Source organism: Lycorma delicatula, chromosome 2, assembly GCF_047948215.1.
Source record: "Lycorma delicatula isolate Av1 chromosome 2, ASM4794821v1, whole genome shotgun sequence".
In the NCBI taxonomy this organism is placed as follows: Eukaryota; Metazoa; Arthropoda; class Insecta; order Hemiptera; family Fulgoridae; genus Lycorma; species Lycorma delicatula.
The window spans coordinates 109,192,974-109,294,303 of record NC_134456.1 but is presented as its reverse complement, the minus strand read 5'-3'; the positions used below and the strand labels follow the sequence as shown (position 1 = coordinate 109,294,303).

The 101,330-nt window shown below is 29.2% G+C and overlaps 2 protein-coding genes across 7 annotated transcripts; one reads left to right on the top strand and one right to left on the bottom strand.

Moving 5' to 3' along the window:
- Positions 1-1,150: 1,150 nt before the first annotated feature.
- LOC142319096 (uncharacterized) lies at positions 1,151-32,398 on the bottom strand. Of its 5 annotated transcripts, none has more exons than XM_075355993.1 (4): positions 31,710-32,291; positions 21,452-21,578; positions 10,831-11,021; positions 1,365-1,488 (listed from the first exon to the last, which is right to left on the bottom strand). In XM_075355993.1, exons 1-3 carry the CDS (start codon positions 32,116-32,118, stop codon positions 11,009-11,011), a joined length of 549 nt encoding a protein of 182 aa, XP_075212108.1. In that variant the 5' UTR covers positions 32,119-32,291; the 3' UTR covers positions 1,365-1,488; positions 10,831-11,008. The 5 variants fall into 5 exon arrangements, with proteins under 5 accessions (XP_075212107.1, XP_075212111.1, XP_075212112.1 ...); XM_075355994.1 differs by having other exon boundaries at positions 21,471-21,578; XM_075355992.1 differs by lacking the exon at positions 10,831-11,021 and having other exon boundaries at positions 1,151-1,488; positions 21,471-21,578; positions 31,710-32,285.
- A 440-nt stretch (positions 32,399-32,838) lies between these two features.
- On the top strand, positions 32,839-52,884 carry LOC142319095 (vacuolar ATPase assembly integral membrane protein VMA21 homolog). Of its 2 annotated transcripts, none has more exons than XM_075355990.1 (4): positions 32,839-32,991; positions 35,033-35,138; positions 43,032-43,191; positions 49,861-52,884. In XM_075355990.1, the coding sequence occupies exons 1-3, from the start codon at positions 32,968-32,970 to the stop codon at positions 43,172-43,174; spliced, it is 273 nt and encodes a 90-aa protein (XP_075212105.1). In that variant the 5' UTR covers positions 32,839-32,967; the 3' UTR covers positions 43,175-43,191; positions 49,861-52,884. The 2 variants fall into 2 exon arrangements, with proteins under 2 accessions (XP_075212105.1, XP_075212106.1); XM_075355991.1 differs by lacking the exon at positions 49,861-52,884 and adding an exon at positions 47,186-49,847.
- Positions 52,885-101,330: the final 48,446 nt, after the last annotated feature.

The window sequence follows — 101,330 nt, the reverse complement described above, 5'->3', positions numbered from 1 at the left end:
CAAAAAAAAAACAAATACAAATGGAATAAGTAGCAGGATTAAACTATACATCAACAGTAAGTTAATTTGAAAACATTAATAAATAAAATTTGCAAATAAAGAACTAATAATTGAATTTTACAAGATTATGCTCAACTGGACTGAGAGTAGGTCTGGTTTTATCAGCAGAACATTAGTTTTGTTTTTGTGTAATATCTGGATAGGAAATAATTGTTTTTGAATTGTGGATTCACTGGCACAACCCACTAAGCTCCAGTAAAGTGGCTGCCTTCGCAGCATGACAGATCGAATTAAGGTGGCTTGCCCATCAAAACAAGAATAAGTGATTATGAAAGGGATTAAAAGAAAATAATCCACAAGAGTAATGTCTCTGATCAGGGTAGTTCTAACATCTTGGTTAGAATCAAAGTAGCTTACAAAAAGCAGAAGTGGAAAAAATTTATTATAAAGACAAGACAGGTAGCTCGCCCATAATTACACATTGAAAGATAAATTATTATTTTTAATTTTCACAAATTATTACTTCCTTTCTGAGGGAGGTCTTTTTGTTGTCTGAGTAGATTTTACAAGAGTATTAAAAATCATCTTTTGGTTCTTGCATAAGATTCAGGCTCACGACTTTTATATAACAAATTTTATATTAACCCTTTTCTTCCAATTCTCACTTCATTCAATAAATCAACAGCCCCAATAATTACTTCAAAGCAGGTAAGATTAGATTCAACATCACAATTCAGTTTTCTATTGTTTCACAAATTTATGTAAATTTTCTTCCTTTATTTTTATACACAAATTCCTCAGTATATACTGAAGATAATCAAAATGGATAACAAGTTTTAGATATTTATTATTACTGGTTTTTGTAAACAGTCTTAGTTTTTGAATTTACATCAATAACGTTTTTGTATAGCTATTGCTTAATATGTAAAATGGAAGTCAATTAAATCTGTGTAATCATCTTTTTATTAAAGGCTGTGAAATGTACATACAATATTATTTTATTAATAGCTTTTATTATGCACAACTTTACAAAAAAAGAAAACTACAAACAACTCTCTTTGTTAACAAATATACATATAAATAAACAGGTTTCTGTAAAATAATTTTATTATTACCTTTTCGGAAACAGACAAGAAACTAAATAATGCACTTACACAATGTATTTGTACTTTTATTTTCATTGTTACAGATCCAAAAATAAGATTACAAAAGAATACTTCTTACACTTCAAAAGCAGTTGTAATGGAATAATGTACATAATGAATTCAAAAGGCAAAATATACAACAAATTAAGTCTTGCATGGAAAAATACAAAAAACAATAATCAGCATTAATAAAAAAATGAAAACTACTATAAATCTTCCCTCTTTTTAAGATTATATAAATCACATCCATGTGTTTGTTTTAAATAATTTTCCATAAATTCCAGTTCTTCTGTTTTGCTGATTTTCTTATTATTAAAAACCTTGCACGATTCTTCATCAAAGTCTGTCAAGAAAAAACTAAAATTTGTTAAAAAAAAGTCTATGAAACTACATAAATAAAAATATATAGATCTTGTATAAATTCTAAACAATTCATTGTTAAAAATTTTATAGATATAAATTAACAACATGATAGTAAATAATACTTGTACTTTAATAATAGTTTACATGCATGTGAGAATACTTCAACATAAACTAATTTGACAATTAATATAGAGTAGGCCATTCTATAAATTTAACACAGCAGTTATAAAAAAACATAATTTTTCTTACACACATTTTATTTTATAAATGTTACTTTTATTTATTCATTTGCGTGGATGAGAACTGTTCACTAGCACTGATGCTCAAATGAAACTTAGACTAGGCGATATAAACTTGGACTATGAAGGAAATGTACAAGTGGACAATGACTCAAATTGAGAAGCACAAGTATGGTGAAGGGTTTTGGGATGGAAATTGGACAAGATCAAGGATCATTTCTAAGCCTTATTTTTCACTTAATCTGCTAATGGATGATATACTGGTGAGGAATAAATGTATATCATCATGGATATGCTATCTGTTAATGATGTTGTCTACTATACAGCTTCAGCTAATGAAATGGTGGGAGGAAAAAGGGAGGAAGGAAAATTCTGCATGAGAAGGGTATAATAATTAGTAGAGCAATTGCAGAGTAAATAGTAATGAAAAGAGAGAAGTTATTCAAAGGGAAAAGTTATTGGTGGCAATTAAGTTTCAAATATTTGTGTTCAAACATACGTACCGATTGAAATGAAACGTAGAATTCAGGGAAATAAACATAATAAGTACAGAGTATCACATTTAAAAAAAGGCCCAGAAAGTGCTTGGTTTGGTGGCAACTTAATTTAGTATTGTAACAGATAAAAAAAACAACATTTTCTTGATATATATGCTAATTTGGTATGCTTAAAATGTTATTATTACTAGATCGGCGAGGCATTAGTCATTGATATCAATAATAAAATATTGTAATCTAAAAATAAAAACAAATTCCCCACTAATCATTAACTAGTCAATTTTTACTTAGTTTTTCAATTAGTGTATAAAAAAATTTAATTTCAACACATTTATCTGTTGTTATTAATGCTTATCATGGGCTACTTTTTAAAATTTAATCTTTGAATAAAATAGGCCATATTCAATAGAATATAATATGACTTTAGTTGAGCTTTATCTTACCATTACATTGTTTCAAGAGAAGACAAAAGGAAAAATACTCTGCTTTAGATCTGTTGGTGAAGTCTAGAAAACAAAATTTTGAAAAAAGTCATTCAACATGTTCTGTTACAAATTGTAAGGAAATAAATATCTTGCATTGTTCGTATACCAAATGCCATCACTGACAATTTCCTTTCGAGAGTTGGAGTCCCACAAATCAACACTGTGTAAATCACAGCAAACATTATTTTTTAAACATCTTGTCAATGTAAGCACTACATAAATTACACTGGTTTAACACATTAAGAATCACGATAAGATGACCATAGAATATTTTGTGAGTAGTTCATAAGTAGCACTGAACATAAAATATTGGATCCTTTTCCCTTTTATTGTTCAAATGAGGCATGTTTTCATTTAATGGGATATATAAATTAACAAAATACATGACACTGGTCCGCAAACTCTTAGAGACTTCACATAAAATCTCTTCAACAATGGTACTGGAAACGTAATACTGATATGTACTTAGGTATCTTTAATGAATTTGTGCTCCCAGTGACCCCCTGATGAAGTAAGCAGTCATTTTCAACAAGACAGAGCCACTTATTACACATAAGGCAAACTTTAGCCCACATATGTAATGCTTTACAGAAGAAATTATAACATATATGTTTTACATAAATACTTATGGCCAGCCATTCTCACAGATTTAACAACTTGTGATTTTTATTTTTGAAGCTAGCTAAAGGGAAAGGTCTACAAAAACAACCCACATAATCTCAAGGAGTTAAAAACCTTTATTTAATGCCAGTTAGCCAAAAACTCCGGAAGGAGTTTCTTAACATGATATGATGTACAGAATTATATCGCTACTGACGGGCACTTTGAACACAATCTTAAAAGTTACAAGTATGGATAATTCATTAAGTCTTTAACAAGACTACTTTGCTAAACTATGCTATACTGTTTTGTATCTGCTGAAATTTATTATAATTTTTTTTCTAAGATGTAAAATAAGATAAATAAAAAATTATTAAACAAAATAATAATCACTAACTTTAACCAACAAAAGATGCTGTTTAAAAACAAACTTTAGTAGTCAAAACATATACAAGGCTTGGCAGATAAATTTTGCACACTACTGTGCTACACAGAGACAAAAGATACTATTGAGTTGGGAATGGCAGCACATGATAGCTAAACTCCATTTACCAGTCTGTTTACAGTAGCAGTTAAAATGCAGTTGAGTATGGTCAATATGTCAACACGGTTAAAATAACGTTCCGTGACAGAATTTTTAACGGCAGAAAATGTGAATCCTACGAATATTTTTCATCATTTAAAAGCGATTTACGGTAGTGAAACTGTTGACAGTACTGTGAATAGGTGGGCATTAGAATTTTGCGAATGTGAAGTTGGTAAAGCAACAGTTGAGGACGCACCTCGCAGTGGACAACCAGTTTCTGTGACTGATGAGAAACAACAAAAGGAGGCGGATGATTTGCTTCAAAGTGACCGGCGAATCACCCAACAACGCATGCATAATCTTGCAACAATGTGGCAATGCACGGCCTCCTCACCGGATTTGGCTCCGTGCAACTTCCACTTCTTCCCTCACCTCAAGAGATCTCAAAGGTAATCATTACACCACCACTGATGAGGTGATGGAAGCTGTGGCCACTTAGATCCGAGAAAGACCGCCAGATTTTTTCAGTGACGGAATGCAAAAACTGGTCACACGTTGGGAAATGTGTATCAGTGCAAATGAGGATTACATTGAAAAATAAATACTGCATTTTGTAGCTAAGGTATTGTACTTTTATTCATTTTTTATTTCATTCCAATATCTCTTTTCATTCCCATGCTATGCATGTATGTGCAAAATTTTATCAGTCAAGCCTCATAAGTAAACTCTAAATTTAACAGCTCCCAAATCAAGTATAGTAGAATCTCAGGTTGATTTTTAAATGCGTCACTCTGTATTTAGTAATGGACTTGAAAATATTTCTGAAATTTACGAGATTAAGAAAGTAATGCAAGAGAATACACCACTCCACAAGTAGTGCCTCATGGCCATTTTACAAACACCTTAATAATAAATGAAACTTTTATATAATAATGAATTCTAATGAGATATAAAAACGTAATAACGGTTGGTTATTTTTATATAATTATTCAACATGCTATTATTTCTTTAAAATATTATGTTTAACTGTACATACATTTTGTTTTCTTATTGTTTACTAAGTTGCAACAAAATAATAATTGTTTTTCATATAAAATCTTATGATGTCTTATATAAAATATGAGTCAATAATTTTAATAAATGAGAAATTAAACTAATCACCTTTACAATACTTATAATAATCTTAACTATAGAAATCTGTATCTTTATCTCTTTTTGTTTTTTGTCACACAATTGCATTTTAAATTTTATCTTAAAGAACTAACATGGTAACTTTATGATCACTATTAATATTTTGTAGTTCATTATACAGGACTGGAGCTGCTGAATGTAAAAATAAAGAATATTATGTTAAGTTAATCCCTAAATCAAAGCTCCAAACCAATTTAAATTAAGATTACTTAAAATATTATTAATACCACAACTAGTTCAATAAAAAATAATCTATTCAATATTTACCAGGATTAAAAAACAACAATTTTATAATAAATAAAATTCTTATTTTTCTAACACTATTACAATATCTAAATAAAAATGTTTTTATTTTTTTTTTAATATTGATAACCTACCGGTGGGCCAAAAATAACACCGGTTTAAAAGTGTTTATCATTGTCATCTGGACGGATTGTCAACCTTGAATGTTTTGCTTATCTTATCTGCATTTGTTCTGATTAGTAGCTATGGATCACTACACAAAGGAGAATCGCATTGTTATATTAAAACTTACTACAAATGTTAAGTGTTTTACAGAACAGTTTCTGAAGTTTAAAAAATATTTGGTAGGGAAACTGCACCAAATGAGTGAGTCAACTGAACAGCGATTAGTGAGAAAATTTGAAAAAATGGGTGCTGTTTTAATCATAGAACGATCTGGTCATCCTCACACAGGCTGGTCTCTCGATAACATCAAGTTGGTGCATGACCATGTTGCAGTAAACCCAAGAACATCAACTCACCATTGTTCACACAAACTTGGGATAATCAGAACGACTTTAGAGAGAATTCTTGCAAATGCACCCATACAAAATACAACTTAAGCCAAGTGATCACCTTTAGCGTTGCGCGTTTACCAATTTTGTGATTAAATCAAATAGTAAACAGTGATTTTGCAATCGCAATACTTTTAATGACAAAGCACACCTTAATCTTGATGGGTATGTCAACATACAACATTTTTAAACTTGGGGGCCAGAGAATCCTTGAACTCTTCATGAAGTTCAGTTACTTCTACTGAAAACCACTGTTTACTGTAAATTTTGGTCTGGTGGAGTTATCAGCCCGTACTTTTTTGAGGATGAGGTCAGAAATGCAGCTGTGATTGGTGAACAGTACATGCTGACTGAATTTTTCTGCTCACAATTAAAACTCAATTGGTGGTAATAACTTGTGGTTTCAAGAAGATGCAACATCACGCACTGTAAGATGATCGAGAAACACTTGATTTGTTATATGAGAAATTCCCATGCCACATAATTTCAAACCATGCAATCAAACATGCCACAGAAATCATGTGATGTCACCAGTGTGATTACTTTTAAAGTTTTTCTTGAAACTGAAGATTTATGAAACCTCTCCACAAACAATTCCTGAACTAATGGGGGAAGATTCAACAAGTGACTGCAGAAATCGAGCCAGACCTATGTTTGAAACTCAGAGGACATTTGCTGACATTCCACTCATAATTGTATAACATGTGCTACGAGTGTATGTAAAAATGTTGATTTTTCAAAGAAATGCTGCTCGGCTAAAGTTTAATAAAACCAGCGTTATTTTTGCCTATCTACATGACTTGCATTAAAAATTACTTTTTATTTTACCACTCCAAATCAGGCTACAAAAATTAAAATCTTAAGGTGAATAAATGTATTCCTTTTTTTAACAAAGTTCTCATCTTTCTGTTCAGAAATTTGAGTGAGTTACACAATAGAGAACTCTATTAGGTTTATAAATAAAATTAAACAATAAAAAATACCAACATTATAAAACGTAGTTTACTGAATAATAACTGGCAATGATACGTGTAACAACTATTATATATTTAACTGAAAATGCATCAGTAAAAGAAAAACTAATAATGCTGAACACTAGGACAAAAGTAATCAGCAGTATTTTTAATTTACAACTAATTTTGTGTAAAATTAATTTTTTCTTAGAATGAAATAAGTTAAGTTAACTTAAAATTAAAAGTAAAGTTGAAATCACAATAAGACGTAGCAATTTATAAAAAAAAAACCTTTCTAAATTATTTGGATTTCAGAGAAAATTACCAGAGAGAAAGAAATAATAAATAAAGTAATTAAAATAAATAAGCATTTAAAATTATTTTAGTAAAACAACAAAAGAATGAAAGAAGTAAAGATGAATCTCAATACTTTGCACTAAAAATTGCAAACACAAACGCAAATATTACATTAGTTTGAAACTAATATTACATTAGTTTCAACTAATAACAATATTACATTAGTTTGAAACATTAACAACAGTTGTTAATGTTTCAAACTAATATTCATTTTATGTATATATTTGTCTGTACATGAATCTGATTAAATTACATATTTTCTTCTTATTGTAAAAATATCTGATAAATAAAATGGCACTACAGAAGATTTTTAAAGAAAAAAAGAACTGTGGGGTTTCAGTAGCTCATATCAAGGCATTAGGGACATTTTGAGGAATTATGTTGGTAATACTGGAAGCCCCATCCAAAAAGTTTGCCTAACAGCCATTTTAACCACTGCATATCTTTGTATAATTGTGAGGTATGTTTCTTTGTTTACTATGTTTTCTTTTCGAGGAAGAGCAGTGTGTTTTAATTTAATGCTAATATAATTTTAGTTTAACTGTGCATTTTGATGTACATATGAAAAGGAGTCACTTCATGAAAAACAATATGAAACCATCTCAATCAGTTCAAAGAAACAGAATTTGTTCTCTAATAGAAATCGCCTGGAAGAACACAATTTTCAGAAGAAAGTGTTGAATGTATTAAAAATTTGCTATCAAAAGTTCCTAAAAAAGAATTTGTAAGTCAAGGCCCACTGAAGCATTGAGTGAGCTAATTCCAAAACCAATCATTCTTAAAACTGTTATTAATGAAAAGAATAATTTTTAAATTTTGTATACTTTGCAGATGAATCTAATCTACTTTTCACCTAATGGAATCTTAATTACACATAATTCATAAATATGAGGACCTGAAAACCAACATGTAATTTTTGAGAAAGCACATGACCTCACTAAAATTAATGTTTGGGTGTGAATTAATGAAAAATACGTAATCAGGCCTTTTTTCTTCGCTGAAAAGACTAATAATGGATATGTTTATTTTTATTAAGTTAAACTATTATTTTCCTCGACTGGATGAACTTAAAAATGTACACTGAATCTACTCCAACAACCCCACTTTAATGCATAGATTAGCCAGGCTTTGAATGAAAAATTTGCATATACGTGGATAGCTCATATACAGTGGTCAAAAAAGTCCAGATCTAACCCCTTGTTAATTTTTTCTTTTGAGGATACATTAAAAAAATTTTTTAGTTGCAAAAATTATGTGATCTGAATCCCAAAAAGAATTAATTAAGGAAGTAATTACATCCATAACAGAATATATGTTATACTGTGTATGGGTGAAACTGGATATCAGTTCGACATTTGTTGAGTAATGAAGGGGTAACAAACTATCTGAAATGGAGAATTTGACATGTAAAACAATATACGTATTTTTGTTTTTATTTAATTCATACCTAAAACCCACCATACTTTTATGAAGACTATTTATTTTACAGGAATTTGATGATAAAAGTAAAACTGAGGTATTCTCTGGATATCAGCAAAGATGCAACCTGAATTATCAATTGGCTTGTCTGAATTACATTCAGAATGAGGTAATTTAGACAAGAAAGAAAATTTGTGCTAGTATTGGTAGATGCGGTTAAAAACTTATACTTGGAACAAGTTAAAACCACTGGAGAATAAAAGCTACTGAGATTTTAGCACAAGGGGTGTATTGTCCTTCAAACATTCTACCACAAAAATTTCTTGTTACTTATTACAAGATATTAATTTATAATTTTAATAAACTTGATATTACACACAGCATATTATTGAATAAAATTTTGATAGCCTTTAAATGAAAATTATACTAACACATGTTTAAAAGCAAAACTAGTTAATTCAATGGGCCTGCTAAAACAGAACTTCATTATTGTCATCTCTTGGATGATGAGATAAATAAATAGCAAGTGAAAAGTTTTTAAACCCCTCAATGGCCACTAACGAGTGTACTGGGTGTGTGTATGTGTGAGAGAGAGAGAGAGAAAGAGATGATATGCAATTACTGAAAGAACAGGTGGTAAAATGCATAAATACATGCACTCCTGCAAACACAGAATCATAATTAGCATAGTCAAAAACACACTTCTAGAAGATATTTCATGCAAGAAGTTATCAGTCACACACAGTGGTATATTTCATGCTCAAAAAAGTATGGTATGACTTTGAACTGGTTAAAAACAATTACTGGCAAAAATACAAATAGTATTGCAAGCCATCAAACTACTTTAAATCAACTTCATGTTCAGGTGTTAATTTGTTTTCCTTTCATATAAAAAATAATAATAATTATGAATATTTAATATGACTGTATTCATTTCATCTTTTAAAAAGTAAAACATCAGATTAATTTTTTAACTTAATCTTCTTTTCAACTGATATTTTTATACATTACCTACTACAGTATTTTTATCCTATCTTGTCCCACAGAAATTCCCTTTCCTGCTGCCAGTCTCTTAACGCAAGGTGTAGTTAGCCCCCACCACAGTGTATGGGTTATACCTTTCTCCTCTCTGTTACCTAGCAACCACTTTACTAAAACAGTGATTCGGAATGTTATTTATGAGATTTCCAGAAATAAAGAACTTCCTATGTTGAAAGAAATATTATGCATTTTAAAGGAGAGGGATTTATTTACAGGCAAAACAAGTTTCTAGTAGAAGGTAAATCGTAAGCTCGGGTTTAAGTGGAAGAAAATAAACGATAGAAAGTTCCTGCTGGAAAGGGCTGATAGTGTCAATGCACTGTAATTTTTTAGATGAAGTGTCAAAATTAGATTTGTCAATGGCAGTATTTATAGACAAAACTGTGAAATGAAACAGGCTGTAGAAAGGAACCTACAAGCAAAGGCAGAAGAATCATTGTAATCCATGCCGGCAAAAAAACGGATTTGTACCAAATGTTCTGTTGGTATTTAGGTCAAATAAACAGGGTGATTATAACTCGAAATGAATGTAACTAATTTGAAATGATTGTGATTTCGTACCCTGATAGAAAATACACCACAAAATTCAGTAATAATAATGGACAATGCTCCCTACCACTAAGTTCAAATAGATAAGCCTCCTAATCAAACCAGTCAATTTGATAAGCTAATCTACAATGAATTCACTGAAGTACGTAAACAGACACGTAATTGTGTAAGTGCAAATGGATTTTAATGAGTCCCACAAACTAATAATATTTTATGACCGGCCAGTTCAAAACTCAATTAACATTTCTTAAAAGTTGACAGTGTCATATGTATTTTTTTTTTTTGTATAATTTTGGCTGACTGTGTATACATAATTTTAATAAGCTTCAGAAAAAGACAGCAGAAACTATTAAGGAGCTAACAGCTTTATTAACAGAGTTAAAACAATTAATAAATTACAGGAAATTATGACTGCAAAGTAAATAATGAGGTACTCATGAGCTTTACCATGATGAATAAACTTAAATCATACAAAAGACAAACAGAGAAAAAAAGGATTTTGATAAAAATGATGTCAACATTAAAGTATATGAATTCTATTTTTGAAATGAACAAAAATTGTAAAAGTAATGTGAGCAATAGATGAAAAATATGATCTGTAAAATTTTTTTTAAAAACCATTAAAACTTTCTGATTTATATATAAAACACACGCTATTGTAATCTCACCCAAAGAAACTTTTATGTTTGGATTGTCAACAAGTAATCTGCCTCATAAGGAAAAGCTACGTGTTTGATAATTTCTTATATTAGCAATAGTACTAGCTTTATCAGTGGTGGTCTGTAAATATGAATTATAGTGCATTTTAAATACAACAAAAAGAGCTCGGTCTATAAGAAACCCAGGTTAACCGAAACACCTAAAACAAAGAAAAATCAATACAAAAAATAAATATAAAAAACAATTCTCAAATCAAATTAATAATTTGTGACAATATAAACTGTAAAAAAAAAAAAAAAAAAAAAAATCAGTATTAATACTTACTACATAGTACAATAATTACTACATAGTTTGGTAGCACAGGAAATGAGTCACCCCTCTGTGTCCATGCTCTTCCTTTATCCTGTTTTGTGTGAACAAAACAGTGATAAAACAGCGTTGGTGTACACTTGTTTAAATGCAGTTACTTTTATACAGAATTGAATACTAGATTGTGGATACTGGTGTTTTTTGGCGGTTGGGTTTTAATCAACTACACATCTCAGGAATGGTTGACCTGAGACTGTAGAAGACTACACTTCATTTATATTCATGCATATCATACCCATTCATCCTCTGAAGTAATACCTTACAGTGATACCAGAGGCTAAACAGAAAAAAGAAAGAAAGTCTTGTTTACAGTATAGTGCATATGATTGTGTAGTGTCAATTCATTCTGAGTTTCAGTTCATGCACAGCATTGAAGGTACAATTGTTTGGTTTGTTAAATTTTTATTTCTGCTATGTCGACTAAATGAACATATACAGTGGTGACAATGAAAGAAAAACTTGAAGCAATAAGACAAGTTGAAAACAGTGTGCTGTTATGAAATGTACCTAATTATGATGGGATCTCAGTGGTGTTGGATTGGATAAAATCGAAACCTAAACTTGAGTATACTAGTAAAGTACCAAACTAAAAAAACAATGAAATCAGCAGATCACGAATAAGTTAATAATGAAGCACTATTTTTGTGGTTCAAATAGCACAGACAAAGGAATTCCACTGTCTGACCCTATTTTACAAGAAAAGGCTAATTATTAGCTATGCTATTAGGGAACAAGACTTTTACTGCCTGTTCAAATTGGCTAGATAAATTTAAAAACAGGTACAGCATACAACAGCTGAACCTGAGTAGTAAAAAGTTATCTGCAGATGCCGATGCTGTTAATGTATTTAAAACTGAATTTCTTGATTTTACAAGACTCATAAAAATCACATTTTTAATGCAGATGAGTCATGGTTGAACTATAAAATGTTGTCAAATAAGCTATTAGCATCAGAACAAGAGAAATGTGCACCAGGGCACAAAATGAACACAAACATACATCTGCATCTGGAAATCACAATTTCCCCAAATGTGCATTGGAAGATCTAAATCTCCTACAGTCTGAAGAATATTTCTCATATTACACTTCTAGTTCTTTATCATGACAAAAAGAATGCTTAGATGTATACATATCTTTTTAAAAATTGGTTCTATGACAACCTTCTGATAGGAGTAGAAAAATAACACCAGTCCAAAAAAGGCCAGTACCAAGAAAAGCTATTTTGATAATAGAAAATAAATAGAAATAATAAAAATAAATAATAAATAGAAATTGGCACTTGGATGTGCCAACACATCCAAGTGAACTAAAAAGTGGTGATATTTTCATGAAGTTTTTACCGGGAAATGTGACAAGTATGATTCAACCTATGCATTAGGATGTATTGACAGCTTTCAAGCACCACTATTCTGGATTTCTGTTAAGATCCATTTTGAAAGATTGGGAGAAATCCAAGAAATGTGTAACAGATTCATTAAAATCAATCAATATGAAAGATATAATTTAATGGTGCACGTACAGCTGGAAAAAAAATACAGATACTACACTAAATAAAGCATGGAACAAATTATATGATGGGCTGGAATATGGTGGAGAGGAAAATTATGATAATGTAGAAGTCATGGTTTAACAAACACCAAGCTGTGAAGATATAGAAAAAAATGAAATTAATGAATGGCTACAGTCTGATGATATGGAAGTGGAATTGACTGATGAAGAAATTATCAAGGCTGTGATGAAAACCGGGAATGAAGCAGATGATGCAGGGTGAAGATCATGGCACTGACTTAAACCAAGAGGAGATGGATTCAAAGCTTTGAAGGTATGTACAGTAATTATCCTCTGGATTACATGTACGTAAAAGGCAGTTGTTTTTATATGGATTTGAATACTAGTATATACTGGTGTTCTTTGGTAGTTGGGTTTCAATTAACCACTTCTTAGGAATGGTCGATCTGAGGCTGTACAAGACCACTTAATTTACATTAATGCATATCATCCTCTGCAGTAATACCTTGCAGCGGTTCAAGAGGCTAAACAGGAAAAGGAAAAAAGATTACATGTATTTTCTTACATTACTAATCAATTAATTCTACTACAGTAGTGCACGATAGATTCAACAAAAACGTTTTGTCTTTATAGGTAGCTTACATTTCGTGGAAGAGGCAAGGAGGCAACATCATCTGATATCTTACTTTTGAAGAGATGGTATGATATAGCAGCATGCAAATTGCTCTGAAGAAACTGTTCAAAATAAAATATTTAATGTATGTGATTTTGCATATGTAAATTTATGTGTAAATATGCATATGTATTCTTGTAAATTACAGTTTTTAACTGCTTATTAAATATTACTTTTACTGAACTTCATTTTTTAATTGCTTTTTTAACAGACAGCATTTAGCCTTCATGGATAATATGAAAAATTATGTTATACAAAACAGCTTTTCCCCCTTTAGTTCGGTTAAAGAGGGTTCTACTGTACTACTTTTATAAGTTCACATGCAAATAATTTATGCCTATAAACTATTAACAAAACTGATGAAGAAAACCGGGGAACACTGGTAAAATATATGATAGATATGACTGCAAACCAATTCTGGAATTTAGATATAGAAAACGCAAGCCCAGATGGTGTCCAGAAAGTCAACATACAGTATGCTTTAGAATTATATGCATTCTGTTCTTACAGCGTTAGGCTGATTACCTAGTGGATTTGTTGGGCGATGCTCAGTAATAAACCAGACTTCAGTTCTTGAGTTGCAATTGAACATGCTTAGTTTCCTGTTGTTTTGTTTATTGAAATCAATAGCTGTGAGAAACATAATGGTCATTTCAGTAGAGAAACATATTTTTCTCATTGAACACGTCTTTTGTGAAGGTGACAAGTATACTGATTTAGTAAAGCAAAAGTTGTCTGAAACATTAACAAATACTCTTCACTGTAATGTATGTGTTCCTTACTGCAATGCAGTTCGAACTCTAATTGAAAAATTTCAGGCAACAGGCTCTGTTGAAGACATAAATCAAAGTGGAAGACCACCTAAACTAAATAAGCAGAAGCCCTGTTTGATACCTTGGCTGCTATGGCCGAAAGTTTATCAAAGTCAATGCATAAGTTAGCACAGCAGCAAGATATCAGACTTGCTGTCATACATAAAGTTGTAAGAAAACGACTGAAACTTTTCCCCTACAAAGTAATGTGTGTTCAAGAACTGATAAATACAGATCATGCCAAAAGACTAAATTATTGTCAATGGTTTAAATATTTTATTGACCAAAATTCCATAAGTGTTCTTGACATTATATTTTTAAGTTAAGTTTTTTAAACATGGCACAGTTGATATTTGTCTGCAGTCTCTTTTCTAGTGCTTTCAGTCATTCGACCAACCTCAGAAAAAGTTATTCTTCAATTTATATCATAAAATTAAATTATGTAAAAAGTAAATTTATAAAATATTAAAATCACAACTGGTCGTCATAGTATAAAGTTAGTCATGTCTGTTATGTAAGGTCACAGTTGTTATCTGTGATTTTAGCATTTTATAAATTTACTTTTTACATAATTTAATTTTATGATATAAAAATACTAGAAAAGAGACTGTGGACGAATTGTCGGTACAGTTGTATTTAATTTATTTATACATAAATATTGTATTTATTACAGACGAAGTACAGCTTCATCTGGGAGGGTATATTAATTCACAAAACATATGACTATGGTTGACAACTAACTCCTTAGAATTACACGAGCAAAAATTAAAGTTTGGGTCGATGTGAATAGATGCACATTGTGAAAAATACACCTTTTAGAAAATGCAGTTAATAGTGATCATTATTGTGTTGTTTTAACCAATTTCATTAGTCAGTTAACAGAAGTGGAAATTAATCACGGTTGGTTCTAACAAGATGGTGCCACTTCACATACAGCTAACAGGTCAATGACTTATTTACAAAACATCTTTGGTGAATGAAAAGGTTTGTAGCCTGTACAATAGGCTGATCTGTCTACCCCAGATTACTTTCTATGGGGGGGGGGGCAGCAAAACAAGCAGTTATTGCAAAAGTCGACTGACAAACTAAAAATCACAATAACAGCATAAGTACGACACATTCTACATCAGCTGGTTAAAGTGTTTGAAAACAAATCGAAACGTGCGCAATGTTGTACTGATGTTGGAGGAGGGCAATTTCAACACTTTTTATAAACTATTCCAGTTACTGTAATATCTGTTTATATAAAATGAAATAAAATACAAAATAATAAGAAAGTTTCATCATTATAGTTCCATAATTCCAGTGTACAACTTTCCAATCGCACTGTATCTTATAAAGGTCCCTATTGATAAGATAGTTAAGTGCAAAAATTATAATAGAATAAATTAATATTTTTTAAAGAAGAAACAGTTTTAGCCGTACTTTAGTCAAAGTGTCAACTGCTACACAAAGGGAAAGAAATATTAATTAATTTTCTTATTTGCACATAATTACAGGTTGATAAAATTGACTACAGGATAAGTTTGTTATGTCAATTGGAAACTCTGCTCCCATTCACTTTCATATGTAGTCAGTTTGCATATTTCGAACAAGATGGATGAATATAAAATAGAGATTAGAACATTTAAATTTAAGATCTTGCTTATAAATTAATTATTCATTGAACCATGATATTTTCTGTTATATAGTAGTTAATTATTAAAATTTTAGCAATTTTAGCTTAACTATACTTTTAGTTCTAAAGTTTTAGTTTATATAGCAAGATTTGATTTGAAGATACATATTAAAAAAAATGGATTGATAAAAAAATCTTTGGTGCAAATATCTTTCATCTGTAAAATGTTTTTAATTTATTACTTTAATTCTTTATATGCATCACATTACTCTTTGAAATTATAACCTCATTTTCAAATAAAAGTTACTTATTTTTACAATGTTTTAACATTCAAAGTTAATAAAAGATTAGAAAACATTTTATGGCCACTAAAGCTTATTGTTTCATTTTTATATTGGTTACAATTATGTTTTATTAAAAGATCTAATCTATTTATTTAATAAATATAAAAAAAAGCTGTTCAACATTAAAAAAAAGCCCACACTCTACAGACAACAATTTAAAGAGACATCCATTCAACTTGCACAGAACACCACCCAACTAAATTTATTATACCAACAACAAAAGCAGTAACTGCAGCCCATGAATAGAAAGAAGTTATATATATATATATATATCATAAATAGTTTTTGGTAGCTGCAAAAATTTATTTACTTGGTAGGTTAGTTGAAAATTATAATGTAAATTGTCAGTTATATAACCAGGTATGGAAGTCCACTACTCTAAGATGATACATTATAACATAACATGCAAAAGAACAGAACATAAAAAAAATAAATCTTTTCTATAGTCATCTAAACAGTATAGCACTCAACTATGTAATTAATACTACATTTTTTATAAGATTAGAGATTACTCTTTTAATATAGACTCATGTTAGTATTTTTATTAATCATCATTCAGAAACGGCACTTTCATTGTGATCATTAGTTTACAGTAATATTTAAAGATAGACAACATCTTCACTAAACTTTTCCAGAAAATCTAAGGGTACATACATAGTGTTAATGAAAATCCCCAATCAGAGGAAATTGAAACTTTTGACTGAAATTTTTATTAAAGTTTAAGAATCATTTTGGTGGAAAATTATAGATAAAATCATGTTTTTCGAAGAGCTCAAAACTCATGCAAGTACAATTTTCATTAAATCTGCCTCAGCCCAGGTACGAGACTATAAAGCATTCATATGCTTCATGTGTCGAAAAATAATATATAAAATTTATGTAGAAGTAACCATACCAAATTTGAACAATTTTGGCCCACTAATCATAAGTTATTAGCACAAACGGACATCAGCACACATTAATTATTCAAAAATTATAATTTACAAATAAAAAATTAAATTAAATATGGTACCAAAACAAAAGTTTCACTACCAAGAGATTGTAACAGCAACAGAATAATTAATTTTAATTCAATGACTGAGATAGCTACTAATCTTTACAGTTTGAAAAATTCTATTTTTATTTTTCACAAAACAAAATGCACTCTGCAGAAACAGATGTATGTGGAAATACTCAACAAAAATTTAAAAAAAAGAAAAGCAGTAAATGGAAAAATTTGAATGGAGCTATTAATATTCTATTTAGGGTGTAATTTGTTGCAACTATTTATTTCTTTAAATAGTTCAACAAATGTTATTACAAAATAAGTAAGATTACCCCCCTACTTTTTTTGTTTTATGACCTGTTAAAAAAATTATCCTCAAAAGTGAAAAAATGATCTTTGGCACGCTTACACTTATTTCCCACAATAATAAGATATTATACCACAACTGTCAAGAAACTAAAAATTATTTTAAATAAGCTTAAGTAACAAAATTTCTTAATATTTTATATTTTTAAATTCAGAATTCATCCAATAAAGTAGATATATACAAGAAGAAACAATTCAAGAATTTGTATAAAAATTAAAAAAGTAATCTTGGTATTAAAAACAATTATTATTTTGAAGTGTAATGCTATAAATTATTCTTTAACAACAATCATATTTGTACTAGCAAACCAAAGTGGTAAACAGTTGGGCAATAAAACTTCTTCAAGTCAACATTTGCAAAAGAATATTTAAATATCACATTTTTTACAACTTTTGTAAAAAGTGGGTTCTACTACTAAACAAAATGCCAATAAAGTAGGTGTATCACGACGTTCTCCTGGGACTTTCATAACCTACTCTGTTTCATTTGGAATTAACAGAATTAGCTGAAATCCCAGTGAAATCTTACACTGGGACTCTACTACAGTGAAAAGAGGTTGTACTGAAATTTATAGGACATTAATTAACAGTAAGAATTAGTGATTTTTTATGGTTTCTGACCTGAAAAATTGAATAAAATAGGTCCCAGAACCCTATATGCAGTAGTTTTTGAGAAATCTGCAGGGTGTAAAACCAATAAAGTAGGCTAAAAAACCCTAACCCACCGGGTTGGTCTAGTGGTGAATGCGTCTTCCCAAATCAGCTGATTTGGAAGCCGAGAGTTCCAGCGTTCAAGTCCTAGTAAAGCCAGTTATTTTTACACGGATTTGAATGCTAGATCGTGGATACCGGTGTTCTTTGGTGGTTGGGTTTCAATTAACCACACATCTCAGGAACGGTCGAACTGAGAATGTACAAGACCACACTTATTTACACTCATACATATCATCCTCATTCATCCTCTGAAGTATTATCTAAAAACGGTAGTTACCGGAGGCTAAACAGGAAAAAGAAAGAAAGAAAGAAAGGCTAAAAAACCCTGTTGTTTATGTTTGATGTACAACAACTTTGTTAAATGGGTAATAAACACATATACGCCAAATTTGGCTCCGCCACAATTATTAGAGGCATCCGCCTCTTTCCTCTTAGCTATTTCCCAAAGGACAGCATGAGAGGCAGCACCCCTACTCGTATTCAGTTGTACAAAACTAAACATTTTTGTCCATACACAGGTGCTATCCATCCGATGCCCTTCAGTTTTAGTTTAAACACCTTGCCTTCCATTTGCAAGTTCTTGCAACATGACCTGACTCTCCACATTTGTAACAGACTCCTGTTCTGTCCCCTACATCTAGCAGCAATATGCCTATTTCCCAACACTTAAAGCATCTCGCCTTTGCAATGAAGGCGACTTGGTATAACACCCAGCCTACCTTTACACGCCCTTCTTTTATTTATTTGCCACTTGATAAGGCATCGACACCGTTGCCACCTTAGTATTACCAATTGCTGATCGAATACCAATCACTCACAACTCAACTTCCTTATCCTCCACTCCCTCTCTAAAAGCTATTTCTTCCAACAATATATGATTTTTTTATGCTGATACCATATTTTGTCTGTAATATAATTATTCGACTTTTCGGCTTCACTTATTACTTGTAATTTAAATTATGCATCAAAATTTTGGCAAAAACCTTTTTCACTCTTTATACTTTCACTCATTAAAGTGGGAAGGAGGGAATTACAATAAATAATTGTTTAAAAAACAGGATGATACCTTCAAGCCAAATAGTTTTAAACTGAGAATGAAAACAAAGTTAAAACTGTTATGAATTACAATGAAACCTGTTTAACAGACACTTCTATGTAAAGGACAATTTCAAAATTCCCAGACCCAAAGTATAGGACTTTAACGCAACAACCTTTATATAAAGAGTACATGTATGTTTATCTTGCATGTTCTAATGCTAACTGTTCATAACCCTATACATAACTGTACATGCAGGTAAATAATAAGTCAGAGGGATAATCCTTGTATCAAATCATATCAAAATAAAAAAGAAATTATAAAATATTCACCAAAAATAAATGTTTAACTGTTATTTGAAGAAAAAATTAAAATAAATGAAATAAAAAAAACATGGTTTCACAGAAATTGGAAAATTAAAAACAATCACTAGTGGTTAAATACTCATTTAATCATTTTTTTTTTTTAAAGTTTGAAATTTAATTCTACGGTTTAATTTACCTATATTCTAATTTAAAAACTCAATAACTATAAAAATAAGGGATTCTTAATTTGGTACTTTTATTAATAATAATAGATAATACCTGAAGACAGTTATAATAAATATAAACTGTAATAAGTTCCCCATCATAAACATAGAAATGAAAATAAACTACAAAACAACTTAAAAGCCCGGTTGAATCAAATTGTAGGTCAAACCCTCCCCATTTTATGAGAGAAAATGTAAGAAAAAAATCTCCTCTCCTCGGGCAAATATGTAATTTTTTTTCCTACTTCCTACTGAATGCTAAATAATCACAATAAAAATAATGAATTAACTGAATTAATGGATGGCTGGCTAATGATAAGCACATTATTTTAAAAAAAGTCATTAAAAACCTTCCTAGTTATTACTGAATTAATTTTACAATTCATTGAATTAATATTATTAACTTAAAAATATTGGCGTAAAATTTATAATTCCAGTATAGCAAAATTAAAAATTCAATTATGGAATAATAATTCCATTATTATACTAACACAAGATATTTTTAACAATCAATGGCAACAATAAAAAATTATAATATATAAAAAAAATTACATTAAATTAAACATAACATAAAAATTCTGGCAACCAGAAAATGTAAAATAAATATTTAAATATTAATCAATAAATATTTATTTCAAACTTGGACTTGAAATTACAAACATACTCTGTGAATGAATAAGATTAGTGGGAAACAACTGCAAACCAAAATCAGGTGATTTAATTGCTATCATAGTAACCATTACAATGCCGATCTATACTCTTTTCTGCGAAGAATTACCAGAAGATTATTACCACTAATAAAGAATGTAATTTACATTTATACATAATTAAATATCTTAGGTATATGTTACTAAAACGTGAACCAATAATTATGTTACAAAAAATTGTTATTTAACAAGATACATGAAGTTAAAGAAACAACATTACTTTAAGTATCAAGCAGATGGCTGCAAAGAAACAATTCATTTGTTCGTTACTTTCTTATAAACATATGTCATTTTTAATACATAAAATAGGCTTTAATAAGTTTCTAGAATCAGTATCTTTCATTTAAAGTAGTACTTCAGATCAAAGAAATTATAGCTTGATAAGTAATAATTCTTTTCTTTCTGTTTAATTTTCAACAACAGCAACATGTATGTGACTTGTGGTTTAAAATATTCATTACTGAACAATGGAAGAAAATCAAATTTTTTTTTTGATTAAAGGTAAACCTAAACACTACAGTTAAACATTAACACTTATAAAACTATATTATATAGAGATATAAGCATTTGCATAAGCTTTATCTTGACATCTACCAAGAAAAATAAGATATTAAAAAAAAAGAAGGAAATAGTGTTTACAGCTGGAAAATCAGTGTGAATTTGATAGAAAGTCCTCAATAATTCAAATGTTGTCTAAATAATGTTCTAGAATTAAAGTCAGTACATTTATTCATACTGTTTTTGTAACAGGGCATTGTAAGTTTTGTAAATCAAAACTACAATGCCCTCTTACATAAACAGCAATCAAATTAATTAAAAAAAAAAAAAATTCATCATCTGAGAAAATGTTTTACATTCTTATGGGCAAAAACTAATATTTTTAGTACAAATTGAAATATAATTACACAAAACACATATTATTAATTTTTGTTTAAATTAACTATATTAACATTACAAAATATATTACATATAATGACTCATAGTACATCTGAATAAACTGTAGACTGGTAAGTCACTGTCGCAAGACTCAGTGTTTGTACTGCTATTTTGTTCTTCAACCTCTGCATCAGCCATGGTGACAAAGCTCTCTGGTTCTTAAAAAGAAAGATAAATCTATTGTTATAAAATCTTTCAATATTCATCAATGACAATTTGTAAAGTATAATAACCATAAATACCATATTAATATGTATTATAATTATCAAATGCGAACTAACCAGTTTTTAATGTGCATAGACAAATAAAAATTTGAATAAAAAAAATATATATTTATATATGAGCTTATATAAAATGTTTCAAGTCTAATGAAAAATTAAAAATACATATATGTAAATTATTTCAATTTATTAATTACAGATCAATAATTATTAACATAAAATATAAAATAAAAGACTTCAGAAAAAATATTTAAAAAGATTATCTTTGTTAGTACACATTTTTAAAGGGAAAAAACATTTCTTTACAATTTTTCAGTTAAAATTCAGATAGTTAACCTAACTAAAACAAGTTGATCAGAAAAAAATACAAAGGTAAGAAGTTATGAATGATTTCGACAGTTAACAAACATATGGTAGATTTTAGAGTGAGATTGGACTGTATATTCATAGGTGATGAATTGAAACGCCTTGTTGCTTATTGAATTGTTCTTTAATTACTTGTCGTCTTTGACATTTCTAAAACGTATAATTGAACTTAATAAAGCATATAACGTAACACATATAATTAACTGAATAACATATAAGTATAAAACAAATTTAAGACTGAATGTGCAATACGACCACTCTGGGTCAGACTCGAGCTCCGAAATGAATAGAAGGTCCGCTCCATCATAATGACCACTCTTTGCAGTATTATGATGTAGGATATCACGTTATCAGATTGCCTGACCAAGCTTCTCAGAGAACCCTAGCCCTCACACTAGGTAGCAGCACCGGACGGCACAAGTGAAACAGAACAGTAAGACAAAGAGTGTATTAATAAAAATAAAAAAGAACTCAAAAACAAAACTAAACGTCTCCTAATGAGTGCAAACCAAGACTCCCTGAAAAGCAGGAATATTTATTATTTCTTACCCAAGTTTTCAAATTGCTTTTCTTTCTTTTCAGGCGAAAACAATAAATAACACTGAGATGTAAGGTTATTATGCTATAAGCTGCGGAAATAGAAAAAAAACTAATGAAGTTGTCTGCAGTCAACACTGTAGACCATGATTTTTTTTATTAAATAAAATTTTTCCTTTCATTTCTACTTCAGTTATGTGGGAAAATTTCCTCTGCAAAAAGAATAAGAATGCTCTAATAAGTTCATTTGTTGATTAGAATACATTTACAAAGAGTGTTGGTAAAAATGGTGTTTGAAGTGTGAACAATGGTTAAAATGTGTTCTGCATTTTGTATAATTTTTGGTGCTATTAACATCATTTAATTTATTTGGTTGTGCTGAAATGGAGAAGGAATCATTTAGTCAAGAAAAGCAGATATAAAGTTTAAATTTTTATAAGCAATTTACCATTAAAAAATTTCTAATATATAAATTAGAGGTTAAAGTAATCTAAAATTCTGAAAATATATGGAAGATAGACATCAATTTATATTTGGATTTTAACTTTAGATGTTACCAACATTTATATCCTAAATTGCAGTGAGCACAGTTTTTTCTATTTACAACTATATAAACTGCATCCGGTTATCAGGGCAATTTAAAATAAAATAATTTATCAGTTTTTAATAGCTTTGTCATTTGTTATTTTCAAAATGATAATTTGATAAAATATGCAGAGCTACTTTTATTTTATCTCTCTAAGTTACATAATGGATTAAATCACGGTTTTGAAAAGGCATAGCCGGCCACATTAAGGAAAATACATAATTTTAAGAAATTATCTATTTTAATACCTTACATACAAAATTAATCAATGTTAACTATTAAGCCTGTAAAGTAAATTAAATGCATTATTATATTAATTAGTTGGAAATTTTATTTACATAATATTAAATAAATTTCAAGTATAAATACTATTCACAGAAAATATATAAAAATATAAATATTTCATTTATTTCAAAAATTAAACAAAAAGGGTATACTAGTGTTATCCCTGCTTGACAAGGTAAAAGATAATCTAAAACTGGACAAGGAGAAAGTGGTAAAAAAATGAAAGACCGACTAGTTAAATATCATTTCAATAATGATGAAGCAAAATAAAAGAAATTAAGAAATTTGTTGTGGAAAATGAGGATCTCAAAAATACTATTAAAAAACAACAGGCACATTGGAGATTCTTCATCAAAATAATGTGGTTTTTTTGTGACTAGTAAGCCAGAAAAAGAAAATCTTTAAAACTAACAGGATAAAGTTATTGACATATGTAACATTATGTTTGTCAAAATGTGCAAGAAAGAAAGTAATTACATGCAAAGATTTGGTTCTAGTTTGAAGTGTGCGGGTCCGGTTGTGGTTCGTTTAACTCAAGAATCTTGGAAGTCAGAAATACTACAGAATGGAATAACATTAAAGAGAAGCAAAATATCAATAGCTCAGGACTATAATGTAAAAACAAGAAAGAGGCATAAGGTTTTAATAGATATTAGGAAAATTATTCATACCTTTTGTTAAAAATTACAATTGCAGCGAGAGACTTCTAGTTAATGGTACATTTCAATGATATGAACTCATTCAGATTTATAAAAAATATATATGGAAGTAGATAATATAAATTTTCAATTAAATTGTTAATAGAAAAAGTAAAATAACTGTAAAAAAAATAAGAATAGAATGTTGGCAACAGTGGCTGATTTTTTCATTGCAAAATTGATACCTCAGCATCAGTTAGGTATAATATAGGTAGGTAAAAAAATAAAATGAACAATTTAGAATTAAAATTGTTTCTTCAAAAACACAAATTATTATTATTTTTTTAAACCTTTATAACAAATGATACATTACATTATTCAAAAATATTTTTATTAATTTAAATCTGAAATGTGCAACCGCCACAAAGATCTAATTTTAAAAGAGGAAGCAGGACTATCTAGTTGGTATTAAAACAGGAAAAATAAATGTTAAAACCTAAGTTTTGGTAGTTTAAGGGACTATCAACTGTCAACTCCGACAGTATATATACTACGCTGGTCTATCTAAACTGTAACACATGGCCCTTGGATTGTGAAAGCTGTGACATGTATTGACTGAATATAGAAGTGAGCATTTCCTTTTACTAGATTTTAAGTGCAAGTTGAGATCTGAGCAGATAATTTCTGAAGATATAGTAATGAAGTATTATTCTATGATACAACTATTGAGACTCCAAGGATAATAGCTTAATCTAAATAAATGGGTCAAAGGCTAATTGAACATGTTTGGAGATTGTAATGTGATAATATTAAATTTAAATAAATGGAGATTCCAATGGGGAAAAACATTATCAGTGACATATTTGTAGTCTGCCGATGTCAAATTTTTGCCATGGATTGTTTTTGTGTTAATAAAGAAAAATCTTCAGATAATTTTCCAATAAGCGTGAGATATAAACTTGTAAATATTTGTGCTTAAAATAATGTGATGCCATTTCTTCCAAAATTAAAACAGAAGGTAGGAGAGGAATATAAGGAAAAATACAGAAAACAGATGAATGAAAGTGTTTGGGCTGAGCTACTGAATCTGGAGTTTACCAAGCTCATAATAATGAAATATTACATTTACAAGAAAAATCTTGCAATAGTTCAGAATTTAGGCAGGAATAGTTTGACGTGGAATTTTGTATTTGGAAATAGATCTTACATGCATATGCTTGGAATGAAAAGAAGGAAACAGCATGAGTGCAATTTCATGATAAGAATGCACTAGTAAGTTTAAGGAGGTAAAGAATTCTGCCAAATTCTGGAAGTTGATTTGTAGTTTCAAGAGAAAACATTTTTGTGTTAATAATGGCATTCTGGTTTCAGAATGGATAAAACACTTCAGCAGACTCTTGAACCCAAGGTTTACATTTAGTAAGTTATCCAGAGCCTTCAAATAAAGAGCCGCTATTGTACAATTAAATAAAAACAAAAATGTGAAATAAATAAATTTATAAAATGAAATTGTAAATACTTACATTTTTATGAAAAGGTGATAGTTTCTTTGACTACTTATTGATGTATCCAACAATAAACCCTGTCAAGATATATTAATTTCATCAAAAACACAATTGCAGTAAGGTTAGCCGTAAAAAGAAACTGAAGTAACTGAATGTAAAGAATGAAAATAAACAGAGAATGGGAAATAGGTCAGAAGTATGACATCAGCTGTCGTGCGTAGTATTGTATACAACATTCAAAGACTGTTCCAGTTAAACTCCTACATTCAAACAAATAATAAGATGAAATTGCATTTCATGGTATCATAGTACTTGCAAAGTATGAATGAATGAATACTTCAAAGGTATTTTGATGTATTTCATTTTATATTAAAAACTTTTTTTTTTAATATTAAAACTTGTAATAAAATACAACAGTGCAACTTCTGGAAGGTTAATGTCTACAGGTAAAGTGTTTGACAATATGTTCATGGGAGAGGTTCATTACAAAGGTTCAAAAGCGGCAGTTTGGAATTCTAAGGGATTAAGAGAAAATTTTTAAATTATTGCTGGCCTCAAACAAGGCTGCGGCTGCCCATTATGTCCTTTACTATTTTCATTATTTCTAAATAACATAGAAAATACTACCGAAGGAAGCATAAATATAGCAGGTATATTTAACAAGATTATTGTTGTCTTCTAGAAGAGTGGGAAATTAGCAAAGCATGAAATCAGTTGTATGGGAATCAGCAAACTGAGGTAATGAATAGTAACAAATATACTTAGTTATAATTCTCACTTTTGTGAGAATTATACTTTACTTATACAGAATGTACTTATACACTTTTGTGAGAAATTTGCTTTGCAAAGCAAATTTCTCTTGAAATGTTGGTCTGGTGATAACCTTGAAGTGAGCATTATATATATATATAAAGATAGATAATGACATAGGGCCTCATGTACAGGGACAAAAGATAAGCAGTGAAGTAGAACTTATGATTTTCTTTATTAAAAAAAAAAAAAAAAAAAAAAAAAAAAAATTCAATCTACCTTGTAATGTAGCAACTTGCTGTTCTTATCTTGAAACAGGACTGTACCAAATTCATTAATTTAGAGTTAAGTTTCACTTGAAATTCACGCAACATTGTTTGAAACTGCCTACTTCCAGATATCTGGAAAAGTCATTTGATTACCAGGTATAGTTGGGATGTCCTAACAGTATTGTCGACTACACAATCACAAATCATGATTGGATAGATAAATTAAAGGATGTAAAAGTTATCCCAACTGAGAATAAAGGCTTGAAAGCTGAAGAAGGTATAGGTTAAACAGAAATTTAAAGGATTGGTAGGGGCAAGACTTTCGAGGAAAGTGAGCAAAGAGGTTGAGATGGAGCGGGAATGGTTCAAGGTACCTTTTGTGGAGGTGGCAGAAAAAGCATGTGGGAGAACTTTGGGAAGGATCAACCAGAAGGTAAAACAAAGTGATTGGTACAATGAGAATGCGATAAAGGCAGTAAGAGAAAAAAACAAAGTCTGAAGAGAATGGTAGAAAAGCAGTTTGAAGAATGATGGAGAGGAGGTAAAAAAGAAATGCATATGTGTAAATAAAAAAAGGGAGTGTAAAAGAATAATACATGAAGAGAAAAAGAAAGTATGGGATGATTTCACAAAAAAGTTACAGGAATAGGTAGAGGGAAATAAAGAACTTTCTTATAAAAGATTAAAAACAGGAGAAAATCTGCAGAGGCCAGCTGAATAGAAACAGAGGAAACCCAGTTAAGACTGCGGAGTAGATAAGGAAGGCATGGGAAAATATGTAGGCAGATTGAGGTCGCTGGGATGTGTAAAAAGAATGGATGCTGGTAGGATAGTGTGGAAAAAAAGAAAGAAAGGTCTAGAGGATGCCCCCGCAAAAGGTGGTTGGATAACATTAAGGATCACCTACATTTTCATGGGAAGAGATTACTAGAGAAGAAATTTGGAAGAACAGAGGGAAGTGAAGAGGCTTAGTGGAATCTAGACCCACAATGATTAACAGTAGCGGCTGTATTTATATGTGTGTGTGTGTATATATATATATATATATAAATGAGTCAATCCATTTGAAGTGACCCAAGGGTAGTTGCCAGACCAATTAAAAAAAATTGAAACTTACCCACTTGTTTCCTACATGTTTCAGAACCTTAAAACTTTTTATTAAAGCAGTTTACCTGTGGCAGCCATTTTTGTTACAGTGCACACACCTATTTTTGTGATTGTAAGGGTTTATGGAAAAAATCATAACTAAAAAATTATTAGTCCTGGAAGGATGAAAAAAGGCAATTTATTCATATTTTCTCATGGTAAAAGATTGGTCCAGTGGTTTATTTACCTGTATCTCTTCTTTCTATGAGAAAATTTCACTTTTGGTAATTTTTTCAAGAGGAAGGGATGGCATACTCAGTTTGAATTATTTTTTTACGTGTAGGTATATACTAGTAGTTTTACCATAAATAATATTAATGGTGATATACTTACCACTAAATGTTTACGAATTTTTGAAAACTAATTTTTTTTTTTAAATTCAAATTTTGGCTTCAAATAACTCATAGGGCTGATGATAAAAATCTCAAATTTGCACAACTTAGTGTTTTTGTAGATGTTTATGGCGAAAGGTTTCTTGTGTACTGTACAAATGAAAAAGTTATAATTTCTCAAAAATCATATAAAACATGTTACAAGCAATGCCATTTTGACTCACTAAATAAGTGCTCCAAGAGGGTTTCTTGTCTTCTTGGCACTTTAATATTTTTATACTTACTACTACAGTTGAAATACTTGTTTGAATCATCAACTGCAGTGTTATGTTATAACAGGCACTTGAAATCACTTCCAGTCGTCAGAAAAATTCATGTTGCAACATGCTCATTTATGGTTGTTTCATCATCTTAGCTTTGCAGTTACATACTGATCAGTCTGACATTAGTCAGTGACCTGTTCACATCTTTACAGTGTCTCAAATTTCATCCTGTGTTTGGAAGTGTTTATTAAATAAATAAGTTTTACTTAATAATATTATATTTGCAAATTTTAAAATCAGTTAAATTTTTACATTATTTTCAAGTAATTCACATAAAACAATGAAAGAACAATGTCCCATAGTTATTTATGTGAATGAAGAGTGTCATAAAAATAGTGTATAGTACAATGCCAAAAGAACTCATTAAAATTTTTGAATTTAGTGATGAAAACCAGCAACTTTTTTTTTACGTGTTAATTCAGATGTCACTAGTGTTTGTAAATATAATTTGTAAAATTTTTGTCAAAATTCAGTCACCTGTATGAACAGTTCTGTTGTGACCCTTTGAGAACTCAAAAAAAAAACCCAGTAAAGAAAACTTAAGACAAATAACATTAGAGGAAGACATTTTTCCAAATTTAAATACAGTTCCTGGAACGTCACTTTTTGAACTGTTTCAAAAGTATTTTTTCTCAGCAGAACCAAGAACTATATGAATGTGAAGACCAAGAGCAATACAATGCCCCACATCACAATATTGAACAATTGGATGCTGCTTGTAGCATTTAAAAACTATTTTCAAAATACTGAAGATGCCAACTTCAACAACATAGGGGCTAAATATAAAAAATGTAAAGTGCCAAGAAGACAAGAAAGTGCTCCTTGGAGCACTTATTTACTTAGTCAAAATGGTATTGCTTGTAACAGGTTTTATATGATTTTTGAGAAATTATAACTTTTTCATTAGTACAATACACAAGAAACCTTTTGCCATAAACATCTACAAATACACTAAGTTATGCAAATTTGAGATTTTTATCACCAGCCCCATAGTTATTTGAAGCCAAAATTTGAATTAAAAAAAAAATTAGTTTTCAAAAATTCGTAAACATTTAGTGGTAAGTATATCACCATTAATATTATTTATGGTAAAACTACTAGTATATACCTACACGTAAAAAAATAATTCAAACTGAGTATGCCATCCCTTCCTCTTGAAAAAATTACCAAAAGTGAAATTTTCTCATAGAAAGAAGAGATACAGGTAAATAAACCACTGGACCAATCTTTTACCATGAGAAAATATGAATAAATTGCTTTTTTTCATCCTTCCAGGACTAATAATTTTTTAGTTATGATTTTTTCCATAAACTCTTACAATTACAAAAATAGGTCTGCGCACCATAACAAAAATGGCTGCCACAGGTTAAGTGCTTAACTAAAAAAAATAGTTTTAAGGTCCTGAAACACGTAGAAACAAGTGGTTTTCAATTTTGTTTTTTTAATTTGTCAAGAACCAGCTTTTCTGTATTTTTTTTGGGGACACTTCATATGGATTGACCCATATATTTCATATTAATTTTGATAATTACAATATTTTTGTTTTTTAATTTCATATTATTTTTAATAGCAAACACATTGTATTTATTACATCTTATAGTTAATAGCTGTTATTTTTGTATTAATTATATTTTGCTAATTAAGAACATGTTGTTGTTTTGTGCTTATTATTTTTTACCAGTTAGAAGTTATTGTTAGTTTTATATTTTTTAATAGTTATTCATAAACTTCCTGTTACTTAATTTTTTTTTTTTTTTTACTAATTATGTAGTTATTGTATATCTCACTATTTCTTGTTACATTGCAGTTTTCCAAATCCTCTGACGATTGTGAGGCAAGGACTGTATTTATATAAGTATAAATTTTTTTTGAGGAATTATCCTGCAAATATTACATTAATAAAGGCAATTATTATTATGGTTACAATGAAACAGATATGTGTAACAATAATTTTATGTATGTAAACTCAAAAAACATTAAAAATTTATAATTAAATGACTGTTTCAGTTTTCATCAGAAGATAAGTGGTAAAAAGAAAACCTCAGTACTTTCAATAGACATAAAAAATACTTTTACCTGCATTTATAAAATAGAAACAAGTCTGATAAAAAACTATGCATAATAGTTTTGAAAATCACATGCCTCCTAAAGTTTTAGTTTTTTACTTCAAGCTGGATCGTCTAAAAGAAGTTATAAAATAATTGTATTGTAGTTTTTATTTTTTAAACACAGGTAAAAGTAGTCTTTCAAATTGTTTTTAAAGTATTGTTTATTTTGTTATTACTTTATTGTCAATCGTTTTATCTTTATTTACACTGAGTAAGGGGGTTTTAAATTTATTAATTCAGCAATGTTATTCTGAATATTCTTTAATAAATAAAACGGTCATCGAATTAAAAATTTTTCACTATTTTTTATATTCATACTATTTTATATCAATGATAGAATGAAGCACAGTCAGCTTGGATCTGGAATGCAATTTATTGCTTCAATTACACAACATGGTGATACTCAATGCAGTAATGTCTTCAGAGTAAAGGATGAAAAAATGCCAGATCAGCTTGAAATAACACCCAAACAAACTTGATGAGAAGTCAGCTAGAAGAAAAAAGCTCTTATCAAAAGGAAATGAATAACAAATGCATATACTCTTACTGCTTGTACATATTTTTCAAGGTGTAAAAGACAATCTTAAGTAGTGGCTTCAAGCTAGATAGATAAATTAGCAATGACTTACAGCTTATTGACCATACCCATGCTACAAATACATCTCATTTTTGAAGATATTTAAAAATTATTTCATTTCCCCAATAAGGTAATAAATAACCTTTTGTATATGTAGATAAGTTCTAGCTTCAATAACTGATCGGCATTTGAATGAGTATTTTGATATTTCTTATTAACTGATGAAAAAATAAGTCATTTGAATTGATGACACATATTTAATGAAAGATAGTAATTCAAAACTTTTGAGAACTGGTGCAAAAACAAAAACCTTTAAAAAGTAAATAAACTACATAATCATTAATGAAAATTTATCATTTAAACAGTTCTAAAACAAAAAAATTGTTGTCAGATTTGTCAATAGAGAAAAGAAATGCATACAAAACTTTGCAACTTCAAAAGCCCAGGATGAATGTAAAAGGAAAAACTAGAAAGTGCCAATTGTCCATTATCATATAAATTTAACAAAAATATTCGCCTAAATTACCAAATTCAGCAAGATAACAATACATTATCTCGGCAATTTATATACGTATAAAAACCGGCATGCTTACGTCTTACTCTAATTTACCGATATTATAAACATGACCAGATTGAAGTTTCATACCTTCTTTTCTTGATCTTTTATTTGAATCTTGAAGATCACCCGAATAACTTCTTTTTCGTCTCCAAAATTCATCACCTACATTATTTTGAGGACGAACACCCGAAACACTAAACCCATTCCTATTCAATTCTAACCGATTAGTAGCGACTTCAGAGGTAAACCCATTGCTTGTGTCCATAGCACAATTATCATCATTATTTTCCACATTTGTTTGAAGATGATATCCATAATAACCGTTGGAAGATCCATGAAAATTGTTTACTCGATTTACCTCTGGACAAACAGTTGTATTCGAGCACACATTTTTCTGAGAAGTCACATCAAAATTTGTAGGTTCATTGAATATATTAAAAGATGTTCTGCGAATTCCCCAACACGCATTATTATCATGATTAAATATTGAAGGCATTATTAGACGATATAGGTATTGTACCCTGTTAATGAGAGTGAAAGCACTATTACAACACTGCCCCAATTTCTGATTGGCGGCAAACGAATACCAACCGACATTCACGATTGCGGTACCCGGTAAAAAATAACGCTAAAACGAAGTTAAACATATTCGTTACTCGGCATGTGCGGGAGTACGGATTTTAAAACTGTATACTAATCTTCATCTACGAAGTTTTACAAAGTAAGAAGTACATTAAAACAAATTATTATAAATATCTATTCTAAAAGGTTGCTTTCTTTCTACAAATTCGTTTTACTGTTGAATCACCACAGCAGTTTCTCAATTTCTGAAACCCCTGTTTACTGCTCAGTAATTTTCCATTTACATCTCTACAACCTTGTGAAATTGAAATGTAAGGTTTTAAAACTAAATACGAAATGAAATTAGCAATAATAATAATAGTAATAATAAGTTCTTTCTAAATTATAACTGCAATAACAGTGAAAATATCCCATGAAAACATACATTTTTTCTGAGTTCAAATTTAGGTAATGTGATTTTATATAAAACTAAAATATCAGTTATCTCGCTGATGAAATCCAGCAATGGAAATTACTTATTTTACTAAGTACTAATTGCTTAATTGCTGTATCGTGCCTTGCTATTAATAATGCAGTATGCGATAGATAAATACATGTTAGTAAATAAGCATCCATAATAGCTGTTTAAAAAACTATCCGAAGTTAAGAGTGACGTTTCAACTCGTGATTTCAGTCAGCTGACTTGCTTGCCTTCCTCTTGTTTCGGTTTAACCTAGACTTCATGTTTATGTTTATGTAAATTGTTAATATTGTAATATTCACCATGAATGAGCCACGTATTGGACCGGTAAGTTGAACACTGATAAGAATTTAAAAAATTAGGTTTACGATTTCGTTGTAACATATTATATGGCTTTGTAAATGAACCTGTGGAAATAATTTTATCAAAATTTATTGTAATTATGTAAATAAGCATGTTGTAATATCCAAGTCAATATACGAAATTAACATTAGATTATTAGCTGATGTTGATCATATTGAAATGATAAAACTTTGATAAGGTTGTTAATAGAAGATTAAATTATGTATACTGTAAAAGCCAACCAAATAACAGTATCTGGGAGTGTATGTAACAGTGAACTTCTTTTTTATAATTATTCAAAACCACTTGATTTGTTATCTATTTGATTCTCTATTTTCGGTATCAACTAATTTGACTGAAGGTACAGGCAGTATTTGATATATGAATAGTGCACACTAATTTACTTTGGAACTATTTACTTGATGAATAATGAATATGTGCATTGCTCTTCTCTTACGTAAGAGTAAGGTAAAGCAACTTCTTGAAGTATAAATTTGCAAATCCATGATGCATCTTGGCAAGAGAAGAATCTTTATCACTTCTGTTCTGCTTAAATCCATCAGGGTTTCTTTGCACCACTATTTTAAAAATCAGCTGATTCTTGTCAGGTTTTAATTCAGTTGTCATTTGTTTATTTTTTGCTCTGGATTTGTTTATATAATTTTTTTTATATTTGTAATTTTTTATTTTAATATAAAAACTGCTCAGTGTCATTTTCTTAATTTGAGACCTATGAAAATATATTATGATTGGATTTGAATGCAATATTATCACTTCTTCGTCATTGAGATTTATTTAATGTACACATCATCTTTATTTCATCATAGAATGAAGACTTATCTTCAAAGATAAGGTTTTCAGTTTTCAAAGAAATAAATAAAGATAAGTAATATTACATGAATCCTTCACCATTCCTGGAGTTTACTTTTTGAGAGTGAACAAGCAGAAAAGTTATTGTCTTAGTAACACAAGAAATTAATAATTGTTTTGAACTATGCAGATTTGTGTAAAATTTTGAAATTATTACATTCACAAACTCTGCAAGTCCCTAACTGTTCATGAGAGTTATGTTAAAATCTACTTTAGATGTAAAACTGAGTAATGAGACCTGAATTCATATTAAAATTGAATATACATATGGATTTGTATTTGTAAAAGTTTCTTTAAAACACATTAGTGCCTCAAATAGTAGATAAATAGTAGATAATAGTAGACATTTTTATTGATTTTTTACTTCAGTAAAAGTTAGTTTAAAAATTATACAATTTTAACAAAAACAGTGAAAAATGCCATAGCTTATTATTTTACTTGTAAAAATATTTTAAATTACCACTATTAAAATATTAGATAAATTTTTTATTTTATTTATTAGTGGACAATGTTAATGTAAATATTAATTTTCAACTATTACGTTATTTTTGTAATCTTTATTACTGTTTTCACTGATTATAAGTGACAAGTTATTGAAATCTACATGAAATAGAAGAGGAAGTATAGTTTAGTTTATCTGTTATTATTCTTGGTACTTATGTATAAATGGATTATTGGTATTTTTCTACCGACATTAAAATAGTAGAAATGATTGTATTCACAATTTGTATGTAGCATTTAAGTACTACAAAGGTAGAATTTCACTGTTAATTACTGAATTATGTCAGATCCACATCTATGTTTTATATAGAGTGAAGCTATAGATAACAATTACTAATGATTAAAATAGATTTTCTGCTTGGTTGTATGAACTGTCACTCCTTTCACTTGTTTTAATAAGTAAAGCTAAAGAATTTTACATTTTATAAAAATTGAAAAGTATATTAATTATTATTCTGTATTAAATGATATATATCAACTGCATATAAACTGAACTGCATTCTCAACTAAATGCATTATACATTAGCGTTATTTGCCTGAGCAAACAAAGAAAGCTATGGCCAGTGCTTAATTGTTGAGTTACTTGCAAAATGTTTCTGGGAATATGTAAAAAGATAATACAAAACTGTTATTCATTTACTTTTCCCTGTTTTAGGATATTCCAGATTTTGTCGTGTTTCGTTCAGTCTTCTATTATTGTTTCATGATAATTGTTGTTCCTGTTATAACTTTCTTTGGGACCAAGTTCATTATATTTGACGGTATGTATTTTATATTTGTATTTTTTTTAATAATATTTGCAAATTTATTTTTCTATGCAAGTAGATAATTAGAAAAGGACTTCCATTAAAGAATTTTATTAGTTCATTTACATGCTTTATTTTCATTTATGTGCTTTAATACATTAAATATTTTTGATTTATTCTTTATTATATTTGTTTTTAATTATTAATTGTATATAGAATGATAAAATACACACAGTAGATCAGGCAGTCTTATATTTCAATAACATATTATTCTTTCATAAGAAAGGTTAAAAATTGTCCATTGCAAGGTTCAGTCACCATTGATATGAATGATAAGTCAGAATAAGGTGCTGTAGATTGGATTGACATTATATACTGTGTGTTAAGAAAACTTGGAATTTTCTCATGTGGCTCTTTGGTGTTTGAAGTTAAGCAATTTTTCAGCTTGTATTTGAAAATTATTAAATAGAAAAATGTGCTGCTCCACTCCTGGGGGACTATTTTTGTGTGTTTTGGTGGGGGTGGCTATGCCTAAGAACCTGACACAGTGGCTGTATGACCTCCAAACCAATACAGGATCTTATCAAATGGATGTCAGGCTTTCTTAGTATGTTTATATAGGTTCATACATATACACCTCATGTTGGTCTAATTATTGTATTAATATATATAAGTGTTCGTATGCATAGTTTTTTAATATTTCTTAATTGATATATGAAAAAAATAATAACATGTGTAACATTTGTTCATATCTTTAGCTGTAAATACTTTTGACTTATTAGACAACAGAAGTGATAAAAATATTATTTAAAATTCACTTAAAAGGTATAACAATATTATATTAAAAATAAAAACCCAGAGTAGGAAATACTTGGTTTTTTAAAGTTCTTAATTACAATCTCCAACTTAAAATTCTTTTTTGAATTTTTCCTTTACTTCATGAATTTAATCTTACTAATTTTGGGTTGAGAAAAATTAATATCACAACGAAAAAGTTTTATTAGCTCTAGTTTCTACGATATACAATAGGTGGAAGTATTTTGTTTTAACGGATTAAGAGAAAATGATACATTTTAATTACATATACCAATAACATAGAAAGCCCATTTGACATTTTTTAATGATAGTTACATTCTAAGAGTTCTTAATTGGTGGAAGAATACCTGGCAGTTGGTTGGGTCTGAAGAGAATCATGTGGTGGCTTCATGAGATCGTTGTCTTTTGGCTTTCCTCTTGTAAGTGAGTTCTGGAGCATCCCTACACACAGACCAGCAGTAATCTGCAAGCATTGCTTCATTCCAATGGCCCTGATATCTTTGTTCCATTACAGACATATCCTAATGGAATCTTTCTGTGTATTCATCACTGACAACCCCACAAGTAGCAGGGAAAAAGTCCAGGTGTGAGTGAAGAAAATGGATTTTAAGGAACATGTTGCATCCGAGTTGATGGTATTTTTGCAGAAGTACTGTCACCAACTGACTGCAGTTTTCATCTCTTTTGTTGCTTAAAAATCCATGAACGACTCCCTTTAAGTTAAGGCTTCCCAAGCTTTCTTTTCTTTCCCCTGCAAAATTTGGTCAAACACAGGATTCTTTACAAGTTGTTGAAATTGTAGTCCAACAAAAATACCTTCCTCGTTGTACAACTGAACAAGAGTTGCAACTGTTATGTGGACCCCATGACTTATCCTGGTCCCTTACTTTTATACCAAAATAATGCTGATAGAAAGTATTCACAAGAGGCATCAGATTGCGTTTGTGTGACAAAAATGTTACCTCACCACAAATTTAACAAAAATTATTCACTGAATTTACCCATTTTTGTGGCATTTTGATTTAACTAATTTTTCACTTCAAAAGCACTCGAAAACCAGAAATTCTGCACCAATTACAACACAAACAATATGAAACTCACAGTCGCAGCAACGGTAATTATGTTTGTAGCCTACAAACAACTGGAGAACATTGTGTTTTGTCATTTAACAGGTGTGACAACTCCAAAAACAAAATTACCCCCAAACTAAAAATGTAGATCGGGTAAAAAATGACATTTCATTGTATCTCCAAAGCAAGAGCTAATCAGTCATTTTTATGGTGAATTTTTTTATGGTGAATTAATTCTTCTTAAATTTCTGGCAGCAATATTTTTAATAACTGGTAAATTGAGACCTAAGAAAAAGCAAACTCTACAGTTAGTTGTCTATTGCTGCATTTTTTCTACTTATTTTACTAGCTGGAGTAGCCAACGTCACTCAGTTTAAGTCAGGTAAAGTCATATACTACTGATACCTTAACATTTTTACTGACGTGAAGTATATTTTTCATTTATAAAAGAACAGATTAAATAACTCTAATTTAAACCTTTAATAAAAAGACTAGAGGTTCTTTTGAGGGTACTGGGAAATGAACTCTTGGACAATAATATAAATTTTTATTTTTTGTGAAGGTTGAACACATTTTGAAAAAGAACATTTCAATTTCTGTTAATATTGATTAGCAGTAATATTTCCCTTGAAGAGAAATAAGTTCTGATCTTTGAAATCATTTTTACTTTATAATTCTTTCTGATGTTAAAGCACACTTTAAATTTAAGAGTAGTTTAAACACTACATTATTTTTTTTTTCATTTTTTAACTTATATTATGATTTTTAATTTTTTCTGAGGCAGAACACATTTTGAAAAATGGTTCAAATATCAATTATTTATTTGTGAGGGCTAAGGTATAAAAGGCAGAAGAGGATGGCAATAGGACATAAATCTGCTGAATATTATTATAACTTTTAATTTTTTCTGAAGTTAGGATATGTTTTGAGGAATTGTTGAAATATTGAACCATATATGCAGAAAACATCTCAAAAAAATTAAGTTTTTTTCTGCTATAAAGTAAATAGATTCTTTGCAGATGTAATAGTTGACTGTTAGAAAGAATAGATGAAAAATACCTTTCGTGAGAGGAAGACTGAGAAAAAGTTAGGAGACAGAATGGGATTAAGTATTAGAAAAACTACAAAATCACAGGTGGACAGTATTTAAATTCACTAGAGCCAGTCAATGTTGAAGTAATGATTATCGCTTAAAAATCTGTTAAAAGTAAAATTTACTACTATGGTGGAGTTATCAAAGACTATTAAAAAAATTTTTTAAAAATTAACATAGAAACAACTGATCATGGTTATTAATAAATTAGATGATTCATGAAAGTATCAGGTCATTGTTGAGTCATAGAGCTTTTGCAAAAATTAACAGTGATGTTTCACTTGAGTCCTTTTGCCAGTTAAAATTGTACTTTTATTTTGGTTAAATAAAATCAGATTGATGTTCTGATTTTAGATCCTTTGGTATTAATAGAATTGATTTTATATAAAAAAAGCATCATTTGCTATTCTTTAGCACATTAGTGTCGCATCATTCAAATCGGTGTGATAAGCAGTTATCACTTTTGGCTTGATTGATGGGTTAGATATGTTTTTTGGTTCTTGTTTATTACTAGAGATTGTTACTAAGGTGCACAGGTTGTTACTAAGTATACATAGGTACACTTTGCAATGATCAGTTTTTAGTTCCTGCAGTTAGTTTTTTTATTGTGTGGACTTTAGTATTTTAAAAGATTTCACTATCTTTTTTAGAATACAAACAGTAATTATTTTTTGGATTTTACTTATTTTTAATGTTTCAACATTAAATTTATAAAATTTAGTTTATTTTTCAATTTTTGGCAATATAATTTCATCTGAAATTTATTAAAATTATTTTAAAATAATGTTTCCTCTGATAAAATTTCTCTCCCTGCTCACTTCCGTGAGAGCCTTTCCCTAGTTATCAGATTTTTTTCATTATTATTGTAGTTATTTTTGGATTGATTTGCTCAGTATAACATACTTTAGAATCATCGTGATAGTGTGAAATTATTACATGGTGAAGTAATTTATTAATTGTTTGTAACTACAAATATTTTTAATTTATTTCCCCAAGTCTATTACAAATCCTATTTTCCATTGTTTATAGATCTGTTGTTAATTTTATAATATTATTGATCATATTGCTACTCCTACATTATGTTCTTGCTGTTTTATGTATGATTTGGAAACAAAATTTTATTCGAAAAGTTTTTATAAGAAATCTTCTGTAGAAAAAAAAAAGGTATTTGTTTTATCATTCACTCGAACAAATACAGTTTCAGATTTAAATTATCAAGAACTGTTTATTATGAATAAAGAAAAGCTCAGCAGAATCAAATCTGCATTCTTTTGCATAAGAAAGAAAATTTGTCAAGGTAAATGATTGTGTAATTTGATCATGGGTCAGGCATGATCCAAGCTTGTGGGGAGGATAAAGCTACATGAGTTCTAGAGAAAAACGGATTACAGGGATCTTTATGATCCTTTTTTTGGTGGTTCCAGTTATTTATCATTTTTATGTTATACTTTCCATTTATTGCAATCTTTAATTATTCATATTATGTAGTTGATGGGATAATAGATGGAAAAACTGTATAACATTTATGTTAACTGTTACTGTGAAATTTCTGTTACGAATAAATTACAGGGGAATTCAGATCCTTTTAAAATTTACTATCATATTAATGAGATGTACAGGTTTAGAAGATTCAAAGCAAGTACATGAGCTGTTCAGATAGATGTATTTATTACTTAATGATTTATATTACAGTCTAAAAATGTTTGCTACTAGTAAGATTTTTTTTAAATTAACCGTATTTATGATAATCAATAATTCCTTTACATTGATAATTTACTATTGATCTCACAAAAAAGACTACAGGTATATAGCTAACAACTTTAATAATTAGTTACAAATGATGATAATAGTTTGACAGTAGAAACTATTTGTTCATAAATTTGATTTTTCAGTTGAGTTTTTGAGAAAATTTGGAAATCATAAACTTATTTTATCTGTCATTATTCATAACTGTCATAAACAAGATAAATAGAAAGCCAAGAAAAACAACCTTTTTATTTACTTAGGCCATTAATGTTCTCAGAAAAATAGAAGATGTAATAAAAGATCACCTTATGGTGTGTGGAAAAATTAGAATGGTAGGAGATATGTAACTACAGATAAAAACAAAACAATGTTAGTAATAAAAAATGTTTAAAATGGAAGAAGCAGTTTACAAATGCCAAGCTAAATTGGAAGTGGTTAAAAATGTTTTGTATCTAGGTATGAAATATCTGAGGATGGGAGGTCAGTCAGAAAATTAGTTGTTAATTGCAGATGCCAGGAGGATTTTACTAACAGAAGATGTACATGAATTACTTGCTCCGTTTTATGTCTCAGGTTTTGGGTAAATACAAGTAGATAAGATAGTAAAACTACTATAAGTCTTATTATTCTACTAGTGACTGAAATTATTTTTTAATTCAGGGAAGAATTGAACAGGTAGATTAATATGGTTTAGGGACTCATTGAGAATGCCCAAGTGGAAGAATAACAAAAAGATCTGATAAGCATAACAGAAATAAGGTCTAACAGAAGATCAATAAAAAATTGACAGGTCATATAGCATTTCATTTTGGCTGGCCTTTCATTCTTATAATTTAAAAAAAAAAATTTGAATTTATTTTCAGTAATATTTTAACCTTCAATGAAAAATTATAAAGACCTGTTCTTTTTTTCAATAAATATTAAGTCAAATAATCCAATGTTCCTAGTAAAATTTTTAAATGCATATTACTTTGAAATTAGGAACTGATTTTTCAAAATTCAAATTAGATAATTTTATAAGGTTCTATAATTGCCCATTTTGTGTTGGATTTCCAAATTTGTCATAATTTAGAGTTTACAATTATTTGTGTTTGAGAAAGTAAGGCAGCATTTATTTAATCCTATGTGAAAAATATGTTTCTGTATATGATTTTATATATTTTCCCTTCAAAGTGGTATATTAATTATACGTAAGATTTTATTTTATTTTTATTCTAATTTTTCAAAATTTCAAACCGTAATATCTCAATAAATACTGCATCCATTCCCCATTCAAATTTTTCATTTTTCTTTATACTGAATTTTAACATTTTTGTAATTTTTCTTGTACATTAAAGAAAAATCATTTAATTAGATTAAAATATATTAATCAATGTATATTTTTATTTTCATATCAGTGTTTAAGTTATTAACAGATGTATCACTAACTTAAACATTAGTGTGATTTTCCTGTACCATTGATGCATGGAGTTTTATTTTTATTATTAAACTTCTTTGTCAATTGTCAGCATATTGCATTATCCAAAAGTGGAATTTTTGTAGACATCAGTAAATTTATTCCTCTTTGTTTTCTATTTAAATAATGTAATTTTTTATTTTAAATGCGATAGTTTTATATTTATATTTTCAAATCCACCACTTCCTTGATCTTTGTCAAATTAGTTCTACCCCAGCCATTGTGAAATAAAGTTTAGTAGTCCAACCCCAGTTGTGAAGTTAAACACCTATCGGGTTGGTCTAGTGGTTAACGCGTCTTCCCAAATCAGCTGATTTGGAAAGTCGAGAGTTACAGCGTTCAAGTCCTAGTAAAGCCAGTTATTTTTACACGGATTTGAATACTAGATCGTGGATACCGGTGTTCTTTGGTGGTTGTGTTTCAATTAACCACACATCTCAGGAATGGTCGAACTGAGAATGTACAAGACTACACTTCATTTACACTCATACATATCATCCTCATTCATCCTCTGAAGAATTATCTAAACGGTAGTTACCGGAGGCTAAACAGGAAAAAGAGAGTTGTGAAGTTAAACACCATTTAGTTATCAGGACTTTTCTGGTTTGATCAATCTATGTTAGGATAAATTATTTTTTATATATAAATTTTTAATCTAATTACTCGTTTTTTATTACAATTTTTATTTATATCATATAACAAATCAAAATTATTAATTCTAATCTATTTTTTATATTAAATGAACAATATTTATTTTATACTATAAAAGAACATAAATATAACAAATAAGTATTACAAAATTTATTTATAAAATATATTAAATATCATAAATATTAAAATCTTTTTATTTTTATTTTTTTAAATCTTAGCCTTCTCATGTTACTAGAAGTCTCAGGGATAAAGCCCACATTCTTTAAATGTTTATCTATTTACATAAGTGAAATAGATATGAAAAAATTCAGATTTAAAAAAAAATAGTATTACTGAAAAAATTCACTGATAAAATAATATTGTCACTGTAAAAAAAAAAAAGTTTTGCTTTTATTTAAATAAATTTGTGAGAGAATCTTTTAAATTGGTCAGTAATCTATTAAAAATGGTATTGGAAGCATAAGAAAAGCCCCGTTCTTGTAAGCCAAAGTATTGTGTTTAGATATACAAAGATAGTTGTGTTATCAAGTTATATAGGGGTGGATAATGTTTTTTTTTCTTTTCTAAGAATAAATAATTATTGATTTTTAGCAAAGGTTGCACATTCATAATTATAAATATGGACAAGTTGAAATTTTTAATTCACTAAATTAGTTAAATCATATTTGTAGGCATCTAATAGTGATTTGTACAGCACATTTTTGTATTTTAAAATTTTATTCTGACTGTTTGAGCAACTCAAGAAATTATATATATATATATATATCCAGACCAGAATTTACATAGGCAATATAAACATTTAATTATGATGACAAGCTTGGCGTGCACGTCTAGAATCTGACTAAAGAAATTATTACATATATTAGCTAGCATACTTTATAAATAACACATAGAATCTTATCTTTCACTTTTAAAGTAAGGTAGCATTTATTAATTCTAAGAAAAATAATAAAGATCTTAGTTGAATTTTTACTAAAAGTAAATTTTTAATGTATAATTTATCATGGTTGTCATATGAAAGAAAAAGGTCCTCATAAGGTATTTTATAATCTTCTTGTTTATCTATCTTATTGCAGGTATTTTCAGGCTAGCTTCTGTATCTAGTAGTGTATATGCAGCTATTGTATCAATAATAGCATTACACATTGCTCTTGGATTATACATTTATAAAGCATATCATGAAACAGGAACAGGAACAAAACCAGCTAAACAGGATTAAATGAAAAAAAAGTATTGGTAAGAAATAATTCTCATAAGCTGGATTGATCTAAATTATTTATTTACATTATACAATGATAAATTATGTTTAAAATCATTAATTTAATTTTTGAGTTTTTAAGTGAATCATACAGATTATTTATAATGTATTCTATTTAACCATGTGACTCATCTCATATCTTGGCATCTGTGCAATCATGAATCTGTCTATTCATAGAGTGATCTGCGTAATTTTATGTGAAAAAACTACTTTAAGTTTGTAATTTGTGAAATCAATACATTTTTTCTTTTAAATTCTTTTGTAATATTTTTAAAATTAAGTGTTTCCTTCTAAAAATAAATTTATAATTATAATTTTGAAATCTGTGATTAATTTTATTTTAATAGCTTTGTTTATCAGTTTTGTTTTTTTTTTTAAATATAAGAGATTAAAATTTTAAGTTAGATGTACTTATAAGAATTTAATTTTTTTTTAATTAAAACGTTTTTTCATTTACTTTTGTAATGATTTTTTTTCTTTACATCTTAACATTCTGTAATGAATCACTGATTATTTTTAAGCAGTCTTATAAGCTTAATATGCTGTAAACACATACTAAATAGTTTCACAGCACTGATCTTTTTATATATAAAGTTATTTTCTTTTTCTTTCAATTTAATCTTAGTAATTTTTTCACTGTTATTTAGAATAGTGAGTTCTTATGTATTATTTGGAAGGAAATTGTCTAGTGAGGGAGTAGTACCATCTCAGTCTTTCATCTGGAAAGTCCTTGGTACAAAGTCCAGTTAAGCGTCTGAAGCATATTTTCATCACATATTCCTATCCACAAGTAAAGCTCATTTATAGAAGAAAAAACGAACAGAATTTTGAATAGCATTAAATCCAAAAGTTACTTCTAATTTTATTTATCGTAATCATTATTTTATGATGAAAAACTCTTACTAAATTTATCTGCAGAAAGTAAATCATAAAAATTTGTTTTTGAAATAGGATGAAGGAGATTTTTTAAAATTTCAAAACTTTTCTTAAACAAATTGTTTAAAATTGTATATATATCTTATTTTAATTTGTTTTTTTATCCAATTTGATAACATTAAGAGTAAAAAAATATCTTTTGTGTAATTTTGTAACTTCCAGCCCACAATGCTGGTCTAGTGGTTAATGACACGTCACAAATCATGCATCATTTTCAGGTCAGAGGTTCTGAGGTTCAAATTCTAGTAAAAGTTAGTTGTTTTTATACAGATTTGAATACTATACAGTGGATACTAATGTCCTTTGGTGGTTGGAGTTCAACCAACCTCATGTCTCAGGAACAATCACCCTGATTTTATACTAAACTACACCTTATTTACATGACATACATATCATCTTCATCTAATTGGGTCATGGGGGGTTGTTTATTGTTCACTAGTAGAACAGATTGCAATATACACATTAATAGTATAATTTTGGTATTTACAACACAGTATTTAAAAGAAAAAAAACAAAAACATTTACTTCTAAAACTGGCAACAAAAAATAAAATGAAAAATTAAACAACAAATTTTATTTTAATATTTTTAATAAAGCAGGTGTCTAAATAATATCCAAAGAACAAAACTGTAAAAAAAAAACTCGTAAGTAGAAGTTACTAAAAGAAGAGTCATTCAAAAAAATTTCAGCAAATGAATCTGTATATAAGAGAAGGTAAAATCCAAATTTAAAAAATCTTATTTTCTCAAATTTCCCATCTACAGGTGTTGAAAATTTCAACATGCAATTTTTTTATGAATTGTATTTGTTGTTAAATATATAGAACAACCTCTTTTCTTTTTCCTGTTTAGCCTCCGGTAACTACCGTTTAGATAATTCTTCAGAGGATGAATGAGGATGATATGTATGAGTGTAAATGAAGTGTAGTCTTGTACATTCTCAGTTCGACCATTCCTGAGATGTGTGGTTAATTGAAACCCAACCACCAAAGAACACCAGTATCCACGATCTAGTATTCAAATCCGTGTAAAAATAACTGGCTTTACTAGGACTTGAACGCTGTAACTCTCGACTTCCAAATCAGCTGATTTGGGAAGTTAACTACTAGACCAACCCGGTGGGTTAAATATTGAACAACCTGTAAATATATTTTGTTATCCGAATATCTTAAACTATTGAATTGCATCTTCTAATAAATTTGTTCATATTTATTACTGAAGATAATCTTTTTGATTAAATTCATTAATAATATAAATTGAGAGGTCACTGTATTACTTCTCTAATTATACCCACTGAACATTACATATTTTATGGTATTAAAATATGAAAAACATTACAAGTGAACATACATAAAAAAAAAACCAGAATATAACCTTAAATCTGGCATCAAATTGCATACAATTAAAGCACAAGAGTTACTTTAATATTCAGTATTTGGTGCTAATAACTTATTATATGGTGACTGTTCAACAGAATGCAGCAATGGAAATAAGTAAAATTTGAACACTTTTATTTATTATTTTCATCCTGGTGAATTCTGCCTTGCGTCCAATTATACTTACCTATTCACTCTTTGTTTGTGATAGAAAATACATATTGTAGCTTGTGAAAAATCCCAAGCCTGATCAATGTTGAAATCCAGAACTTTCTGGAGGAAAGACAAACACTACCACTCTGCCATGGAGTGCCAGGTAATAGAATTATAACATGATTATTATTCTCTAATCCAAAACAATAATTGGTTTAGGGAAATAATATATTTAATTTAAATCATTAAAAATTTATAATTTTTTTTTTTTAATTATATGTACAAATTAGTTAAGTAAAACTTCAGTTCCATTATATATCAACAGATTCATTTAGTTGATTTTACTTCAGTGACACTTATAATAAACTTGTATGTATAAATGATTTTATTATTATTTTTTCATAAAAATTTGTTTTGATGAATTAAAGATAACAAAAAAAAAAAATTAGTTAGTGCGTATGTATTATTTTAAAAACTATTATTTAAATTCACCAGTTACAGTTCATATAAAAAATTAAGAACACTTACCTATCTGTAGCACTTAAGAGCTTTTACTCTTCATCATTTTACTTCAACAAGCAGACTTTTTTAAATATTTGTTTTTAAAGTAATTTATTAGATACAGTAATATATAATGTTAAAAATAAATGTATATATATATATAAAAGTTTGAAGGGGTAACATCATCATCATCATCAGTGCTATTTATTATTGAAGTGGTAATTTTAAGACATAAGTATAGTAATATCCATTGGGATTCACAAATCAGCTGATTTTGAAGTCAAGAGTTCTAAGAATCAAATCCTTGTAAAGGCAGTTACTTTTATACTAGAATGGATTTGAATACTAGATCAAATCCTATGTTTTTTGGTGGTTGGGTTTCAATTAACCACACATCTCAGCAATGACCGACCTAAAGCTATACAAGACTACACTTCATTTACATTCATTCACATCATCCTCATTTATCCTCTGAAGTAATTTTTGACAGTGGTTCTGGAGGCTAAACAGAAAGAGAGAGAGAGTTTTTAAAAATATTGAAAATAAATAAGTTAAAAATATTTGCATATTTATGTGTTATTGTTGATTTTAAAAGTTATTCTAACTTTTAAACAAAAAAAAAATTATTTCAGCTCTGATATGATAGCTAGCAATCAAAAGCATTATGTAATAAATTTTTTGTACCTTTAATTTCAAGTACCTTGTAGTAACACACACACACACATATATATATATAAGCAAGTGATATTAGATGGTAGTTTTTGGTAAAATATCTTTATACCAAATTAAATTTTTTATTTATCAAAATAATAAACTGTCTCAGGGTCAGAAAATCTTCATTCTGTAATTTAAAAATATAAAAAATATTCCTTTCAAATTTTATTTCATTTAAGTGTTATAAAAGAATGAAAACAAGGTTGTCGGTAGCCATTTATTTCTTTTTTTGCAATGGAATTTTTTTCATTTCTATTACAATTCAATTATTTTTCATTTCTGTCCTTTTTCAGCTGACATGGTTGCTCAAAATCCTGAGAAGACACTTTACTCTCCTGACTGTCATAGTTAACAACAAAGAGAAATTATTGCTATCAAAACTGAAAGGTTATTGGTGACTTGACTTGAAACACAGTTCACTTTTGAACTTAATTCTCCAGCGATTACTCACAAAGTTTAGTCCTGATATATTCAGTAATTGTAATGGAAAGATTTATATTGGTATATCAACATGTATCTGTGTACATGGATGGCTATTTCATTAACAGTTCTCATCTGCTGGTTCATCATACAGCATAACCAATTAACATGGTATCTTTTGGCAACACAGTTTAACTACTAAAGGCACCAATTTTTTTTTTGGAAAAGAATAGAGAAATGAAGTGGTAAAAGCAGTACTTGCCCTAAAGATTAGTAAGAATGAAATAAGAAAAATTTAATGAAGATTTTACCTGGAGTCAAGCAGGCTTTGAAGGATTTAAAATCACCAGTTTATTTTACATTTAATTCAATTAATTTGTGTTTTTCATAAAATAATTTTGAATTTTTTACTAAAAATGTTTAATATTTACTTTAAAATAAACACTGTGTAATTAAAATGTTATTATTTCATAGGGTATTTTTTAAACTTTGTAATTTTCTTTTTCTTTGTATTAGACTATATTGTACATATTAGACATATGTTTTCATAAAAAAATATAATCTTTCTTCGTAGCTGGTGTATTTTAAGTTATAGGCCTATTATTAAAAGTAATTGTTTTGTACAATTAAAATTGTGTAAAAAGTAATATTAATTGATGTAGACAATATGTGTAAAGTAATATTAATTACTATATATGTAAACAATATACGTAGACAATATATGTAAAAAATAAAAATTGATGTGTAATACTAATTGTGTTTGTATTAATTACTGTAGCACAAACTGCGAATATGGTGCAAATACTGAAGGTTAATGATTATTTAACATGTATGTACTTTTTATTTTATAAACCATAATCAAATGTTAATGTAAACACCATTAAAAATAATTAGTTTAAAGAAATGTTAAAAAAGTATTGATGAATCTTTTTTTTAGAAAAAAATTCTTTATCCTTAAAAATTGGAGTACTATTTTAAAATTTTTGTTGATTAAAATCTCAGACTTCAAATTTTTCTATACATTTTACTATAAATGAAACTTATCAAAGAAACAATTTTTCAACTCTTATCAGAGTATAAGTTATACAACCACTCCTAAATAGAGGCATGCAATAAGCTTTTTTAACTATTGATTGTGTTTTTTTTCTAAGTGAGAATGGGAAAGTTTAAATAGTTGAAAATAGTGTATTGTCATTTGGGATGATTTTAATTGCATTTTGTGATAACTTAGGAAGATAATTAAAGGACGTGCCTTATCATAGGGTTGAAATTTTACAAGTTTTTACTTGTTTATCAAACTGATGTAAAGATAGTTTTTTTTAGATTAAATACAAGCAGAGTTCCAGCGTTCAAGTCCTAGTAAAGCCAATTATTTTTACACGGATTTGAATACTAGATCGTGGATACCAGTGTTCTTTGGTGGTTGGGTTTCAATTAACCACACATCTCAGAAATGGTCGAACTGGGACTGTACAAGACTACACTTCATTTACACTCACACATATCATCCTCATTCATCCTCTGAAGTATTATCTGAACGGTAGTTACCGGAGGCTAAACAGGAAAAAGAAAAAGAAAGATTAAATACAAGCATAAGTAAATAAAATAGAAAATAACTGTGGTTGTAAGGGTAAAAATAATTTTCATGCTTCGGAAGTTGAAAATTTACCCTTACCTCCCTGGAGAGGGATTAACTTTTAAATTCTTATAAATGTCAGGAAAATTAGTAACATTTTTGCCAGCTTTATTTCTTATTCTTCCCATAATGAGGTGAGGATCTATATCATAGAAAATAAATTATGAGATCTTTGAAAATTGGGGAAAGTACAAAATCAAGAATTATCAAAAATAATTTTTGTATATAATGGTTAAAATTTTAAATGGGTTTATATTTCATTCTTTTATTCTATTGATTGAAGGAGACATTATACATGGTGCTTTGGGTTGAAAAGCTAAAACAACAAATTAGCATCTGTTGCTCTACATTATCTATTCGAGAGCTATTTTGAATGTTAAGTATCTGAGGTTTGAGGAACACTAGTCAGCTACTTTTTCTGATATTAAAGATATCACCATACTGGAATTCCCTGTGATGAACAAGCGTATAAAGGTAGGCTTGAATACTGCATTTCACAGGGCTTTGCAAAATATACAGCAGGATGTTATATTATACAAACTTCGATTTTTACAAGCCCGGCATGGGATCCTGATTATTTGTGAAAATGTCTGTGCCACTTCCATAAGTTGTCAGGTGGTCCTACAATCATTAGTCATGGCAAGCAACGTCCTTTTCCTATTTTTTATCAAAACAAGACATGACATTTAATAAAAATTAAACCTATAAAGTGTAGGTATTCCCACAACTAACATTTAAATTATATATTATTATTACATACTAAATCATTCAAAATTGAATTGAAAGATAGACAAGAGTTTTAATCATTTATTTCTGATGAAATGTTATATTATTTATATTTGGTATGTTTATATGTTTTACTTATATTTAGATAGTTACCTATGAATAACGTTTTATAATTATTATTTTCAGGGATCACATCTTGTCTATGAGATAGTTCCCTACTGATGCTCTTCACCATCATTAGTTGGAAAATCCTTAAAAAGTTATGTGATGTATAAAGTTATAAATATGGGTGTTGTCATGATGTTAAATAGAATAAAAGTTTGTGTAAAAAAAAATGGTAGATATGTATGCAGTATGTGTTTGTTGATGTGCTTGTAAGTTAATTGTAAAATAATTGTATTTAATTTATGTATTTCCATATTCTTATAGAATTAATTTTATGTTCTTGGTAAATAGTAAATAATTATATTTCATAGTAGTAGTAAGTAAAAAATATAGAATAACAATCAAAATAATTTCATTTTATGGCGGTTTGGGATATCATTGTAATTTGTTTATTATGACTGGGTATTGTTTATTAATCTGTTTAAATGAAATTAGAAATTCAGCTTTGTAGATAATGCTAACTTTAACTGCATTCTTTAAAATGTACAGTTCATTGTCAACAATTAAAACTCAGTTTGGACAACCTAATTGTAATTTTCAGTGTGCTTTCCACCATTCAACACAAAATAATTTTCTGTTTTTGGATGTGCATGTAACAGTAAATTTTTTAATTGTAGTGTTTTTAACACATTAATTGCAGTAGAGAATTTTATTGTTTGACCTCCTTCCATTACAAGACTCAATGTATGTATGAGTTGTATACATGTTAAACTGCATTACAGGATTCCTGAATATACCTTATTTCTCAAATGTGACCTGTTGGTAAATATTAAAACTTATTTGTTTCTTAGTTTGTTTTGTCAAAGTTAAAAGAAAAGGTTGTAAACTAAATAATTTTACTGTTATACAACTTTACTGCATCCCATATTGCACATTTGACAGAACAGTTTAACAATAATTATTTGACAGAGTATTATATCGCACCAAGATAAAAAATATGTAAATGTTATCCAATATATTGAAGTTTTTTAAACTCTGCAGATTTTTAAAATTTGTGAAGTGGAACATTGTTTTGTTTTAAATTTTAAAACACACTTTTTTTTAAGCGAAAATGTTATATCATGTCACTTAAATTATTTTGAACAATAAAAAATCAATTTTTTCTTGAAAATATTATTCATAAAATAATCAGATTTATCTAGAAGTTCATTTATTAATCTAAATTCAAATTTTTATTTAATTTTTGTAAAAAAAAAATTCCTAAATTTAAAGTAATTTAATACTTTCTATAGTACAGTTTTTTGTTTTCTAAATTACAGTTTATTAATAATAACAAAAAGTGTCATATTTCTAAATAATATTATGTTCTAATATTATTTGTACCCATAATAATAGTAGTGATCAATTTATGTTTAAAATTGACTGAAAATAGACAAACTGGTTCTAAGTTTTAAGGTAAACAAAATTATAATAATGAAAACTTAATTTTCTTCAATTAAAAATATAAATATGCTAACCTGATTTAATATATTTATATTAAAAAACTTTATTCAGATCATAGAAAAATATTTCCTTAGAAAAAATGCTACAGTTGTGTTTCTATATACTGGACTACTATCTGTATACTGGTGGTTTAAGTTTCATGCAGTTCAGAAAACAATCCTGGGATTCTATACTTGTTTAACATAATTAGTCATTACTTGTCAGCTACATGCATTGAAAAAATGAGAAAAATTGTTTTTTTAAATGTATAAATAATATGCCATACAATGTGATAGATAACAATGACAGAGTTGGACATATGGTAGTTGCTGTGCAGAGCCCCAGGAACCTGAATCACAGTCGATGTGTTGACTTATGTCACAGTGAACTTATAAATTTTGAACGTTAAATAATATTCAATATAATTTTATTGAACATCTTACAACAACAAACCTCATATGCTGTAATAAAACTTAGAAATGATATAAATACATACTAGTTGATCTATGAAATTTGTAAAACATTACTGTATATTATAAATTACTTATAATGTTTAATGTTTAAATTTATAATGTTTAATTTTAAGTAATTATGTGAAGCTTTACATTTACAGATAAAAAAGGAAAATTTCAACAAAGAAATTAAATAATTTGATATTGATTCAGACATTGCTCCATACTTCCTTTCTAACTACACTAACTATTTCTTTAAAATCTAACTTTTATTAATGTTACAGTCCATATAACTAAGTATGTATTAACAATAAAATGCCAACCTTATGATCATAAGTGGTAAGATAAATAAATTCTGGCTTGCTTATCTTCATTGTATAATTTGATTATGGTTAATCAATTGCAGGATGAAATCAAGTTGAAAAGTGATTGATACACCATTATATAAAGAAGTGCTTAGAAATCAAATACTTTTTTGGCATTATATTTGAAATAAAATTATAAGTCATTATTTCTGTTAATATAAAATTTAATTTAGAAATTGAGTTTCTTTTAATTATTTTTTCAAATTCTTTGCTTTAAATGTTTGGTATTATGTGAGAGTTAGTTTTTTCTCTTTATGAATATGCTACAGAAAAAAAATATTTTGTTGATACTATTCACATAGTTTCAGATCAGTTCATAGTTTCAGAAAAGATTTACATAAATTTACCTTTTCTACATAAATTTAGCTAAATTTTTTAATACAGTACATACCTTACCAAATTAATAATATTTATCAAGTAGTGTAATTTATTTGTTGTATACTTTTGCTCGGAAATGAGACAAAAATTGGCAAATTGGAGCATTAAGTCAATTTAGATTTTCTGTAATTCAGACCAGGGACCTGTTTTTGATTTAAAACTACTTTTCATTTCTCATTCTGCATAATTTATTAAGTGGAGTAATTCTGTGTAATCATTTTTATATACGTTGCATATTTGCTCTGTTTTTTAAAGAACACTCAAAGTTTGCATTGTTTATAATTAAAATGCAGTTATCTTGGAGTAAAAAATGTTCATCTTAAAATTCATTGGAAGTGGTTATTTGATTCATAGAAATCCGTAATTTAATTTTAATCTCTAGGGTTATACTTCGTTGATATTTTGTAAATAAAAATATTTTCATGGCTGCTGTTTCTTGTTTTTTCAAAGAAACCATTTTAACATTGTTTGTCATATTGTATACATGCAGTAAGATGCAACCAAAATAACTAATAGCATATAAATTTATCTCATCCATAATTCTTGTAGGCTACTTTAAAAACCTTAAAAAAATAATGATTTCTCCATATTATTTTGCAACTCTTCACTCTACACTCTTCAAAGGAAATTCTGCTCCACAATTCAAAATATCTTTTGCAGAGACAAGTGAAGTATATTATATGATTTACAAAATCTTCAATAAAAAATGTTGTTTTCATTCCATGAAAATGTTATATCATTCTGTTGGTTACTGTTGTAACAGAACCTTTAAGTTAAAGATATGTTGGAAATGCCTGTAGATACAAGATAACTATATAACAGTAGATGTCAAAAAAATATAAGATAAATTTTAATGTATCAAGTGATTTTCAATTTCAAGAAGCTTATAGTTAAATCAAACTAAAGTGTAATTTTTTTCCAGAAATTGTAGATGCATTGAAACAACTATTAACTGAAATAAGCAGTTAAATGCAGAAGAAATTTGCCTTGGTTGCCTGTGAAATCGGTTACAGTATTATGCAACCACAGCTATGCATGATATATCAAAGCCCAGCATCTGTACAATAAGAATAGATTTCTTCAGTAATAATGTATAGTAGACATTATTAAACACTATACCATGATATTGTGAAACATAATATCTATGTTCCATTATACCATATAATAACACAGCAATTATATTGACATTATGTTGAAAATGGTTAGCACATGTGCTAGCCAGAAATACCAAGGTAAAGTGCTTCAATCTTTTGGAAAAGGAATTTTTTCTTTCTTTTAAAAGAAAAGAAGTTAATTTAGTTTAATGTAATGTTATATAAAAGAATTGGTTTTTCATATTTATATAGTCTTACAATATTTTTTACATTTGAAATATACTTTTGGGAACTAAAATTACATTTTTGGCAATTCTTTACAAAAATCACAGTGTTACCATCACCTACAGTTATGTTACATTTACCTTCATTGATTACTGAATTTGGGTCCTCAAAGTGGAATGAAAATGTTCAGTTGCTAACTGCTGTGTTAATCCTTCAGTCTGTGAGAAGTTTTCAAACCTAGTTCCTGTTCCAGTTTTAGATCATTTTATTTAAATACAATTGTGATTTTTATAACTGCAATTTCAGAACAAATTTTTCCACTCTGTCTTGATTTCTTTTTTCTCAGTTGATGATGCGGTAGGTAACCTCACTACTAAACAACCAGTATTTGTTTTTAATGACAGCTATACGTCCTCTTCTTGGGATAAAAGGACAAAAGGGACAGTTGTTCCATGTACTATAAAAAAATCTCATTTGATAATATCCAGTATCATACTTACCGAGTCCAGTACTCTTCTCCTTTCCACTTCGTGATCCGGCTGTTTAAGCATTGTATGGTTAACCCTGAAATCAACAATCAAAATAGAGCAAAGGTTGATGTATTAGGTTACAGTTAAATAAAACTTAACCTTAGTGCTGCTACATGTATATCCACTCCTTCATAACCGTTAATTTCTTCAATAAAGCAGTTCTTAGAATGGATTTGGTGCATTATGTTCCAAAAGTGGAGCAAATGCATTTGAAAAATTTTCAAAATCGATCAGGTTGAACTTCCATTAAATTACAAAAAAAAACTGGATACAGTATTTATATGTTATTAATGAACATAAAATAACGTTTTAATAGCAAACAGGAACAATCATTTTTTAATCTTTATCTGAAAAAAAAAACTAAATGTAATTCACATGCCGTACCGATGAATTACAAATTATTTTATCACAAAAATTTGTAGTACAATACACTGTTATTAAATTACAACTTAATTGGCAGTTAGATCTTACTTAAAATCATCATAAATCAACTCTGAATAAAATTTTAGGATAAAGAAGCAAGTGATATTTCATTCAAGACATGTTGGTATAAAAATAAGATTGTATTGGTATTACTGTAAATTTTAAATAAAATTATTCCATTAAATTAACTTATACAAAGTAGCTTAGCTCTATCTCATCTTCTGTTTATTATGATACCAAATAGTTGTGTTTTTAAATATTAGTACAGTAATATTTTTACTGTAGTGTTGAAATTAACTTGCTGTGAGATATTTTTATGTCAGAAATATTTGTAATAATGTTTGAAACTTCATCAAGGTCAAAATTTTCCAGACGTTGAACAAATTGTCTTGGACAGAAGCCCAATTTCAGCCTTCCCCAACAAGCTCAACAGTTGGGTCTTGTAGCAGCACCTGCTTCTATCTTTCTTTTGCTTAGTTAGTAATATTATTTAAAAAACCACTGAACAAAACCTTGTTTTTTTCAGATACCTTCAAATGCAGTCGATTTTATTAATACATTGTCTTTTTGCTTACTTCTGTTCATAATTTTAAATATTTTTAATATTTAATATTTTAAAATATTTTTCAAGTCCTGGTAAAGGCAGTTACTTCTATACAGATTTGAATACTAGATCGTGGATACCGGTGTTCTTTGGTGGTTGGGTTTCAATTAACCACGCATCTCAGGAACGGTCGACCTTGAGACTATACAAGACTACACCTCATTTACATTCATACATGTCATTCTCTGAAGTAATACCTTACAGTGGTTCCGCAGGCAAAACAGAAAAAGAGACAGCTGAAGTTTAGTTACTGAAAGTACTTAAGGTAGAAAAAATGTTTACAAATTTTCAACAATCCTTTATATAATATTCAATTATAAATCATTATTAATAAGTAAAAGGATAAAAAGAATAATGTAAATTATATTCCTGACATTAAAATTAGTAGTTTCAACAGTAGATCCAACTCATTTTATTTGAATTTAACCAGTTGAGCTCTACCTCAAAAATGGCTTATAACTATCATAAACAGATGAAATGCTATAAGACCAGGTTAAAACAGGACCTTGCTTTACCCAGCCAATTAATTACATTAGTTATATACTTCCATAAATTAAAGTGAATCCTTGAATTATTAAATTTTTCCTATGGAAAAAGAGCACTTAAATCTTTAAAAAAAAACTGTTTTTTTGTCAGAAAATTGCAATGTATTGTGTGTTTGCACAGTGAAAAGTAACCGAACTAAATTTCTGTAGTCTATACAAGTAGCGCCATCTCTTGGACAACCAAGGAACTATGTAGTACGGTGTCTGACGAGTGTGTGTACACAAAATTTTGTCATTCCAGCCTCGAGTTAAATTTGGCCGCATACATTGTGTTCATGTGACCTTATGCGAGCTCACAACATGGAAGAGCAAAAATTTTGTGTTCAACTTCAAAACGTTTTTGTTGAAACTTATTCTATGATACAGCAAGTATTCAGTGATAGAGCCGTATCTTGTACTACAACATATATGTGGTGGAAGCGGTTTAAAGACGGTAGAGAATCATAGGATGATGATGAACAAAGCGGGAGGCTGCCAACAACCGTTTGCGACAAAAATATTGCAAAAGTGTGCGCACAACTGGTCAAACCATGAATTCCAAATTCTATTTGGAAGTAATGAAATGCCTGATGCATCGCATTTGTTGAATCCGTCCCAAGTACAGGAATCCGAGCAGTTGGACTCTCTTGCACGACAATGCCTTGGCACACATGGTAGCTGTTATAACACAATGCAAATCAAATCACTGTTTTACCCCACCCACCCTATTCACCTGACTTGGCTCCAGCAGACTACTTTTTTGTTCCCGAAACAAAAGTTGAAGATGAAAGGTCGCTTTATCGACGACATTCTGGCCATCCAAAGGGCTTGCACCGAGCAGTTAAAAGCGATCCCACAAAGTGATTTCTCCAGAGCGTTTGATGGGTTCTACCGGCGCTGGTAGACTAGTTATACGAGTGTATAACTAGAGAAGGGTTCTGTGTAGAGGGCTGATATGAGTAAATTCGTTCATCCCTAAATCTGTATTTCTATTTAATTTAGTTCGGTAACTTTTCAGACATACTGTGTATATGCATTTCATTTTATGATTCTTGAGAATATTGTGTGTTTTTATTAAGAAATCTTTCTTACTACTAAGTCAGTTTTTCTTATAAAAAGTTAAGTGGTGGTACACGTTTCTTTAGACTATTTAAAAAGATTATTTTCAAAAATTACTGAACATGTATCTATTATGCTAGAATCTAGCAGCTTGATGTCAAGTAGTATGATTAAATAGCTCAATTATTAATTTCACTATGTTCATTTATTTATTTTTATCATCATTGTTTTCAAACGTTTTAATAATTTTATTACAATTGCCTTAGGTGAATTCTTTTTTTATATGTTGGATTTTATTAAAATCAAACTGGTTTCTAAGCATTACATTTTTGAGACCAATCTTTTATATCAAGCTACAACCAACCTTGTTGCTCAAAAAGTGGCTTTGATTTGATATACTTAAATATAATGTTCTGTATTGAATATAGTTGCATTTCAATTAAATGTCTGCATAATTAAGTATGTTAATTTTTGATTGAAATTAGAAATATAATGCATGTTCAGTATATAATAATTTAGGCTGTTATTAATGTAGTTTTTAATTTAAAATTTTAAGTTCTGATACTTTATATTGTGATCTTAATAATGACATTAAAAATTACATTTCAAATACATTTTATGTATTTGATTTAACATGAATTTATAGGAAAAACCTATTAAAGGTATTTATAATATATATATTTCATTCATTTCTTTTGAAATTTTCTAATAATTTTGTCATAGCAATAAACCATCATCACTCTTTCCCTCACCTGATGTAAAAAATTCTGGGCTATAAAGACATCAAATTTATTTGAAATAGGCATATCTGATTTGACTTAAATATGCAATTTTTGATAAGTTCCTGAAGAAAATATGTGTTCTATGAGTGATTCGGACTGAAAGTATTCGCTTGGTAAAGGCTAAGATACAAAGCCATCTTTTTTGTTTTTGCACAGACAAAATTGTTAACAGTCAATATCCATTTAAAGTTTACAGTATCCAACTACCCTTCCAAACAAGTGCTTATTTAAATACATATATAAATTAAGTGATCTGATTATTACTGTTTAGGGCATATTTATACTTCTTTGAGATTGGTAACAAGAGTCTATCTTTCATTATACAGGGTCATTCACGGGAACCGAATGTTTTTAAAATAATCATAAAAAATTGAATATTTACTTTAAAAAAGTTTTATTGGTACTGAAACACTTGTTAAATCAAAGCATTTGTTATTTACTCATGAACGAAAAATTATGTCCGGCAAGTGATGTCCATTTTGGGCAATACATTGTTGTAGCCTTTCACGGTAACGCCTCAATTCTTTGCAGCATGTCTACATCAATCTGGGTGGCGATGATGAATTGTGATGTTTAGGTCCTCCAATGTACGCGGTTTATTGCCGTACACACGCGATTTCAGAAACCCCCACAGAAAAAAATCACAACTAAAGTCGGGGGACCGAGGGGGCCAAGGAATGTTGCCGAATCTGGAAACGATCCATCCCGGAAACAAGTTACGGAGAACAGCCATCGTTGCCCTCGCTGTGTGCGCTGTAGCTCCATCCTGCTGGAATAATTTGAGTTCCAATTTCCAACTGTAGTAATGCTGCTATAAATATGTGTTGCATGACCAGGATATTATGTCTTGGTGTACCTTTTTATTTGCAGCCTTTATGTAAAGGTGTAAGGCTGCGCCATAAGCAAAGCACCGGAACTAGAGCGGCATTTAAGACATATGGTAAGCAGCTAAGTGATAGAATCTTTTTTAGAATTTATGTTTAGTTGCCAGTATTAGATGAGTTAACTTCTGACAAAGTTTGGAAAATTGAACAACATGGTAATGCTTTGTGACAGGCCAGATGGGATGGGGCAGAGGGCGGGTGTTATACGCATGTTCTGTTTCCTGATGTTAGTTTGCAGGGTGCCTCTTGGGTACACCTGAATAAGTACATGATGCAATATCTTTCTGGGCATGGCGCTTTCCGGGACAGGCTGCAGAGGTTCGGTCTGGTGCACTCAGGAATGTATCTACAATATGGACAGTTGGACGATGTACATCACATTCTGTGTGTCTGTTCACAGTATGAGTTGATATGCACGGAGACTATCTGTCGGCTCAATATTATTGGGTCGGTGCTGGATCTCCATGTCACACCAGGCCGAATGGATAATAGTTGAGAATTTTATACACTATTTGGCAAAAGAAAGAATTGACAAGGGCATTTAGGGTGCCACCTGTGCCTTCCTGTGTTCTTCTTTTGTTTGTTTTGTAATTGGTAAGTTTTAAGTTTGTTTTGTTGTAATGCGTGTTGAACTCTTTCTTTTGCCTTTGGGTAGGTAGTGGATTTCAGTATCTTTCCATATTTTGTTTACTGAGTCTTGTTTGAGACTAACATGAGATGAATTTTTTTTTTTTTTTGCTGAGGTTTTGAAGATGACCTGTAAAACCTATAAGGGCTAGGTATGGAGGGAGTGGCATGTCAACCGCAACTATCATATGGGAGTGTCTTTCTCTATGGGGTCAGTTGTCAGTATGACGTGAATTTCTCTGTGAAAATCGTGGAAATTATTATCTTTTAATGTTCAGTCAAAGAAAAAGAATGTTGTGCAGTTCACCACTTAAATAAAATGCGTTCCAAGTAATAGAGAATTTTTATTGGAATGTTCAGAAATTTTGTTGATCACACTTAGGTACATCTGTAGAAAGCTTTGATTTATTACTAGAAAAAGTAAAAGAAGAATTGAGAAACAGTAAATAAACTGGGAAAGAGCAATTAGTTGTACTAAGGTAAGTATTAGTTAACTGTATAGTGGCTAATAAAATGTTTTTCTTGTATCATTTATCTTTCTGTGATTGATTGTAAAACTAAAATTCTAATGGCAGTGAAATAAAAATGGTAATAAAAAAGATCTTCAATGAGAAAATAAGAAAAAATCTTTTGTATTAATTCTTAACAAATTACTTTGAAAAAAAATATTCTTTACTATGCTCACTATTAGATTTCATAAACAAATGAATACAAATTAAAAAAAAAATTAAGTAATATTAACAATAATAGTATAATGATAAAAAAGACTGATCAACATTGTTTTTACCAAAAAATGTGGCTTCATTAATATTGTGATCAGTGTTTTGGTTCAGTTGTTCTTGCCTTGATTTAAGTTTATAAATTATCATTTGTTAAATATCATCAGCTTGTACATCTAATTTTTCAATTTCAAATAATGCGGCCATTTAAGGAAGTAAGCTTCTAAAACAACTGCAAGTCAGGGTTTTCAGTGGCCTTTTTTTGTATCTTCTGTAATAATACTAGATGTTCTTCTGTTTGTAAAAATTCGCTTATATCTGCATGCTGAGTACTTTGCTTTTTCATTAGTTTTCATTGTGACTAGAATTTGAATTTGTACAAAGAGGGCTACTAGAAAATATTGAATTTGAACTGGTCTTAACTATTTCATTGGTTATTTTCACAACACATGAACCATCTTGATCATCTTAGAGCTGTGTTTCTCCCAAATCTCCTTCTTACCCTACAGGAAGCACATAATCTCTAACAAAAGCCATAGCTTAAAAAAAGGCCATTTAATTGTAATTAATGAAACTGCAGATCCACTCTTAGTTACTGGAAATTTTTCTGTTCAAATTTTTCCACTTTTCTTTGGTAATAATCCCTGGAACAAAGAATAATTCTTACATTAGGAAGTAAATCTATGAGATACGTTCAGAAAGTAAGGTTACAACATTTTACAAAAATCAAAAAATGCATATTTTTTAATGAAACTTATATGACATTTCACAAGTATGCCACTATTTTTCTACATATCTGCCATTCAGTTCCAAGCATTTGCTCAGCCTGGGTTCAGATAGCATTCCTCACTTCTTCATCAGTTGAAAAGCATTTTCTGCTCATTCATTTGATCTTTCAGAAGGATGAAAAAACTCACACCAGATAGGGACTATTGCAGGATGATTCAAAATATCCCAAACAAAACTGTTTGAGATCAACTGTTTTGCTTACAGTGTGGTGGCACTAAGTGTTATTGTGCAACAGATATACTCCCTTTGTTAGCTGTCCTCTTCTTTTGTTTTGAATGGCCCAACAAAGCTTTTGATGGGTCTCGCAGTATTTTTTAACATTTGTGGATTGACTTGGAGTCAAAACATGATAAGCAAAATTTCTTTTTGATTTCAGAAAAATGTTGCCATGATTTTTTTCAGACTATTGCATTTTGAATTTTTTTGCTGATGGGAAACCAGTATATTGCCATTGCATAGATTGGCTTTTCGATTCTGGGATGTAGTGAACCACCCAGGTTTCATCCCCTGACACAATAGAGTCAGAAGTATTCACCCTCGAGCCCATAACAGTTGAGAAACTCCTATGCACTTGATTTGCTTTGTGTTCTGGTGACATTTTTGGTACTTACCACATACACAGTAGAAAATTCAAACGGTTCATTACTGTCTCATGTAGCACAGTTTGATCAACTTCTAGACACATTTCATGAAGTTCGTCCCAGTTAGTCAACAATTTTTGCGAATCAGCCATTTAAAATTGTCAACAAACTCTAATTCTGCTCTAATGTTCATCATGAATGTTTGTTTTATTGTTCTTAACTCCCTAGATCACTTTATTATTTTATCCAGTGACATAATATTGCTGAAACAAACAATTTCATGGTGGATGTTAGTGAGCTTTTCATTTTTAGCAATAGCGAGATATCAGATGAAGGCATGTACTTCATGCTTGTAGGATTGGGAGTTTCCAGGTTCATGCTAACACAATTCGGACAACCAATCAAGTTACTAACCCTTACCTAGAATTATTCTCTTCACTTGGACCTCTCGTTCACACAGCCTTGCCAACTTTGAAACGAGAGATTTCCCTGGAGCTACAGACATGCAATCTTACTTTCCAAATTTACTTGGTAGCATAATGAAATTGCAAAATTTATTGAAAGTTATAGAAATTTCAGTGATATATTATTATAATTAATACTGTTATTAAGTTATATTATATGTCTATTTTTTCTTCATTATTCTGTTTCAGGTATGTTATTTATTACTGGAAATATATTCATTCACTGGTCCTTGCTTTTCATATGGGCAAAATAGTAAGTGAAATTGTGGTACAAACTTGCACTGTTATTTGGGAGGAACTAAAAGATGAATTCATGTCCTAGCTGATGACAGAACACCTGCAAAATATTGTTGATCAGTACTGCTGACAACAGAGATCTCCAAATTGTTTTGAAAGCATTGTCGAATCAAATGCCCACCAAATTCCAGATTGGAATATTTTTACTACATACATTATTATTCAATCATTCTGTAATCTGTAGCAGATGCAGATAAGAAATTTATTGCTTTTGAAATAGGTAGAAAAGAAAAATAAGGCGACAAAGGCATTTTCATTGCATCAACATTTTTCTTTTCAAAAGTGGAAGGTATTCCATCACCACAAATTTTACCGGAGTCTGCCATAACCTTAACCAATGTATTAATAGGTAACGAAGCTTAGTTACTTAAATCATATTTGATGTGTCTATATCCTAGGAAAATTCAACTCATCCAACAGAAAATTTTAATAAGCAACTCTTTACTGCAAGAAAATGCATCAAGTTTGCATTTGGTATTTTGTATAGTAAATGACATTTCCTTACAAAAGATATAGAACAATTACCCAAAGAACATGCATCTTGATCAAATGTACATATATTTTTGCACAATTTTATGCGAGACAGAGATGTGAAACTTATGTCGATTACACTATAATGTCAAGAAGAATAAATTGTGATAACAGTGAACCCACTTGTCAGAGAGTTAACAGAATTAATAACATTTACACTCGAGCAGCAGCTGACATTCTAAATGAATTAATGAAGTATTTACTTCATTAATAAGTATTCCTGTATACATTCATAAGTAACTTTCAGAACCTGTTTTGTCACCACTTTTCAAGAATAACAAAAAAGTAATATTTCAAATGTGCTCTTACTTATTTAAAAATAAAAATACACAAACTTTTTATAATTTTCAATTTTTAAATTGGGACAAAATACATTTTGAAGCAACCGGATGAACTAAAAACATGGTTTGATTGAACTTTATGTGGACAAAACGTTTGAGATGGCCATGTTTTATTTGCTACCGAGAGATTGTATGCTGTAAGAAATAATTGACATTTTTCTGAAAATAAAAGGTTTTGCAATAACATTACTAGTTTTACACCTTAAATAAATTTTATACAAATATTTGACCATACTAAGACTTAATGCTTTTAAATGTGCATTTCACATCGTTCATTTTCCAAACAATCACAAGTTTCCTCTTCTTCCACTTCATTTTTGGCTGTTGGATTGTCAAAAAGAATACTTTCGAACTAGTCTTAAGCGTTTATCTTTGTTGTCGTTAGCCCATCCGTCTCTGAACATTTAAGGAGTTTATCCACATCATTCTTTATTTCAATTGTGATTGGGTGGCTGAGTGGAAAGTTTTCTCGCTATAAATTTGAAGGTTAACATTATCTTTTTTCTTTAATGAAATGAACTTTTCATTGTCTGACTTTCAAATTGATATTTCATCAAACCATTAACTATAATAAATTTTTTTCATCAGTATTGCTTGTCTTTTTTTTGGGTTTCTTTTCATTTTCCAAAAAATCTCCCCCTCCACTTTTATTACAATATGTTTTAAATCAATAATGCTTTTGATGTTTTTATAATAAGTATTAAGATTTTTGGTGTCCAAAAAGTCCCAATCTTCACCTAAGATTTTAATTATTTGACCGGTGCTATGGTAACATTCAATACTCTTCCTTGCTCATGATAAGAGCTTTTTTCCTTAACATTTTCTCTGCTCTGCCAAACACTATCTTCGGGCAAAACACTATTGTCACAAACTGGAAAAAACAATGATTTTGCAGAGATCTCTGTTGCTTGGAGGAAACGAATAAGAGTTCTTAAAACAATATGGTTTTTGTTTTGTGATATACACCTGTCACAGAACAGACAAAGAACATTACTCCTTTGAAAATCAGTAGTTTTGAGATGGGCAAAAAGTGCTGAAGAAACTTCCAAACTCCCTTTATCAGCTTGCTTCTCTGTCCATGTGTAAAAATTTGGGGTTTTTATAGCCAGATCTGTGATACATAAGTTATAAAAATTGATTAGTTTGGCATAGGACATTTTGGCAATGGTTGAATCTGCTGTAAATCAAAACAATAACTGATAGAATTAGGTACATCATATTTCATGTACGTGTAAAAAGGTTTGGCTGTTTGTGAGTGTACCCCTTTTTCTACAATTAGGTGCATTTTTTCTTGGGAACTCGAAACAGCATTTTTAATCTTTTCTTTTAACAAACAACAAGTGCTGCAAGTATTTGATGCGGAGGATTCAAATCTGCTGTTGAATTTGGTAACAAATATATTTTGAAACGTGCTATATTTTACCTACAATTCTTTGTTAGACTGCTGATTGTACATTATTTGTAACTTTCTAATACTGAGATCAGATCTCTAGGTATATTCATTTAGACTTTGCTCTATTTTAGTGAGATTCAATTCCTGAAAGTTTTTTAATAAATTCTCTTACATTTTCCTTTTTTGGTACACTATGATGACGTCTTTTTCTATCTCCTTCCCACATTTCTTCTACAGCCTTACTAGAATGTACTTTATGAATAATATTACCTAATCTTGTTCTACCGATTCCTGTTACTAACAAACAAAACATTTTGCAGACATCTTTTGATTATTTACTGTAGGTAAAAACCTGCAGTAAATAATCAAAAGAAGTGTTACAGTAAGTGTGACAGTATAGAAAAATTGAAATCAAGGTTGCCAACTCTGGAAATGAAGTGCTATAGAGTTTCTGTAATATTTTCAAACTAAAAGAGATAAGAGATTCTTCAGATTAAAAGAATGCATCAACTTAAAACTTCATGCAATATATTCCTCTTTGAAACACGCTATAATTTGTTAGTATCTTAAAACACTAGAAGTATATGAATTAATTTAGCTCCAGATGTTATGGGGCCAGTAGAATCACGTTAAAATTATATTTTTTTATTGTGAAGAACATAAAAGTGTAACTCATGCCAATTATTTTATCATTAACACCTTCCTTAACACAAAGCTAGAGGCTTTATACAATTAACACTTTCAAATATATGTATAAAACTGTTATGAACATTTGTAGACAGTTAAATCGAAACATAATATTTCTGAAACATAATGGGTTCCAACTCTGATAAAAAATATGAACCTCCAGTTCAACCTGTATCATTGTTATTTTTTCATTTAATAATTGGGATTTTGTTATGGACTGTATTGATAGCATGAAAGTATTTTTTCATCAACAAAATCAGAATTTTAAGTCATGTTGCAGCAGTAAATGGTTTTATTATTACTACACTTTTCTACCTATGTTGTCATGAAGGACCAAATCCACTTGAAGAAAATGGTGCAGATCAGCCAAATACATTGCTTCAAATAATGACTAAGAAAATTAGTCTTTCATATTTTATTTATGATTTTGGTTGGTGTTTGTATTGTGGAACAGAATCTCTTATTATGCTAATCCATTTATTCAAAGAGTCTAATTTATATATTCAAACATGTACCTTTACTCTTAATTAATATAAATATGTTATTCTAATAATAAACACATAATGAATTACATGTACACGATTTAAACATAATATAATCTAATATAAAATGTAAAGGATATCCTGTTCAAATACATTATAATAAACATAAATATGTGTCTAATTATATTTTCATAAATAACAATAATAAAAAGATTACTTACTGGGAGATTGACATACATTCCTTTCCTACTTTATCCCATAATTTATCTGTCACTTTTAGTTAATAATCCTTTTTATTCCTTTACCATACCTCAGGTTTGAACTGAACCACAGAAATAAGACTTTCAAGAATGAGTTTTTTCACTGAATATGCTTACTTTCTAATGCTCAAGACCGAAATATTTTTCAAATGCAAGCTGCGGCAGAACAGGAATACTCAGTTGCTAAGCATTGTCGCTTGCCACTTGCTGTATTCATTCGGCCTCCCTAAAGTCAGCATGTTTGAAATATTTTCTTAATGTTTTGCTGTTAAGTGCTCATTGCTCTCTTAATGGCCGCTCCCTATGTTAGACATGCTATGTTGTCTTTGTATATTCATATAAATGATTTATAAAAATTGTTTTCTTTTTTATTTGTTGAAGAACATTTATAAAAAAATGAAGTTTGCCTGGATTATGCAATGGTGCCAACTGCTTGTTAAGATGTCTGTGTTGTATGTTTATCCTTTACAGCAATTCCATCACATTAATGGTTTAATTAGCGACTTAAGTTCTGAGAATAAAGCTATACTACTGTTTTCTTTTTCTATTATGGTGACTAATGCAATTAGTCTCATGAATGGAATAAATGTCCACAATGATAGAGTGGATAAGGTTTGCTGATATTTTTTAAAAAAATTGTATTCTGGTATAGTTCAGGCAGCTTTTATTCACTCGGTCAATTTGTCAGCAAGGTATGTAGTTCATATTAATTGTTGTAACTGTTTTCTAATGTTTTTAATTCATCCTTTTAATAAAATAAATAATTTTTATCCTCTCCTGTTCCAGAATGTATCTTCTATTAAAAGAAATTTTTGTATTTACTTGTTTATATTGAATTATTGTATTGTAATGAACAAATTAAAATTTAATTAAATATTCAACTTCCTTAAATTTAAATTAATCAGATTTTTCAAGTATTTGTTGTATTGTTTACTTTGTATATAGTTTATTAGTATTTTTTAGATTATGTTAGGCCAATGTACCCATACATTTATTGCTTATATAATATAACATGTATTATATAACACAAATTAAATATATGAAATCCATTTTTAATTTATAAATCTGACCAGTTTACTTTTAATTACCTAATAATTTTTTTATGAACATTTTTTATGTGTATATACATGTACACACCTTATATCAAGTGATTAATGAATTTTATATTATTATTAATTAATTGCCGATAAAATAAAAGACAAAACACTAGTCCTAAAGTAATTATTAATTTATTTAAAATTAGTCTTAATTATAGGCTAATGTGTGAGTACTATTATTGTAATTATTATTAGTGATGTTTTATAATAATGATCTCGTTTTAGAGATTTAATGTATTTACACATACATTATATATTTTTTTCTTGTGAAAATAATAAATGGTTGTTGTGCAAGTAAATGTTTCTTTGTACTTTTCATATCTTGGGATTTGTAAATATTATATAACTTTGATGTCAGATTGGGTGATCTTGAAGATCATTGCAAACAAGCTCACTCATCAGGTCCATACCGACCAATTCAGCAGTTGGGGAAAATGTCTTTCGATTGATTCCATACAGTTATTCCAGTGAAGAGGTGTACTATCTTGCTGCCAAATAAAATTCTCTGGTCCAGTTTATGATATATGTGCCATATTCAGATAAATAAATCTTGTTATGCTTGCTTCAACAAAAAAGTGTGGTGCATAAACTCGTGGTTACAATATCGCATAGAAAACATTTAATTATGGGGAGTTCTGTACACATAAGAGTTCAATGAGGTTTTCATTACTTCCAGATATAGACATTAATATGTTAACTCTTCCACTAAGGTGAAATGTCAACTCATCATTAAACACAAAATGATCAAGAAAGTCATTATCTTCATGCTGCAACATTTTGATTATAAAATCTGTACACACAGCTTAGTAAGTAGGCTTGAAAGCCTGTAATAAGTGGAAATTTGGTAAAATTGTTTATTTTAAATTCCTAGCAGCTGTCTTTTATTTATGGTATTCTGGTATTCCCCACCTCTCTGTGTCTATTCTGCCACAATATAAGAATAGACATTTTATTTTCTTTATACCTTCTTAGTTGCTATCTTTTACTCATGATACTCTTGTTAGAAGTCTGTGTCCACTCCGCCATGATATAACAATAAAAAATTTATTAATATGGATACTAATGGATAATTTTTTTTTTAATCATCTCAGTTGCCATCTTTTAGTGATGTTATTTTTCTCATTAGAGATGGGTATCCACTTCTCTGTGCTCACTCAATCTGTGCCACAATATAACAGTAGAAATTTGGATAATTTTTTTTTCAAATCTTCTTAGTAGCTGTCTTATATTTCTTGTTAGGGGTATAACTACCTTCTCACTCTGCCCTGCTATGTTAAACAGTAGAATTTGGGTAATTTTTTTTCTTTTAATATTCTTAGTTGCTGTCTTTTAGTCAAGGTGTTCTTGTTAAAGATGGTTTATTATCTCACTGCCTCTTTGCCATGATAAAACAGTAGAAATCTGGATAATTTTTTCTAAAACTTCTCTTTAAAAGAAGCAGAGGCAGGAACTACACCATAACATCTATGCCTCTGATGTTCTTGACAGTAAGGTTTTCAAAAAGGTTCTGTACCTCCATACAAATGAGAGATTAACTTCTAGGAAGTTACTGATAGACAATCAATATGGTTTTTTAACCAGACAAGGCACAAAGGATGCTATTCTTAAAGTTATAGATATTGCCTTTTCTAGCAAGCATCTGTATCTTTTATATATCTTCTTGGATATATCTGGAGCTTTTAACAATTTATGGTTGCCTTGTTTCAATTGTAGAGGCATGGTTGCATGCAAAATTAGGTTAGAATATTCTTAAGTTATTTTAGTGAGAAAGTTACTTTGTGAAGGCGGCTCAGAAGAAGACAAGACCCCGTTAAAGGTTGTCCACAGACCAGTGTGTTAGTCCCTCCTCTGGATTGTTGAATTCAACTCTAATGCAATTGAGGTTACCAAAATGGCTATCACATCATTACTTATGTAGATCACAATCTTCTGTTGCTTAATGGAAATTTGAAAAATGAAATTGAGTTCAAGGCAGCGAAGGCCTGTAAGGTACTCAGGTTGGAGCATCAGCACAAAATGGTCTTTAATCCTGAAAAAACTGTCTTGATGCTACTTAAAAATTGGTTAACCAGTCTCGAGTATCAATGGCAGGCCTTCTCAGTATGTGTGTCCCGCTTCAAAAATACCTGAGTGTTGTCCTTGATGAGATTTTTGATTTAAGGAGCAATTTCAGTATGTTGCAAAGATGCTGTGATTGTGCTTTCTATGGTGTTGATAGAGTTGTACATCCTAATTAGTGTTTGAATCTTAGAATCATGCCTGTTCTTTATAAGGTGTTTATGAGGCTGTAATGCTCTGCACTGCATCCATCTAGGCTCATTGTATGCATTAAAAAGGTTATAAGGATATCTTATTGAGAGTTCAGGATCTTCTATTGTTGTTAGGAATTTGTGATTACAGGCCATTTCATGCAACGCAGTCTGTTATCGCGGTGTGAAACCAATTAATATACTTTCTACTGAGCATCAATTGCTTTAATGCCAAAAAGCAGGCCAGGTTTACTCTGGGTACGTTTGAGAAATTAAGGACCAAAGTTGGTTTTCAATCTTGGCAGGTTAGGTGGGGGTAGCTGACTGAGCTGGTCTAGCGGTTAACTCATCGCAAATCAGCTGAGTTCTAAGGTTCAAATCTTAGTAAAGGCAGTTATATGGATTTGAATACTAGATTGTGGATACCAGTGTTCTTTGGTGGTTGGGTTTCAATTAACTACACTTCTCAGGAGTGGTCAACCTGAGACTGTACAAAGACTACATCTCATTCACATTCAATAATATCATCCTCTGAAGTAATACCTTACCGTGGTTCTGGAGGCTAAACAGAAAAAAAGGTTAGTTGGGATGAGTCCTATTAGTTGTTACACGCATAGTATTTTCTTGGATGTTAATTGTATTTTCTTGGTTTTTGAGTTGCTAGGCTGGTTTCCCCCAATCCGCTTGTTGCACAATTTCTGTCTGCACATGGTGCTTTTAGAGATAAGTTGACTAGGTTTAGTTTGATTGGTTCAGGCCTATACCAGACTATATATGAAAATGGAGACCATGAATGTTTGTCCCAAGTACGAAAGTAATTGGAACTTGAAAGGATTAATTCTTTTCTGGATCTGCAAGTTAATTGGAAGACATGTAGAAAATTGATCATAGTTGCTGAATTTTATTTTAACACCTCTGTTTGTAAATATAAACGCAGGAAACATTCAGTTTCATATCCAACATGATTATCGGCTACATTTCAACTGCCTTCAAGAATTTAAGCCCATCATGGCTAGGAACAGAGGAGGTGGTGTAGTGAATTATGAAGCATGTGTTCTTCTCTTTCGGGGGGAATTGAGAGGCCTTCAATGAATAATATTAGATTGTGTAAGTTAGCAAACAAATTCAATATGCTGCGTACATATTAACTCTTCTATTTGTAAATATATTGACAGGAAACATTCATTTCATATCAAACATGATTGTAGATTACATTACAACTGCCTTCAATAATTAATATTTGATTATGTAAAGTAGCAACCAGATTATTTATGCTGAAAACATTTTTATATTTCTGTTTGTAAATATAGTGATAGGAAACATTCAGTTTCATATCCAACATGATTATATCATAACAGAGTTTAACAAGCTTTTTATAATAAACAGATTTAGTTGAAATAAGATAGTAAAATACTACCGCTTTGAAATATTTTGTTACCATTTAAACTACTCAGCTCTAGTCAGTATATTTGTCCCATATGTCTTTGCAAAAAAATTTCTAAATATTTTTGTTTATATAAACAATCAGTCTGTCAGCTTTGTTTAAATGACCCTTATTCCTGTACACATTACTAGAAAACCCATTGAGTTGGTCTAGTGGTGAATGCATCTTTCCAAATCATCTGATTTGGAAAACAAAATGAAATGAAATGAGGAAATTACTCAAAGACTTTGAGTAAATTGAATTGTAGGACAAAACTGTCTTTGTTTCAGTCAACAGTTGTTTTGTAGGCGTGAGGGTAGTATTTTTGGTGCTTAAAGACATAATAAAAAATTATTTATTTGAGTGCACGGTCTAATTGAAATAAGATGCAGAGAAAATTTTTGTGTGAAATCTTCGGTGATAGGGAAGGCGCGGACCTGATACATCCCATTTAATAAAAAAATATTATGTCTGGAAATTAATTTATGACCAAATTCAATTTATATTTAACAATTTTAACCGATATTAATAACAAGTTAATACCTTTTTGTCTTAGAGAATACAATATTACCAATTTTTTTTCTAACTTTTCAAAACTGAAAAAATAAATACCGTTGCAAAAAACAAGAGTTCAATTCTGTAAATTACTATTCAAAAAATTTTCTGTTAATTTTCAACTAGATCGGCAATTCTGATGACGTAATTTGTTTTGTTTGACGTCAATTTTTATTGTTTGATGTATCGAATTCTTTAATTATTATTGGTGAAATAGGAAATATTTTTTAGAAACTGTATTAAAAGAAAAGTTTGTATTTTGAATTAGAAAAACAATAATGTGCTGTTCTATATCATACACTCATTCTTTTAAAGTTAGTATTCTTTTCAGATTATAATTGTGTTATCTCCCCACTAGAACAATCTGAATCTTCTTTCATACAAAATCATTGAACCAAATCTTATTGGACATCCACACATTTTCATATCTACATTGTTCAATTTCTTTTTTCTGTAATTCTCTAGAAAATTCTAGAAATAAAAGCCAATTATCAATTGTACTAATATTTTCCATCATTGTAAATATATTCTTCATTTATTTCTCAAGAGTTTATAACAATAAGAAAGATTATCTTTTATCTTAATTAAAGATAATTTAAAATTTATTTTTGTTTCTGTATTTCTAAATTTTTCTTGGACGTCAGTTGTAGTTAACTGCATTCAATTCTGGGTCTTGATTGTAACCTAATACAGAAATCTTTTGTAAAGCTATTTTATTGTGCAATCAACCAATCTTGTATTAGTTATTTTGCCTAAATTTATTTTATTTTTTTTCAGTTCACTAAGAGTATGAACAGAATATTCAAATCCAAATAAAACTTGTTCTAATCCATTTTTATTATTTTGGTTTGGTCCATTACCATGTTTAGTGAATTACCAACTGGTACACAAATGTCTGAATATTGTAATACAATCAAAAAAGTTTAATCATATTTTTTAATTATTTTCAAGCAAGTGCAAATTTTTTATTTCTGATTATACAGCTGACTAGGTAGAAAGACAAAATAAGCACATAATTTTTTTAATTACTTATTTTTCTTCTGTTTTTTATCTAAATGAATTTTAGTCAATGCTTTAATATATTTTTTACGTAATTCTTAGCTTTGTTAGGTTAAGTACTTTGGTGGTTAAGGTACTGATGTCCTATACCTCCCTTGTCGCTAGATACATATCAAAAAGCTAGCCAATTATTTCAAATAATTTCTTGATGGAAATCATTTACAATTTTTCACTTCGCTTTTTCTTTTCAGTTAGTTATTTTATTTATTAGTTAGTTAATTTATGTATAGCTGTTAATAAAACTTCATACAAGAAGAAACAAACATTTCCATTTTATATTTATAATTTTAAGCAAGTAGTCAAATGACCATATACTGTAAAGTTCCATTTATTTTCATAATAACAAAGGATAATAGATAATGAGTACTACACTGTGAATTCTCATTTTTTTAATGTAATGTAAATTATAGAATTTTTCAAAAATATCAAATAGCATTATTTTCCTAACCTTTTAATTAAATATTTAACTTTAACCTCTTGGGAGAGACATAAACGGTTTTACTATATATATTTCATATACATATATTATGTTTAAATGTGTTTGTTGGCTCATATACAGTAATTTTAAGAGTATAGATAGAATAATTCAGTAGCTTGTTATTGCATGTACTTGTTATATAGGTAGTAATTGCATGTACTTTGTATTTAACTTGTAATTGCATGTTCTTTTTATGTAGCTTAGAAATAACTGGTTAATCATGAAAAAATGATTTTACTAACTTACTAACACTAATTATACTAATATAAGTTTAGTTGATGGATATTTTATGTATATCATTAAATATCTTTATTTTAATATTATATAAATCAGTTAGAAAGTATTAAATGAGAAATGTGTCTTCAAAGAGGTTAAATTAAAATATAATTGATTTTAATTAAGAGGGTATATAAACTAATTAACAGGCTGTTTATACAATTTCACTTTTCTTTAGTTTATTATTTTTATTGCAATTTTTTCTAAATAAATGGAAATTTGTGATTTGTTAATTCATAACATTGGCTTTTTTCAATCGTATTTGATCTGTTTATGTAAAACAGCCTCTTATCTTATTTTTCTTTGTGGATTTGCTTTTACTTTTATAATTATATGAAGCAATTTCTTAATTAAATCATATTTAACTACAAAATTTAATCCAAAATGTTTCTTTGATTATCTACATATAAACAAATTTAATGATACAACGCATAATCAGATTTTTTTAGCTTTCATTTAAAAAGATCTTCTATCTTGCCCCAAGTATTTTAAAACCACCTAACATTACATAAATTATTCTTGACACCATCACACAGTATTTGAACATATACTGGTCTTCTGCCCAGAAACATCAAGGAACTCTTACAGTATATCCATCGGTAATCATTCTGGTTCTACTTAAAAGGCCCATCACATTAGCATTGATAACTTTTACAGGAATATTAAACCTAAAAATACACTACATTAAACTTTTTGTATGATCAAACTATAGATATAAACCCTCTCTTTGGTTTTATTCTTGTAGGATATATGTTCTATCTTGCCTGCTGGTTTTTTTTTGTCTTCAGTCATTTGACTGGTTTGATGCAGCTCTCCAAGATTCCCTACCTAGTGCTAGTCATTTCATTTCAGTATACCTCCTACATCCCTAACAGTTTGTTTTACATATTCCAAACGTGGCCTGCCTACACAATTTTTTCCTTCCACCTGTCCTTCCAATATTAAAGCGACTATTCCATGATGTCTTAGTATGTGGACTATGCCTGCTGGTTATCCACTGTAATTATAAGTTTATTTCTATAAATGTATATGTTATATACATCATTTTCCCAATTCATATAATACCGAAATTGAGCACCTTCTCGTTTATTATACTAGATTAGAATTTTTCATTTAATCAGTACCTGTTACCTGCCATTAACCATTCTGCACGTTCCATTGTTCACATATGTAATTTCTTTCTAATTATATTTCATATCAATGAAAAAGGGCCTCTTTATGGATTACAGAATAATAAGATATAATTTTTTCTGTAATCTTACAGATAAAGAAAATTTCAATATTACATTTAGTATTTGTATTATTTAATACCCCATTTTCACTTGGATTTTCATCGATCACTGTTAACTTGCAATTTAGAAAATTTCCATTTAAAAATTTTAAATCATTTTCATCAACCATACTTTTCTTTATCTTTGTTTCAATAGTATAATTTATAGAGGTTTTTTTGGTTTTAATTCCAATTTGGATTGGCCATATTATGCTGTGAAAATGCATTCTTAAGATTATCTTAAAAGGGGTAATTAAGAGGTCTGGATAGTAATGCATGCATCTGCACAAGTACAAAAGGGGAAAAAAGAAATATGGAAAATAGAAGTAAATTCATTATGATTGAAAACTCTCCGAGTAATTTATTCCTTTGAAAAATCTTCTATTTTCAATATCAAAAAGAATAGAAAAATCCCAAAAGTTAAACATCTTCATATCCATAACATTTTTCTGTTGAAATTATAAAACAAAAATCTTCTAGTTAATTCATATATTTCCCTAGTCCAAACTTCTAATTCAGTTTCATTTTTAGGAATAGAGTTACAGTTTGTAGAAACACACAGATTAAAGTGTATTATACAGATAGAAAATTTCATATGCTCTGACACAGTTCGTGGTGTATTATTTTAGATTCTTGCTTAACAGATATAATCTGATATGCTCTGACACAGTTCAAGGTGTATTATTTTAGAGTTTTGCTCAACAGATAGCAAATTTGATATGCTGTGACACAGTTCAGGGTGTATTATTTTAGATTCTTGCTTCACATGAAGCAAATTGCTGTGACACAGTTCAGGACATATTATTAACGGATAGGAAATTCGATGTGCTCTTGCACAGTTAGGGTGTATTATTCTTAACTTAGCTTATCAGCTAAGTTGTGAATAATTGTTGTACGAAATATGATACACAATTATTTTTTATTATAGTTCTTGATTATTTAGTGACATTGTAAATATCTATGTTGTATGCAATGAATAGTTTTCGCGATAGCCGGGAACATAAAGCATTCGTACCGCGTCGCGACCGTATTTCATCATCCCGATATCGTTCATCGGGTTTCGGTTGGGGTGTGCTGTGTATATAAATGTGTACACAGATTTGTGATATATTGGGGGGTGATATATAAATATTTTAATGTAAGAAATATTTTATTTATAATTATTCTATGTTTCTTTGTCTTTTCAGCTCATCACTTCACTACCAGTGGCTGAAGTCCTCCTAGTCCACCTTATAAATAAATTTTATAAATTAATTTTTTTTATTAAACCACATAAAAATACATTTTTTTAGTTTAAATTTTTTTATAAAATTTTGTTTGAAATATTATTGACTCCTTTTTTAAAATTACCCTTTTTTATAAATTATTTAAATTTAATTTATTTTATTGATAAAATTAATGTTTGATTAAATACAGGTTCAATAAATTTAAAAATTAAGTAAAGATATAGTGGAAATTTCTTGATTAAATGTAGCTTTAAAATCTGGTTCACGTAGGATATTATATATTTATTTTCATACATATAATTTTTTACTTTAATATTTATTATTTTACATAAACCTTTATTTAATTTTTTTTAGGTAGTTAACCAAATTGAAGGTTAGGGCATACCTATATCTAATTACAGTTTTAATATTTTTTTATTTTACTTGAAATATTTTTAATTTTGAATACCCCTTTGCTTTCCCTAGTCAGCGTTCAGCCACCTGCTTCAAAGAAGATGCATGCTTGCATGTTAGTTTAATTTTTTCAAACCAGGGTCAGCTGATTTTAGAGGTGCCATAATGTTTTCTCATTTTATTCGCTAAATTTTTTATTAAAAAATTAACTTGCTGCAACATTTAGCATTTTTTTTGGTGATAAAATCCTAAGTAGAATGATTATTTGAAAAAATCCATTTAGCACAACAGTAATCCAAATTACTTCAAAATTTAATCATTTGTATATATAATATATTTGCCTTGCATATTAAAAAGGCATGAACTGATCCTGGTTTTTAGAGTGTAATCATTTTATTTATTTTGAAATTGTGGGGAAAATAAAGTGATTGGTGTAAAATAGTGTGAAATTGAAGTGTGATCAAGATCAAAGTGTAAAATTAACATTACCTTCCTCACTACAGAAATATACAATCTATAAATAAAAATGAGACTTTTGAAGTAATACAGATTACAAGATTATATTCAACATCTCATCAACTTTTCACTTCATGCTGCATCCTATATCATCAGAGTACCAGATTGACCAATTCTTTTATTTGCTGGGTGGATTAGCCGTGGTGATAAATGTAAAGCTGTGTAGCCAAATGGTAAAATATTAAGCTACTACTAATTCTTTACTACATTTTATATATTTCATGATAATACTAGTATTTATTGAAATACTCCATCCATTAATGTAATGTTTAGTTTCAATTAGAGCAGCCAAGTAATGGACTACTCACTCATGAGTAATGAATACTCACTCTGTGGCTTCAACTAGCCATTATCACTTACCTTGTACCAGGGACCAAGGTCAGGGCATTAGCCCACCGTGGTTAGTCTAGTGGTTAACTCGTCATTGCAAATCGAATGATTTCAAAGTCAAGAGTTCTAAGGTTCAAATCCTAGTAAAGACTTTTATATGGATTTGAATACTAGATTGGGTTTCAATTAAGTACACATCTCAGGAATAGTCGACCTGAGACTGAACAAGACTGCACTTCATTTAAATTCATTCATATCATCCTCTGAAGTAATACCTTAAGGTAATTCCAGAGGCTAAACAGAAAAAGAGAGGGTCCAGGACATTAGTGATACTGCAGTTATTTTTATTTATAACGTTTTAAAAACATTTTAGGTAGATCTGATTTTAAATATCATGTAGGACACAGAAATTTTGTGTAGCAAATTACAATATGAATGCAGTAAAGAAAACATCAGTATAGTAAAGAGAAGAAACTTAGTAGCATTACATATTAGGAAATGCCAGTATCTGGTCAATGCCTAATTTATAAAATATATATATATTTTGTATGAAATATAATCCACCAAAACACAATAATTCGATAAGTTCAACTTGCCATATTAATTTCCACTGACTGTTTTTTGCAGTACCTTGCATCTTCAGTCTGTATTAAATTCTATTTTTATTACATTAAAACGTTTTCTTTTTAATGATTTCTCTTTTTTATCATAAATTATGTTATCTTTTGTGAAATTTTAAATATTATGAACGTAAATGTAGTTTTGAAAATATTTATAATTTTAAAAAAATAATACAATCAATTAAAAAGAATAAGTTTTAATTTAACGAAACAGATTTAAATACCATCAGAAGGTGCATTATACTGCGCAAACCGGTTATTGGAAATAAATAAGGTAAGTACAACTAATCTAATTACTGTGTTTAGGTGGTATATATTTCATATAATGTTAAATTTTATTAGCACAGTGGTCAAAATGTCACTGAATTATTTGAATATTCAAAAAAGAATTTTGTATATGTATATATATATATATATATACAGATTTTTATAAGCTTATCTTGTACATTTCTTGGCTTATGATATTTCAAGACTGTTATACATATTTTTAACCTTTCTAATAATATTTTCAGTATTTATCAGTTAACAGTACATCACCTGTTTTTTTTTCATCATTGATAATAAATTGAAAAGCAACATATAATTTAACTAAATTATTCTTTTTGTAGACCACAATTATTCATTTATAATGTAAAGAACAGCTATGAAAAGAAACTGATTTTTTGAGATTTCATCATGTAAAATAAATGAAATAAGAATCAAATTATTGGGGTGGCAGTAATCTTTTCCCTTGGATACCCCCAAACATTTAATAATAATAAAAATGAATTTTATGTACGTTTACAGATAGAGAATTGGTTTAGATAGATGAAACTATGCGATATCTTCATTTAACATATTATTAATAGAAAATATATTCTGTGAAAATTTATAATTGGTTTCACAAGTTTTGTTTTCTTTTTTGACGTGGAAATTCTGTTTAGTCCTTTTTTGTTTTGCTTGCTTTGGTGATGAATCTCTTGCCTGACAGCGGTTTAAAAATATAATAAAACCTGCTTGCACCTTTTTGTCAAAAATTGTTGTAGAATATACTTACAAAGTAGATGGTAAATAAATATTTCATGAATTTTAAATACCAGAGCAAACAAAGCAATTGGAAGCCTATATAAAATTGTAAAAATAATAAGAAAACCCATGATGCAGTTTATACTATAAACTTTCCTGTAGGGAAATTTTTTATGTGTACTTTTGTGTATGTTTCTGTTTCAGGTTCGACATAAATTTTACATTAAAATTACTTAGATAAGCAATGTAGATTAAGTTTATGAAAGTAGATGTAAAGTTTTGTATATGCTGTGTATGTTTTTCAGGTACGACGTAGATATTATTTTATTATTACTTAGTTAAGTCGCGTCTGCGATCATCCCAATCCCTAATAGGGTTCCAGTAGGTTTCCCCATTGATAGGATATGATTTTTTCAATGTATTTGTGTCACATGGGAACTGTGTTCATGCCTTGTGGTTAGGTTCAGTTCCTATGTCATAAAGGGGGAGGGTTTTTAGTCGGTGAAAGCCCGACACTACCATCTGTTGTGGGTGCAGACGGAGGCTGGTAGAGCTTTTCCCTCCTCCTACGCAAAACAAAAAAAAAAAAATTACAATTCATATTATGTATATTACTAATCTTTTTGTCAAGTGATTCTGAGTTGTAGGTGCTGTACTGGGAGTACTTTTAAAATTGATGGAAGCTGTGACAAAAAAAATGGTTACTGATTACTCAGATGTAATGCTGAAAGTGAAAAATGATGTTGGAAGATAAAGAACAATTGGTTAAAATGACTATCACCATAGTTTCAAATCTGGATTGAATAAAAAGTGAGTACCGTAAGTGAGTAATAGAATTTTTAAAAAGCAGCAAAACAAAAAAAAATTATGTCTATCTAGAATAGTATATGGTTAACAAATTTTGGTGCTGAATTCAAAACTTGTAAAATTTTATGTAATGCATCGCATTTTTAGATACGTAAGATTTATTTACAATTAATGCATAATCAGAGTGATAACAATATTTTTTACTAATAATTTAATAAAAACTTTTTAAATAAGTTTTTTAAATTTAATTCTATAAAATACATTATAGAATTTTATTTAATACTGTGTATTTAATAATGAAGTACCACAGAGAACGTTTTTAAAGTTAACCAAATAAAAAGTATGTTTAAATCTATTCAGCATTAAAAGTAAAATTAATGAATTTATTTTAAATAATTAATATTTTTAATTATATCATGGAAATTTAATATTTGCTCGTGTATTAAATGATGAATTTAATGATGAAATGTGAATTTGATGTACTTTATAAATCAAAAAAATAATAATTTTAATTTAATAATTTCTGAAAAGTAATATTAACAAAGTGCACCGCATGTTTATTCTTTCAGTTTTAGAAATGTACTGACTACACCATATAAAAGAGATAGATGATATACATTTACATATATACATGTACAATATGAGCTACATACACATACTACATACGTATAGCTATGTACACCTATGCATACAAAGTTGTATCATCCATCAGCAGGTGTTCGCCTATGGTGTGCTCCATTCATCTTCTACTTATACTTTCATCTATATATAAATGTGTATATATATATATATATAAACAGACACACACACACACACACACATATATATATATATATATATATATATATATATATATATATAAGTGTATGAGGATATATATACAGTTATGTGTTCACATGTATTCATAAATGCTCCAAAACTGTTGAGAATATAAAAATTTACATGATCAGAATATTTCATAAAAAAAATGCGATTGGTTTTTCAACAATAACTTCCTTAGTTTTTAAGCTATCCAATCATTCAAAAAACCATTTTGTAGGGAATTTCAAGGGCTACAAGGGTTGTAAAGTTCAGATTTCTTGAGCCCTTCGTTTTTGAAATTCTTATGTTTAAAGGGGGTAGGGGAAGGTGATCCTATCACTCAAATACAAACTTCTAACAGTGATATCTCAATCGATTTTTATTTTACAGAAATACAAAATTTTCAGTTATAACATTTTATTATACTCTTAGCATTTTTTACATATTTTCGTTAGTTTTTTAATTATTGTGAAAAAAAGAAAATTTCAAAAAAATTTCAAAAAAATTTTCATATGCGAGTCAACCTTTTTTTCAACTCTAAGCGTTCCAAACCGGTCAGACTTCTAAAACATGTTGTTAGTACTTAAGTAAAGTAAATTGTAAAAGGATAACGTTCAATTCAAATCTTGCGGAAAAGTCATTTGTTTAATTGCTGATTTTTTCTTCTAAAAAGTGAGTTGACCATTTTATTTTCATCATAACTTTGTTAGTTTTCATGCTAATGACTTTTACCAAAGCTAATTTTAAAGGTCTTTTCAAATACTGTAAAAAATATCCTATAAGTTTTCCTCAAAAGATTTTCTGTTATTTAACGTTGAAAAGTTCAACTTCAGTTTTCGGTGAACAAAAAGTTACCTTCAAAGAGGCATAACTCGGTTAATTGCTTGTACAGAAAAAAAAAATCAGTCTTCTTTATTTTATAAGCTTCATTTTTGCTAATAATAATTTTTTCGATAAAACGTAAGGTTTTTGAATTATTCATGAAAAAACATTCAATGGTTGGATGAAAAATCAACATTTTCAATCACGAATAACTCAAAAAATATTGACTCTACAAAAAAGTTTTATGGGATGTGTTTTGCTTAGAATTTATTCCTCTATCAATTTATGTAGTTATTTTGAATGTAATAATTTCCACCCCCGAAAAGGGTGGCATCTACCCCCAGGGTAAAAGCACATATTGGCACTATATAACCTTTGTTCCTTGAGTTATTCCCTAATTACTGTCCAAATTTCACATCAATCGGTTACGTCCGAAATAATTCTGAGCGAAAAACCGTAAAATACTGGACTAAATTTAGTTGGGGTGCATTCCTATTTTTTTTTTGGTTATGATTTAGTGACATGAACCCCTTCAAAATCCTAGACTCTTCTTCTGTCTTGTAAACTGTTAAAGTCGATTTGACCTCACCAGTTTATTCATTTAGGCTGTGTGGATTGTATCAATGGTCTTCTTGATAAGAATGATGTCAATGGTCTTCCTGGACAACCATTATCTTTGGAAGATTTTCTGTGACTTTTAAAGCCCTTTTATTACTCGTAGCATTGTGTGCATCTTTGAGAGTCCTCTCACAAAGACTTTTAAGTCATTTTATTTTCAGCAATCACTTAAAATTGAATACAATTAAAAAATGTATGTTATTTTTCTGTCAAAAATTAAATAAAATGATTTTTTTTAAATACACAATCTTTAAGAATTTGCCAAAAATAATACAATTCTAAATAATAATTTTCAATTAATATTAAATAATCAAATGTTTCACCAAATTTATTACATATATATATATATGTTAATGCCTGTTAAATTACATTTAATAGGCAAATTAAAAGTACATCAAATTTTATTTCGCCTATAATTTTTTACTTGTGTCTCGAGACAAGAAGGTGAGGAGCCACGAACTCGCCCGAAATGAGCCGATCGCTTACTCGAGTTCTCACAGTCGAGCCACGCGCGTATTTCAAATTCAACTTCTAATAAAGGACGACTTAAACGTGAATTAAATTGACGGCTTTTTGCTTATAATTTTAACGTTTAAATAATTATTAATTATTTATAATTTTTAGATATACTTATTTATGAAAAATTAATTATGAACAAATTATTTACAATTATTTTTGAATAAAAAATAAATATTTGATTAATTATAAATGTATTATTTCTAATATCTTTATCTTACTTTTTTATTATTCTATTAAGATAAAAATAATCGAAATAATACAGTACAACTAAGCGCGCACGAATACCGTATTTAATTCGCGTGGGTGTGACGGTACTAGCCGCCACGATCGCCAGTAACAAAACTAATGTAATTTCACAACTTACATAGAACAAATTTCGCTTGTACGGTTGGCCTACTGGTGTAACCACAAGACTTAACGCACCAGATATCTAGTCAATCGGGCGATCTAGTTCGAGACCCAGCCAAACCCAGTTACTTTTTTTACACTTTAAATATTATTTATTTATTTAATTCTACCGCTCACCCGTGACGTCGCAACATAACAGACTACCACAGTTTTACATCAATACTAGCAATCTTTGAGATATTAAATAAAATAAATAATTAATATTTAAAGTGTAAAAAATAATTTGGTTGCAAGCCTGTAGAATTTTAATTTCTCGGTCCAAGAGGACGAAGGAAAAGGGAATTTCCCATAAGGAAAAAGGGAAATTTAAAATGTCGGACTGCGAAATGGTGACAGAAAGTACTACTGATGCAGTATGCCCACTTAGCCAATAGTTTAGAGCATTTTTTTTGGCGTGGGAGTGCGATTTTGCAAAATATGTTTTGTTACGAACATTGTTATTTTTCAATTGTTAATAAATGCGCCTAAGAAAAATATGACGGTAATTAGACGAAATCTCGAGATACTGAGGATTCTCTACAGCCTCATCTCCTCGGCCTTTGAAGTTGAAAATTGAATGGAATTAATGCCTCGTATGTAGAAGTATTCTGATAAAGTATGGACAAAATCGGTCCAGTTCTGGAGATATAATGTAATTTAGAGGCCGAACCGAACGCACGTACATACGAACTATTAACATCTGGAAAATTTCCAACCGGTTTTTTGGGTTCCTTAGGTATCAGAACGTGAAGATCCGGTGAAAATCTCATATGCCCAAATTTGACAGATTACAATACTTTCCTTTGCAGAGATGTAACTCTGTTATAGCGCTATATAGATGGGAAAGTAAAAGAAAATCAGGGAAATTATACAAACACATCACTACAAATATGTTAGCAAAGGATATCTGAGAATTCCAGGAACCGGACTTCTTTTCACGCCATACTTATTTCCATTAGAAATGGTTGTTTTTTAAAATAAAAATAAAAAATACTCGTTTGAATAATCTAAACGAAATAAAAAATTAATGTGATATTAAAAAAAAATAAAATAAAATAACTTTTCGTAAATTACTCCGTCGATTTCCGTGGCAGATCGGCAGTGTCTCGGATTTTTATCCTGAGGTCCCTGGTTCGAATCCCGGTCAGGCATATCGTTTTTCATACACTACAAAGATTACATTTTCATATTTCCACGTGCAAGCTTTGTCAGCCTCTGTGTTGAACTAATTAATCAGGCAAAACAAAAAAATACAGGCAATGTAGAGAAATTCTAATACCAAATTATTCTCTAATTTTTCCTCTGTTTAAAATCAATATTGAAATTGTTTCAAAAAATTTCTTTTCTTTCAAATGTCACATGGAAACCCTTGTAATAACGCTTATTTTTTCACTTTTAACTACATTTTTGTCAACGACGATCGTTATTGATAATAATTTTAAAAAAATGTTAAGTCTAAAAGTCGAACAAAATTTGATGTTTTAAACTTTTTAAATTACTTCCTCAAAACGTTTTCCGGTCGTCTATGCAATCATCTTCACGGATTGAATTTTATTATGAGTATACTTATGATTTATTTAAATTATTTTATTCGTTTCTTAAATTCAAGTTATTCAAACGAGTAGCAGATTAAAAAAAAATTCATCTTTTATAAATAACCAAGCCATTTTCTCCGTTTTATAAAAGAGCGAATGCAGAAAATGGAGATAGCGTTCAACTTAAAACGAAATCTATATATTAAAAAAACGCTTTTCCGTAATACTAAACTCCGACATAACAAAACAGTAATTCTTCCGGAGGCGTTATATGGCGATGAGTATCTGCAAAAAATTTTCGGATAAAGACGTTTTCAAAACAGAAAAAAATATTTTAACATATGTAGACATATACAGGTGATTCAAAGAAACGGGAAATTTAAAAAATTAAATAACTTAATGAAAATTTTTTTTAGAAAATGAATTTTATATCATGTAATTGTACAAATGTTGCCATTTTAGGATACATACATTTTAGTTTATTTTTAAAGATGACATTTTCCAGGTGACCTCCTCAGAAGAGGAGATCACCTGGAAAATGAGTATTTACGTAAATACTCACGAAGTATCTTCGTTAAATTGTTCATGGTTTGACGTAACATCTCAACTGGAATTTCCGCAATTGCTTCTCGGATCTTTGCCTTCAGTTCTTCCGTTGTAGCCGGTCTACTGTGAAACACTTTGCTTTTTGTGACCTCACAAAAAGTAATCGCAAGCTGAGAGATCAGGCGATCTGGAAGGCCATCTAATGTCACCATTTCGTGAAATGACACGTTGTCCAAACAATCGGCGTACAGCTGCCATCGATATTCGTGCAGTATGTGACATTGCTCCGTCTTGTTGAAACCAGGCTGTGTTAAGAATCGATGGAAATCTCTTTTGTTGTTCCACAACAAAGGTTTCAAGCACGGCTACGTAACGAGCCGACGTCACTGTAATCGCAAGACCGTTGTCATCCTCAAAAAAATAAGGACCTATAACACCGTGACATAGTACACCACACGGTCGCTTTCTAGCTGTGCAACGGACGCTGGTGTAGCTGCGTAGGATTTTCTTGTGCCCGGTATCTGAAATTTTGTTTGTTAACAAATCCACTGAGGTAGAAATGCGCTTCGTCTGACATCCACAGTTCGTGAACAAACTCTTCGTTATCATTTATCTTCTGAAGCATTACATTACAGAATTGTGCTCGCACAACTGCATCGTTCGGTTTCAGTTCCTGGACGATCTGCAACTTGTACGGATGGTATTGCAAGTCCTTCACTAACGTTCTTCGAACACTTGAACTACGCGATTGTAAAGATGCTGAGAGACGACGGATTGGCCGATGTAGACTTCGTGTGACAGCATCTTGTAATGCTTGAACATTCTGTGGTGTACGGACGGTTCGCTCACGGCCTGGAGGTTTCTTTTTCATTGTCGAATCGGTTTCCTCAAAATTAGATATCCATGTTTTAATTGCATGTGCTGATGGAACACGGTCGTGCCGTCCCAGATTAAAATGACGGCGAAATTCTCTACGCGCTCCCTCCACACTGTAATTGTTTTTGTAAAACGCTTTGATAGCAAATGCACGTTGCGCACCACTCCAAGGATCCATGACAACTAAACGGCAAGTTAGGTTAGAGAGGCTGGCGCCACTTGTCAAGTGGTACCAATCGCCCACGGCTACCAACACAAGTTTCAAAATTTCCCGTTTCTTTGAATCACTCTGTATATTATAAAATTTGGTGAGGGATTCACTAATTTTTTACCTTTTTATCCGCCTGACTACCAATTTTTCTGTATAGTCAAAATTGCTAGTCAGCAACTGTATAAAGTACTTTTTGGACTGGCTTTATTTGACTTATTAGAGCATTTTTTTGGGGGTGGGGGTGCGATTTTGCAAAATATGTTTTGTTACGAACATTGTTGTTTTTCAATTGTTAATGTGCCTAAGAAAAATATGACGTTAATTAGGCGAAATCTCGAGATACTGAGGGTGACCTTCCTCTACAGTCTCGACTCCAAGACCTTTTTCCTTGAATCCTTACTGGAATCATTGACCTCGTTGGATTTTTTGAACTCTATTAAATAAACTCGTTTACTTGTAACACTTATTATTAATTCCAAAACGTTAAAGTTTTTGTTTTATAATTAAGTAATAAAACACGCATTTGGATAAAATATAATCGCCGAGTTATTTATATATTACAATAACTACGGCAACAGCCCTTTTTTTTATTTTGAATTATAACCGACAATAAATGTTAAAAGTTAAATATTAAATTGAGCAGACTAGCCAGGGTTTTTATTAAATACAATAAGTTTTATTTAATACCGGATAAATGTTTCTAAAATAAAAGTAAATGCATTATATTTATAATAAAATTGTTTAGCAATATACAAATCTACTGAAATATTTTTAAATTTCTAAGATAAACTTCATTATTTGTTTTACACGTATACCGGAAACGATAAAGGAGGTAAAAAAATATTTTAAAATGATCAAAACTTTGGTTATTTTTTCTTTGATCTATTATCTGTATAGATATATAGAGTTACGATCAAGTGATAAAAAATATATTTATTAAATAGTTACATTTTTTACCGCTTGATCGTAAGTTTACTAAAAGTTTTTGAACTACAATGTATTTAAAAATGTTTGAAATTTTACTTACTTTGGTTTTTGAATATTTAGATCTTTTTAATAGATATATATTGTTCTACCCGACTGTAATTTCTTTAAAATTCTTAATGATAATTGCAGAAATTACATTCAGAAGTGTGGTGTCCATATTTTTAAAAACTACTTAGTAGTAGCTGTGGTATCAGTATCTGAGGAGAAACTTGCTTTTCAAGTCGTACCTCACAAATTGTGAACAAGTAGTAGAAATTTTATCATTTAACAAGAATACACATGTAAATTTACGTACTTGCTTCAAGATGTAGAATGCAAAGTGCCTCAGGGAAAAGTTTTTGCTTTATTCATTGTTTATTAATGATCTGCCTCAAAATCTTGAGCCGTTCATTACAACTCTTTTCACAGATGACACAACTGTGTCTATTTCTAATTATAACTATTAAAATTGAATTAAACAAATTTCACAATTGCAGATTTAAAAACGTATTCACTCATTGGATTGTAACCATCTAACTTAGAATATGTATAAAACTGTCATATTGTACTAATCGGGTAGACTTAACATTGGAGATTGTGTTGTCAGGATTCCCATTAATGATATTGATCGTATTTTTGTTGTTCGCAAAGCAAAACCTCTGGGTTTATTGTTTGATAAATTCTTGTGGGACGTTAAAAATAGTTTTATTCGTAACAAAATGAAGTGAACCGTTTTACTCTAAAGGATTTTTATAAAACACTGAGCTTGTAATCATTATTGAATATTTATTATGCCTAAATATTTTCTCATAAGATGTGAAATGTCCAATTTTTAGGCTTCTTAAAAACAAAACCTTTTCAGAGAAAAAAAAAATTGGCTTTCAGATCATTACTGATGCATATTTCATGAAAAGGTAACTATATAATCAGTTATTCATCAATTTATTTTACAATTAAAAGATTTAGTTTTACAGAAACAATATTGTTCTGTTGATGAATTAAAAAAAAGACATCCTATCTTAATTTTTTTTTAATTTTTTATAGCGACAGCTTATGCTGTTCCACTTTGCCCTGTCCCTGTAAAGCATCAGATTCGACAATAGTAGGCTTGATCCTCAAACTGATTCCGACAGCTCATATGTCATCAAACTCTACAAAGACTGTTCGTGGGAGCTAGCTGGGCTCAAGTTGGTCTCTGTACGTAGTGCAGGCCATCTGATTTTTTGAGTATATCAGTTAATTTTTGTTCTGGTTTGGTTTCATCATGATTTTGTATTTTATTACAAATGTTCCGTTTGAATTCTGAAAATCACAAGGTTGATTGTAAAGATATAACAACATTTCTGAATAACTGTGATCTGTTAGATCAAGAGTGTACCTGATCATGCTAAAATTAGCCTTCAACCTACTAACAAATATCTCGTTTGAATTTTTAAAATCGGATGATTATTTGTAGATATTATAAGGACGCCCCCATTTCACTTCCCAAAACAGTACTGCAGGGGGCATCTCAATTGTTACTAGTTGATGGTGATGATTGGTCTAGCCTCACACGATGTGCTTGCATCACCTCACCATGCAGTTCCCACAGGAAGTCCATTATTATTAAACAAGAATTTTTTAGATTTATTTAATATTATTTTATTTAAAGTAAATTTAATTGTATTATTTTTGTAATACTATTCGTTTGATTGATTGGAATCGTTCAATTCAAACCCAACTATTGTTAAGAGGCTCACAGTATGCAGTTCATTTCATTCAAATTTGTGCTTCAACTGGCAAATCTCTACTACTTCATATATATTTTTACAGCTTATGACATTCCTGGTAACATAAGGATTAAAACGCAGGGTCATACATCTAAATCGGTTTTGCCATTGAGCTGCTTCAGTGGAAACGTACACCCTAAATACATTACATTCCTTTTTTAGCAGTCGTGTAAAAAGGTAGAAATTTGAAACATAAAGGATAAAAACTTTAGGTTCAAAGACTTGTCTGATGAAAATAAAACAAACATAAAGATCTTTTACTCTACATAAAAAAAAAAAAAAAACACGAACACAGAATTATTAAACATTAAGTATTTTATTCTTTTTAAACTAAATTAAAAAAAACTTACAATAAATAAATTAATTAAAAATATTTAGTACTCATTAAATACAACAATTAGTAATAAATTGACAGTTATTTTGTTTAATAAAAATAATTATACAATCTCAACAATTAATAGCCTAAACTAATTAAGATTTTAGTAATCTATGTGCACTATAGATAATAGTAAAAAATATAATTAATCAGAATGGTCCACAACTAAATGCATCTTTTTATATTACTTTAGATAATATCTTGTTTTATAATACATTATTATAAGTAAAAATAAAATGCTGAAATTAAATTTTAAAATTATTTTATTTTCAAAAAAGAGATTAACTAAATGGTTATCAAAATAAATCTTAAATAAAAAAATAAAAAATACATATGCACACCTATTTTTTTAAACAACCATCATTTGTAGATACAAGGGTTTTACCAAAAATAAATATAAATAAGTTATAAAAACAAAACTTAAAAATAAATAATGAAAGTTGAAAATGAAAAGTTGGTTAATATATACAGTCAAAACCACTTCCCATTAGACTGTGGGTTCCATGCCTCATTCCACAGATTCTATGTTTCTTTTTTAGAAGCTGTTTTTTTTATGGTTAATGCTTCTTTAATATTTATTTTTTACTCGTATTTAAGTTTGATCATTTTTCAATGTCTTCTGACAATATCTTTTTAACAATCAAAATTCTTATCTAGTTTTTTATTTTTATTTTTGTAAATAGTTTTAATTTTAAAATTCTATTTTATATATTATTTAAATAAAAATTTAATAGATTCAGATTACCACATCATATCCATTAAAATTAATTAATTACACAATTTTAAAATAACTGAGCTTTGCTCTCTATGATCAATAAAGATGCTTTGACAATATTTAAGTAGTTTTTTTGGAAATTTTTTAGGTAACTAAGAGAAAAAAGGGGGGTTATTAATATTTAGTATTGTTATTTATGTTTATAAAAATAAATAATGTTTTATTAGCGTTATATGCATCTTACATATTACTTTTAGTATTACTCAGTTTACAGCCAATAGATGAATTCATTCCTGTGAATCTGGTATAACAAATCATTTTGTTACGATCGAAACTTTTAATATGAAAAAGTATTTAAAATTTTACTGCTAATAATTCAGTAGGGATTTTTATCAGATGATATGACAAAAAGATAAACCCCAATATAGTATTTGCATTTTCTAAGGATTAATCTGGTTTTACTTAAGACCTTAAGTCATTAGAGATGGTTCAGTCAATGGAGATTAAATAACAGATACATAAACACACAAATGAGAAATATTAATTATACTTAAAAAAAAAGATTAAAAAAATCATATAGCTGCAAAGGTGTTTTTATACTTTAAACTCGCTTTGTATGTTCATTTTATGTAATTTAAACCATATTTTTAATTTCTGTTAGTAACAGGTTGAAACGAATTATTACTTCTAGTAAAAATAACTGTCAATCTTTATGAATTTGTTTAAAAGATTATTAAATCCTTTCTTAAAATCTTTTCTGTAATTTTTTAAAATTTGAATTTGTTATACGGACCTTTAATATTATACAAAATTAGTTACAATAATTTGTTATTTTTAATGTTATAAACTTTTAAAATTTAAGGTTTCATATAGTAATTTCTTTCTTTTTTTTATTAACGCATAACTTTAAATTGATAGAAATCTTAAGAATTTTTTTTCTATTTCTACAAAATTTGGTGACTGTGTTTGTCAGACCCAGCTAAAATTTGATGACTCAGCTAATCAGACAAGTATTCTCAGACTCTTCATGTCTTTTTGTCTGTTTCATTTCTATGAGTGATTTATTGTTTATTAATGTGAAAGAAATCTGGCAATATTAATGCAATCATTGTAGTTAAATTCATGTACATGCACATAACAATTTTGTCGGTTAAAAAAATTAATTCTAATACATATTTTATTGGTGTTTTGAAATTAACATAATTGTTTAAAATTAAAAATTTGGTAATTGTCTATTTGTAATTTATTTCAATAGAAGTTTTTTTTTGTGTTTTATGTGACATGTTTATAAGTGTAGTTGAGTAGCTGTTGTAACGAGTTATTAAATATAGTCAGCAGACAGGAATGTGGGTAATACGTGATGAAATATTTGAAAAAAACAAAAACAGAATATTTGTGTTGTGGACGAATATGTCAATTGTGTTGTGTATATGTAATGTATGCTAGTCTATTTCCGACTCATGACTCATTTAAGAGTTAATTTTTTTTAATATCACATTCTTAAATGTAGATTGTTGCTTACTCAGCGAGACATTTCTTGTGTTCCCTTCACATGGGATATAATGTCATCAACATAGAAATTATTGCAATTTAACATACTGCTCTTTATGAAATTCCAGTAGATATCTCATATTACCGTAATATGGGTACATTAACTTTAATAAAAAGTAATTTTTTGAGGTTTATGATGGCATAAAACAATGAAATAATAATATAAATGTCTATATTTGTGATATAAAGAACATAAAAGTAAAAAACTGGGATGATTTTGACTGGACCTTAATTTTTTTTACAAGTTATTTTATAGCTTGTGTTGCTTCTTGCATCCAACAAACCATGATTTTCTGACAAAAATATCTTCTTCAATGAAATTTATTTTTACATATAACATTAAAATTCAAGTTACGACAAATTTTCTAAATACACAGAGTATTTACATTGAGGTCCATTTTTAGATAAGTAATTAAGGAAGAACTAAAAATTAAAGTACCACAAAAACTTGTCTTAATTTCTTGATCTCTGGAATCTCAAAAAAATATATAATATGGAAACACTTATTATTTTAAATCAGGAATTTCAGAAAATTATACAAGCATATATATTTATTACATATAACTTACTGGCTAAGAATATTCACTTAATATACCATAAATTAGTGATTGTCAAAAATAGTAAGTGCGCATAATACATATATATATAAAATTAACGATAAAATTCTAAGAGACATATTTAATTAATTAAAAATTGAAAAACATTCTATATAATAATATAGGCCTCAGTAAAGTAATAAAATATAAGTACATAATTTTATGAATAAATAAACAATCAAAATTAATGAGGTAATGTATGCTTTTAAAATCACTCTATACAAGTGTTATTATTAATATACTGTAATAGTTTTTTTTGGTACATACGTATTAATGGCACCGCAGCTACAGCTTTATTTAAAAGCAAAGTAGTCAATTGGATTTCGGTGGAAAATGAACAGTTATATTTATTTATGTTATAAATATAACTTAACCTACGCTCGCTAACCATGACTAATTAAAACCGTAATTTTTTGAGTATTTATTTAATAAATTCAGTAATTATTGCAGATATTTATTATTTAAATAATCAAAACACTCCTGTTAATTAGTCAAGGTTAGCGAGCGAAGCGAGCGTAGGTTAAGTTCGGTTAAATTATATTTATAAAATAAATAAATATTAATAACCACTTATATTCTGTTTTGAATCAGTTTCAGCCCATTATCACCAAAATCCGATTGACTACTTTGTTTTTAAAAAAAGCTGTAGCTGCGGTGGCGTTAATAAGTAAGAATATCTATTTTTCTTTTGGGGGTCCTTCAGAAACAGTTTTTTACACAATGTATACAGATACTAATGTTAAAATAAACTAATTAATGTAAATTGTTAGGTGACAACATTTTACTTCTAATAATATTTTTATTTAATTAATTTCTATTAATTTATTTTATTTTAATATTATATTAAAAGATTTAGGGTAGATTAAGTATTAATCTATTAGAGCTCCATTAAATATTATGTTTAGGTAGAGATTTATTTATATATTTATACTAACATTACACGATTGGTGTAAAAATCTTGATGAGACATCCATTAGAAAAGTTTTTCTTTAGATGGAATGTACTGCTGGTTATTAATGGCCACAAATAAATGCCAATAGGATTTACAAAACAGTCCCCAGCAGTAAGTAACTTTGGTGATCTATGAAAACTATTACACCTTTCATTTTTAAATTATAAATATCTGTCTTATACTGAGATTGAACTTCCTTGACTGTAAAATTTTTTTTTTGATAATTACTTAAATTATTGATGTAAAATAATATTTTCTTTACTTACTGTAATTTTATTAAAAAAATAAATAAATAAAATAAACATTTAATGCCTACTGTCTGAAACAGTCAAAATGATTATCTTTTTAATACGGTTAGTATGTAAAATTCAAATTATACTATACAGTAGTGAATTACAATCAATAAAATGTTGGTGAAATATATTTTTATTAGTGGTATTAATTTATTAGAAATTAAACTAACAAAATAAAACAAACAATATAATTAACATTAAATATATCTATATATTAGTATCAATATAAAAATACATGAAAAAAAAAACATTAAAAATTTTGAACAAAATAAAATTTAGCTTAAGGTACAGAATACATCTTAGACTAAGTTACTTACAAAGGAACTACTACGCATGTAGGAAAACACACATCATTTTAGATCAATCCATTAAAATTATTTTACCATTCAGGGTTAAGTACACAAAACCATTTGTCTTAACAAGATGAAATGTCTAATAAATCTTAAACATTTATATAACTCAATTTTAAGGATACTTTTAGGTGTAAAAAAAATTATCAGGTTGTAAGTAGATCCAATAGACCCCAGTTACATTTCTAAGAGTACAGTGATGACTTTTAGATTGCCTCAGATTTTCTACTTGTGTTAAGCATGTTTCAGTCTAGAAGGATTGCCATGTTTGCATAAGTCTCCTTCATGTGAACTGCATGACCAACAGGAATAAAAGGAAGACGGTTGCCATTGTGAAGTAATACAGCTTTCAAACTAAGCTTAGAGTCTATGAATAACCTCCAATCAGTTGGATTGTGATTCAGATTCAAACATTTCATCAAGCTATTAATGTTGCAGCAAACAATAAGTTTGATTTTCTTCACAAAAAAAGAAAGCAGATCCCTAAGATAATATCTGTACTTGGAGACCCTGCCAACACGTTGGTGAAGATTCCATTCCTGTAGTCTTGACCCTAGAAGTTTTGCCCTCTCCTTCGACAAATCAAGGTCTTGAATGAGATCACTCAATTCCGCTTGACTCAGTCTGTGTGGTTTTTCATCTTTTTTGTCAAATCAGAGTCACAGGATGTGGAGGCTTGTTGAGTTCTTGCACAATATTTCATTTTCTACTTCAAGCTCATAATTTTGGGGTGGAGTAGGAACTGGTAAACTATCTAAATGTGGAATAGATTGAATAGCAGATGGAAGATTAGGCTGTTGAACTGTTTCTCTTTTCTTCATTGATAATCTTGGCTTTAAAGGTGAAGGAAGTCAAACAGAATTAGCAGTTATCTGTGTGGTTTGAAGGCTCCTGCCAAACCATAGGCATAGCAGTAGCCATAGATAATTTTTTATTTATCAGCCATTCTCGTAGTACAACTGATTGTAGTACTAACTTTTAATTTTTTCTGAAGTTAGGATACATTTTGAGGAATTGTTGAAATATTGAACCATATATGCAGAAGACGTCTCAATAAAATTAAGTTTTTTTCTGCTATTAAGTAAATAGATTCTTTGCAGATGTAATAGTTGACTGTTAGAAAGAATAGATGAAAATACCTTTCATGAGAGGAAGACTGAGAAAAAGTTAGGAGACAGAATGGGATTAAGTATTAGAAAAACTAAAAAATCACAGGTGGACAGTATTTAAATTCACTAGAGCCAGTCAATGTTGAAGTAATGATTATCGCTTAAAAATCTGTTAAAAGTAAAATTTACTACTATGGTGGAGTTATCAAAGACTATTAAAAAATTTTTTTAAAAATTAACATAGAAACAACTGATCATGGTTATTAATAAATTAGATGATTCATGAAAGTATCAGGTCATTGTTGAGTCATAGAGCTTTTGCAAAAATTAACAGTGATGTTTCACTTGAGTCCTTTTGCCAGTTAAAATTGTACTTTTATTTTGGTTAAATAAAATCAGATTGATGTTCTGATTTTAGATCCTTTGGTATTAATAGAATTGATTTTATATAAAAAAAGCGTCATTTGCTATTCTTTAGCACATTAGTGTCGCATCATTCAAATCGGTGTGATAAGCAGTTATCACTTTTGGCTTGATTGATGGGTTAGATATGTTTTTTGGTTCTTGTTTATTACTAGAGATTGTTACTAAGGTGCACAGGTTGTTACTAAGTATACATAGGTACACTTTGCAATGATCAGTTTTTAGTTCCTGCAGTTAGTTTTTTTATTGTGTGGACTTTAGTATTTTAAAAGATTTCACTATATTTTTTAGAATACAAAGAGTAATTATTTTTTGGATTTTACTTATTTTTAATGTTTCAACATTAAGTTTATAAAATTTAGTTTATTTTTCAATTTTTGTCAATATAATTTCATCTGAAATTTATTAAAATTATTTTAAAATAATGTTTCCTCTGATAAAATTTCTCTCCCTGCTCACTTCTGTGAGAGCCTTTCCCTAGTTATCAGATTTTTTTCATTATTATTGTAGTTATTTTTGGATTGATTTGCTCAGTATAACATACTTTACAATCATCGTGATAGTGTGAAATTATTTACTTATGAACTGTTTGTAACCACAAATATTTTTTAATTTATCAAGTCTAGTACAAATCCTATTTTCCATTGTTTATAGATCTGTTGTTAATTTTATAATATGGTTGATCATATTGCTACTCCTACTTTATGTTCTTGGTGTTTTATGTATGATTTGGAAACAAAATTTTATGAGAAAAGTTTTTATAAGAAATCTTCTGTAGAAAAAAAAAGGTATTTGTTTTATCATTCAATCGAACAAATACAGTTTCAGATTTAAATTATCAAGAACTGTTTATTATGATTAAAGAAAAGCTCAGCAGAATCAAATCTGCATTCTTTTGCATAAGAAAGAAAATTTGTCAAGGTAAATGATTGTGTAATTTGATCATGGGTCAGGCATGATCCAAGCTCGTGGGGAGGATAAAGCTACAGGAGTTCTAGAGAAAAACGGATTACAGGGATCTTTATGATCCTTTTTTTGGTGGTTCCAGTTATTTATCATTTTTATGTTATACTTTCCATTTATTGCAATCTTTAATTATTCATATTATGTAGTTGATGGGATAATAGATGGAAAAACTGTATAACATTTATGTTAACTGTTACTGTGAAATTTCTGTTACGAATAAATTACAGGGGAATTCAGATCCTTTTAAAATTTACTATCATATTAATGAGATGTACAGGTTTAGAAGATTCAAAGCAAGTACATGAGCTGTTCAGATAGATGTATTTATTACTTAATGATTTATATTACAGTCTAAAAATGCTTGCTACTAGTAAGATTTTTATTAAATTAACCGTATTTATGATAATCAATAATTCCTTTACATTGATAATTTACTATTGATCTCACAAAAAAGACTACAGGTATATAGCTAACAACTTTAGTAATTAATTACAAATGATGGTAATAGTTTGACAGTAGAAACATTTTGTTCATAAATTTGATTTTTCAGTTGAGTTTTAGAGAAAATTTGGAAACCATAAACTTATTTTATCTGTCATTATTCATAACTGTCATAAACATGATAAATACAAAGCCAAGAAAAACAACCTTTTTATTTACTTAGGCCATTAATGTTCTCAGAAAAATAGAAGATAAAAGATCACCTTATGGTGTGTGGAAAAATTAGAACGGTAGGAGATATGTAACTACAGATAAAAACAAAACAATGTTAGTAATAAAAAAATGTTTAAAATGGAAGAAGCAGTTTGCAAATGCCAAGCTAAATTGAAAGTGGTTAAAAATGTTTTGTGTCTAAGTATGAAATATCTGAGGATGGGAGGTCAGTCAGAAAATTAGTTGTTAATTGCAGATGCCAGGAGGATTTTACTAGAAATGTAATGTGGATAAGGAAGTACTAACAGAAGATTTACATGAATTACTTGCTCCGTTTTATGTCTCAGGTTTTGGGTAAATACAAGAAGATAAGATAGTAAAACTAGTATAAGTCTTATTATTCTACTAGTGACTGAAATTATTTTTTAATTCAGGGAAGAATTGAACAGGTAGATTAATATGGTTTAGGGACTCACTGAGAATGCCCAAGTGGAAGAATAACAAAAAGATCTGATAAGCATAACAGAAATAAGGTCTAACAGAAGATCAATAAAAAATTGACAGGTCATATAGCATTTCATTTTGGCTGGCCTTTCATTCTTATAATTTAAAAAAAAAATTTGAATTTATTTTCAGTAATATTTTAACCTTCAATGAAAAATTATAAAGACCTGTTCTTTTTTTCAATAAATATTAATTCAAATAATCCAATGTTCCTAGTAAAATTTTTAAATGCGTATTACTTTGAAATTAGGAACTGATTTTTCAAAATTCAAATTAGATAATTTTATAAGGTTCTATAATTGCCCATTTTGTGTTGGATTTCCAAATTTGTCATAATTTAGAGTTTACAATTATTTGTGTTTGAGAAAGTAAGGCAGCATTTATTTAATCCTATGTGAAAAATATGTTTCTGTATATGATTTTATATATTTTCCCTTCAAAGTGGTATATTAATTATACGTAAGATTTTATTTTATTTTTATTCTAATTTTTCAAAATTTCAAACCGTAATATCTCAATAAATACTGCATCCATTCCCCATTCAAATTTTTCATTTTTCTTTATACTGAATTTTAACATTTTTGTAATTTTTCTTGTACATTAAAGAAAAATCATTTAATTAGATTAAAATATATTAATCAATGTATATTTTTATTTTCATATCAGTGTTTAAGTTATTAACAGATGTATCACTAACTTAAACATTAGTGTGATTTTCCTGTACCATTGATGCATGGAGTTTTATTTTTATTATTAAACTTCTTTGTCAATTGTCAGCATATTGCATTATCCAAAAGTGGAATTTTTGTAGACATCAGTAAATTTATTCCTCTTTGTTTTCTATTTAAATAATGTAATTTTTTATTTTAAATGCGATAGTTTTATATTTATATTTTCAAATCCACCACTTCCTTGATCTTTGTCAAATTAGTTCTACCCCAGCCATTGTGTAATAAAGTTTAGTAGAAAAACCCCAGTTGTGAAGTTAAACACCTATCGGGTTGGTCTAGTGGTTAACGCGTCTTCCCAAATCAGCTGATTTGGAAAGTCGAGAGTTACAGCGTTTAAGTCCTAGTAAAGCCAGTTTATTTTTACACGGATTTGAATACTAGATCGTGGATACCGGTGTTCTTTGGTGGTTGTGTTTCAATTAACCACACATCTCAGGAATGGTCGAACTGAGAATGTAGAAGACTACACTTTCATTTACACTCATACATATCATCCTCATTCATCCTCTGAAGAATTCTCTAAACGGTAGTTACCAGAGGCTAAACAGGAAAAACAAGAGTTGTGAAGTTAAACACCATTTAGTTATCAGGACTTTTCTGGTTTGATCAATCTATATTAGGATAAATTATTTTTTATATATAAATTTTTAATCTAATTACTCGTTTTTTATTACAATTTTTATTTATATCATATAACAAATCAAAATTATTAATTCTAATCTATTTTTTATATTAAATGAACAATATTTATTTTATACTATAAAAGAACATAAATATAACAAATAAGTATTACAAAATTTATTTATAAAATATATTAAAATATCATAAATATTAAAATCTTTTTATTTTTATTTTTTTAAATCTTAGCCTTCTCATGTTACTAGAAGTCTCAGGGATAAAGCCCACATTCTTTAAATGTTTATCTATTTGAGTAAGTGAAATAGATATGAAAAAATTCAGATTTAAAAAAAAATAGTATTACTGAAAAAATAATATTGTCACTAAAAAAAAAAGTTTTGCTTTTATTTAAATAAATTTTAAGAAAATTTCATGCAAGTTTACAGTATCCAACTACCCTTCCAAACAAGTGGTTATTTAAATACATGTATAAATTAAGTGATCTGATTATTACTGTTTAGGGCATATTTATACTTCTTTGAGATTGGTAACAAGAGTCTATCTTTCATTATACAGGGTCATTCACGGGAACCGAATGTTTTTAAAATAATCATAAAAAATTGAATATTTACTTTAAAAAAGTTTTATTGGTACTGAAACACTTGTTAAATTAAAGCATTTGTATTTACTCATGAACGAAAAATTATGTCCGGCAAGTGATGTCCATTTTGGGCAATACATTGTTGTAGCCTTTCACGGTAACGCCTCAATTCTTTGCAGCATGTCTACATCAATCTGGGTGACGTGATGACGAATTGCGATGTTTAGGTCCTCCAATGTACGCGGTTTATTGCCGTACACACGCGATTTCAGAAACCCCCACAGAAAAAAATCACAACTACTCAAGTCCGGGGACCGAGGGGGCCAAGGAATGTCGCCGAATCTGGAAACGATCCGTCCCGGAAACAAGTTACGGAGAACAGCCATCGTTGCCCTCGCTGTGTGCGCTGTAGCTTCATCCTGCTGGAATAAAACATTTTGAAAATCGATTCCCCGGTTTCGTAACTCAGGGATGAAAAACGTATTCAACATCGCAATGTAACGATCAGCTGTTACAGTTACGGCAGCGTCATTTTCTTAAAAAAAATATGGTCCAATAACACCGACCTTTCCTATTGCACACCAGACAGTCACCTTTGGGCTATGAAGTGGTCTCTCGTGAAGCTGATGTGGGTTTCTTTCTGCCCGATACCGGCAATTCTGTTTGTTGACGAAGCCATTCAGATGAAAATGGACTTCGTCACTCATTAACAATAACAAATTTTCATTTTCTTCAAAAAAGGTAAGCATTTGTCGGCAAAATTGTAATCGCTGCGTGAAATCTTGTTCGTTTAACTGCTGCACGACGGCTATCTTGTAAGGATGGAAATGCAGGTCTGTATGCAGAATTCGTCTTACCGTATTTGTGCTCATTTGAAGCGCTGCTGAATGCCTCTGAATAGAGCGGCGTGGGCTTCTGACAATGGCTTCCCTTACTCGTTCGATGTTCTCCGGAGTGCTAGCAGTTCGTCGGGGAACCGGTGGTTTTTCTTCAATATTGATCCGCTTGTTCGAAGGTTGTTTACCCATCGCAATATTGTGTTACGAGAAGGGACACTTGCATTACGATGGATATTAAACTGACGGCGGAAATCTTGCTGAATAGCAGTTACGGATTCGTCATTTCGCACAAAACTGTCATACGCGTACAGGCGTTGGTCTAGCGTCCACGGCTCCATCTCAACGACTAAAATGTAAATGCTATGAACAAAGGAAACGTCAGACACCAGCCACGTGCCCCTCCCACCACGAACGCCCGAGTACAATCCACTTCAAAAACATACGGTTCCCGTGAATGACTCTGTATATCAAAATCATTAAATCATCATTCATTATATATCAACTGATCTGAGTTGTGCATCAGTGTGTGGGTCTGATTTATTTATTTACATATAATCATTATTCTGTTAACAAGAATAAAATGTATTATGCAGTAATGGCTGATAAGATATCATAGTACTTACAAGTATTAAGTATTCATTAGAATTATGGTTAAAAAACAGAATAAAAGGAGTAATCCTTAAGGGATTACTCCCTAAACAATAGTACTTATGCAGTTAGGTAGATGGTTGTAGGCTAGGAACATATGTGTATTACTGATAACATCTACCCGGGGTGTTCAATAATTATACATCTGGTGTTGAGAAGTTGTATATACCAGATGTTCAGTTACCGTGCTGTAATAAAATGAAATTATGTTTTATAAATTATTTAATTTCCACCGGGTATACTGTATATGTAAAAATAAGATATATTTTTACATATACAGTTCGGATGAAAATGTGGAAAGGTTGTGATGAAGCTCATATTGAATAGATTTGGGTTCATCCAACATAAGCGAATAGTCGGGTCACATTGTGGTCCATCCTCCTGTAACGATTACTGTATATTTTTATGTTTGTAACGAGTTATATATTTAATACATACACTACATGTATTATGTTTATATATATCGGAGTAGTCGCATAGCATGGTAGAGGGAATAGAAAAACATCACGACTCATCATCATTTTAACTTGAGGTTTGTTGTTTTAGTTATTTATTTTTAACAGGCATATGGCTAATTACAGTTTATTTACTTACTTTTTATACAGATAATGTAAAAATGTACATTCACCACACATCGAACACCGGAGATGTTGAAACACAATGTAATCTCTACTATTCCGATTAACCATGGATTATATTTATTTATCTGTACTGCACTTTTATGTCAGTGCTCAGCCTCTTTTGATTCGCTAAAAATAAAATTCACTGCCACTGTTGAGATATGACTGCAGAATAGTTTGTATTTTTTAATTATATTTCAGACAAAAACAGTCAGTTAATATAAACTTTGTGAAATTAAAAATAATTTCATTTTGAAAAATTAAACAAAATTTTCAGTATCAGTACAAAGAAAAGCTGTGGATGAAAATATACAATACATTGAAGAGGGGAAGAAAAGTACTCCAAATTAACGCATTTAATTTGTCAGGAGACTGTCGCTATATTTAAGGAATACAACTTTAAAAGTTTACGAAATAAAACATTGAGATTATTTGAAATTTTAGAAAGAAGTGAAACAATCAAAAATTACAGAATTGAGATTGCAATTTAACACTCTACAAAGAATGTTTAGTTCAGCATTACAGCAACATCTAATGTTTCCGATTGCAAAAAGAATGAAACCATTTTTGGAAGGTGAGTTTGTGAAATAGTGCTTGGAAGCTGTCAGATAAAAGCAAATTATTATCAAATTTAAGTCTGTCTTGACAGACAATATGTCATTAAATTAATGATATTTC

Coding starts and splice junctions, on each gene's coding strand:
- LOC142319095 (XM_075355990.1), top strand. CDS start 32,968: ATGAATGAGCCACGTATTGGACCG. Junction 32,992..35,032: donor ATGAGCCACGTATTGGACCG/GTAAGTTGAACA, acceptor TCCCTGTTTTAG/GATATTCCAGATTTTGTCGT. Junction 35,139..43,031: donor CAAGTTCATTATATTTGACG/GTATGTATTTTA, acceptor ATCTTATTGCAG/GTATTTTCAGGCTAGCTTCT.
- LOC142319096 (XM_075355992.1), bottom strand. CDS start 32,118: ATGCCTTCAATATTTAATCATGATAATAATGCGTGTTGGGGAATTCGC. Junction 21,579..31,709: donor TAAAAGATCAAGAAAAGAAG/GTATGAAACTTC, acceptor TTTCTTTTTAAG/AACCAGAGAGCTTTGTCACC. Junction 1,489..21,470: donor AGTCTACAGTTTATTCAGAT/GTACTATGAGTC, acceptor TTTTCTTGACAG/ACTTTGATGAAGAATCGTGC.